This window comes from Agelaius tricolor, unplaced genomic scaffold, assembly GCF_023055355.1.
Source record: "Agelaius tricolor isolate 1412-34295 unplaced genomic scaffold, bAgeTri1.0.p SCAF_143, whole genome shotgun sequence".
Classification (NCBI taxonomy): domain Eukaryota; kingdom Metazoa; phylum Chordata; class Aves; order Passeriformes; family Icteridae; genus Agelaius; species Agelaius tricolor.
Window position 1 is genome coordinate 3048 of NW_027269403.1, and position 144179 is coordinate 147226.

General features: G+C 38.3%; 1 protein-coding gene across 1 annotated transcript; it reads left to right on the forward strand.

Annotated features, from left to right (window-relative positions):
* The first annotated feature begins 3634 nt into the window (after nucleotides 1–3634).
* Nucleotides 3635–60001, forward strand: LOC139586814 (gamma-aminobutyric acid receptor subunit gamma-3). The gene is made up of 5 exons (XM_071420466.1): nucleotides 3635–3766; nucleotides 40515–40667; nucleotides 46339–46535; nucleotides 48037–48066; nucleotides 51291–60001. The coding sequence occupies exons 1-5, from the start codon at nucleotides 3649–3651 to the stop codon at nucleotides 51567–51569; spliced, it is 777 nt and encodes a 258-aa protein (XP_071276567.1). The 5' UTR covers nucleotides 3635–3648; the 3' UTR covers nucleotides 51570–60001.
* The last annotated feature ends 84178 nt before the right edge of the window (nucleotides 60002–144179 follow it).

The window sequence follows — 144179 nt, forward strand, 5'->3', positions numbered from 1 at the left end:
CCTTTTTGACGTGATGTCTTTTCGGCCGTCTTTCCAGCTCTACTCACTTCCCAAAATAACTACATTGTCACACAAAAGAAAGTGAAACAAAGATGTCAGGCCCTGATCTAAGGTGTCCAGATCAATAACAGCATTTTGGAAATCAAGGTTAGAGGCAATATGCACAAATAGGCATCAATGGTCATATTGCAAAAGTTGGAGATTTTTCCATCAGCGTTAATGCCTGTAGCAGACATCCTTTAGGGTCATTTGATAAGAATTCTCATGGCAGCTTATGGCTGCTTATGCCTCTTATCCATCCTGGTGCTGTTTTTTGGCCTTGACCATTCTTTCAGCACTTTGGTGGAGCCTTCTGCACAAATCAGTCTCCCTGGAAAGTGAAGCAGTATGAACATCAAGTTTGAATATTTTTAACCTTCCACTTCTAAATTATATGGTGGTGATGTGAGGAGATCTGGTAACACAAGTCCAAGTATCTCAATAATAAAGGGCAAATACAGGAAAATGCAGAGACTCTGAGAGGTTATCATGACAATTTACCTTTCTTTTATAATAGTTTCACCTTCAAACTGGCAAAAAGTGGAAAAGCAAAGTCATTATGTATGTTTGGTGAAAGTAAACAGAAGGCATTACACATATACTTCCTCTTGAGCTCTTAAAGAATCAAATTTGGTTCTGATCTGATTTTGCAAAAACATGTAGCACCATGTTACAAAAAGCCAGATGATCAGGGTGGTCTCTAGAAGTTGCTGATATGGCATATAAAAGTTGTAGCACTGCCTACAAAACAACCTCTGGGACAGAAAGTAGGAGAATTTAATCAAGTAAAATGATGAGAGGGAAAACAAAGTTGTTGACACAGACTTTGGCTGAGAAGATCCTGAGTTGCAGGTTGCCAGAGCTCAGATGGCTGTAACACAGAACACACTTGGTTGTCTTTCTCCAGTGCCATCACCTTTGCCATCTTACTGGCACCTGCTGGAAAGCCTCCAGGACCTCCTGGAGGCTTGCCCTACTGCAGTGTGAATATTTTTACATAACCTAAAGCAACTTGGAAGGGTAAATACACTTGACAGAAGTTTTTTCAGAGTGAATGACTTGAAGCCACAAGGCTTAAAATTTAAGATAATTTATTGTCGTTTGTCATGCTGGGAAAACAAAAGGAAGATGAACAATAAAGATTGCATCTTCTTGTGGAAGTACTGAAGCCTCCAGTTCTGATATTTGCAAAAATGAAATATTTAAGGGGCTAGAAACAATTAGGCTGTGTACAAGAAATATTGAATATCACCAAAAGAAGAACTGTCATGAACAGTCTAATCTGTAAGTTAAATGAATTCTAGGAGTGATATACTGTCCATAGAGATGTGTCACTCCTTCATAAAATTATTATTCTTTTAAATAATTGAAAAGTGAAGTCAGTCACCTGGCACCAGAGCAGAACATAATAGCAGTTATTTAAGAGGTTGAAACAACTCCCATTGAATCTCTAGTACTTCTCTCTTTTGATGCAAGCAACCAAATCATTGTAAGAGCAGATCTCAGCAACTGTGGATTAAGGAACTATTGAAGTGTCACAATGGTCTCCTGAGGTCAGTTGCTTATGATTTAATGATGATGAATAATACTGAAAAGAGACTTTGAAACTGAATTTGACCTTTCTTAGTCAAAAATACAGGAAAAATCTTGAAGGATGAGAGTCCATGAACTTTTTCCTGACTGCATATTGCTCTTTTCAGGATAAACAGCTATGCCTTGGTTAATATGATAGCAAGCTTTCAGGCATACTGACAGAGTAATGGATTTTTTTTTTTTTGTGGGGTGGTCATGGGATGAAAAGAAAGGAAAAAATCAAGAAGAAATTGAATTCAAGACTGACTGATACAACTTTTTCAGCAAAATTTGGGGAAAAGATATAAAAATGTCATTTTGGATCACTTAAAAATAATGTATTAAAAGTATTTTGTTTTTACTTGCAAGATATTTGAAACATTTTTACTTACAATGATTATAGTGAAATTTATCTGAGAAAAGGGACTCCATCTTATGTTCCCTATTCAGTTTAACACCTCCACTCCCCATCCTGGTGCAACTTGAGGCCATTTCCTCATCTTATTGTTTGTTACTTGGAAGAGGAAGAAATGTGATCAGAGGGTTCAGTCAAACAGGAGCCAGACTTGGGAAGTTTTCGGATCATTCAGGGCTGTGGCTTGGAGGCTCTGCAAAGCTTGACTTCTTTCACTGTATCGCTGCATTCTCTGACATAATCTACCAGCCAAAAAAAATTAACCTTTAGGTCAATCTCACAGACTTGCACAGCGGAATTGGCGGCAGAATCTACTTGGCAGCAAGAGTTCTCACAGAGAACAGTGTTTGTTTCTCAGTTGGGTCCTTCACAGGTTATTTCTTTATTTACATTGATGGGAAATATACAAATGTGACATTTTAAATTAACACATAGTGACTTTTTTTGTCATTTTTTTAGAACTAAGGGATTTGTGGGTACTTTTCTTGCTGTGTTAGTGGGAGGGATAAATGAGGCTGTGCACACCTTACAGCAGTACCCCGGCAGGGTGGAACCTAAAACAAGATTAAAAAGACACTCACAGGAGGAAGACATCAAGGAAATAGCGCCATGACCAGAGAGGTTGTTTTGCAATGCAAATATAAAAATGTATCAGTTTTCAATGGGGAAAAATAAATTACTGATGTGACAATTATATTAACCATCTATTGTTGTTGTTGTTAGGCTTTTAATTTGCCTTGTAATCTACAGCTATTATATTAATGAGATGAATAAAAATTGATTGTATTATGCATTAGAGAACAATCTAATTTTAGCTAGCATGGGTGGGCTGTTGTTTTTAGATGGTTTATTGTTATGGTATGGACTGGTTGAAGATTTGTTGGACATCGATTGCAAAATTACATTCTCTAACAAAGAGGAAATTAAAAATTGGCATAAGAATTAATATGACCACTGAGTGCTAAACTGATAAAGACTTTCAGAAGCTATTTGAGCAGTAGAGATCAGGTGATGCCTCATTAATTACTGCAGACTTCAGAAGAGATACGGTAGCATAATCACTTTAAAATTCCCATGCTAATTAAAATTTTGCTTTCTTTTGCACTGTTATCTTTCTTTTAGAAGTACAGTAGCACACCCCTCACTAGAACTATTGCAGCTTTTAAAACAATGTGTCCTTTTGAATTGTTCATATTTTCCACTGAGAGACTCCCCATTTTTTGCATTCTTTTGTTCTTCAGAGCTTATGCAAAGCAGCATACTTCAGTGTCTGGACCTCCAATTGGTCAACTGCACCTCTGAAGAGATCTGTTTGGGATAGAACCAATCATATTTTTTCTATTGTTAAAAAGCAATGATTGTGAAAAATCACAAGTTTTCCAGTATTATGTCTCTATTTTTGTGTACATTATGCCTCTATTTTTGTGTGCCATACAACTCTGGCTGAATGATGCCAGTGTTAACTCACTGACAAAGCAACAGATCAGAAATTTAGGTGTTCCCAAACAGCACTGAAACAGTGAACAGATAATATTTTGCAGAACATTTTTTTATGAAATGCAAAATATTCATATGCATATGTGTATATGTATTAATTTCTAGATGGCTATCCTAAAGAGGAAATGATTTACAGATGGAGGAAAAATTCAGTGGAAGCTGCTGACCAGAAATCTTGGAGGCTCTATCAGTTTGACTTTATGGGTCTCAGAAATACTTCAGAAATTGTGAAAACTTCTGCAGGTAAGAATGATACAAATGGTAGTGCTTTTTTGGAATTCAAATTATTTAAAAACATTTATCCCTGTTTTGCTTTCATTCAAGTGCAAATTGATTTTAATATGTTCCAATGTTCATTTTAGAAGCTGTAAAGTTCAGGCCTGAAAAATATTGACTTTTTCTTGATTTTTTTTATAATCTCTACTTTTCTAGTGACTTCACAAACTGAGGAATAAATGTTTGCTTGATATAGCTATGTGTTGTAGACTTGAAGTTACTTTATGAATCTCATTCCTCATTTATTAGGCCACTCCTGTGTTGAATCTGTCTTCACCAATAATTAAAGGGAAAGATTTTGAGCACAATGGTAGGTTAGTGAAATTAGACACTTTCTGTTCTTCATAGTTCAGAAAATGGTTTAATATTTTTCTTAATGTTTTAAAGACATTCTCAGTTGATAAATGCCTTTCCTTCTGACCTTACCAATTGATTGCAATTAAAATCTAATGATGCCTCTTCTATTTCTTCAGAAATCTTGCTGTTTCTTATAATAGCACAATAATATAGAGGGAAAAAAAAAATTTAAAATGGAATATACTATTTGAACTGGATAAATTGTGGTCACACCATGTAGGAAGTTTATATAAACTTTATACATGACTGCAGTAAGCTCTATGATTGCCATGATTTGGTAAGTTTCTTACAGCTGCTGAGGGAATCTGCTAGAAGCAACCTTCTGCTTGACAGGTGGTGAATTTTTGAAAAAATCTGATTTTTTTTTTCCAAAAGGTAATCAAAGATAAGCTATTATTTTCACAACATTAATGATAAAAAATTATAAATCTGTGGAACTACTGCTGTTTAGTCCTGGCCCACTCACTAACATCAGCAATGAATTCTTAGAACTGTATAGGAATTTTTGTAATGAAAAGTCACTAAATTTTTAGTGAATATGTTAAGCTGGTGGTTTAGCAGAAAAAAATGTTGCAAAGAGCACACATGTGAAAGTTCCCTTTTGCTATGGATACAAAGTCTTTTAATTTGCAAGTTACTCAGGAATGCAAATTTTGCATAAATTGACTCAGGTACAAAATACTAAATCATTAAAGTATCTATGTATGTGGTTTAACCCCAGCTGGCAGCTTAACCATGCAGCTGCTCACTCACTTTCCCTGGTGGGAAGGGGGAGAGAATTGGAAGAATAAAAGCCAGAAAACTCACAGGTTAGGATAAAGATAGTTTAATAGGGAAAGAAAAAGCTGTGCACCCAGGCAAAGCAAAACAAGAAATTAATTCACTGCTTCCCATGGGCAGGCAGGTGTTCAGCCTTCTCCAAGAAACAGGGATGTTGGAACTAGATGATCTTCAAGGTCCCTTCCAATCCAAGCTATTCTGTGTTTCCATGGAAAAGAATTACACAGTTAATATTAACACCAGTGTCTTGATAAACAAATCTATTTAACTTTGCCAAGACAAAACCATATTTATAGAGGTCTTACTTAAATAAGTGGATGGATAATGTGGAGCAAATAGAAACCTATTTCCTATGTTCATTTTAGCATGTGCCTGGTTCTTATTAAGATGAGTGAGTTGGCACAATATTTTTGTGTAATTGCTCTTGCTGTTTTCTACTCACCCATGTTTGTGAGTGCAAAATCCAACAGCAGTGTTGAACTAGAGTTACTGGAACCATGGGATATTTCTGTTCTCCTAGAGGCACCACAGTGACAGAAAGTTGTTGACAAACTAAAGCTAATTCAAATACTGAAACACCACCCCCCCCCGCCCCCCCCAAAAAAAAAAAACCAAAAAACAAAAGCCCTGTCAGGAGATTGTGGAAGCTAACTTGCAAGAAACAATGTAAAATGTATGTGTCAGATTGTCATCTGAAGTTACTAGGTTAGAAAAATAAATTGTGCATTTCACCAGATATCTAAGACAGGTGTCAACAAACATATGAGAGATGTGAAGAATAAACCCCTGAATTTGCACATGGACCTGAGTTTTCATAAAACAGACTATATTTTGTTACTCTATAGTTTAAGGTAATTTCAAAGGCCAGATTTACTGAATGTCAACAATATTTACTGTCAATAGCAAACCAGGGCCAGGACTTAAGAAAAAGCAAATACGTTGGAAAACTTTGAGTATGCCCCATGTTGTAGTGTAAGGAATCCCAAAATAGAGGGAAGGGGGCAGGACACAGTGCAATATGTCTCTGACAAAATTTGAAGCAATTCTGTAAGTTCCTGTTGTGTCTAAATATATGTGAACAAATGGGTTGAAGGGGCATCCGTACTCTGGGATGTGCCTGTTTACTGAAGTAAAGCCCTAGCCAAGAAGTTTGAGAATTAGGAAACCCAGAAAGCTGCTGTTTCCTACTGTTTGGAAAATCTGTGATAAAGGGAGGTGGCAGCTGCTTCTTACAGGTGTTACATCTCCTTTACAGCCATGCCACAGGGGGCTGCCCGTGGTCAGAAATAAATGCCAAGTTCTGACATGGAAGATCTGTGACATTTTTGCACTCAAGCTACCTGGAGAGGGAGACTGCCCTGAGGCTGCCCCTAGGACACTGTGGGTGTAGGACACTGAATTTATACTGCTCCTCAGAGAGAGCAGTTCCTGCCCTGTGCTCTGGTCAGCCTGGGGCCCCTCTGGGCCCTGTGGCAGCCCATGATGGCCCAGCAGGCACCACCCCTCTGCAGGCTCAGGACAGAAAGGAAGAGCAGCATTGGTCAGAGCGCTGCACAGGAGACCATTCTGACTAATAAGGTGGAATTAGGAGAAGGGAAGCAGGCTGGATACCACCAGCAGCTTTCTGAAAAAAAGATACCAAACATCATCTCTTCCTCCCATGGGAAGTTATGGAAACTACTTTTCCAGAGGGAATTTAAAAGCGGATTAGGCATAGCATGAGAAGATCTTCTGCAGAGAACAGTCCTGCACCAACAAGAGATGGATTCAAAACCCTAACTTCTTTTTGCTTACACCTTCCTCCTTGTTTTTGACACTATTGCTTCTCACTAAATTACATCTATATAATGTGAGAGCTGCTGCAGTGCCACCTTCCTATGTCCAGCTTGGAGATCTCTTTTTAGCTCCTCTTCAGCCATGTTCTGGGTGTAATGAAGAAGGATCACACTGACCACACAGCAACTTGCTGCTGTTCTGCATTTGCATTAAGTCATTTCTTGGTAGTCATTTTCATGACAGAATTATTAGATTTAAGACATGGAAGTGTTCTGCTTTTTGATTTTTTTCAGTCTTTCCAAACCTTTTTCAGACATTTAAATAACCTTTATGTTAATCTGTGACAATTTCAGAGGTACATGATTAAGAAGCCAGCTGTCACAGAGTGCACTTCAGAAATCTAAGTAATATGAAAAATGTCATATTTTGCCCTGAACCAGCAGTGGCTTAAATTATTGACACTGTGTTGTACTTTGCTCTTTTTTTACAATAATCTGGCAGTCAAAAAAAGTATTCATTGCCACCTGGAAGAAGTGTACATCTTTCTCCTGAGGGTATTTTTTTTTTAATTTCATGCTAAGATATAACCCCAAAAAATAAATTAAATACCTACTGCAAATGATAATTGTATGCAATAATCAGTAGAAGTCACTGTGCTGGTGGTATGGTCATGAACCTTTATCTGGAACCCTAAGAAAGCTCTCACTGCCAGGTGATATCAAATTAATTCAAAAATACTGAAAAATTCCCCTGTTGCCATCTGGCAAGGTACTCAAATACTGTAACGAGAGCACTTCTCTTGCTACGATGTCAAATAAGGCTGACAAAGATAATTAAAGTCGAGGGAGTACTAAAGCCACCTGTGAAAAGAAAGGACAAACTGCATGGATAGAAAAAAGGTGCAGATTTTAAAACTGCAAGTCAGCCAATGGAAAGGTGACCAGGACAACAGGAGAGAGAAGAATGTCCTCTTTAAAAGCACTCTGTGTGTGTTTGTAGTAAACTTCAGATTTCTGAGTTCTAGATATTCCAAATACACTTGAGGGTGGTGATGGGCTGGGACATAGGAGGGGAATAAAAACAAAGACCAAGAAAAATCCACAACAAAATTATGGAGGATTCCATAATTAAAGCTCATGGAGTGAGTTGTAGTGTTGCTTGCACTTTTCTGCACTTTTCTGTCTGCCTCAGAGTCTATTCTTTTAAAACCACTTATTTTTTTCACACTGTTAGATAAACACAAAGACCCTCTAGCTCTTGAATCTTATTTTCATTTACTCAAAAACTACTTTGCTCCATACAAGTATTGTTTGTGTTCTTTCTCAGATGCTTTTAGTTTGAGAGATTTTTTTGCAGTTCAGAAAGTCTTTGCATAAATAAGTTCAAGATAATTCATCAGAAATAGAAAATACCAATAAAAGTACCCATTAAAAAAATAGCTGATTATTTCAAATTATATATATAAAACCAGACAGAAAGCTCCATTTCATAGATTCTGAATTATCCCAAGCATTAATACTCAAACTTAATAAATAGCCATAACAACTGCCATAGAAGGAACACCTTTGTTCACATACCATGGATGGGTGATGATTAGTGGAGTCTGACTGTCATACAACTTCTAAATCATGCTTTATGTTTTGAAATTGCTGTTTCATAAAGTACTTCAGCTTAAATGATGCTCTCAGCCCTGTATCACAGGGCTGCAAATCAAGGTTGATATCTGTTGTCACAGATTTAGATAAAGCTCTTTTGGGCCACACTAGAAGCAACACAGATTAAAGTACATATTCTCTTGCAGAGAACTCAGTAAATGACAAGTACAAAGCTACTACAGAACAAAATAAAGCAAACTTTTCTTTCAAGAAAATGCAAATATCTACATACATATATACATGTATACACACACATATACATATATGGCTACTTGCAGAGGAGGGAACGGACACACATGTTTTTATAGGAATGCTAAATTTCCCTAGGAGAGCCCCCATCAAGTCAAATGTGTTCTTGCAGCACAAAGCACCAGCTGTATCCTGGGCTCCATCAAAGACCAGCATGTTGAATGAGGTGATTCTGCCCTTCTATTCCACTCTCGTGAGACCCCACATGGAATATTGGGTTCAGCACTGGGGCCCTCAGCATAATAAGGACATGGACCTGTTGGAATGAGTCCAGAGGAGGGTCATGAAGACGATCAGAGGGCTGGAGCTTCACTTCTGTAAAGATAGACTGAGAGGGTTCAGCCTGGAGAAGAGAAGGCTCTAGGGAGACCTTCTAGCAGCCATGCAGTGCCTAAAGGGAGAGGTGGAGAGGGACTTTTTCCAAAGGCCTGAAGTGCTGTCACTTTGAGGCCTTTGTAACAACAACAACAAGGGGAGATGGCTTCAAATTGAAAGACAGTAAGTTTAGATTAGATATTAGGAAGAAATTCTTTACTGGACAGACACTGGAACAGGTTTTCCAGAGAAGCTTTGTGTATCCCACCCCTGGAAGTGTTCAAGGTTCAGACTGAATGGGGCTTTGAGCAGTCTGGTCTAGTGGAAGGTGTCAATGCCCATGGTACACTAGAGGATCTTTAAGGTCCCTTGCACCCCAAACTATTCTTTTATTCTGATTCTATGACATTAGTTGATGCTCCTTGGCTTTGTCAAAAGTCAGCACACTCCCAGAGGTTTATCCTGAGGAAATGGTGCTCATGACTTTCTCTTCTAATAGGTGTGCAAAGAACAGCTGACTTGAGAAAACATGTCAAAATGGTCACCTTTGCTTGCTCCTTACTGTCACATGCTCCCAGATCACTTAGCAGTAGGCACAGAGAGCCCACAAAGAGTACCCACACAAGGTTTTGTGGCCAGATTGACCAGTGCCAGTCCAGGCTGCACCCATAGGTCCATGTTGAGAGGGCAGGACCACCCATCCCAACCATCACACCCAAAAGGAAAGGCCAGTGCCAGCAGCAGGCAGCTGAACCCCTTAGATGGAGGAAGAGGTTGCAAGAGGGGTGGCAAACAAGGGTGGTCAGAGGCTTATCAAAGCAACTGGAGCTTGTTGGTGCCCTTATGGTCTTGACAATGAGTGGAAAAAATGCACAAAATGCCACAGTGACTGAATGCAATTGCATCCATACATACTTCTTTTTAATGATCTGATTCAGTGACATTCTCATGTGCAAGCTAACTCATCTGAAGATATATATTTAATGAATATATATAAAACCTGTGGGTTTTAAGTTCATCAACATTTTTAATGTGCCAGTGAGTCCTGATGACACAACAAAGTGCTCTTATCATCTCTCTTCTCCCCAGGACAAATGTGAATTTGAGCATTTTTTTTCCCTCAAATGCTAAATTCATTGGGATCAAGAAGACACTACACTTACTCTATTTCAAGACTGTCTTTAACCAGATGGTATCCTGAAGCAGACAGGTGGAGACCCAGAAAAATACAATGCACCATTTTAAAATAGTGTCTTTTTTCCACTTATGTGACATTGCAGGACCTTTCCCTCTTTCACCATGTCCTGGTCACCTCTTTCACATTGTCCTGCTTCCAGACAGGACAGGGTTAATTTTTTGCAGTGGCCAGGAGGGTCATGGCCAGGATGTGGATGTTATACTGTACCACTTTCATTGGGAGTGGAGGGAAAGGGTCTCCAAAAACACTGTAAAATCCAGAATGTTCATACAGTTTAAGAGTACTTTGTGTGTAGCACCAAATAAACACCTGGATTTGAGCTGACTCTCTCATTCTTTGGTTGCTTTCAGAGGAACAAAATAATACTGTAAGTCTTTTGCCTCAGCAGAAATCCTGGAATGAGGGAATATTGCAGGACTTACTTTCTGACAGTAAATACCAACAGAAAATTAGCCTGGTTATAAGAAGATTTAGCAATAATCTTTTGTTGACAGAGTTTTTTTCTCTGATACAGTACTTGGAATAAACCAAATCCCTTTTTAGTGGAGAAATCAACAGTACTGACTTCTAAAAGATATTCATTGACATGTCAAGCAGCAATTGATCAGTGTGAATATTTTGAAAATTTTGAACCTTTTCTAAGAGAAGTTTCCAGTTTTATTTTTAGCAGTAATTCATATAAAAGTCAGATAACTTTGCCATTATCTACTCAGATTAGAAATGTAATAAATAAATAAATATACCATTGTGACAGTGTTCACAGGGGTTCTTGGATGAGGCAAGAGACGAGAATGTTGACTCCATGTTCAGAAGGCTTGATTTATTATTTTATGATATATATATTACATTATAACTATACTAAAAAGAAATAGAAGGAAAGGTTTCATCTCTCAGAAGGCTAGCTAAGAATGGAATGGAATGAATAACAAAGATCTGTGGCTCGGACAGAGAGTCTAAGCTATCTGGTCTGTGGTTGGCCATTAATTGTAAACATTCAAGATGGCCCAATCAAAAATCCACCTGATGCATTCCACAGCAGCAGATAACCATTGTTTACATCTTGTTGCTGAAACTTCTCAGCAGAAAAAATCCTAATGAAAGGATTTTAATCAAAAGATGTCTGTGACATACCATTACTTACAATACTTCTAGTCTATTAAAGCATTTTCCTATGTTTGGAAGTTTGATAGACATTCATGGGAATAAAAACATTTATTTGCCCTGAAAATCCAGTACTTGCCCATCTTGTTACAAAACTCTCTCATAAAACTCATAGTAAGACATCTTCTGAAGAGAGTGATGTATAACTGCAGCAATAGCCTGCTGAAGTTAATGGAACTCTTCCCTCGTGGTGGCCTGGGATCAGATCCTGAAATGCAGAAGCCTGAAACTGTATATTTAATGTGAGTAATTCTTTAGTCACCAGAAACTAGAGAAAGCTCAGCTTAATAATATGAGTGGGATAAGTATAACATCTCTAAAATTACCTTCCCTCTTCACAAATAGTGCAGAAGATAAGAATAAGAGGAGCAGAGAGAATATTACTCCTCTCCATACTTTTAAATTCAGTAGAACTGCATATATAACTGATTTCATTCTTATGCTTTGCCTTGCAGAGACAAATGCAATGTCCTTTGTATAGGTCCTTACTGCAGCAAATCATGAGAGATAAGAAGTAATAAGAAGTAATTTTACTTAGTAGTAAAGACAAAAGTAGAACAAAAAATAGACAGTAGAAGACTTGGGAGCAAGTCTTCACCTGCATTTTTTCTGAAGGGAAAATTTCAGTAGGAAGCAATTTTTCCCTAAAAAGACATCCATTTGTCCTTGTTAAAGTACCTCAAGTTGTCCTTTTTAAAAGACTTCCATACCGTATGGAAAAAAAACACACAGTCTTTTTTCTATTATGTTTTCCTTCAGCTGATGTTTTTATCTGATAGTTCCATATTTTGAAGTGTTTTGTATGTGTCTGACTTTAAGGTTCCTTAATTAGTGTTCCCATTCACTCGTTGAGTGACAATGCTATATTTATTTGTTGCTCCTCTCTGTACATAGAGTCCTGATCTCCTGCTCCCTTCTGCTACATAAATTTCCATTCTAGGATAGCTCACCAGGACAGGTAGACAAAAAGGTTGACTCTGTTCTCCAGTAACAATAAGCCAGACCTTGGGAGTTTAGCCTGAGCTCCCCTCTGGGCTTGAAAGATGATTGGATATTTAATAAGAGTATGAAGCACTAAGTAAACTCACCAGAGAATTTAGCACAAAGGCTTGACAAGTCACTCACTTGAGGCATTGGGACTTTGGTCTCACTGTCCTGGTGCTTTTACCAGAGATCACCAGGTAAAAAACAAACAACTGGACTTGCTTCCATGTTTTGCTAGGAAAATGATTTTGGTTCCTTATTTCTAAAGAACAGAGTTTTGAATTCTACATAGCAACAGAGGCCTTCCTGATAGCAGTCACTTCTCATTTGCATTTTTCCTGTCCAGCCTAGATGACACTGAGGTAAGCTGATAGCTTTTAGGAATTCATTCTGAGATTTCCAGCTCCCTCACTTGCTGCTTTCTGCAGTCATGGCAAAGTTTGATCTGCGAGGACAATTCTATGGCCAGACATTGCCAAATAAAAAGCCACACTGCCATTTTTAAGATACCCAGACCTTTATAAGTAAAACCCTTGATCTGCTGCACTATGTTTATAAAGGCAGCAATGGGCTGTCATGGTGGATAAAGCAGTAGGGAGAAAGGGAAGTATTTCCAGGGAAAAGACACCACAACTGCAGTCAGAATGGCTTTACAAGTGTCTCTAATACACAAAATACAAAACAGAATTGGATCCATAGGTTGACTTCTAATTAGGTGCACAATGTAGACAGAATATTTTGACTCAAATTTTGAAACATATCTTGACCTGCACTGCAGATTGATGATACAATTTCTGTTATTAATATCCCTGTGATGGGGGTGGAAATATTACATAAGAACTGTGAACCTGTTTGCATTTATTCAGCAGAGAACAGCCTTCTATACTTGCTGTTCCAGCACCTCTGGCTTTGATTCTGACTTCTCTGTCATTACACTGCTGTATTGGTGATTTATGGTTGGCTAAATCAAAAGCTTTATATTAATGCTGACTGTGAAGGTTTGGCCTTTGGCCAGGGTTGCACAGTCACTAAAATGTTATCTAAAAGTCTTTCAGAAGCAGAAATTGTACTTAATTTAAAACTGACAGTATTGCAGAGGATATTTTATATTTTATTCACTTCTGAATCTACAGTCTTAATGAAAATTTTAAGACAGAGAGTATAGAAGAGCTACTCACATGCTGCAGAAAGCTGCTAAGTGTCTTTTTAGATTTTAATTTCCCATAAACTAACAAAAATTGCAACACAGCCTAAGTACTTACTAGCAAGATCTCTCTAAATTTAGCCTTCACTCCACATCAGGGTCATGTTTCCAGATTTCTTTCAAGGGGTTGTGGAAGCTCCTTCCTCTAGTACCATTTTCTGCAGCTAATATTCACAACATTCAGGTCTTGTTCATAATAACAGTTCCATTTCAGTCAACACCTTCTGCTTCAAAGTTACACTGGCAAGAGCCAAAATATCTTCTATGATTAGCTGCCTGATGTTGGATTTACCCACTGTCTACTGAAGCCAATATTCATCTTACCTTTATCTGTCAAGAAGTCTGGCACATATGAACTATTCTGTCAGATAGCTAAGGAAATGGTACAGTACAAAATAAGCCTTCAGAAAGTTTCCAAACCTTCCAGCAAATACAGCTAAAGTGGTGATGTGAGACAACCTGAGAGCATTCCAGAAATGTGAGTAAGCCTGCCATGACAAGGGCTGCCACAGCATGCCATAGAAGCCCAGAGGTGAATCCTTGGCACTTGCATAGGGTTATTTGGCAGTGTCAAAACTCTCACCTGGCAGCAGTCACGATGCATTGCAGTGTTTACAAAATGATTTTGGCAGAAGACACCAAAGTTTGCTTAATACATCAGAAAAAATTAATCATAGTCGGCTTGAGACAAAACTGAAGGTGTGGACCAGAGGTCCGTTGCGGGGAAATGTATAATCCCAAGAGTACAGGAAGTGGCATTAGGACAAGGATCTCAAAATACTCAAGTGATTTGTACTAAGATCTGCTTGTGTGTACTAAGATCTCCATGTCCTTATGCTTCTGGAAAGATATATGCTCTTGAATACACTGCCTTCTTGAATGAGCCTTGTAAGTGAATCTGTTAAGTGTTTTAGACATTGTTCTATAAAACAGGGATGAACTATAATAGTAGGAAATATCCTTATAGAAGATAATTCTGCATGATAATGGGGTATTTCCTTGCCAAGCTTTCTTTCAAAACCTTTTGGTCTTTCTCAGAAATTACAATCTTGTCTTTATCTTTAGTGGAGAGGAAAATTAAATTTTTTTCACTCTGACATGACCCCTAAAGACTGATGTTTAAAAGCTTACATTTAGCTATTCTGAACATCTGTACGTTGCTCCCCAATTTCGAGACATTTAGAACACATTATTTTTCTTCACCAGAAACAATCTACAGCTACTCCTCTTCTAGTTGTTTTAAGTATCTGCAGCTGCAGTAGGTTCACTTTAGGTTGTGCAAATCTTTCAAGTCTGTCTTGGACCTGGGGACACCCTGCTCCAGCTTCCCCTCCCCACCCCCAAACAAAACAGGGCATGGTGTTTTATCAAAGGAGGACAGTTTATTTTTAGATAAGTATAATATACAGATTTTCATCTGAGAAGTACAGAACCACCACCCACATTCTAATTCAAGTCAGTATCACAGTTAATTGCAAACCTCTTATAGGTAGGAGCACTTAAAGTGAAAAAAAAGTCTGAAGCTCTTTCTGTTCCTCCTATCCATAGCTTCAGGCATGTCCTTTGCATGCTATAAACAGAGTGCCAAATTATTCCTTCAGTAATATTGATTCAAAACAGAAATTGTCTTAGAGTAATGAAGTACAAGTAGCATAGAATTGCAAAACAGTCGGAAGAGAAAAAAGAATGTGCACCTAATTCTTTGTTCACTGCATGCAGATTGCTATGAAACACAAAGATGTCAAGGATTAAAGAATTAAAATTCTCATTCCTACTGTAGTTGGACACTTGACAAAATAATGCAAATCTTTAAGCAAAGATGAAACAAAGCATGCAGATCATTTTTTTAGCATGTGTCTTGATTTACTTTGACTTGAATTTTTCTCTGTCTTGTTAATTTTTTAATAAGGATACATTCCAGAAAAAAAACCAAACCCAAACTATAAATATATGTCTATTAATATGAAACATCGATTAAAATGTCTGGTTTAGTAATACCAATTTACACACTCCCATTCCAAACTCTCTATTTCATCCTTATTTTTCTGTTCCTTCACTGAGAGGGAACACGCCTGTTTGCTTTTCTAAATGCTTCATTCAAAAGGAAGAAAATGTGGCAAATGTTGTCAGTGTTAACACAATAGATAAAGAGAGAACCACATTAAAATGTGAAAAAATCTTGTTGCAGCTTTCTCTTATTTAAATAGAGAGAGTTATTTCTAAGGATACATCTTGAGCATCCTGTCTGAAAAAGAACAAGTCCTTGAATAGATTTCCACAGTGCCTGCAAGGATCCTCTCAGCAAACTCTGAATTTCAGGACACCACTGGCTAACATTCACGGAATTAATTAATGTTTCCTATAATTCAAGCTGTCTCCAGAATGTGCCTGCTCATGGGACAGGCATCATCAAAAACTTTTAAGGAACAAACTTGGATTTTCTTTACTGCTTGAAGTCGCCAGAAACATTGAGGCAGGGAAACTGTTATCATGAGGTGAGATCGTTCCCTTTGCAATGAAGTGCATCCTTGAAGAGTACTGGCAATACTGGGCTGATGAAAGCTCCCTCCATCACCCTCAGGCAGCACTAGTGAGGGGGCAGAGCTGAGCTTTAGTATCCTCTAACATCAAATAAAGCAGCTGGAAAGTGTTTTGGTCTTGACATTCTACACTGTCACTTACAGGTGTTGAAATTTTAGGTTTAGCCATGTCATCTGAGATAACAAAAGCTCTTTTAACTCAGCTGCAGCCTCAGAATTCATTTCAGGCCAAAGCCCATTGCAAATGGTGCTTAATCCCATTCTCTAACATCATGTGTTTCAAAATCAGATCCATGGAGAGGTGTGCGGGGAACAGTATTGCAGAATGCTAATAAATACCCTATCATCTAGGAAGGGATGATCCTTAAAACATAATACAAAGTTTTCCCATTGTCACAATCTTAAAATAAAACTGCACTTTAATTGGATTCAATTTCTTTTTTTATTTTCATAATTTGACATTTTTATGGCAAATAAATCTTCTTAGGACAGGGGAACTCCAGAGAAGTCCAAGAATTATAGCAAACAATACATTTTTTTATTGCTTCTGGTTTTTGTAACTTCCAGCTGCCTCTGCTATTGAAGTGCCACTGTGCCCTTTTTTTACCCTATACTCAAAATCATTTATAAAATATGAGAACTGCTGACATCTAATCTCAGTTGTTTGAAGGAAAAAAATTAGTCTTGTAGCTTTATCTGAAACTGAACCAGTGATAGCATCCTGAAACAGTTTCAATCCCACTAATATCATTTTAGGCATTGCTTTATAAAGTAACTTGGGAACTTTTTTTTGCAGTTCCTAAATTTATACATAATGTCATTTTTCTCCACTTCTTCCCAAAGTTTTTAACAAATTTACAAGAAAAAAGTCTGACTTCAAATGTTGCATATTATGGAAGTAATAGTTTCTTAAAGAACGCTGTAACAAAACTTTGAACCCTTAAGGATGAATTGCTGAAAACAAATAGAATTTTGAAGGCCACAGCCCACAATTTTCTTGAGATAATCTCCCTTTGACTGCAAGATTCTTGCATAGCCCTGTAATAGGTATTTGGAAGTGTTTTCTTAGCAGTCATACTGATTCAGAAAAAAAATATACAGAAAATTTATTTATTGTCTGCATGTTGTAAGCTCCAAGCTGATCCCATAGAGTGGATGTGAGATGCTATTTTGATTTTCAGCTTTTCTTTAGAAAGCTTCTGTGAAAAGCAGTGAAAATGAAGTAACTTTAGCATTATGTATTTCAAAAAGCACCTTAATCTTATATTATCTTATTTGAATTTCTGTAAGTAAAGAAGGACATAAGTAATTTCAGAGTTGAATTGAGTAAGATAATGAAAATAATATTGTTGAAAGTTTTTTCATTGAATTCATGCTTTTGATTCATAAATCTTTCAGTACATTAAAATCTGTGTTTGTCATTTTTGTTACTTTGGTTTTGCTTTGTTCTGAAATACATTTTTTATTCTCCTGTTTAGGAAAGCTGACAGCCAGTAAAGGCACAGACAGTGCCATTGTGTTTGATGCATCACAAAAGATTGACAAACTATTTACTGAGAGTATTCAACAAATACCAAACAAATAACAGCAAATTCATTTGACAACACTCAAGGACATTCTTAGAATGTTTTATTATTCAAACAGAGGATTAAGTGTTCTTTAGACCATCACATTTCTTAATTACAATTTAAAACTTTTAATCATGGGATGGGATTTAACAAAAAATATAGTTTATGCCTCCTGGTGTTGGATCAAAACCACCTAGGACACTGTGAATAGAAGCAATCACTTATAATTTCTCTATGCTGGTTTAGATGTCAAAAGTCAAAAATCTCTGCTTTAACCAGTTTCATGCCAGTTTGACTCAAACGTGACAAATCCAGCTTGCCTTTCCACACCTTGCTGTCAGGCCTCTTTGCTTGTTTCTATTTTTCCTTCCCACTTCTTTGTCCTAAAGACCATTTTCTCTTAGCGCTACTGTCCTTCTTCCCATGCCAGTTTGCTTTTACAATCCTTTGAACACATGCTTGAATAAGACCTTCCTTGACCTTTTGCCATGGCTCTCCTGCCTTGTTCTTGGCCATTGTGCTTTCTGTTTAGCACAGACATTGCCATTCTTTCCCTACCCAGAGGCATGACACCATCACCTCATAAGGGTCATGCTGCCTTAGAGCCATGCACATTCTCCTGACTCAAATCTCTCCTGCCACCTTTCAAAAGTGACCAGGACACAAGCTGTGGGTTTGACAGAGCTCTGGAGTATTCAATATCCCTCAATGGCAACACATCATTATGGCTGTATTTCAGCTTTTCTACACAGTCACATATGTAGATTGAAGCAGCTGGAGCAATGCAGAACCAGGGCTCTGAGAAAGGTCTCAAAATAAAGATCATTAGTAAACTATTACTGAATGATTGCCAAGGTATATGAGGATGCAAAGATAGGTCTGTAATGCAACAGAAATAAATCAATAAAGATCTAAGATTTCTGTTTATAAAAATCTAATTCTACTACTCCAAGGAGGAAAATGGAATCACAGATAATTAGCAGATATTTGTGATAACAAGGACAATGGGAGAGATTGGTTAAGTTCCCAGAAATCAAGTCAAAAATTAATCTTTGTTCAATCAAAAATTAACTTAGTTCAGCATTTCAGGAATAACAGGTTCAACAGACTGCCCTCCCCTGTATGTCCATCATCCACATGAAAATGCCAACCAAGAACCAAGGAATAACAGGTGTCACTTTTTTAATCATATAGGTGACTGTTGTCTCTCCAGACATAGTCTGCTCCCACTCTGCAGTCAGCAGAGTTATGGTAGTCCAGCTTCAAACTCAGAAACAGATCTCTTTGCATATATGGTAATAGATTCCTCTTGTCTATCTGCTACAATAAATAAAGGTTTAAGATCAGCATGGATCTTCACAAATGTTATATTTTCCTGCCTGAATTTCCTCTTGTTCTGGTGGCCCTTATATTGCAGCATGGCATTTCACTTCCTTTCTGTCTAGACCGATTCCCACCTCTACAGAATTCCCTGCCCTGTGCAGCATCCATGGTGCATTGGATCATCATGCCTTCTTGGGTTGTACATGGGCCACCATGAAACTCAAAACACTTCTATCAACACTTCAGCTGCAAGCATGAATGATGGTGCTAATAGTTTCATGTTTATGCAGTGCAGGAAATAAAGGGTGTCACTCTGGCCGTGGCAGCTTCACCTGTAGTGACTGCAGTCTGTCAGACTGTTTTCTGTTTTGAAGTCACAGTCTCAAGGCTGTCTCTCTTCTGCTTTTCTCCCTCTACCTTGGGTTGATTCTACAGTGCAGAAAGCTGTTAATATAATGATTTATCAAACCACAGCACATAGAATATCTTGGGCACATTTAAGATTCACAGATTTTTCTGTGTTAAGAAAAACAGTTCAGTGGCTTTTGCACTAGAGGAAATGCAAAATTACAGGATTGTATTAACTATAAAGAATCTATGGGCATGGACAAAGAAATTCAATAAGCCTGATTCCCTCTACCTTAGGGAGAATTTCTGCTGTAAAAGGAAAAGGGAGACAAAAGCAGAACAAAGTGAATTTTGCACAGGGTGATTCAGTGTTCAACAAAGTGAGAAGCAAAGGTGAAATGACTTGCCCATAAATACAAGTATTCAACAAAGCTGGAAACTGGCTCTAACTTTAGTGATCATTTTTTGTACCATACTTTTCCTGAAAGCAATCAGAAGACATCCTAGTGGGCAGTTAAGGTTCAGGGTGTTATTATGCATCATGAAAGGCTTTCTCTTTGACTTATTTACCTTACTGGTCCCTAGGCCTCTTCTGTTGAGGGACTGTGATCACGGGTTTACTGCCAAATCAGAACTGACTCAAAATACTCATAGTTTGACAATAGATAAAAGTTGCAATATTTCAACTTGATTTGCTTTCCTCGGGGTCCTTTATTTTTCCCGTTGCCTACCCTGTTCCCCACCACTGCATATTATGAAACCTCCAGTTAAACAACACAGGGTATTTAAATCACATTCTATCAAAAGAAAAAAAAAGAAAACCAAACAAAACCTGAACCTTTTATGGCTTTCTGTTCTCCTCTTTATTTTTTGCTGGCTGTTTTTTTATTGGTTTTGTCTTTTTTTTCTTCTGACACTACTAACTTTTCATGCTGTCAAATCAGCTTGGCAAACTACTCAGGAGGTAGATTGTCTTCTGTGTTCACAACACTCGTAGGGACCTCCCTGGAACGTGATCTATGGGTTAGGTGTATCTTATAGTGGACCACCAGAATCAAGAAACCAAAAATAAACAGATTAGAAGTTTGGACTTCCCTTGAATTTAGTGTGGTAACTTCCATCAGTTTAAGTGTGATGTAAAAATAACAGCCACGCAGTAGGTAATATTTAAAATTATTTTACCAAAGTTTATATGATTTAATTAAATGGCAAGAGACGATTCTAATTATATAGGATTTAAGAGTACTGATTTCCTACAACAGGTGTATTTGTGCAATTTTTTTACTGCAGAAAGGGAACATGAAATTATCTGCACAACTGGAGACTGAAGGAAGAAAAGGGAGAGGAAAGGTTTAGTTGTTCAGCTGCAATATAAAAACTTTGAGATTTGTATTTAGTTCTAAATAAATATGCCTAAAGTAAAGAGGGGGAGAAAAGCCAGAAAAACCTCTTTATCATAGTGTCTGTGTAATTAAGCATGAACTGGTTTTCTTTATGATAAAACACAGATTTCTCCCTCTGCAATTCCATGTAAATGCAGCCTCAATCATTAGAATTACAGGATCTCTGATGACTTCCAGCATTAGTAATAAAAAGCAGCAACTTCATTAATCAAACATGTCCAGCCACCCAAACATCATTAATACTTGATATAATCTCATAGTGCAAATGGTTAAGTACCTGGAAACATTTCCATGAAATACTGACTTAATGGTGTCAAGAAGATACATAGTCCTCTATTCTCTTTTCTTTAACTATGTAATCCAACAATATAAATCATAAAAAGGCCTGCCCAACATTTGTAAAACTACAGCCCAGTCTCCTGCCCATCTGTTTAAGTAGCTAAATTCCAAGCAGTTTTGGTCAGTTAAGAACTCTGTTTAATGCTCCATTGCTTCTTTTCTGAGGCCAGGACCAATGGAAGAAATTATGTTTACAAAAGATTTTAGTCCATAGGTAAACCAAGAAAGATTTGAAATAATACTCAATTGTGGAAATAGCTTTGCATTGAAATATATCGTTTTGAGGAAGAGAGTTATTTAAGTTTAAAATGTTCTTGCTCCAGCTGTGTGAGGCCACCATGTGAGTCAAGGCATGCAAGGAAGAGCTCGCTCCTCAGGGTTAGTAAGTCCAGACCAACAGCTTGCCAGGCAAAATGCCTTATCTTATTCTATATTTGAAGATTTCGTAGGCCCAGGCCAGGCTCCCTCTGGTCAGGAGATCATGCTGAAGGAGAAATGTAGAAGTGTCCTGTAAGTCCAGACAGAAAGAAACCCTCTCTTCCAGGTCATGTTCTTCTCCAGACTAAATTAACCTAAAAGCAAATGGTGATTCTACCTTATTATTGTTCATGGTTCATTAATAAAATAATTAAACAATCTTAAAAATCTCCAAGAGAAGACAGAGCTGGGAAGTGATGAGAAACTGGAAGCTTAGGTCAGAGGCCTGGGACTGGTTGGACAAGAACACTAATATCCAGGGAGAGGCAAGCAGGTCATGAAAGGAGATAAATGAAAAAGAGAGGAGTTTGTGGAAGGCTGGGTAAGAAAATTTCTGTCATAGGAAATGAAGCTATGCAGTGTAGGAAAGACTGGACACAGGTAAGAAGGGAAACAACAGGAACGAGTGGTTGGGAATAGGATGAGAAGCTGGTGAACTAGTGCTGGAGCCATTTGGACAAACAGCTAGAAAGTTGGAGCTGTGAACAAGGAAAGGCTCTAGAAGGAGGAAGAATATATTAAGCTTGGTGAAAAGATTACATTGCTGTTCAGAGCCTGGAAGGGAGTCCAAGGCTCTCAGACCCCACCAGTCCTCCACTGTCAACAATGCATTTATGAATACATGGCAAAATATCTGGTTTTTTTCAGTTTCTGGAATTGGGTGCTAAATGATCTTAGTAACAGTCACTGAGCTCAGGTATCAGTAAGGCTGCAGGATGATCTGCAAATAAAGTAAGGAGAGAAAATATTCAGGGGAACCTTTTTTTTCAATCAGGAAGTGGAGAGATTCAATAGAGGCTATTGAATCTAGCAAAACATTGGATGAAAATCAATAAATGAAATGAACAACCAGCCTCATAAATGCAACAACCATAAAGCTTTGACCATTTTGTTTTTTGCCATTCACTGTTATCTGGAAGGAGCTGCTGAAAATGTAATATACCCTGCTGGCAGAGCATCAAGCTTTGTGCAACTTGCTAGGTTCCTGCAGGGAAAATCACAGCAATCTGCATTAAAAACATACTGCTTTGCACTGAAAGACCCTTGCAGAACACAGGGAACAAAAAAAGAAGGTTTCAGCTCTTAACATTGTAGTCTGCTGGTTTTAACATGAACCCATGTAAAGAATTACCCTTTCCAATCACAGCCAGAACTGATAAGGGAATGATAGTTTTCTTCAAGAAAAGATTTCCAAGGGAAAAGACTAACAGCCAAAAACTGAAAAGACATCATGTCAGATTTAGTTTTAGATTTATAGCTGTTTTTGCTAGTTACCCATGTCTTTCACTACATGAGACATGTTGAGGATAGATTAGAAGGTGTGCAAATAGAAGCTCCAGATCCAGGATTGCCTTGTTGTCTGTAGTAAAGAATAATGCCAGCTCTCCTGGCCTCCAACTCAACATTTTTGTTTCCTAAAATCTGGATTTTTATGGGGTTATGTAGAAATCCATTCAAGGATTGAATAGACGTCTAATCATGAACTGAGATTATTAGTTATTGCTGAAGTTCATTACTTTCAAGGTTGAGAGGGTGGGAGGGCAAGGATCAGTATATATACCAAGATTACCCAAATTATAATTTTACAGTTTTTAGCTGCTAACTTAATAAAAAAAAGAATTTTTTTTTAATAATATTGTCTACTGCATGAAATTGTCCAGGCCTTGATTAAAACCATTTAAAATTAGTAATTCATGGATATCATAAAAGATACTACCAGAATAGGAATATATTTCTGTGTGCTCATGGGAACTAATTATGTTTGCCATTTCTGATGGAGACATGTATGTTATCTTGTTAGAGTATAGATTGCTCTACCTGGTATTTAAATGACAACATTATTCATTGGTCCCATTGGCTTAATCAAAAACTTGTGTTTAATGATTATTTTAAAGAACAAATTGCTTTTTCTAACATTAAAATTCAATGTAGAGAAAACTTTTGAAGTGATAATTTCCAAAGTAATTCATCAGCTAAGAGGGAATGTGATAGAGGTGGAAAAAAAGTGTTTGATAGGTTGAGTTGCAGCAAAATTGTATCTCTCTCATTGCTCAAAGTAGGAAAATAATCATAATAATGAAACAGAATGATGACTGCCTGAGGGTAGGTAGCTCCAACTGAAATAAATGAGATAGAAGGTTGATTCAAGGAGAAAATGAAGAATGAAGTGGTTAGAGGTTTCATAATTGAACTGTTTTGGAGATATTTTCAGAATAAGAAGAGATTTGGTTTGGGTTTTTTTTTTTCTATATTTTGGTTATTTAAATGTGCCTTTTCCAAAGTAGACAAAGCAATTCTTTTATTTCAAACTTGTCAAAAATAACAGCTTAAATTAAATCAGGTTAAAAAATGTACTAAGAAATCTACCAAGGGTATAAATATCTTCTGCTTTTTAAGGTAATGTTTTTGAAATTTCTGCAAATAAAGAGTTCTTCAAGGCAGCAGTATTTTTGAAAAAAAATTCACTTCTCTCACAGCTGACCCCTGCATCCCTAAAATCTCAGGGAAATGCTAACCAAAGGCAGCTACACATAATAAAACCTCAGGCAGTGCTCATAGGTGAACTGCCATTTTCAGTTTGGTATGTATCAATATTGTGGTCCTTGTCCTAAAAGACACTTAAATATTAATGGAAAAGCAACCTACTTGCATCACAAGTGCTCTTTCAGGCTCTTCCAGGCACTTCAGTTTTAGCAGTGTCTCCTATTCATTTCATGACAGTTTAAGGAGGTCACACCTGTCATTAGAAACTCACTAACATTTTACTTCTGTAAAAAGACTCAGTTTTCCATAACTGATTGGCAGTGCCAGAGAAACCTAATTTCAGGGGCTAAATGACGTAGGGGCTTAGCACAGTAGCCTTTTACCCAAGGAGAGTTAAAAAAAAGAAGGGAAGAATAAAAAGGATAGGCCCAATGCTTTGGTCCTGTTGCAGTTCTGTTTTTTTCCTCAAAATGCTGTTTATTGGAGCAAGTGTGCATAGGAACTTTACTCCTTGTATACACATCCTGCTTGAGCATCTATTTATGCAGTTCCAATCTCTACCCTGGCCTAATCTAACGCTCTTCTTAAATATTTCATACATTGCAAATCACTGAAATGTCAAGAGCTAGTGTTCAGTAAGGAGGTGCTGCCAACACAGATTCAGCCATAACACTTGGTTACTTGGTTTTGCCTTCCCAGGGTGAAATCTGAGACTCCTCTTCCTCCTTGAGCTGATTCTTCCCCTGAGGTTCATACATACAAAGCATCGCAAATGTTAATTGTCTTGCTGAGAACTGTGAGCAACTTGTACAAATAATGTACTTCATTCTCCAGTCTGGTGGTTTCTAAAATAGAACTGTTGTTGAGGAGTGTCATGGATCAGGAGAAGGGCTCCCTTTCACTCCCCTCCCCGTCCAGTGGGAGATAAAAAAGCTAGAGGTTATGGTTTAAAATAAAACAGTTTACTGAGAAAGCAGTGAGATAAGAAAAAGGGGGTAGTAACAGCAACAATATTAATAACAGAAATGTGCAAAAAAGAGTGATTTATGTGCAAATGCTCACCAAGTCTGACACAATGCAATGTAACCACAGATGATGCCACCCCACTGCTCCTTCCAGCATGTTTTTCCCAACCAGAAAGGAACACCCATCTCCTCTGAAAGAAGGCAGAGTCCAGACCTGTCCTGTCTTTTCCAGTGCCATCCCTTCCTTTCCCTGTTCTCCCCCACCCTGGGAAATTACCTAAATCAGTAAGGAATAACTTATTAGATACATCCACAGCTGTGTCACCATAGCTCCTGCAAACATTAACTTCTCCTGGTCAAAACCAGGACAGGAAGATATATGAAAAACTCATTTGTGCTTCTTTCTCAAAGTACAGAGTTGCTAGATAGCTCTTAGGCAAAGTAGGTGGCTAAATGTGGTGGCTGTTGTGTGTGTGGTCAGGTTTCAAAGGCATATTAGTTATTTAAATGGGACCCTAACCTTTAAATTCCTGAGTTTACTTCTCACAGGTCTGAATCATATCTTCCCCAGCTAGTTACCATTTTGGGCATGTGGTATTTTCTCCCCATGTTGCATTCAGATTCATGTGTGGAAGCAAAGCTCAGGGCAGAGACTGCTGGCTGTGAAAAAAAATATAAATCAGAGGCTTAAATTAACACTGTAAATGAAATTTTTTGGCTGGCCCTCAGGTACCACATCAAACACTTCATTTTTGCAGTTCAAAATCCTCCAAAAATTGAAACATTCCTACATTTTTCTTCAGAAGACGCAATTTGAATGAAATATGGAATCTAAGTCCTGTACTCCTTGCTTTAGATTACCAGTGCTAACAGATTCTGTTTACATATTTAAAACTAGTGTTTATAGGAGAAAACTCTCAAAAGTGTCTGTTGGTCAACCTGTGGAGCAGACAGAGTCATGGGGAACCTGCATGCTGCAGATGCCCAGCAGCAGTGATCCCAAAGTGATCCCACTGAGACTGGAAACCCATCAGTGTTAACAAGGCCTTCCCATGGCAGCAGTGTGGGCTGGTGCCAGAACATGCTGAGCTTAAAGCCTCCCTCCTGCTCATCCAGTTACCTGGTAAATGCATGGCATAAGTGACTTAGAAATCTGATTCACAACAGAGTGAAGAGCTTTTGAAAGTGCTACCAAATATTTAAGCTATCATCAACACAAAATGCTCACCAGGCTGGAGTTCATATTCAGTTGTTTAATGAAGGCAGGGCAGGCAGGGCATGGTTACAAGTCCCAGGCCTGCAAGGCACAGCAAGGAAGGCTGTTCATGCTGAAAACAAGCAGTGCAACCAGAGATACACAATATTATGAACTGCCAGCCTCCAGCCTTTCCATAGCCATTCCACCAGTGGAGCTCTTCAAATTTATAACTCAGTCCTTTCACATGGATGAACCACACTTGGTGCTTTCAACAAAACATGTATGAAAATGTGATTTTTCCCAGACTCCCTGAGGTGAGCAGCTCTGGTGCAGGCATGTTCTACAGTGGAGCAGGGGATCTTGGCATAGAGAGTGATTTTCTGAGCCAAGGAGATCCCTGAGACTGGCCAGGAGTTGGCAACTCACAGAAGAGTGGCTGATGAGGTGTGAGTGGGGCCAGGAGATAGGGCAGGGGCCACCCCAAAGGGTCTGCCTCATCTATCCCGGCATTGGCAAATGCCTCCACCCACACAGAGCTGCTGAGGGGAGAGGCAGCAGTGTGGAACTCACTCTGTGGGTAGAGCCTGGACCATTCTGGGGCAGGGAGAGGCAGCAGAGCTGTGTAACTTCAGGGAGGCTGAGAAGGAGTTAGGCAGCTGGTTCCAAGGACAATCTGCAGTGGACACACAGCCCCACATGCAGAAGAAGGGATGCTTGCTAGGGCAAGGACCAGCAACAGGCATAGGTTAGGGTGCCCTTACAGAAAGATGCTCTTCCAGAACCACTTCATGACTCTGCAGACTCAAGAGGGAAGACTCATTGCATTTAGGAGAGGAAAAAGGATTTCAACAGTCAGAGTGGCTGATGAGAGGACTGGAGCATCTCTTCTATGAAGACAGGCTGAGAAAGCTGAGGTTGTTCAGCATGAAGAAGAGAAGCCACCAGAGAGATCTTACAGCACTTTCCAGTACCTGAAGGGTCTGCAAGAAAGCTGGAGAGCTTTTTACAAGGGCATGTAGAGATAGACAACAGGTGAGTGGGTTTAAATTTAAAGAGGGCATGTTTAGATTAGATATAAGGGAGAAAGTCTTTACTGTGAGGAAGGTCAGCACTGGAACAGGTTACCAAAAGAAGTTGGGATAGTCGCCCTAAACCTGGAAGTGTTGAATGGGCTTTGTTCTGATGGAAGGTGTCCCTGCCCATGGCAGGAGGGCAGGAACTAGATGGCCTTTAAGGTTGCTTCCAATCCAAAAAACTCTGTCATTCCATGATTTGGGAAAAAAAAAGTATCTTTAAATCATACACTCTGGTCTTTGCTTCTGTCTGCTGACTGGAACTTCAATCACCACAGCATCACAGGCATTAAATAGTTAAAAAAATAAATGGCATACTTAGCCATTCTCAAAGCGGTCTCATCTTACCAACAGCTGGTTCAAGTTTCTGAATTTTCCAACTTTGTAGTGTCACAGTCAGAGTTACCTTAGGTTCTCTTTTAATTTGCACATAGCTGATGTATAGTCCTCTTCAACCAGGCCCATGTAAATAAGCACCTAGTAGTGATTCATCCATTGAAGTACATAAGGCCACTCCACTCCCTCCCAAAACTCATACATTTTAAGGTAATTGCATGAATTGAGTTGAGGAAAACTGGAACCTATGAAATAGGAATCTAAGATATTACCATATGCTCTTTAAAAAGTTAGCAGAGTTGAAAAAGAAATCCAAAATTTGGTCCAGCTTTGCTACAAAGAATACTTTTTGGTTTTGTTTGGCAAAACTAATTAACTTCTGGCATCAATGGATATTGGTATCATCCTTCACTACAGTTGCTCTATTCTACAACGGTGAATTGTGACTGAAACATCACCTTTGTGTCACTAAACCATTTACCATGCTCATGCCTTTCTTTAGATGTCCTTTTTAGGAGTCCTTTCTCCTCTCTGCAGTTCTTTGTGGTCACTTGTCCTTTTTCAGGTCATGCAGAAATGATGTAAAAAGATGTGGGCTCTTGCCCAAGTGTGAACAGACCTATTTAAAAGAGTTACTGAATGGTTTTTAGGGAAAACAGCTCTATTTCTTCTTTTGCCACAGGGAAAACACTGGTAGTTTTTCTGACAGTATTTAATTTGGCAGGACTCCCTTAAAAATCAGTGCATGTTATTGATCTGTAAGTTAAGTATTTCCCACTGCACAATATCAGAAAATGAGAAATAATTAATATACACAGCAATTCCCTGGAGCAAGGGGAGGGATATCAAGAGATTTGGGCTGATTTTGTGACTTTAACAATTTTAAGTTAACATTATTGGCAGGTTAAGGCCAAGTTTATTTCCAGTTGAACGAAAATAAAAGAAAACTTCTAATGAAAGCAAGTGAAAGTTTTAGCCCAGAGTTCAGAAATGAAAAATATTATTCCTAAATAGAGATGAACAGATGAGAGGTAGATGGATTTGGATGAGATTTAGGCTGGCTTTTTTATTCCTCACATAGGAGCTCAGAAGTAGCAGGCAGAATGACTGGACAATCCAGGAGGACAGTACAAGAAAGAAAAAGGACTAGTAGAAATCAGAAAAAAGGGAGCATTTTTTTAATCACAAAATTAATTTATTAATAGCACATGGGAACAAAGGCACTAGGGAATGTGAAGGGAAAAAACCCCAACATTACATTATACCAGAGGTACAAACTGAGGAAATTAATAAGGGCAATACTCATGGCCTGATTAGGAATATATATTTGAAAAGGTGATATCAAGGAAACTTGAAGACAAAGTTATTGCTTGGAATGCAAGAAAGAATGATAATAATCCAGTAAGAAAGCCTTGAGTAAAATAACAGTCACAACTAGCATTATCTTTCTCCAGCTGTCAAATGACTTGGAAGTGAATAAGAGACTGCATACAGATCAATATTTTTCTTTATTCTACCAGATAAGGCAGCACACAGAATACAAGCTTGCATCTGTTACAGATTGCCAAATATCTTTGTAGGAAAAACCCATATCTACCTATAATGTGAAGTGAGAAATATCATTGCCAGTTGTTTAATCTGACAGACTGCTAGAAAGCTCCTTCTGCAAATACTAGCATTCCTTGGAAACTCTCAACCTTTGCCTTTACTATTTCTTAACTAAAATGGCATTGTCTCCAGCATGCAGGAATTTGATGTGAGTTAGAAAGTTAGAGTATAAAAGATAAACCAACTCTTGCTTTTCTTTTAATGCAAGTAATCAATACTTGTTGTGAAAAACAAATATTGCAATGTAACAGAGATATGAAAGTCCTTGGATGCATCTAGAGAAGGGCATGAAAAAGCTGGTGACAGGGCTGGAAGTCATGTCTTGTGAGGACCAGATGGAGACTTTGGATTTGTCTGGTTTGGGGGGAAGGAGACAAAGGGGTGATTTCATTGCTCTCAGCAACTTCCTGAAGAGAGGAAATGGAGAGGGACAAGTTGAGCTCTTCTTCCTGGTGTTTGGTGATAGGACACATGAGAATGGTTTAAAAAGCTGTACCAGGGGAGGCTCAGATTGGACATTAGCAAGCTTTTCTTTATTGAGAGGCTGATAAAACACTGGAACAGACCTCCTAAAGAGGTGGTTTGGTGCCTCAAGCCTGTCAGTGTTTAGCAGTTATTTGGGAAATAGCCTTAAAAACAGGCTTTAACCTCTGGTCAGTCGTGAAGCAGTCAGGGAATTGGATTGTTGTAGGTCCTTTCCAACCAAAACAATCCAGTTCTATTCTGTTCTGAGGTTACCAGTCACTTTCCCAGCACAATCTCTTCATTAATTTATTCTTTGCTTAACATATCCTTTGATAACTTGATAGTAATAAAGAGCTGACAAAGGCTGGAGGGTTTGAGGGCAAATAATTATTTCCCCCTTCCAACAGTTTCAGAAATCTAAATGAAATTAACAAAGTATTTACTGGTTTTTAATCTTGGCATTGGTCTTCAGCAAAATTATGGAACAGCTGATCCTGGAATAGATTCATACAAATGTAGGGGGTAGTATAATTATAACCAATAAACATTCATTCATAGAAAATAACTCCCATCAAACTAGTTCAATGTCATTTTCTGAGCTTATACATTTCTGGTGATATAACCAGAATACATTTGTAAGATGTCTCACACGATACAGTATTGTTGTCATCTTATCACAAAACTTCCATACCTTCTTGGTGGTTTCTCATAGGCATCTCCTCACAGCACTGACTCCTTCTTCTTCACAGTGCAACCAACAAACTACAACTCTCTTCTCACCCAGCTAACCCGCTCTTGTATAGCACTCAACCTCATTGGACACAGCTGTGGCCTGTTAAGGGCACGCCTGTTCCTAATCTTTGGTGATTAGTACAGCTGCAACTCCTCAGGGGCCAGATTACCTCCTGCACTATCTTTATTTTCTTACATTCTATTCCCCCACACAGTATGACATTTTGATTAAGAAGCTACAATGGTAAGATAATCAGTGTTACATATAAATTACCAAATTTTGGCTACTTGGAAAGATTTATTTCATAACTAGAAAAAACATTATTTGCTAGGACTTTCTGTTGAGATACTACATCTTTTGGCTTGATGCTACTTAACGCTTCTTTTAATGACAGAGCAGCAATAATAGCATTGAGACTTGCTAAACTTATAAATGACACTAAACTTGGGGGGAATGGGCAATAGTAGCTGCAAGTCAGGTAGTTCTGCATCCTGGATGAAAGTGACGATATGTATTTCTGTACTTCAGAACTTTTATTCAGGTTGGAAGCAGATACTTAGGATTGAAGCCTAATGATTTTGCTTTTCCAGAATTGGACCTGCTGTTCTGGGTGCTGCAGGTCTAAAGGCTATGTAATAGTTTTTGTGAATTAATAGTTATTTCAAAATATACTCCTTGTTTGAAGGCATGGCCAAAGTACCAAGCACAGGTTTTGCATACGTGCTCAGAGAAAGATTATTTTCTAGAAGAAGAATGTTAATATATTGTTATATATGACATATATTGTATATGTTATATTAATACAGCTGCTATTAAATTAAGATGTAATTCTGATGCCTGCACTTCAAGAATTATTTTGAAAATTTGTGGAGTCCGTGAAAGATGCAGAAGGCTTATCAGAGACTGGAAATAATTCTCTTGTCAAGAGACCCTAAGTGTTTATCTTGATGGATAAAGGGTAATAGATTGCTATCCCTAAATGCCTGCATGAGCAAAAAAAACTGGCTAAAAATGCTTCAGCTGTCTAGCAGAGATATCCTAAGGCTCAGGGTCTGAGTTGATGCTAGATGACTGCAGACTAGGTCTCAGTTAAAAATCTCACTCAGTTAAAACAGACTCTCTTGTTTTTCCCAGTGAGAATAACTAGGCATTGAAACAACTTCAAGGCTTGCAGTGCAACTCTACTGCTGGAATTTTGTAAAATAAAGATAGGATGTCTTTCTAAAAGATGTTCCACTTTAATAACTTTAATAACTTCGGGGTTTGCAGCCATGCTTTCCTCAGAAGAAGCTCATACCATTCAGAAAATGTAGCCAAATAATCAGTATAGTCTCCTTCAGAACATGGCATGGCCAGCAGGGAAGGGTTTCCAACAGTGTAATACTGTTTAAAGCTATCCACAAGAGCATGTTAGGGACAGTTGAGGTGGAGTAGATGTCAGGACAGATAGAAAGAAACAGGCTACTCCATTCCATGATTATATAAAAGATGTCACAGTAATATAATACAGTCACAATGATTGTGAATAAGGCCAAACTCATGAACATTTTTCTTACGCAAAAAGAATATCAAGTGAAGCAAAGCAGGTTTTTGTTCAGGGTTTTTCTTTATTTAATGTGTAAAAATAAATTCCGAGGAAGAAAAAGATAACATTTTATTTGAAAATGTTCACATGGGATTTTTTGATGGCTAATTAAAACTCTTTCAACTGCTTTGGGATTTACAAACCCACCAAATCCAATCCTGTGGGACTGTGTAACAAACTGCAATACAAATGGGGCTCCTCCCAAAAACAACAGCTCTTGGGAGTAAGAATTTCAATACTAGAAATAAATGAGAAGTGATTGGCATTGATAGATGTCATGAAACTGGGGGTTCTCAGTGCTTTATAACAGCAGTGAAAGCGAGAGTCATTAATGTTGTGTATCCTCAGATGTGCTACAGTATTTGATGCTCTGTGGAATGTGGAAAAATATTCTTTTCAAAAAGCATTGCACAGCTCATCAATAAACCCTCTCAGGAGAAGATTCCTACATAAAAGACATTCATTTTCACTCTGATCCTTCATCTACTTTCACTGACATTGGCAGCTATGGTAATTTATTGTTGTTTTTACTTCATCTGCTATTGTTCACTTCTATTCTTCAAACACAAAAGAAAACCTATGTATGGAAAATAGCAAGAGTTCTTAGGAATAGTGAGTAATGGACCATGCCATGCTGTGCTGCATTTGTATATTGATTTTGTCTCAAATTGATACATTAATTTAAATAGAGATGATGTGTGTAACTTTTCTACTGATAAGGCAAAAATTGAACTGGACTGGTAATCATGGATCAAAGTCTGCTTATGATGTTATACATTTTTATTCCCATTATGTGGCTGGATGAAACTGCATTTTTTGAAGGATTTTACAATATTACTTATACCTTACAACAGCCAAATTAAAATTCCTTTGTTTTCAGTAGTTCCATGTTTCAAAGAGTAGATGAAATGATACTTCATGTTACAAAATGAAAATGTCATTACGGCTAAAGTTAATAGGCCTGAACATCCTGAGAGCAATTCCGGAGCTCATAATACCTCATAGATGAATAACATGCTACAGCTTCACATGGCTCAGTGGGAGGAGAGCTTTATATACAGTAGTTATGACTGCAAAGACAGAATAGCTGTATTTGGCAGGACAGCTTACATAATATATAAACATGTAAATTTTATTTATGCAAATAAAAGTCTCTTGATAATGCCACCAAATGCTAAAATAGTAGTATTTTTTCCCTTCTATTGTTTTAATTTAATCTGGAGGTCAGTTGTATTCATGGAACTTGATTCATCTCCTGAGTACATTCAAAGTATCCCATACACTTAACAGAAAATATGGGATATGGAGAGTGGAATGATTGCAGTGGAATGAAAAGCAACTGTCTTTGAAACCGGCAGTTTCAACTGTCAATGGCACATAAAGAATTGTTTAGGGCACAAGAAATACTGACTAATAGGTTTCAAATTACTCTGGTACACAATTAAGTCTTAAGAAATTGGGTCTTTTGCTTATTTAATTTCAGTACTTCATGAAAAGTTCCAGTATACAACATATGTATTCCAATGATTCTGGGGAAAAAAAATCAGTATAAAGAAGTTAGAACTTTGAACAAATCCAGTTATTTTCCAGATTCAATAATAAATGCTAAAATCAGAGGATGTAACAACATTATATGCTGAAAATATAGTTACTAACTTTTAAAAACAGGCTTTTAAATTTCATGTAACAAAACTGTCATTTTACAAAACTATTTTGAAAGTGCTATTTGCATCAAAGAAAATGAAGGTTCAGGAAGGAAGAACAAACAGAAAAAATTAAATTATTTTATGGTGACAAAAAAGTTGATAGCCTCAAGTAAAAACATGTTTCTTGTTATTAGAGTCTTGATGTTACGCAAGGCAATAAACCCAACATAATATCTTGTAGTTCTGCCAGGTTAGGAAGGTCTAACTTGACTTTAAAAATTCTTTTTCCTTGAGACAACCTGGAATCTGATCTTTGCTTTGTTTTTCACATTCTAATCTAACAATATTTGATTTTTATTATGCATGCTAATACATATGTGTATACTTATGATTGAACATGATTTCTACAGGCACAAACAGTGCTATTAGGGTTAGTTGGTGTCTTGAGGTTTTTTTTTCCCCTACGTATTGATACAGTAATTTGTCTGTGATAATGGGAAACTTTAGCAATGATTTGGCATCACAGTATGAATATATTTCTGAAAAATTTGCTTTTCAGATGTAAGAGCTGAAAGTCAAATCTAGGCTAGACTGCTCTAGTACATGCACACACACACTCAGACACATCATGATAATGCCAAAGGCAATTATGAACTCAAAACCAGAGATCTTAGAGACAAAGAAACCTTTTTTGATCTAGTGCCTAAGATCCTTGCCTGTGACTAGACATCTAGTCACATTGCTGCTATGGCAATACATGTAAAAATGACACCTCTGAAGCCCAGTACACATTTTTTGTGACGTTGAATGTGCAGCTTAAGCAGAAATGTGGAAGTATAGCAGTGCCTTTTACCACTCCAAGAACACTTACTTGAGATAAGGAGTAAATATCTTTCTCTGCTGTACACAAGCTTCCATCCAAGCACAATATCCAGGTGTCACTGGAATAACTAAATGCCAAAGCAGCATAGGGCTAACCCTTAAGTGACAGCATGACCTTGATCATTTTATTCTTCCTTTTGTCTTGGAAGCATTTGTTCTATCCTACTGTGGAGCAAAAATTTTTCCCACCAATGAAAACTCTTTGTTGACCGACCCATTTTGGAGGAGTCAGAATAAGCCTGCAATAAGTCTTCAGCATTTCTTCATTATTTATAATGATGCAGAAGAAGATAAAGGCATTTTTAATGATACTTTCATGACTCTCATTTGATCTACATTTTTCTTCATAAGAACTGCAAAATCCTGTTCTCACCCATGTCTTTTTTATTTTAATGATAGCTGATTTTGGAGTCATAACCACCTGTCAGTACATTAAGCTCTTTCTTCTACCATTTTGTAGAGTTTTTGGATCTTCCAAAGTTGAGACTTGCTCTATACCTGACTGGAGATAAACTCATGTTAGGATGGGATACCAGCTCTGAAGACAGACCAGCTGATGAAGTATTAATTGTAGGCAGTGTAATTGAAGTAATCACAATCCATCTTTCTTTTCTTCTTAGTAGTTCTAGTAAGAAGATTGCTTGACCCTCCACAAGGTATATCTCTGAGGTGGGATGAAGGCTTGGGATGTGAAAAGAGCAAGCTCACATGACTCTTCTATCTGATTTTGAATCATAGAGATATAGAATAAGAGAATGGCTTGTTGAAGGAGATGTTAAAGATCATCTTGTTCCAACCCCATTGCCATGGGCAGGGACGCCTCACACCAGACCAGGCTGATCAGAGCTCCATCCAACCTGACTTTGAACTCTTCCAGGGACAGGGCACCTACAACTTCACTGGGCAACCTGCTTCAGTGCCTCATCACCTTCAGAGTAAAGATTTTTTCCTAATATCTAATCTAATAGTTCTCTCACTCATTTTGAATACATTCCTACTTGTTCTGTCACTATATGCTCTTGAAAAGAGTCTCCATTTTTCTTGTAGGCTCCCTTCAGGTATTGGAAGGCTGCAGTTAGGTCTTCTGAAGTCTTCTCTTTTCCAAGCTGAACAATCCCCATTATCTAAATTAGGCAGGGTTGGGTTTTGTAACACCGCCTGTGTTTCTGCCTGACATTGAACTGAGATATTCTTTCCAGCCAGTGCAGAATCTGGAGTCATGTCTTGAACCTGAAACTTGCACATTTCCAGTTGGCACCAGCACTGCCACAATAGTTTTGTTTCCAATTCCACGTGCATCTCTTCCAACAAACCTCTCTAGTGAACATTTTGCAGAAAATTCAGCTTACTAAGAAAGAAGAGAAACCTAGCCCAGGAAATTAAAAATGGAGCTTTGGGAAGCAAAGATCAGAAAACAGGTTCAGAGTGACATGAATAGTTAACGGCAAGATTAAATAAGGTCTTCTCTTGGCTTCCAAATGAAAAAATAAAATGTAAACACCACTGAAGATTGGAAAGTTAGTTTGATTGCTATTAAGTAAATTTGATTTATTAAGATAATGAGGAATATGATTCAGTCTCTGTGGTCTTGCTGATCAACAAAGTAATACTTGTGGCACACAGTGTGACTCCTCATTTTAATGACTAGGCTTTTCTTCTGAAATAAAACTCTTGCCATAACATGGATAAACTCTGCCACTCATTATTCTGCAGTCCTGTGATGGACAATTGGCACGTAACCTTCATTCACATGCTGAATCTGCTTTGTGTATGCATTATACCTTCATATTTCAGTCTTTGTAAACTTAATTTTATCTTTTTTCTAAGTTGTCAACCTCAGAGTATAATGGAAGGATGAATGAAAATGTGACATAAGCTAGTATAGTATAATTTGAATAAACAAATTATTTACAGTATATAATTTTGTATACTTTTAAATTTATTTATTTTAATAAAATAACCAGTTACATTCTGCTCAAACGTTTTACCTTCAAGGGAGCCATTCTTGGTGCAAGGCAAAATTCTAGCAATTCAGGCCAACAGACTCTTAGTCTTCAAAAGTCAAAAATAATTTGCTATAGCTTAATACTGTTCATTAAAATCCACAGCAGTTATTACATGGGAAATCATTGTTGTTCTAAACAGTGTCCTACTTTCAAACTAGAAACTTAGGCTAATATAAGTCCTATGGGTAACAGCCAGCAGTCATCTTGGTTTCATGGGAAGCATTGCTACACTATTTTGATTACTCCAGATTTACTGCCTAAAGGTGCACGTTTTGCTCCCTTTATAGAAAACTGATCCCGCTCTATTTTGCCTCGAGATAATTTTCAGTATTTCAGTGAATTGATGGCTGATCATTTCGTTCAAAGTAAGTTTGTCTTCCTGGGAATATTATTTAAGTTGTTAAAAGGTAGAATTCCTCTCTGGGTTTAAAAATGAAGTTTATTGGTATTAGCTGTTCCAGTGGTCCTTTGCTAGGAAACCACTGTGATTACTTTCAAACCTAGTGCACTGGTTCAATGTCATGCAGTTTGGAAGGAGACTTTTCCCATCTTTCCTGCACTGCAGAACTTTGTCATACAATGACCCCCAGCTGCCCTTCTAGCAGTGGCAGTAACAGCAGGTGGAGCTCTGAAGGCTTCCAAAGGTACAAGGAGGCACTGAGCAGAGCTCTTGAAAGTTTTTCTCTCCTCTGGGTTGTGCATGACTGCAGGATGTACAGAATGAATTGTATCCCAGAAAAAGGAGTCTTTCAGAAGAGAGGAGAGTTTCTTTGCACAGATTATTTTGGGTGTATAAAGAAAAAAATACACATACCGTGGCTACTTTTCTTTAATGTGCATGAAATGCTTTCAAATACATAGAGAACATTTACTTCTGGAAGGAATAATGTGAAGAATAATATAATCATCAGCAGCAGGAGCTGCATGCAGTTTGGAGTAGTGCAATAGGGAAAGCAGCCACAGCACATACTCTTGTATGTAATGTGGCTCTTGAATATAATGAGAGAATCCAGTAATCTCAACAGAAGTTTTCTTGGCTGAGGATAGAAATGAAGTAGTAATTTAGCTGAACATTTTAATTTACCATAGCTATTAAAGAAATTCATTCAGTATATGTTGTACCGAAGCATGCTTGCCTCTGAAAGAAACACTGGTGCTTTCAGGAAAGGAAAGGAAGGAAAGGAAGGAAAGGAAGGAAAGGAAAGGAAAGGAAAGGAAAGGAAAGGAAAGGAAAGGAAAGGAAAGGAAACAGAGGAACAAGCAGAGGAGTTGTGTGTATCCTAAAGGATGAAGGTATCAATTTTGACTGGGAAAAGGAGGAAAATAACTAAAATACCCTTTAAAATATCAAGATTATTATATTTAAATAAAATAACTTTGGCATCCTCACAGGAGTAGCCTAATTTGGCTCTCACCGTGGAATCAAGAGATGTGGCCAACTCCTTGTGTAATCTGCAAGTGTCTACAATGGGTTTGTCCACATCTCAGCCCTATGCTCTTGTTTTTTAATCACAGGAGAGAAATGTAAATGTTTTGAATACATTCCCCTTCTAAATGGTGCTTCTAAAGCAGATAAGACAAACCATATACTGAAAGTACCAATTTCTTTTCATTAAGTGTAGAAAAGAGGCCACAGTGTGCAGGTTATCTGCAGAATTTGCCTTCTAGATGTCTAGAATCACAGGAAATTAATCCTGCCTGAAAGGACACTAAATCAGTTAATGACTAATTGTGATGATGGACTCTCTATGTCATTTACCATAATTTTCTCTCACTCTCATGTTTATCAGGTTTATTTTCATCAAAGGCCTTGGAAGCAGAGACTCTTTATTACTTTCCCAGTATCTTACAGTGCAGTATCTACTCCTACTCCTGGTTGCTGGGCTGGTTTTCATGACCACACTACTGAGAGGAGCAGTGACCTGTCTGGGTACTGGAATTGTGTGTATCATATACATTGTTATACACAATGGAGGTGTGCAGATTGTGCTTGACTTTATACCATTCTCAGGCAGCTTATCCATAAACACACAGCTCTAGATACAGGAACTAAGTGAAGGAAATGGAAAGGCTTGACACATTTCCTTTAGAGTCTTTGATTTCATTTTTTTGCTCATTCTTCTACCTTGGTAGACAATATTTGACTTATTAACATGCTTTTTTGATTCACTTCCGTTCTTTTCAGTTTGTTCATGTCAGTAGAAGCACTGGTTTACACTCCACCTGACTCTTTGCACCTGTTTCTATGAAATTATTTCGTTGCTGTGGTGTAAGTCTTTCTTCAGTGAGGCAAACTAGCCAAACTAGTAAGCCAGCAGAACCTGTAGTCGCTAACCCACATCAATTCCCTGGTGCCATTCCCTGCATAGAGAAGACTGCTGGGGATTAGTGGAACGACAATAACCCTGAGCCACAAGGCTCACAATGTCATGATGCACTGCAATACCTCCTAGCTGTATCCAGAGTGAGCCCTTTGAGGACAGCTTCTGAAATGACTTTCCAGTTTCTTGGGGTCACACAGTTTTCACTGGCACAATTGTTGTGAAAATGTTTGCTTTTGTCTAACAGAGGCATTATGGAAACATTCACCGGCTTGTCAACCTCTTCCAAATATATCTATCTCAAATGGATGTACTTTAAATATAGGAACTTTTCCTCTTCACACATTCCCAAATTCCCACCATCAGATTTTTATTTACCTTTAAGTTTCTAACTTATGGCAATTCATTGATTTTACAGAGACGTCAGAGATGCTTTGGATGAAAGTCAGTCTTACTGAGTTAATTTATTTTTTATATAATATTTAGCTGTAGTCAAATTATCCATTGTAAGTAATGCATTTGTTTATATGTCCTCTGTTACTGGATGATTAAGCTTTAATTTGCCTCAACTAATAAACCCATTGTGCTTCTGCTTGGGCGAGTTGTATGTACATTTCTCGGGGGATTAATCTTTATATGTTTCCAATTTCTTCATTCTTCTGATGGTTTGCTGTAAGAAGACAGAGTTACTTAACTATGGTAAATGATGCCTTCTGCAAATTCATAGTCTAGAAAGTTAAGGTTTGTAACAAGAAGCCATAAAATTTATTAGGCCAAACCTGATGCAGTCAGACAAAACCACACAGAAATTCTCTGGCATATAAGCTCTGCTTTACATCTGAAATGGAAGCAACTACTTCAAGTGAAGTACAAAAAACAGTCTCAGTTCAGTTTTATTACTGCTATTCACCATGACTGTCTCAGAAAGTGAACATCTGTGAGGCTGAGAGATCTGTTAGTAGGGCAGAGGTGATAGGGTCAGTAGCCTCTACTGAGGAGAGAGGAGGGACAGATTATTATCCCCTGTGGAATCACAAGGATTAGCAGAAGAGATACAGTGAAAAAGTCATGTACTGTGGGATAAACTAACCGTCTTACTGATTTCTTGAATGTATGATTTTTACTACACAACAAAACAATAAACCTTGTGTTCAGACTGACCTTCAGAAAATACCACAAATGGCCACAACTGTTTTGAAATGCCAGCATTGAGTTCTAGTGTCTATTAATGACTTCTTCTGTAAAGGCATACTCACGTGGATGTTACATTTGCCAAAAAGACCCTATATTCAGATTCATATCTCAAAAGAAGATAACAGAAGTCACTGAAACCTGAAATTAGGGCACAGAACACACAGCCTGCAGAAGGAAGGGTTTTGTGTGTAGTGATTGCAGAATCTGGCGAATGACAGTACCTTCACATTTGTGGCAATGAAGATATCCAGAAATGCCATGTCTGGAAATTCAAGATGCCTTTCAAAACTTTACTCATCCAGAATGATTGCTGAGAAGCTCTGCCTGTCAAGTACATTATTTCCACAGAGACCTAAAATTTAAGGATATTAGAATGGCATGATTTACTTAAATTTCACATGAGAATTACTGTGCAGATGCTGTTGAAACTCTAAAAAATATTTCATATGCAGTTTTCATGAAAGTTAAAATATTAGCAGGTCAGTGAACAACTATCTGTTTCCCATTACAATGCGAATTTCCTTTTTGTGCTACTATTTCAGGTGATTATGTAGTCATGACTATATACTTCGACTTAAGTAGAAGAATGGGATACTTCACTATACAAACATACATTCCCTGTATATTAACAGTTGTTCTTTCCTGGGTATCCTTTTGGATCAAAAAAGATGCCACACCAGCAAGAACAGCATTAGGTAAGTTGTTAATAATTCCCTTTTCTGAGATTCCTGCACTACTATTTGAAAATGTCAGCTTCCTTTCAAAAAGACCATGAGGTATATACCCTTTGGATTATTACTACTATGTCTTGCAGAACCAGATCTACTTACTACTGAGACCACTGGGTTTTTTTCCTGTAACAGGGTAATTAAAAGTAAACTAATCTGACCCGTTGGATGACACTGCCACCTATTTTGCATAAAACTCTTGAATTAATGTCTGTCTCCTTGTTCTCACCATGATATTTTAGTGACATTTTTGAAGACTTAATTAATTGCACTGCTGGCTTTCTTCACTTCTGTAACTCTCCCCCACTGGCAATTATGTCTTATATATACAGAAAACTGTGGGATATAATAGTATTAACTCATGCAAAGTGTTTTAGCTTGCATGCTTGAAGTTAAGCTTCACACTGGGTGTATTGATATTTTTCATAGATTGTGAATATTTCTGCTGGTTTAGGTTTTCCAGAAACTCGTTTTGGTCAGGACGAGCATGTGTATTTTGGCAATGTGCTTTAGCGTACGCTTAGAATTGTTGACTTAGACTTAGATTTTTTTTAAACATCTGTAGGAAGACCTGCAGGTTTTGACAGCATCAAGGGTATAGGGGTATGTAACAGCCAATTGTATGTAAACATCAGAACCAAAGGAGAAACAATTTCTTAGTTCAGAGTGTGATTGCCAGGTCTGCCAATATGATTCAGAAAACTTCTAGTCTAGGAAAAAAGGGGAGCCTGTGTCAAAGTTTGCATGTCTGTTTTTTAGCCATTCCCAGTGCTTCATTGCATCCTCCTGCTGGAGTTTGTTACTATGTAGGTCCATTTTTCTGAGATTAATTTAAAGGAAAGGAATATTCAGTCCTCATTCCCTCCATGTGAGTGCCAAAGGGCCCATACACCACAGCTCCAGCAACAGGATGGACACAAAGACTCACAGTTATTCTGTTACCAGTAACACCTCCAGAACAGCAAAAAGACCATACACAGGTGAGGACAGAGCAGCTTACAACTGCCTGTTCCTGGCAGGGTGGACTTGCCTCTGATAGCCAGAAAATTGAGCAATAGGTCTTAAGTATAACTCTCTGCTGAACTCTTAAATTGAACTCTTTTCTTCTTAAATTAGGTGACTCAAGGGAGATAAGGAAAGATTGACTGTTCTCCATCTTTTTTTAAAAGGGAGTCTGAAACCCTGTGCATGGGGAGAATCACATAGCATCCAGCTGTATTATCCTTCTTAATGGAGAAGAAAAAAGAGACAAAATAACACTTTGCGTTATTGATTTGCCATAAGCATTTTTCATATCCTGTAACTAAGGGTGGTTCCCCACACCACAAAGCTCATTTTTTCAAATAATTAGACACAGAAGTATTTTAGATCACTAAGCACTAATGTGTGACTCTCCACCTCACCCCTCAGATAGCAGGAAGTTCAGAGAATAAGTGTATTCAGATACTGAAGTCATTAATTTGGAGTAAGAACATAAAAATGAGTTGTTTCAAGCTTCTACTCTATGGATGTCATGACTCACTCCTAAAACTCTGACTGAGAATTTAATTTCATAGGCTAAAATATGACTTTTCTTAAAGTAAAGCCAAGTATATATGGGTCACTTCTTTAGTGCACAGAATCCCGTTGCTCCCAAATTGACAATGGCCTGTTGACTCCTGGGATGCAGTAAGCAGATGCTCCCATTGTGCTGTAGATCTGCATGTATAATGCAACTTACAAATCTGTCTGAGCAACAGCACATATCCACATCTAGACAGTGGCACATGGTAAAATTGTGAGTAATGCAGCCCAAGGCAAACTGCTGAAATTGTCCTACTAATTAGTGGCAATTAATTGTAGAGACTCTGTGGAACAAACCTTCTCCAAGTATAGCTGCATTAATGTAAAGCACCAGGGAAATATTTATCTCTCTGAAATTAATGAATAATTTCCAAAGTTTTTGGCAACTACTCACAGTTGCATGAAGGACAGGTTTTATTCCTTTCTGAATAATGCTAGCTAATACATTTCCATGCTGGAGAGAAAAAAATATTTTGGGTTTGGGACCATAAGTATTCTTTCAGCAGTGATGTCCAGAGACATTAAAGCCTTCTTTAAAAACTTGGGTTTTTAATCCCCTTTTTACATGCACTTTGAGGTACTAAGGCCCAGACTGGCAACAAGATTAACTCCAGGCCACCTAAAGAGTCAGTGGGAAAATGGAAATAAAATTTGAGTGCTGGATGAGAACTGTGTCTTTTGATCCTGAGTTATTCTGCTCTTCATTCAGAGAGAAAGAAATGTCTCTCTGCAGCTTCTGCTTGTATCTAGTAATCAAAATTATCTCAAAATGTTCTAAGTCAAGAGGCAACTTTTCCCTGAAGTTATGATCTGAAAAATAACAGGTTATTTTCTGTTAAGTTAAGCTGAAGCTTTCATTCAGTTTCCCTGTACTTTTCAAAATGGGTATAGTATGTAATAGGACCAGGCAGTTACTACAGAGAAAGATTGAACTTCAGTTTAAAAAGATACCATGGGTATCAAGGCCAGAAATGTGTTGATGAAAAAAAAAGATACAGATGATATTTAATAAAAAATGAACATTGCTTTCCTTGCCATTTCATCTTTACCTCATTCACTAGAAAACCAAGAAAGTACTCAAAAGAGGGGCCAGACCAGAAAGATGGAGAACTAACTTTATGGACAAGTGATAGTATGCATGAAAGCAGAAGACATTTCCTTTAGTGTTCCACCAACATAACCTCAAGAAAATAAAAAATTAGCCTTGCTGACCGAAGAGTTTCTAACACTGAAACTCCAGCCACCTCACTTTGCATATGGCTGTCCAGTAAGCAGATTTCAAGCAGTCATAATTTTAAATAACTGTTTAGACCAGCAATCTAAAATTTAGAATGCTTTCATGCATTATGTTTATCTGCATGATTTGATCTTCCAGTCAGTCATATTTTTATATCAAATAGCATCTTTGGTATGGGATTTACTGAGAGAATATAGCCAAAATGGAATATATCCCAAAATGGTATTTACACTGAGATTTGTAAGCCTACACATACAATTTCTACCTGAAAATTTTGAAGTCGGGTTACCTCAGAGCTGTCCTTAGCTGATACTAAAATTCTGCTGAAATAGATAGGTCATGAGCCCTGTGAATTTCAATAACAGATGCAAAGCTCCCTTTGCCATACGGGACTCCACAAAGTGAGAGACTTCACAATTTCATCTGGCAAGACGTATGCATTTGAAACCACTCAACAAACTGAATTTCCTTACCATGAGAGATGAAGTTAATTAAGGGTATGAAACCTAGATACTATATTTGGAGATAATGGTGCTGAATTTTATTCATACATACATACATACAGATATATATATATATATATTCTGATTTGTAAATGTACAGAAATACAAAACTGTATCATCTGGTGCACCTTTTTTCTCTTTCCTCTCTGTATGTATCCCCATAAACTCATTTTAACATTTTAAAATTTGTGCCTGTTTGCTAGATGTAAAATTGATACACTAGATAGAATTTTCATAATTTCAAAAACGCAGTGCTTGTTTACAATGTGAGCAAGAATCCAGTTGCAAGCATGATCTGAGCTGCTGTTTCATATTCAGGCTTAAGGCATGGAGTAGGATACAGGTGAGTTGAGGACTTGTATGCATAAACTAATGAATTTTTAGCCTTTTAATAAAATCTGTCCTATCACATGATGAGTGGGAAACAAAAACTTACATTTGAGTCCAGGTAAAGGGACTCTGTGTATTGTACTGGAAGAACTCTATAGGTTTTGAGAATTTTTTTAAGATAGTAAAATGCCCGAAAGCAGGTACATGTGGCTCTGAAAAGAACACTTTTGTGTCACAAATCTAAATGTGGATTAGGAAGTGTTGAAGAACTTGATTTTATATTGTATGGTATGTCATGGTCTGGATGTGGTTCTTTTGAAATTAGTGACTCCCAAGGCCTGGATCAAGGCCATACAGAAAGTGATCGAGTTAGTAACGGTCAAATCAAAGCCAGCCAGTTCACACCTCCTGCACTAGGGCATCTCTGCAGTTGGCCAACACAGTCTTTGCAGCTTTTTTAAACCATCAGCTGGGTACAGAACTGATATTGAGGGGTCTGAAGAGGTTGCTGGATCATGCCAACCCTATCTGCTTATACTGGAAGGTGGCATAGATTTCAGGAAATGGCTTTTAGGTGTCCAAGGCACACACAAAGTCCACACTTTACACTTCCTATCAGCATTGCATTCATCTTGGTTATTGACTTGTGATTTTTTTCAGAAACTTTCTATTTGTTTGTTTCTGGGTAACAGGTATATAGGGAATTCAGTTAATCATTATTATTCAAGGTTGAGACACAGGCAATAATGCCTTCTGGCTTTTCCAGGGACTTTCTGTTATCTTGAATGGAGAAGGTTGTTCTTGTGAATCACTGTAGCTTATATCAAGCATTACAAGCCAGAGATGGACAATTCTTCATAAAGAGAAAGTAGTCAAAAGTAATCCACAGATACTTCTTTCTCTCCAGAGTGCTTTTAGTGAGAAGTTATTTAACTATAAGGCATAACTTCCATCATTCCTTGCTATTTCAAAGGCTATGAACCATTGTGAAACATCATTTTAACTATAAAAAAAGAAAGATCACCTTATGGCTATGCTGTTTGTTGAGAAGGTTCTCTCTTGAGACTTTCTTGTCGGAAAGCTTTACTTTTTTTCCCTAGTCAATAAGAAGTTGGATTTTTTTACTATCAGAAGACATGCAGTTCATAGCAAGTTGGGAATGAAAAGACTACTATTCCTCAGGAATGAAGAGAAATTGTATGAATTACTAGCAGTCAACTTACATGACATAGATTTCATTTTAGCACTGGTTTTATCATTTTGGATATTTCACACTTATCCCATTTTGTTCACTATTACTAAATCAATCTCAGAAGTGATGCTTTGTATGAATTAAAAAGGCTATCTCTGTTAATGTTGCATCTGAAGTTTGTATGAGAGTCTTACTCTGACTGAGCAAGTAACATTGACTTCCCGTACTCAGAAGGAAAATGGCACTGGAGGACTCCCAAGGAAGCAGTGGTGTGAAGACATACTTTCAGAATTCATGGTCAGATCTTAGCACAATCTTTTTTTTTTCTCCCCCCACCTCTTTTTTGATCATAAGATTTTTCCTGAGAGCACTACTACTGTGGAATAGAACATCTTTCCTTCACTGCTTACTAACTTTCTTGATTTTATTTTTCTGGGTTTAGTATCTTTTCTGCTTCATACTTCTCTTCAAAAATTTCTTCATTCTCTCCCTCACCCCCATCCTCAACCTTACTGGGATCAGAAAAAGGAAGAGATGAAGAAAAGCATATTGAGACACATAGGAATGTCACTTTTACAAACATGAAAATAAACAACTGAGCAAATCTGTGAATCACTGTAGCTTATATCAAACATAAGTTTTCAAAATAACTTTGTCCCTATTGATACTATTTTCATTATTTCTTAACACTACCAAATTAATTAATTACTTGGATACACTCTGGATTTCTCTTTTGTATATTTATTTCCAAAGATTCTTCTGTGATATAAAGAAGTGATGTAGCACACAATTAACTCGAGTTTCTCTCTGCAGGCATCACCACAGTATTGACCATGACAACTTTGAGTACCATTGCAAGAAAGTCATTGCCCCGTGTCTCCTATGTCACCGCCATGGATTTGTTTGTGACTGTATGCTTTTTATTTGTATTTGCTGCTCTGATGGAGTATGCCACCCTCAACTACTACTCAAGTTGCAGGAAACCAAACTGTACTAAGAAGAAAAAGTCGGTAAGATGAGAGCATTTAAATTTCTTTTCATATGCAGCTCAGAGAGCAGATAATCATTTAATGGTAGCCTGTAATCCCATGGCACTTCACTCCTCCAAGATTTTCCCGGTTGTGTGATCTGCCCTGAGAGCTGATGGAAAAGTCACCCACAGGAGCTGTAGGAGTTACGTGCCTGCTGAGTGAGGTCTGTTCCTAACAGAAGCAGCCTGCTCACCATGGAGCAGCAATCCTGCCTACACATCCTTTGTCCTCCAATTACTGTGCTGGTAGTTGGTAAAGTCTCCCACTGAAACAGATTGCATAGCTTGTTATACAAATAAATGCACATCAATGTATATTCAAATGCATTGCTATTTCATGGCTTAACAGGTCTAAAAATATTTATGAGCAGACTTTCATTGTCTATGCTGGGAACCAGCATTAGGTTTAAGCCCTGTGCACAACGGTGCAGGTTCCTAAGGACAAAAAGGTTTTAGGCATGGCTCATTTTTGACCAAAAAACAACTTCTAAGTGCAACTCCCAGAAAAAAAAATAAAAGCTATCTATTTATTTATCTATTTATCTATTTAGAATCAACTAAAACAATAATGCAGGAAGCATTGCCTGGTTTACTTCATACCTGACTATGAGAATGAGAGGGGGCAGTTTAATAAAAAAAAAAATCTCAGTGTAAATGTATGGAAGGGGGTTGACCACTCAAGATCAAGCAAAAAATATTATTTGTTCATGATCAGTAGTTGGACATGTTGAATGCCATTGTGTGTAATAGAGGAAATAAGGACATTTGAAATCAGAAATCAAGGCCAAATAGGAAAAATGTGAAGAAGGAAATTGAGGAGAGAGAAGCCTAAATATAGGGAATAATAGGTCATGATGTAAAAAGGGATTGAATGAAGAGCTATAGAAAATGATTGAATGAAGAACTAATGAAGGAAAAGCTGAAACAAATATGGGATTAGAGAAAGTCTAGAAAGCCACAGACTTAGTCAATGACAACTCCATTAAACCTAAAATAGCTTCTTAGAAAAATGCATTGCTCACAAAAGCAAAAGATTGGTACCAAAAGAAAAGTTTGAGACCGAAATGAACTCGCTAATGATCAAACTAAAATTGCCATCCTATAGAAAGCCTGAATTAAAAAGTCATGAGTATGTTTGTTAGTAGGATGTAATTCCAGACATATAAATGAAGACATGAGAAAGCATGCAACATTGACGGATTTAAATTAACACCAGAAAAATGCTCAGTTACCTATTGTTCGATCAATAAATAAATTTATTGGGTTGAATAAGTATTTTAAGTTTATGAAAACCAGACATGCATTCTGTTGAAGTTTCATGCCATTTTCAAGTGTACAGAATTATGCTGAATATGTATAGAACACACTGCATGGAGTGTTTTAGGCATTTAAGGGCTTGGTCCAAGGAATACTATTGAATAGAGATGCGTGTGAAGCACTATGTTTTCTTCTGAATAATTCTTCTTTTATCTTTATTTAAGCTACCTGATGTAAGTTTTGGTCATGTAATGGTAAGTAAGTTACTTTATTCAGTGAGAGAATTGGGGGCATGAATAGATGGTTGACATTTACTTGCACTAATTCCTGACAGAGCTGTATTGCTATGTTATGCTTTACCCTGACTTCACTAAAAATATTGGTTTGCATTTTTGTTAAAAGGTCAGTTTGTTTTCAGCTGTGGCAGAGGAACATAGCTGCCTCTTTCTATAAGGACTTACCAAGTGATATGAGAGGGAGAAGGGTCAAGTATAGAATATTATGTGTTATTTTTACCTCAGAAATTTTGTGTGTCTGCTTTATATAATACAGAAATTTTCACTACATTTTATGAGAAAGTAATAAGCACAAGTTATGTCATAAACTTTTATGGAGTTTTAACTAAGTTTCACAGAAAAAAAGAAAGTTCATTTATGCATATGCAAAATCTTTAGTAAGCATTCAGGTTGATTTTCAAATAATTTAGGCACAAAAGTTGAACACTGGTGGTTGTGCTGTATCTACAAATGGAATATGTGCAGCAGCAATAAAGTTGGAACGGAGCACAAAATTGTGTCTCTAAGTTGTGTGAATACCTGCCATAGTGTATGCAAATATAAAGCATTCAGAAAGCCTGAAGAGAGTTTACCAGCTGGTTGAATGGTCTGCCATCAGCGGCAGAACTCAGACACTGGGGTTTGCATTTCTTAGGTTGGATATGATGAAGTTTCTCATTAACAACTGCCACATCTATGTTATTAGCCTATCATTTGACAAATATTAATATACACTTTTTTTATTTTAAACATGAGTTCTCTGATGTATTTTAAGACCTCATATAACTTAGAAAGTCTCCTTATTGGCTATTAGTGGTTTACAGCAACCATCACATCTACCCACTTTATACTGCTGTCACTCCCTGGACAGACTTTTCTGGAAGATGAAGTTAACAGAGCATGTTGAATGGGTAGCAGCACTTTCCTTTTTCCAATTAAAAGCTATAGGGAAAGATAATTAAAATGACATTAGGGTTTAAAAACCTTTATCTAGAACTAGTCATTCTGATCTGCTTGGAAAGCATCTGCAGCATTTTTCAAGTTTTTTACTCACTCTTTTCAGGTTTTTTACTCACTGTTTTTTTTCACCTTAAGTTACTGAGCACCTTTGTCTATACTGAGGACATTGTCTATACAAAGAAACCTTCAAATTAGAGCTTAAATAAGCAATGTCTCTGGTTCTCAAGATATATCATTTTGTCTTTTTCAGCTTTGTAGTAATGACACTTAAAAGGTGAAATTTATTAATCTTAGTAAATCCATGTTCAGGTAATCCCAAGCCTTTTATTTCCCTCCTAGAAAACACACATATACTTGTCAGAAACAATATCATTAAGCATTTTTAACACTGCACCTAAACTGCCTTGCCCAAGGCTCTGGAGAAGTGCCTTGCCCTCTCCTCCCAACCCCAGCTCAGCTGTACACATAGAACCATGGGTGGACCATCCACCTTCCCCTCATATCTGATCACTTCAGGATACCTCCTACGTGACAGAGATTAAAACAACCAGATGAATCTCTCTGAATTATTAGGGGAATTATTTTATCTTCTGTCCTGAGCAGATAGTTGATATAACAAAACAACAACAAAATACCCCAGAGATGAGGAAGTTTCCTTTGCAGAGCCAGAGCACTTTTTTATCATCACTCACCAAAACCTTTCTGAGTCTTTTTTTTTTTAACATAAATATTTTAGGCATGGAAAATTTCAGTCCCTGAGTTGGAAATGTTCATAAAGACCTGCAATAAATATACAATATATGACACAGTGGTATAGCAGAACTCTGTGTATACTCTAATCATAGTCTTTTCTTTCCATAGTACTAGAGTAAAAAAAAGATTGCTTGTACCATAATCTTATACCTGTTTCACATGGCAACACATTGTAAGGCTCTGAAACAAGCCACACAAAACTTTACAAAAGAGAGAGAAGACCATACAGGTGTAATTTCTGTCATCTAATCTCAGAGATAAAGTCATTCACAACAAATAGATTTGCAATAATCTGCTTCTAAACTGCAATCTGCTTGTAGTTCACGGAAGAATGCACCTGAGACATTTTAGCGTTTACTTATGATAAAATGAATTGTGTCTAGAAGTAATTGACTGGATTCCATAGGGCAGTTGTTCAGGTGTAGTTGTCTGTGTTGGCAGTGCCAACATCTAAGTAGAGAGATGCCATATCAAGTTCTTAGCTCAGGGACCAGCATTTTTAATGAGATGGGTAATACTACGGTGTGCCAAACCAAAAGATTTGTAGAAAGCAAATTAAGTCAATATAAAAAGGAAACATTCCTACTGAGGCGCATCAGTCATATCACCAGTGTTTCTCACATCCAGAAGGAAAGTTTTCAGATACCCCCCCCCCCCCCCCAACACCTTCAGCAGGAAATGCTGAGCACTTTGTGTAGTATGGAAACAAGAGCCCTGAGCATTTTCCTGAATGCAAGCAGCTGTGACCAGCTTGTTTCTGGCACAGCCAGCCTGTTCCTGCAGGCAAAGCCAATGCTTGGCACAGTGCCAGGGAAAGGAAAGGCCTCAGGTAGATAAGCCAGGCTGCCAGGGCTGTGTCTGCTATGTCAGGATGGTACTGACAGGCAGCGAAGCTGATGGGACCTTTTCTAGTGATGTCAGTGGAGGAGGTGACACTTGTGAAGATAGAATGGGTGGTTTAATGAGGGGAAACTCTCGTGAGAAGGCATCTTGCGTGCCAAGGAAATGATGTGACAGAAAAGCTGACAAAGTGTAGATAGGGGGTACATTGAAGAAGGAAAGGTCTGTAAGCATGAATGCTCCTGTGAGGATGCATGACATCAAAATTCCTATTTCTGAGCATGTGTGATAAGCACTAAGGGGACATGCCTCGGGATGGCCTTTTGCAATCCTGTACTGAAGTGATCACTATCTATTGCTGACCAAATCTGTTCTTATAAATCATAGTGAAGTTAAGAGGCAGTGGATGCACCTATGTGAAGTGGAGGGCATTGTATAATTAAATGGAGAGGGGGGAGATCTTCCTTATTTTTGAATCCATCTTAAATGTGGTTGCTGCAAGTGTTTAAAACAACCTGCAAATTATATTCTGACAGGTAAGTGAATTCCTAAGTGTGAAAAAATGATTGCTTTCTGCTGTGATTATTAATTTTGATCTGCACCACCCAGGGAGATTTGTCAAACTGTTGCAATTTTTTTTCTCTCCTCAGAATTATTCTGTACTTGATATGAGACCACCAACTACAGTCATCACATTGAACAATACCATGTATTGGCAAGATTTTGAAGATGCATGTGTCTATGAATGTCTGGATGGGAAAGACTGTCAGAGCTTTTTCTGTTGTTATGAAGAGTGTAAATCAGGCTCATGGAGGAGAGGACGGATTCACATAGACATCTTAGAACTGGACTCTTACTCTAGGGTCTTTTTTCCTACATCCTTCCTGCTGTTTAACCTGGTCTACTGGGTTGGATACCTCTATCTCTAAATGTTGCCTGTAGCAGTGAAGACTGCTGTGTTTTCTCACTGCGGACGGATGCTGAAAGTGCAGAAAAAGTGAAGGACACAGTCAGTTTCATCTCCAATTAAAAAGACCACATTAACTTTTACCATCGCAGAGCCTGATGAAGAATTTTAACATGTAATTTCTTGAAAAAGAAAAACATGGAAGAGTTCTCTCCTAACTGCTATTTGTTTTAAGAAAAAGGTTCTTACAAAGTTCAGCTGAATTTGTAGTGTAAGCGATGTTTATGAATAATTCTTGTATATTAAAATCTCTACTATTGTCCCTTACCATAGAAGCTATTCACAATTCAGGCAAAGTTTAAATATGTAATTTTTATTTTTCATTCTCATACTTTCTTCAAAATGCTGCCATATCTCTAAGGCTCAGAGAAATGTACACTGGCACTAGCAAATAAGCCAAAGCTGATGAAAATGCTCTTTTGTATTTAAATTTGCTTGATACCACAGGTTTTGGGAAACTGACTATCTCCTTGGAATAACCACCAAGAGACACTAAGAAATGTCTGGTAGGATCAAAATGTGGACATGACTTTCTGCAGAGGTCTGAGATTCATTGAATTAGCCACTTACCCACACATAATGGTTTTAACTTAGAGGTGAAAAGGCAGACAGAGAAGAAAGCACTAATTTGGATATAAATAAGACTTGCCTATCTGTTAGGCAGCTGTAGGCATAACTTCTACAGTTTTTCAAGCTTTTAACTGTGTTTTCTACGACTCATTAAACACAGGATGGTCATTGATTTCTAAAGTACTATACTTGAAGCAGGACAAGATTCCTCTTGTTGGTGTCATTGTAGCAGTTCATAGTGCATAGCCCATGAGTAAAAAATTATAATAGCACCAGGAATATGTGACTTTCTTCAGATTTCAATCTGCTAAAAAAGTGTTTTCATGCATTCTTATTTTTTCTCTCAAAGTTGTATTATAAAATTGAAAAACATGTGTGCCAAAGGCCTTTTTTTTTTCTTTTCATAACATTAAACACTGCAATATTTACTCACAGTAGTTGTTCCCTGTGCCTGAGCTAAAGACTGAACACTTGTGGCTTGAACAGTGCATTACAGGAACTCAATTGTGACACTTGGATTAAACATGAAATAGCTGCCACATGTAGAAAGAGGTTCTTTTCATTCTTTTCCAAAATTTTCAACTATATTTTACACTAAAAAAACAATTTTGTATTTTTCAAGGTATTGACCACTGAATTCTAAACTACCCATTTTTTCAAAAACTACTTTTACAGTATTGAACTAAGTGATGTCTTTTACAGGCTGTCTACATAATTGTTATTAAGCAAACAAAATACATCCAGAATTAAATAGCAAGAGCTTTTCACTACCCTTTGCATAAAAAATTGTTACAAAAGATTGAAGTTAAAAGATAATTAAAACAACAATTCTATTTCTTTTCTCTTTTGGAGATAATTTTTTTATGAACTCAAAAAATGTGTGTCTCTTCCAGGCAGTATTTGATGAAAAAATGAATAGTGGATGTGACTTGAAAGGAGTTCCTTTTTCCTCAAAAGGAAAACTCTGCAAACAAGCAAAAGCTAATGCAACAGTAATTCTAAAGGAACAGAAATGCTGTCATGTTCTTTGAAACATCACTGTCTCTCATTGCTGTTGCTGTGTTCTTCCACTGAGTTTTAATAGGGGGAAAAAAAAAAGCCTAAGCCAAAAGTTAATTTTAGTTTTTTCAAAATCTTTCTTCTGTTTTTAACTTTTCTCAAATATCTGAAACATAGTTGTGTTTAGGTCATGGAGGGGAATTATTTCTGTAAGGACTGACAAAATTCAAATTAGAAACAGAGAAGAAATATTTTGAGGCAGAATCAAAGCCTTATTTTTAGAAAGATCTGCCCAATCTGATGTCTTCTAAACCAATGATAACCTTCTGATTTCAAAATACATGTTGAAAATTTTGCTAACTCTAATTAGCAAATTTACTGCTCTGTAAACCTATGTCCTGCACTTGGAGGTATAGACTTAATTTGAGGATGGCAGTGATATTTTAAGTAGTGCAAGAAGATGATTAAATTTGAGTTGGATATCTTGATCTCTAATTATTAATTATTCCACTCTAATAGTCACCTTCAGCCATATTTTGCAAGAATACTAGAAATATTCCAAGCATGGAAACCATTTTCCTTTAGGGGGGTGATCCTGCAAACCCTCTGCACAATCAATTGATTTTGGTGGTAGTATTGAGACAAATGATGCACAATCAGGTGCCTTCCACCATTAGATCTTGAACAGGTAAAGTGATGTTTATTTACCAATTCCATGCTGTGTGAGTTTTCTGGGAAGTGGAACATCCCCGTGTTAGATGATGAGCATATGCTTTCCTTGCACTTCTGCTCATGGCTGCTCATGAGCCCTGCTGAAAGCAGACAATCCCAACGGATCCTTCTTTGGAAGATTGATTCTGCTAAGTCCATTCATATTGCCAATTTTTCTGACTTTTTTCATAAACAGAAGATGGAAGCAAATAATTCCAATTTTTCCACTGTCCTAAATCAAGAAAGAAGCTTCAGACACTACTGCCTTCTGCTCTTACAGTGAGAGCAGAGGACATACTCTACTGTGTAATTTTTTCTGCTCTGGGGTTATCAAAAATTGATTTTTATGGAAGACAAGTGGATGCAGGCTGGCAGGTTCCTGAATGCACTTCTCTGCTTGTTCCCAGTAACTTGGCTTACTCTCACTCCTTTACTGCTTTGGCAGGCACTGAGAAACCTTAGAGATCAGGGAAGATAGGCTTTCTATGATCTGCAACATTTAAAATGCCATTATGGTCTGCACACATCTGTGTGCCATATCCTTCTGTAGGAGTAATATCCTCATTCACCTTCAGATATTCTTTTGCTTCTTTTGCAAATTGGCAAAAGTTAACGTTTTGGTGTGCTGTCCCGCGAGAAATGTAAGAACTGTATTTTAGCATTCTAGAATATGTTCTTATCATATAATTTCATATTAGAGACTTGCATTTATTCAACTACTTATTTTTACCCTTCCAAGGAAGGCAACAGAGGAAGGAAAAACCAAATGAGCAGTGAAATGAACACATTTGGCTATGTAAAACCTCAAAACCAAGTATCTTCATATTACATTTGTTCCTTATCAAAGTTGCAGAAGGGATTGTGAGTTTTTTAAATAATCACCTTTGTTTCCCAGGACGATTTCAAGTCAGTCCTCTTATTCTCCCCTTCAATTAAAAATTCTTGGGCATAATTTGTCTTTATTGAGGGCAGCATTTCCAAGGCAACTAAGAATGTATAAATAATATTGGTCTGCTTAATTCAATCTTCTCCGTTTTCCTGGCTCTGATGCGTAGCATATTGACAGCTCCTTTTTTTGCAGCCACTCTTCCAAGAATAAGGATATAAAAACTTCTAGCCAGTTTTTGCTCTCTCAATGTCCAGCAGTAATGGGGAACTGCAGTGCCACAAAATTTTAATATAACTTTCTAAACTAAAAAGTAGGGATGTAGTTTAAAACACCTCAGGCATTTTGATAACCTTCTCTTTCTCATGTTCTCCTTAATCAACTCTCAACTGTGTATTGCTATTTTGTGCATACCAATAAAAATGATAAAAATTACAAAAGCCAGAACTGTCTTCACAGAGACAGTGATGAGTAGTGGAGCTAAAAGAAGAAAAAGAAATTATTTTTTATTCCTGTGCAGCTCTTATCTGTTGCAGTCCTCTTATTCAATTTAACCCACAGCTAATTCCAAATCATCCACCTGGAGGTTTGCACATTCATCAGCTGGAACAGCAGTGACACATGAGCCTTTAACTGATAGGAAATTATTTGTGGAACTGCAGGCATACTTCCAAATAACTCAGACAGATAGCTATCTTAAACACTTCTGCAGCTCTAATGTGTCTTGGTGTCTAGCATCGCACGTTATTTCATGAATTTATCACCATGAATTATCTTCTTACTAGGTCATTTCATGAAGGGAAGGCTGTTTACCTCCTTTTTATACAAAATTTCACCATATATCTAATAAAATGACTCTCCTACATGACTGGATGCCAGGTAGCTCTGGAACTGCTGACTTTGTGGGAAGGGAGATTCAATATTTTAAGACAGACAGATTTCACAGTATCACAGAATCAAATAGGTTGGAAAAGACCTTGGAAATCATCAAGTCCAGCCTATGACCTAACACCACCTCATCAACTAAACCATAGCACTAAGTGCCATATCCAGTCTTTTTTTAAACACCTCCAGGGACTATTTCATTAGCCTCACCACCTGGAGGGTTGGTGTCACCTTCTAAACTGTAAAACAAAGTGCCCACTGAAACTTGTAAAAGCTGTCCATAACAAATTGTACTTTTTCCATTGGCTGCTCTTTCCTGGTTTCCATATAATGCAGTAATAAAAGGCAAGCCATATCTCATAATATTAGATATCTACACAGGCAGATTATTTTTTTCAAGGTATCTTCTTCTTCTTCTTGCTCACAGTGAAATGCTTGTGCCTCTTACGTCAGTGCCTTTATCATTTATTAATATGGAAGGACATTCCTAACATATTTCTCATCTGAAAGTTAGAAAGTGGGACCAGTCACCTTCTGGAGTTCTTCCTGGGCACCACAGTGTGCGATCAATATTCTAAATGTCTTCAACCTACAGACTGAGCATTTCTCTGCATTTTCTTTATTTTTCTAAACAGTCTGTAGGTTTCTTATTTCCTATATAGCAAGAGGCTGCAGTGGAACTTCAGCAGTTTACCAGAATCCTTCCTTCTTCACTCAGCAATTTCATTCCAACAAGAGATGCAGAGCTTAAACTCAAGGCTCATCCAGATCTCTTTCCAGAAGACTATTTAAAATAGGCAAAAAACCAGACTATGGATTGGGAATGTACTTCCACAGATGAAAGGTGAGGTTCTTTTTCCTTTAGAGGTTTTTTGGCTTTTTCTCTCTGTTAATTTTAGATTTCTCTTCCCTCCACAAGCATAAAATTAGCTCAACTTACACTTGCCTACTGAGAAAAAAGTGTAGTGTTATTAGTCTTATTCTATGCTTGTATGCCCACCACCTTTGTATGGTTCATCACACTCTGTTCTTGAAGGGTTCTAGTATACAAGTGAAAAAATGAAGGCCTTTCTTCCAGACTCAGTGGCCTTAATGGTATTACCTTTTTCCCTGGGATCTAAGAGAAGTTCTTTCCTCATAATTTAGGCCACTGGTTTAGATACTAAAACCAAAGCTATGTTCTATATCTAAAGTGAAATTATGTTTCAACAAAAAAAAAAATCTTAGCTTGAATTGAATTGCTTTGAGAAATTAAACAGTAATTTTTTTACACTGAACATTTGGTGGATAATTTAAAGAGATATGATGGCCTACAACCCTGTCTAGCTAGGACTACCAGGGATAAATATTGTTCTGACCATCTAGTTTACCTAGCAGCTCTTTCTTTAAATGACTTTGAATCGTGACTGACTTCAAGCGCTTGGTTAGTTACTGCTGACATTCCTCAAGTGAGATATCCAACATCTGTGATGATGTATTGCTTTCTACAGACTTTACTTTCTTTTGCTTTTCTTCTTTTGTCTCGGGTCCTCAAGCTGGTGTCTGTATGCATCTGGACTCCTCAAGGGTTCTCCTAAAAATATGTGAAATGAGAGAATAAAATTAATTATGAAATTCAGTGCCTCAGAGATGGACACCTGAGAAATCTCTTCTTTCTACCAAAACATTCATTTTGATCCTCTAATCATTTGCTGTTTATAAAGGACAAGCAGAAGATGTGGTTGTGTTCATTCATATGTCTAGGGGAAAGCTTTCTCAAGGACTGAACAAGGCAAAGCAGGCACTGATATCAGCCAGTAACTTGATGGATATTCTTTTTATCTAGGTAAGGAATGGCTCTTGTCATAGGAGACACAACAGCCTCTGGTGTCATTGGAGCACCCAATAACTTGACTTGGAGGCCTAAGCCAGCCTGTGGAGCTTCTTATAGGGGAATGCAGGTACTCCCTTTAGTGTTTAATACAGCCCTTAATACTCTTTTAAAGTCTCTATGATTTCTTTCAGCAGTGCTTGAGAGACAGGAAGCTGTACTGACACTATATATTCTAAAATACAAAGAATGAGATGTCCACAGTGAAGCTGGTGATGGCTCGTTACTGAGACAGTATTAGGATTACAAGTTTAAAAAAAAACAGACCTGCTAGGTCTGAGTCAAAACTTTCCACATTAATTAAGACCATTGATCAGAAGAGGGGTTTAAGTTCAAATCAGCAATCAGGAAGATCATTGGATTATATTCTGTAAGAGTTGATTATCCATTGTTCGGATTCAAAACTTGTGGAGCGTAGATTTGTAACACGAGTACTTAATGTGAGAATTGTGATTTACATACTTAAAGTGAGGCCCAAAACAGGTAAATGCTAAAATTTTTAAATTGCACGTTAATATAAAATGGATGAAGAGAACAATACTGATGACATATATTTTAAAAACTACTGACAAATGTGAAATAGAGCATGCTACAGAGTCCATTCCATGCTTACAGAGCTCATGGGATCCTTAAAATGAAAGCAACTGTGGAACTCATGGAAAGCTGGTAAAATAATTGCATTTGACAGTATTACACAGGCAGCCCAGGGAAGTACAGCACTGCCAGACAGAGTGCTGCAAAGGAGAAAAAAAAAAACAGAATAAGCTCCCACAAAACACTTCCAAACACTTCCTCTGAACAACAGTGGGAAAGCTGGTGCAGAGATTACAGTATCACACTCCCTTATTCTCTTTTGCAGTCATTCAGGAGTCCTGTGACTTTTTTGTCATCCACAATCACTTGTGATACCAACCTAAATCATGGACCAGCCTGTGGCTACCACAGGCCATCACCAAACCCCCAAATAATCCTGGCCTAAACTCTCAGTATACTGCTCTCAAAACACTTTTTCCACCATGACAACACATGATTTTTTTTTTAAAGTGAGTGTAATTTTAGTAATCAAATAAATACAGCCAACTATGTGCCAAATTGAATTTTCTTATAGAACACAGACAAAATTTTAGATTTCTAATTATCCTTCCTTCCTAAGTTTTTGTTAGGGGTGTGTGATTTCATTGCTAGCAGTGCAGCTTGTGATGTCATAGTGAAATGAAAGTACAATTATGTGCCCAATGTGCCTTGAATTATACAGGTAGCACTAGTACCAGCATGTCATTCTAAGTTAGATAGCCATCCCAGTGATCCCCCAGACTGACCTAATCAGAAAAGTCAAACACCCATGTGCTTCATCTCCTCAAGTTCTCAGACAATAACTTTCTCTTCTGGATCACATCCATTCCAGTTTACTTTGTGTTAAGAAGTAGGGCCGTGCGTCTAGAATACTATTTATATTCGTATTTTGATCCCAGCATTTGTATTTCTGGATACAAATAAATACACATTATCAGAAAATGCAAGTATGGCGTGCATGTTTGGTGGTTGTATTTTTCTTCTGGAATTCAAGAGCTTAACAAAATAGAAATAGATTTCTGAAAATTTCCTTGAGAGAAAAGGCATGGTGTGTTACCTTTTTAATAGGGTGTATGGTGTTTTTCAATGTAATTTCAAATGAGTCTTTAAAAAATATTTCCAACAGTGAGCATGAGCTGACTAAATTGCAAAAAATATTTGAGACTGCAGTTTATCCATGAATCTAATTTAAACTTCGAAGAATATGCTACAAAATTCAAAGAGAAATCAAGAAATAGGCTGAATCTTTTTCATAAACTGCTTGAATGTAAGGAGTCTGCAATTTTAAAATTGTGATCAAATTTGGCTTCAAAACTTTCCCAATCCCAATGTTTTCAGTACTCAGTGAAATCTACTGGTAAAACTATACTCTGTGTTTTTAGAAGATTTACTTTTCAGCAGCCACCCATTGTTAAGTAAGACTGTCTTCTTGATTTATGCTCTTTGAATGTAATTTAATTCCCGCCTCTGTAAATTCATGACCACGGAATTGTCAGTCTCAACCCACTCCTACTGTGAAATGCCTACTTCATTTTAGGATTCCACTCCATAGGAATACTGGAGCTGACAGCTGGGCCACAGATAATGCCTAAGATAATGCACAAATTTCCCAGATCTCTCATGATCCCACAGATTTCCCTATTTGAGCTTGTTAAATTTATACTTTCTGTATGTTCCTAGCACTAAGGCATGTTTTTCCAAAGGGCATTTTATTTCACAAAAACCAATTACACCCAGAGTATTTAATGAAACTTTCACTAAGAAATCTCTTTTTTCTTATTTTCACTTATTAGTTTGACATGCAATTCATGCTTTATCCCCATTTGTGTTCTAATACAACAACTAGATACTTACCTGACCTGTCTACTCAAAAATAAACATGGATTCTATACTTCCCCAACAGCATCTGATCCTTGTTATTACACTTAGTAAAATGCATTAACCAGGTAGATGTGGTTGTGCCTCACTCCCCTGGACAACTAACAAGCATAATTGTTGCCATGACTGTTTTCTGCACACTAGTCATTTCCTCTTGCCATTGTCACAGTGTGAACGCAATGCCAAGCTCTTCTCCCTTGCAGAATTTGTCCTGCAACACCAGCTATATTCTTGCAATTATCCGGGGAGCCTGAATGTGAGTTGAGCACCCTGGCCATTCCAGAGGTTTAAAGTGCTCATCCTGCCAAATTCTGGAGGCTCTGACACATCCCTCAATTTAATAACATTTCCTGCCCAGTAGGCTCGAGCGTGCAATAGAGTATGATGATGAATCGTGCCAATAAGTTCTGCCTTTTTATGTCACCCTCTGTCTCACCACCACAAATCTAGTTAAGAACTGAATTACTGCTTGGCAGTTTTAGTTAAAGTAAACTCAGTTTGTGAAATGGAAAATGAGCAAAGCTGAACATCAGGGAGCTATCCAGAAAATAAGGAAGAAATGGAATAGACATTTTCCTACTGACTGGTTTTAGAAGACCACTTAATAGCCATAGTAAAAAAACTCACATTTTAAAAGTTGGTTTATAAATGAAAAGCACCTGTGTTAGCAATGCAAAATAATTGGTATATGCTGAAGTTTCTCATACACCAATGTGTGCCTAGTTTGGGGGTGGTTTTGATTGATTTGCATGTTTGCTTTTTTTTAATAATTTATATTCTTGTAGAGTGCCACAGAACTGGCCTTAAAGAATTTTTCATCTAAGGAAATTCTGGGCCAACAGGAGTTTCATTAGTCCATTCTCTAGTCTCGAGCAAGCAGTGCATACCATAAAAAAAACCATTTTTATATACCATAGTGGCTTTAGATTCTAGGTTGTGAGAAGATGGAATGTATTTACAGAGAAAGTCTTAGTCTAACAGTGTCGTGGATCATAGCAGAGCCAAAAAGATACTCATTGGTAATGTGCATTCTCCTGGTGTCTTGCTGTTGTCAGGTAGAATAAAGGTCCATCAAATGACAAAAATAAGGCAAAGCAAAAAACCCCCAAACTTTCACTCTTCCTAGGCAAACAAAGATATCCTTGCTATCCTGTGTGGGGTCTTTTACCTGTGGCATCCATTCTTTCCCTCCGCACATAAACAGCACGTCTTGGGTCAGATAGGTCTGAGCACTGCTGTTGGGTATCCTTAGAGCAGCCAGGGCACTGGTACCATGGTCCTGCATGTGCAATGACCAGGAGGGAAAACAGCCCTGAGTCCTGTACAGCTCAGTGTCATGGTCACCTGAAATGCTTGAAAGGGACTGTAAAACACAGAGGAGTGGAGGCTGTGACAGTTCATCCAAAAAGAATCCTCACTGAAAGCAATCATGAATACATTAATGAAGGATTAGATTTTATCAGAAAACAGTAGATTTTAATGCATTTAACTGTAGGTCAAGACACCAGAAAACCCATTAAAAATTGAATCGACAAAGCTCATATTCAGCCAAAACCTTACCCCTCCCAAACCCCATGAGATTCTGTTTCCAATATTTGTTACTATGAAATACTCTTGTTTTAAAGATAGTCATGCACCTTCTACCAGAGAAAAGTTGGTAAACATCAGTTAAAATGCTTTGACCATTATTTTTTATAGAACTGTCCACTCAAAGCAATGACAAGTCTAAAAGTTAAATGTAAAATTCCCATTGATTTGCCTGTTTCCCACTATCCGTGCTAGTTGAAGTGTAAATGAAAGTTGCAATTTTTCTTAACTGATTATACAGGGAATCTATCTAAGAATGAGGCAAGGACTCACAGGATTAGTACCACATGCATGCTGTCATTACTACACATTGACTGTGCAATCGACAACTGAATATCTCCACATCCAGTGAACTATAAATCATGCCACTGTCCACTCCTGGCACTTCTGCTGAGGGCTAATCTGGAGTTCAGTAAGAAAAAGCATCACACTCTGTAGGACAGCAGACAGATGTCACACATCAATGCAGGCTGGTAATGAGCCAGCAGAGCAGCACAAGGAGCCAGTGAGAAGTGCTGCAATGGCCAGGCTGAATGCAAGGTAATGAGCACAGCTCACACAACTCTGTATTGGGTTATATTATGGCTGTCTCGCACATCAAAGGAATTCATTACTGCCCCATGCTCAGCTCTGGTTACTACAGGACAGTAACAACAGGTTTTGGCACGTCCTCCCTACCCACAGGGTCAAGGAGGATACTGAAAAACCAGAGGGAACCTATTAGACAGCTGCTAAGATGATCAAAGGCCTGGAGCAGATGAACTGTGAGAAGCTGAGGAACAGAGTTCATTTGGAGCTGAGGCTGAGGGATGTTCTACTTGCAAACTGCAACTACTTGAAACACAGAAACAAAGACATTAAAGCCAAACACTTAATCTCCTCTCAGCATTGCTGTAAGGTAGCAGGGGACAGGTGCTTGACCTTGGGATGCTTAGGTTGGAGATGAGGAATAGCTTTTCCACATTACAGTACTGCAAGAAAGGGGCTGCCTGGGAGGGCTCAGGGTGCTTCTGCCAAAGAGGCTTTACACATCTGGCTGGATAGATCCTGGTCTAGTGCTGGTGGTGGTCCCCTTCAAGCATAAGGTTTAACTACATGACCTCAGAAACTCTCCCAAATTCTGATCAACATTTCTATAATTCTATAAAAGGATTTTTTCACCAGTTTCCTCTTTCATAAATATTCAACTAGATACACAGTGAACAATGACATAACTAAAACCAACATATAAAGTATCTGCTTTGGCATTGCTGCTATTGTTCATTATCTGAACAATTTGTCTTTGTATATAGTACATAAGACATGTAGGGAATCACATCGTGCTTTGCTAGTGAAACCCCTCAATGCCATCTTGAGAAACAGATTTTTTATGATTGCAAAGTTCCAGTTTGAACATGCCATTTATGACAATGATTTTTTTTTAATGTATATTGCTGCCCCAGTTTTTTCAAATTAAAAAATGACATTTATTATGCAGCTTCCTAAAATAAGATTCTGATACCATCCCTATCTTATTTTTCCCTTGCAAATAGGTGAATTGTCCTAATTCCATGTTATGTTGCAAGAAGGAAAATCCCCAGTGGCTTTTAGTGGGCAATGTACAAACTACATCTCTACACAAATCCAGGCTTCAAACAGGCAAAAATATTAACCTTGAACATGAAAATGCATGATTGAGTAACAGGTTCACTGTTACAGAAGATCTAGGTGCAGTTCATGGAATCTATAATGTGTGAAGATACTTCAGTGTATGAAAAAACAAGCAAACAACTCTCTTCACAAGAATTTAATTAAATTTTTAGCCCTTACTGTAATGCAGGATGTACTAGATTTTCCAAAGTAATTTCAGCAATTGGTGGACACCAAATATATATTTTATCCTCTTTTAATATGTTGCGTACACAAATAAAATTACCTCTATCTGCTTATGTTTTGCATAAAATATGCAGTTATGTCCAAAAATGTACAAGACATGTACATTTACACTCTACAACTCTAAAAAGTTCTTGTACATGTCTTCCCCTCTGGCCACATACAAAACCAGCCATTCACAAGGGGGAGATGATAAGGATAGGTGAATACAGAATGCTTGGCAGAAGGTTAAGGCCTTGAGTGAGTGGGAACATTTCTGCTGAGTACCTTTGGCTCAAAGGTTGCCACTCTCTCTGTGTTATGTGTGTACATACATTTGCTTAATAGAAGCACTGAACTCATTAGTTCTGCATGTGTGCAGAAACAAAGGCAGATTGAAGCTGATGATCATACAAAGATCATTTCAGTACAAAGTATTATCTCCACACATCTATGGAGAAACCTACCAAAACAGAAACACTTAGCTTTGTGCAAATTAAATCTCAGTACCATCTGCCATGCAGCTAATTCTAGGAAGGGGCTGATACACATGGTTCACTCCAGAGCTATTGGAATAACAGGGCAGAGGGCTTTTGGCAGTAGGACCTCATCACATGGCACTGCATCTCAGATGAGGCACTGAAAGGCAACTCCTGAGCAAAGAGGCTGATGTAGACTATACCCTAAGGAGAGCTGAATTCTCAGCATGGACTCATCTACACTGCACCTATGTTTGGTACTGGAATGCAACTTAGAGTTGCTTACACGAGACAGCACTCCCAGAAATACAAAAGCCAGGAAGTACTCAAACTACAGGCAGTAGGCACGTGGGTGGTCTGTGAGGTGCTGTCAGACTTTTCACATCATCACTCAGGACAGGAGATTGCTGCCAGCTGCAGTTCTGTGCAGGCAGCTGGGACTGCATCTCTCCCATCCCTGCCATGTGGCAGGGAGACAGCAATGCATTCCAGACAGAAAGAGGGGCCTGCAGGTTTAAAAGTGTTGACTATCCAAGATACAAATAGTTCTAGGAGGTAATCCGTATTTTCATGTTTTGCTCCCTATTCTATATACCCAGAGGTATCATTGTCACTTCAGCACTCCTGCATCAAAAAAAGAAATCCCTTAACTCTTTCCATAAGAAGAGATCCATGAGAACAAAAAAAGAAAGGACTCCTCCAAGTAATGTGCTTCTTGAGTTACTTTTACTGCAGGTGGCTATCCAGCAAAAATAAATCACAATTTCTGCAGTGCAAGAGCCCAGCCAAATCAAATATCAGTGGAAAAAAAAATGACAACACAAAGCAAAGTTCATCTGTCCAAATATAGCTATAAATATTGTAGACTCTGTCACTGGAGTTAGTAATCTAAATTCTCTTTAAAGTTGATGGAGAGGCACAGATACTTCTGATAAGCTCAATTTATTTTAAAGAAGACATCTGAAATTGCAATCATATAAACCATACTCAAAAAGAGTTAACTTATTTTTCACCAGCTATAAAGGGAGTCTAAAGGGAGTCTAGCCCAGACATAAACATTTACAATTCTGGAAGATTAATCCTCTGATATCTCTTAAACAGCAGAAACACTGATGCTGCACTGAGGAACACAGAACAATAGCATAAGAAAGATGTGCAAGCAAAAGTGGAGTTACAAGGAACAGAGCTGAATGTGTGTCTCTGTTCCTTCAAGTAAGGGAAAACACCAACACAAATATGTCTACGGTACCTGCTATATTTATTGAGCACTTTGTGCTCTGTGGTATCACTGTGCAGGCTGCTGCACTAGAACAAGGACAAGGAGACTGCTTGCTCTGATAATATGGAGTGGTACATGGCATCACACACTTTGCAGGAGCTCTAGGCTCTCTCCAGTTCAAGCTGTCCGAAAAAGATTGGCTCGCATATTTCTAGATTTCACCATAACATGCAGCAGTTTCATAACCAAAGGTACCTATATAAAGAAGTATAAAGCACAGTGGTCTTGAAAAGTCATGGTCAGTTTTATGTAACACAGCAATGAAGTGCCCCAACTCATTTTCCCATTATGTTCTAGATGATCTCAAGCCATTTCTACACAGAATAAGAATCAAAAGACAATAACTATTAGGAAAACAAGGTGATGTGGAACAGGAAATACTTTTAATCTGGAGAGCACACATAGTCTTGTGCTTTTGATTTTATTTTTAATGAACTTGTAATGAGGTCTTCTGCATGAGGAACACTCAAGTAGGGTGAAGTGTTACATATTATACAGCATACTGAAGTACATAAGAAATCTCAGGGGAACAACTTCACAGTTTCTGCCATTTTTCTACTGTCACTTGGGAGTTCCATCATCAATCATTTTATATTGTGCTCTGCTAAATGCTGTCACAAATGTTTTTCCTTCTATCAAGACTACCGTGAGCTATACAGTCATAGAGAAGTGTTCCTGCCAAATATCTGCCCATATTAAAATAATTGCTGAAAATACAGACACAGTAGGCTACGGTGCAGTATGTTAAATATCTCACTAATATATCATCTGTCTATCACACAAACACTAGGAGAAATATGCTGAGAACCTTGTGTTTGGATATGCAGCAGCATCCCTCTTGTCTTAATTCTTCATTCATGCCATTGAAGTCTTGCTTTTTTTGACTGGTGTTACTGAAATGGCAGTAAAGATCTTATTGCCACAACATAATGATGTCCTTTTGGGTTAAACTGTGTGTATTTCTCAAATCCCATAGAGAGCCTTCCCTCTCACTGAATAACTGACCATCCCACTTTCCAGGAAGATATTCTCAATGGATAACAGAATATGTCCATGTGCTGTGCATATACTCTCAGATAAGAAAAATGCTTGCCAAAGAAGAATGGAGGCAAAGTGGCCATCATGCACACCCCCAAAGCCTCTAGATTCTCACATCCACATGGTCAGCAGCAAGAGGTAAGCTGCCCTCCCTTTCTGACTTGCATTTCATGCTGTACTTGGCACAATCTGAAGAATAATTTCAAGCTGGCAGAGCTGTATGAATATGAATCCTAGCTGGAATGGGTTTTCATACTTCTCTCACAGACCATCCAACAGTCCTTTGACAGAGTCTGGTCTTGTTCACGAATGGGGATGTGTCCATTGTTACCAGCATAACAGGGTGTATGGCTGCACTTCTGTCTGGACATAATTGCTGCAGAAATTTGTATGAAACAGACAATGGATGTTGTTGTTTAAATGCTGGTTCAGTGTGACTCACCAGAGGCAACTTGCTGTTTTCATTCAGGCCAAAGGGTGGCCTTTTTTCCAGCTCCAGTGTAACTGTTTTGCAGCCAGCTTCAGTAGGGGTGTTTCCTACTTCTGTTTCCCCCTTTTTCATAATGTGAGAAGACCATAGCACTTCTATTTACAGTCCTCTGGAATAAACACAATAGGAGCTACATCCCTTTCTTTGGAAAACAGTAACACTCCTTGCTGAAGTAGTGCTCCTAAAGGATTAAAAAAAATAGTCATGCCATTTCCTGGATGGAGTGAATTCTCCTCTCCTCTCCTTCCACTTACTACATGAAATTAGCCTGATGGACACAGGTGAGTGAGTGTAAGTACTTATTTCTGTCAGCTGACAGGTAGGTAGCAGCATGAATCATGTGCTTGTTGGCTGAGACAACAAAATACCCAGGACACCTATCCTTCTGCTTAGGTTCTACAAGTCAAACTTGAAGCAGATTGTTAGATCTATATGGAGCATTTTCACTGTTGTTCTTCACCTCATGCTCTATAAATGGTAGATAAATACAAATGAAACTCTTCAGTAATTTCAGAATTCATTTGAAAAGAATGTACTTGAAGATATAGTGGTTACTTCTCACATAAACCCTGCAAAAATTGTATGTACTTCAGTACATGGGAACATTTTTTAAAACAATACATTTGCATTTCAGTGAGAATGTTTCAGTGTTAAGTGTTGTAATAGTGTTCAGTGTGCTTCTCCTTTCTCTTTGATAATTTCAGATTTGTGAGTCAATACTGGAATTTCATTATTCTGTAAAGCATTGGACCAAATTTTTCTGATTAAATGCTAAACTGAAAGGTGTTTTTACTTTCTTCTGTTGCATCCTAGTTCTGGGACTATATGTTATTTAAATGTTGCATTAAGACTAGAAGAATTCTTCTAGCCCCATAATTAATACCACAGAATATTTAAATTATTGAAGTATTTCACATATTAATGAGTATGTAAAGGTTTTTAATGCTGCATAAATTATTGCACATTTAGTCACATACTTTATAATCCTGCTGTTTTAATATGTGAACAGAGAAAGGACAATATATGTAACAAATATGCATGTTACATCTAAAATCATATTACAGCTAATGATAGAGCAAAATTACATATATTGCCAATCAGTAAGCCTCAAGAGGTTTTTGTTAATTTTAAACTTTTAGTTTTTTCATAGCTGTGAATACTGAAGCTGACTTACAAAACATCTATGTGCTTTAGTATTCCCAGAGCAGGAAGCATTTGAAGAACAAATTATCTGGTATTTTTTAAAAAGTGTTACTGTTAACCTAACTTTACAATAAAACCTCTCATATCCAGGGTGAGATGGCTACATCTAACTGAGAATTTAACTTCCTTCAGTGCTAAATGAATAAGAAAAGGCCTCTTTTAAAGTTTTTACTCTTTTGCACAGGAATAGCATAGAAATCCTTTGCTGACATGTAATCAACCTGTACCAATATGGATCTTGCCTCCAGTTGCCTCCAGATAGGCACAGGTCTCCAACAGGACCTGTGTCACATTGTGAGACCCAAGAAAACCCTGGATAACCCAGAGAGTCTCAAATGGCATTAGCTACATGTGTACGAGCAGCTGAATCCAGCACCAGACATTGACACTGTAACGAAATGCCCTAGAAATACCTTCTTCTGTCACCTCATATCAATAGAAACAAGACAACCAGAGCAAGATTCAGTGCCCAGAGAGCCCACATCACTGACAAACATGATGCAGGACACAGGGGATGCCTGTGTCCACTGAAGTAAAAGCTGCAATGAGCCATGTTATTCTGTGGCATCTCCTATGCCTCAGAAAAGGTCTACTTAGAGCATTTGACTGAGAGCAGCAAGAGAAGCTAGTGATTTGGGCACAGAAAAGGGTTTCAGTTGCAGAATTTCCATTCCACAGGGTGGCCTTTGGCCCCAAATAACAAAGTCTAAGGCACTGGCTTTTCTTGCAGACTAGCCTGTGTGTCATGGAGACCAGCTCAGGTGCAAAAACCTTTCCTAACTATGATAAAAGGGCCTTGTAAGCCAAGTCACTGCATGAATAGTACTTCCAGAACCACACTTTTAGACCTTTGTATTATTCAATAATTTGTGGAATTACAGCTATGAGGCTGCAAACCTGCATATTCAGCAAATTGCTTTAACCCATCATGTGCAAAATGAAAACAATGCCATTTCCTTATCTCAGAAGCACTATGAGAAACAGTACAATAACAATAAAAACTGTGAGGAAATACGGTAGTTCCTTTAGGCCTAAACAATAACATAATAACATTAATTTGCAAAAAAAAAAAAAAAAAAAGAAAAGTAATTTATATGGAGGAATTGGTAGACAGCTTTTAGATGTAAATTATTTTCAGACTTGAGCTGTGTGGGTTTTGCTCTGTCGTTTATTTAAACGGCAATGTCCAATGCTCAGAACAAATGCACTGTAAGTATCTTGAGACACATTTCAAACAATCTCACAGCACATGCAACTCTTCCTCTAAAGTGCTTGGATAACATGGAAATTTATACCAAAGAAACACCTGTAAAAATAGCAGTCCAGCTTCTTAGACAAGCTGAATTTTAAACCTTTATTGTGATGTAAATTTGATCAACATTGTAAGTAGTTCTGAGAAATGTTAGCCTTAGTGTATCAAAATTGTTTAAAATGAACAGTCATTTTGCCTTTCATTTTTCATCTATAATTGCCTCCAGAACTGTTGCAAATTTTCTGGTTAATGGTTCATGGATCAAAATTAACTACTTACCTGCTGAAATGTGGTCAATAGGCTGAAGAATCTTTGGATATTTTAGCAGGGGGCAATTGTAAAGTAGCCATAGCAGTGTTCCTTGTGTCAGAGGACAATCTTTATTGGGTTAAGCCACAGGACAGGGAGACACATTCTTGATCATTATCACACTTACTACAACCAAACACGTCACCCTCATCCATCTCTGAGGTCAGACATGATCCATCTTAAATTAGGCATTTTCTCCTTTATATTCCCAGAAACTGATTACAGAGTATCACTGATTGGGTATTTTCTTCTAGTGCCCACTCGCAATTCACTAAAGATCACTCAATCTTTTGGTCTGATGGTATGAAATTCTATTACTCACAATTCAAGGCAATGTATAAAGAATGGAGAAAAAAAAATGAAAAACAAAAAGAAGGGATTGGCTAAAGGATTTCAATATGTTTTAGAGTGCCGAAGTGGGAGTGGGATGTCTGCAAAAATATCTCACATGGCCAGGTTAATTTGAGACACAAATTATCAATTTTGTTGATAATTAAGTTTCATTTGATTTCTAATGGAGATCAATCTTTTTGACTTCTCAATGGCAAGCGAGGTAAGGGCTGCATGGGATGGTTTGACTGGGCAGGTTGTGTGTGTGCTATCCAGCATCAGCCAGCAAGCTCCAGCCAGCCCCTGAGATGAGGAACACCATCCCAGGCCATGAGAGGTGTATGGGAGTTGTGATGTTTGCTCCAGACAGGCAAACACAGATATTCAACAGTCAAAATGGGAAGGAAATTACAGTTTTTCCTCAGCTCCAGGCATAAGCCCCATGAGCCTCAGGAACTTTAGAGAGGGTCCACTGAGGCAGATCTGCAGGATGAGAGCCAGCAGTGTGCAGATGCCTGCCCCTCTCCCAAAGCACATCCCTGAAAGAGCAGGATGTTGTATTCCTACCGGCACCACAATCCTGCCAGCACTGCTCCAGCACATGAGGACTCTGCTTGCTCTACCCCCCAGAGACCCCTTCAAAGGCTCTACCAGAGAAGGTCAGGACATGGAAGGCTCATTAACGTCCCTTTTTCCTTACTGTGGGTGCTGGACAGGAGCCAGAGGCTCTATCCACAGGGATACCCTGGGAAGCTAATTTTCCCTGCCCCTGAGATCTTGGGATTACATTTCTGACTCACAGCTAAGAAAAAGCTGTGTTTGTCCCACTACTATTCACACATAAAAAATTAAACAGTGGACCATCAGTCAAACTAAGATGTTGTTTGTAGGTCAGGCTTTTACAGAAGTTTTAGTTTTTTTCCTTCAAACTCCAATGTCGCCCTATGCCCATTCTGCTTTCTTTACCTGCTGCAAGCAGGAACAGGAAGAGATCAGGGCACAACCTTCTGTCCCTCTTCTCCTCACACAGCCATATGAAGATTTCTGACATATATACATATATATTTATACATATTATTAGTTCCTATTCCAAAAGAAATGGGTAGCTGATCAGAGGGTGTTCTGAGTTCATGTGGGTACAACGTATTCAAAAATTAGCACAAAAAATAATCTTAAAGCAGTGTGAAAAGAGGTAGGAAAGAGTATCAATGGAACTGGCAACCTGTGCCCATGCAGGCAGGGGCTTCCTCTTCCTGGTAAATGGATGCCTGGTCCTGCCAGAAGTCTAATATTATCCTCTACAGCAGGGATGATTTCAAGCCTGATTCTTAAGAAACTCCTTTTTCAGTCTTCTTTTTTTTCTTTCCTTTGTTCCAGTAATTCCGTTTTATTCAACTTTGCTAACCTTGGATCTTCTTTTGTTGCCATCAAGGATTTTCTACGACCGTCAGACAAAGTACTTTATTTAAGTACAAATAAATTAACCCACTGCATTGCCTGTCTTGAAAAATCTGTTATCAATAAAAAGCTATTTAAGTTGAGAGTAAGTGCTCTACCTTTGGTATTCAACCTCTTATTAAATTTTATATCTGAATTGTTTTTGTTTAAAATTTCTTTCAAGGGCTTATAAAATGATAGTTCAAAATTAGATATCTCTGCTTCCTTGAATAACTGACTTTCTTCTACACTTCTACTTCCTACCAGTCTCCAGGTATGAAAATACTCCTTAAAGAAAAGATTCAGGGAAAAAAAAAAAAAAAAAAAAAAAGGAAGAAAGACCCACATTGATTTGGCCAGCAATGTTTTCACAGTCTATGACAGAGGTTAGCAAAACTATCCAGTATTACATGCTTTGTAATGCAACCCAAAATAATGCAACCCAAAATAATCATTGCTGATAACCTTAAACAAGGTCATTTAAACTACTGTTCTATCTTAAACTACTATTCTATCTTTTTCCGGAATTTAAAAGTAATTTGGAAAAGTCTACCCTATTTTTTCCTTCTTAGGAGGTTTTGCAAGGATTATTCTCATAAAGCTTGGAAAATTATAAACTTCCCCATGAGCCTGAATTCTATCATGTTGTTCATCCTTTTGTTCACAAATGTAGCTTTGCAACTCTGTTTTTAATTCTCATAGAACCATAGACAGGTTTGGATTGGAAAAAACCTTCAAGACCATCTAGCCTCAACCCCCCAGCCACAGACAGGGACACCTTCTACTAGAGCAGCTTGCTGAAAGGGCTGACCTCTCAAGCCTGTCCAGGTCTCTCTGGATGGCGTCCCTCCCTTTCCATGTGTTGATCACACCACACAGCTTGGTGCTGCCAGCAAACTTGCTGAAGGTGCACTCAGTCCCCCTGCCAATGTCACTGTCTAAAATTTTAAACAGATCTGGTCCCAAAACCTACCCCTGAGGGCACCACTGGCCACTGGTCTCCATGTAGACATTGAGCAGTTGACTGCAAGTCTTTAAATGCAAGCATCCTGCCAATTCCTTGTCCTCCAAGTAGTCTTTTATCTGGCTCAGTCTTTCCTTTTTGATGCTTCCCTTGCAGACTCAGTGTATTTCCTCTCCAAACTTCTGGGCATATGTTGACAATAGTTTTTAAATGGTCACAATCTGAGAGGAACTATTCTGAAATGCAATTCAGTTGATTGTTAATAGTAGTCATCAGAATACTTTGTAATTATTCCTGTGAGAATACTTTTATAGATTACATGAAAGGATGATTGCAGAGGAAAATAATGGCTGTCTTGAGCGCCTGTTATTTATCTGGAAAGCATTTTTTAATAAAGGAAAAGTTTCTGGCATACATTATGTAAATGCTGCATTGTTTCAAGTCCTTGTTCTTAGCTTCTCTTCCATCCAATTTTCTAAAATACTTGCCTTTGTTTTTGAGTGCCACTACATCTAGAAATGTAGAACTATAGCAATTAGTGACAACTAGCTCTACTGGAGAAAGCATGACCATGTGATCTGGGAACTTGTCCCCCACCAGCAGGATCGGGGGGAGAATTGGAAGGGTAAAAGATAGAAAATTAGTGATTTGGGATAAAGACAGTTTAATAGGGAAAGCAAAAGCTATGCACAGAATCAAAGCAAAACAAGGAATTAATTCACTGCTTCCCAAGGGCAGGCAGGTGTTCAGCCACCTCAGGAGAGCAGGGTCTCATCCCATGTAATGCTTACTTGGGAAGACAAACACCATCATTTTAAACACCAGCCCCCTACCCCGCTTCATCCTTCTTCCCCCCAGTTTATATACTGGGAATGATGTTGTATGGTATAGAATATGCTTTTGGCCAGTTTGGTCACTTGTCCATCTGTGTCTTCTTCATATCTCCCATGCATGCCCAAATTCCTTGTCACCCTGGGGCTAGGAAAAGCAGAAAAGGCCCTGGCTCTGTCTAGGCCCTGCTCAGCAATAACAAAACCATCTCTTTGTTATTAACCCTCTGTTCAGCAAAAATCCAAAACATAGCCCTATACCAGCCACTGTGAAGATAGTTAACCCTACCCCAGCCAAAACCAGCACACATATGAACACATATTTCCACACAATGCCCTAGCACTGATGGGAGTGTTGAGTGGCAAAATGAGTCAGTGAGCTAGTACAGAAAGTTTTCAAATATTTTTTACTTACTCTACCTAAAGCTAAAATATGAAAATATGCATTGCCCATTTTGTTCTTGCAACACAACCTGAAAATACATTTTTTTTCCAGAAAGGCTCTAGAATAATGGCACAATCCTAAAAGGACTCCATAGTACTTCATCTCTATTGTTGTCCGACTAAGGAGTGAGGTATTTGCTGACATGACATGCATATTAAGCCAGTAGGAAGTTCCCTGGTATGTTATTCCTCTATCTACTTTCCTTTAGCTTAAAGGAAGCTCATGACTTTCCCCTTCTGTACAAAGATCTGTCTATTTCTGTCAAAATTTACCAGCTCTTCCTTACATAACTGATTGCATTCAGGTACTGGGATCCACTAGAATTAAAAATTACAAGGCAAATATGATATTTCTCCTGATATGAAAGAATTGGCTTACAGTCACCATTTCTACCCTGGGAAATGTTATTACTGAATAAATCAGGTTTGCTGCTGGCAGCAAAGAACTCAGCCTTCCTCAGGGCTAAATGCACTGCTCAGCAGAGTCTTACTTATCCTTAAAACATGGGGATTTTCCAGGTACACAGAAATCTCCTTTAGTTTCTCCTCCTTTGCTCACTGTAAACTGAACAAACAATAAATCATAGAGAGGTTTGGGTTGGAAGGAACCCAAAGCCATGTCTGTGTGTCTGTGTGCATGCGCTTGAATGTGGCAGGGGAGTCAGCAAGGGCTGTCCTTAGGAAAGTGTGACCCTGCTCTGGCCTAGGGTAATTCCTCTGACTCCTGCAAGAGTCCAGACAAACACTAATAAGCCCTGCAGCCTTGGAGAAATGGTATCCCTGTGCCCTAGTTTCACCCAAGGACAAGGTTAACATTTTGCAGTGGCCAGAGAGAGTGGAGCCTGGAGCTGTGTGGGAAGACCTCTCACTATTCCATCCCATCCCATCTGATGTCATGGCCAGGGGGCAAGGCAAGGAGGTTTGCTCTCACTTCCCAGGAGGGAGGCTCCAGCAGCAGTGGGGTAATGGTGGTCCTGACTGGAGGTTTTCTATCCCCCACTGTTCTCTCATAAACAGAGATCACTCCCTGACAAGCCTGATGCAGAACAGACCTTCCCCTACGTCTAAATAAAGATAAAATTCCCATCAGAAAGGAGAAAAAACTTATTTAATTGAATGAACTATGCCCACACTCTTTTTTCAACAGGGAGGGGAAAAGTGTGTTCAAGCTCCTCAAAGTATGGCACTGACTATTCTATTCTAACTTGTTTTATGAGCTTTTCAAAGACATGCATAGCTGGGTGACAGAATTTTTTGATGGCATTTATTTATACAGGGTAGTAAAGTCTAGGTCTAATTGCAAGAAATTGATGGAAGACCTTGAGACCAAGTACCTGAGGGGTAGAAAAAAAATGCAAATAAAATTTAACCTACCAAGATCACAATAATGTAGTAAGGACAGATTAATTTCCTGGACTTCACAAATAAAATTACAGAATCAGAGCAGACCATTACTCTGTGGAGGATTAATCTAAATCTGTATTTAAATATAGTGTGAATAATCCAGTTCAATGGAACTGTTGTCATCTGAGTCAGTGGATAATTATCCTCTGAAGTTTTTTGTACTTGCTTTCTGGATATATCTGCTTTCAGCTCCAGGCCAACAGATTTTTTTTCCCTTGTTTGCCTGTGTTGCCAAATATTTATTTTCCACTTAGCAGTTACCAAGTGACTGCTTTGTAAGGCTCTTGCTTAGGGGATGACAAGACCTGAACCCATTAGCAATGGGGCTCCTGCATCCTCTTGAGAGCACTTAGGGCACCTCATGGACCCCTGCAATGGCCCCTTTTTCTGGCCACAGGAAACTGAGTCACTAGAATAGGAGCAAAGAGCCACCTGAGCAGAGAAAAAGAGGAGAAGCAGGAGGAAGTGCAACTGCAAAGAGGCTTTGTCTGGTGAAGAAACCCATGCTGCATTTTTTGCCTCAGACACCACTGTCCCCCCATGCTCATTCTGCTTTCTTCATCTGCTGCAAGCCCAGGCAGGAATTGGGAGAGATCACAGTACCCTGTGTCTTCTCTTTCCTCCTTCAGGCAAACAGGGATTTCTGACACTTTCCAGCAGGTTGTCAATGGCCCAAGCATAAGGAAACACATTCAGTACCAGCATGTTCCCTGTATAATGGTCTGACAGCTCTAAGCTCTCCAGCAGCTGTGGGAAAAGAGTTCCTCTCCTCAATATCTGCATAAAACTTTCCTCAAAATACAATTTCCAATTCATGGGCCTTTGGTCAGTCTTTTCCAGAAACCATTCTGGGGGTTTTTCCTTAGGCACTTTTTTTATTTTCTGAAATTTGGCATTTTATTTGGGTTCACTTTGTTGAAGTAATTCCTTGGCATTACAGTAATAATCAGGAATATGGTTTTAACCAAGAAAAGTCTTACAAACAGACAGAAAAACTTGACAGATTCTGAGATATAGAATAATAGCTGCCCTTAACATTTGCAATTTTATTTTCTTTTTCCTGTTACAATTTTTCCAAATTATTAATGGCTGAACCCATTAATCTGATAGTAGTGCAGACAACCGGGAATAAGGGAAAAATCACAAAGCTGAAGTCTGGTTATGAATCACTTATTTAATATCTCTGACATTTCCTTAAGAACAATTTAATGTTTTGACAGGTCTAAAATAGACATATTAATGGATAGGGAGAACCAAGACCATTCTGAATGGGCAACATGTCATGTACCTCATGATGGTTGTGATCTTCCAATTTCTATACAGTCTGTAACATGAGGCATGGTAATTCCTCCTCTTTCTGAACTACGGCCTGAAAATCAGACTGTAACAAGATCTAAATTGATCAATGCTAAATCTTTCCAGTTTTCCCAACAGTTCTGTGCCTGAAATCTCAAAATAAGGAGACATAAATAGAAAATTTAAAAATTGCCTTGAAACTCACAGAAACTTTTTTAAAACAAGGTTTTCTTTTTCATTTTGAGTCAGATATTTAATCAGTCTCAAAAAGTGAGGACTGCAATCAAACATCAGTTCTGTACAACATTACACTTTGAGAAGCTAAAGATCCAAATCCAGCTTGGCATCTCATGTCTGTTTCAGGGCCCTTATCAGTGACTTTCAGATGTATTAAAAAGCTGGCCTTGGTTACTCTTGGCAGTGAAACAGCAGTTAAATACTTAGTCATTATGAATGTGATGAGGAATTGTAATCCAAGCAAATAATACAACGGAAATAAACAGAAGAGAAAATAAAAAAGGTGAAAGACACAAGGAGTTTGTTTAATGATAATGGCTGTGAATTGCTGATGTCCATCCAAAAGAGTGCATAACAGTGCTGCAGAGTATTTGGCAAGCCAGCAGAGAAAGATAAAAATAAATGAGATTTAAAATAGATAAATGTAAAGTAGCATATTTATGGAGAAAAAAAATAATTGGCAGAGATAGAAAACTGGAAATTACTGTTTAGAAAAGCAGTAATGGAGAAAACCAAGCCCAGCGCTATAATAAATATATTAAAAAGGAGCTCACAGTGGATTGTCATTGCAATGTAAATAAGTGCCAATCTGTGCTGCAAATAATTGAAAAGGATCCCTCCTAAAACAAAAGACGTAATCATAATTCTGCTCAGTCCTCTCCGACTGGAAGTGACTTGTAACAGTTTCATTTTATATCTCTTAGACCCTTGATTGTATCATATAAACTAATAGAACTGTTGCTGTCTTTAAAAACACAGACTAGTGTCATATCTATGTATAAATTTATGCATTTATATACTCAATAAGTTGGCAGAAGAAAAAGGTACAATTGCAAGCACTTCTTTGGCAACATGCACAGTTGCCTGTGACAGTGTCACTTTGAGGGACAGTGATATTTCTTTGCTGCAAAATTCACAGTACTAAATCCTTGTTTAAGATAACAACCTGTAGCAGACAGTCAAGGAACTAGTGGTGTTTAGGCTTTCTATCCAATAGCTCTGCTTCATTGTCCTGAGAAACTGAGTTGAGCCAGTCAGTCAAAGACATAGTTAGGAGAGACTTTGCTATTCACTTTCTCAGGTATGATTACAAGGCAAAGATATTCACAGTAAACTCCTGAGATTTCATGCATTCCCTGAGGTACCTAAGATTGGGATGACATGCTGAATAGTCATGATGAGCAATCCTGCCAAAAGCATTTGTGAGACACACTTCGAAGAAAAGCATCCTGAGGTCAAAATATTATTTCACCTTGGATGGAGGATCAGTGTGAGTAGAGAGATTCACAGGTGAGGACCCAAGGTCTCTTCTCTTTGCTTTTTCTATGCTATACAGTCTGATCACAAAATGTTTTGGGGATCTGTTCCCAGGAGGTTGCTTCCCAGTGAAAGTCCTTCTTGCTCTGAGGATGCCATCCCCAATACTGACTTTTTCTGGGGTCCTATATGCACAGCTGTTCCTTGCTGGTGCTTTGTTTGAAAGAAAGAGGAATGCTGTGACCAGAGAAGGGAGTGAGGATGAGTGCAAACTCCTCTTTCCTTTAGCTTTGTAAGCAAAGTCCTTATGGAGGCAGCACCACCTGGAGACATGGGTGTGGGGAGGAGAGAGAGGAAGAGGTGCAGGGCATAGGGAACCTTCAGCAGGTGGTATGGTGCAGGTATGGGAACAGCAGTGCTGCCAGCAGTGTGAGATACATGAGTCCCCGTTATCATCTCATGCATTCATAACACCGAGTGCAGAGCCCCATTCCAAAATCAATACCAAAACCACATGCATTTACTTATATACAAAAGCTTTGAAAATATATATCAACAAACATAACTAGACCCACCACCCCCCACTGAACCTGGAGTATATAAAGCCACAACAGCCCAGGTTTAATTCACCAGGTCTTGGGTGCTTTTTTTCTCTAGTCTCAAGTGTTTACACACAATGATTCTGTTCATGCCACCCCTAACTCTCCCATCCCAGATTAAACCATAAGCATATTACAGCAAATATGTGACACTTTCTCCCCTCTGTAAGAAATTACAGTGGAATCTCATGCAAAGACCTTCCTAGAAGCAGCATTTGGGTAGCTACACCAAACACTCTGAAACTGGAATTTTTTGGAAATGACATCTTAAAAAAACACAACCACACTGTAAAAAGTTATCTAAGTGACTATATGCTCATATCTCATTCCACTGAACTTCCATTTAAAAGCATAATTTCTATGCTTTGTTTGATCCAGTCAGTGTCTGTAGATTAAAAGAAAAACATTGCATGGGAGTAAATGAAATCTGCAGCTTAACAAGGATGAGGCATAAAATATAAGAAGCTGGAATTTTCTCCATTGCTGTTAAAATATGTAGATATTTCTGGTTGACTTATCTAGATCTTATCATATTGCTCTCGTGCTTATTCTGTGAAAAAAAAATCTATTCAAGAAAAGTAAAGCAGATATAGAATAAATATTCTTCTAAGAGCTACATGACTATAATACATGACTATTTCTGTAAAAGTACGAAATATCACTGCAGTGCTAATACAACTATTAGATAGACATCTCGTGACATTACCTCTAAGGTCACTTAATTTTACAGAAGGCATTTATCATTTTCTATTTATATTTAATGCATGAAGTCACAGATATTCCACTCTCAGTTATGACATCTACAGTTTGAGCTTCAATTTTTCCCCCCACAGTTTTAACTCTCTTTTCCTTGCATTATTTTTTTAACATGATAGGTCTGCAATGAGAAGCAGAAGCAGTATAGGAACAATCCCTGTCAAGTGAGGGGTTTTGCTCTTTTTGTATCCCTTCTCTCCTGTGAAGTATCCATCTGTTCATCTGTTGTGTCTCACCTTCCTTGCAAACATTTCCAGCAGTGTCTTAAAACACATAAGTAGGCAAAAGCACAGCATTGCCATCAAGATGTCAAAGAGGCAAGCAAGCTTGGCTCAAAGAGATGTGTAGGCAAGGTTTAACTGAGGTGCAGAGGACTTATCCCAAGTGGACAGACAAAATCACTTTTGTCCAAGGTCTCAGTTAAGTACCTGCACTCCAGAGAGAGCAGGAGTTCAATGCATGTCAGCCATTCAGTGTGAGGATATTTCAAACTGTCTTTTCAAGATAGATGCCTGCTCCACATTGTACCCTTGGTGGGGAATCTCTGATCGTCTTGCTTTAAACTCCAATTTTTATCTTGAGTGTCAACAACAATGGTTATTTTTATGAGCCTGGATCTTCCCAGGCATTTAAATGCTTGGGAAGATCCAGGCTCATAAAAATAAATATTGTCATCACCATTATCAGTGCATCTTTATTACTTCATTTTTACAAATCTTGTTTTCAAAACACCCTTTTAGGTTCATGAGTTGTTTCTTTTCCTGTGTTTGTTAGTACTTGCTGTAGTTCTGACATCAAAGATGGGCTAATTGCAGAATGTCCACAGTGACAACATCTCTAAGCCAGTCACCCTCACAACCCTTTAGAGCTAGTGATATGAAATAGGGCCCTGCTGGGGTGGGGTGTATCTGCCTTTAACATCTACTTGAGAAGGAGAGCAATGACAGTGCAGAAGCACTCATTTCCCTCCATTGCCTGTAACAAGAGCCTAGCACATCATTTAGGTGGACACACAACCATTAGGTCAGACCAGATCACTTCACCCTGTGCTCCTGGTTGCTTTGTACAGACATAAACACAACACTATGACTGATACTTTATAAAAAATTAGACTCGGAAAAGATAAAAAAATTAACAATTCTTCATAGGAGCATACACACTTAAGGTTTGCTCACAGGGCTCCATATGAGTGAGTTGTGCTGCTTTGTGTAGGTGATGACATTTTCAGTGTCAGGAGAGCATCCATATCAGATGAGAAACGATATGTTGTGAATATGTAATAACTCAAGTTTTGTGATTGTGTGAATTTACCCTTTGTTAAACAGAACTTGTAGAACTGCTATAACAATGCCATATGTCAACTACTAAAATTAGGACTTGCATTTTATTTTTGCTGTTTTCCTCCTCTATTTTGTGTCCTCCCTGCAAAAGCATATCCAATGTTTATTCCTCCCTAGAGTATATTTGATTTATTATTTTATCAGAGGCTGGTTTTTAATCTGTTTTCTTTTTGTCAGTCCCTATGCTGGCCACAGGAGAATTGTTGTGAGGAAACCCTAATCTGTATGTGTAGGTTCCAGAAAGCTTAAATATTATATTTAGCATTAATAATTTTATGAATGAAAAATAAATCTCTTACCTTCAGAACAGAGAGTTATTTTCAAAAGGATATGAACATGTGAAAAAAAAAAGAGTGCACATTTCAGAATGAAGCTTTTTACTATGCTCAAGAAAAATAGGTATTTTCTGTGTCAAACTTTGGGTTAAGGCATAGATCCGCATTCCAGATCCATAAGAAACTTTGGGCTATTATTTTCAAAATGCAATTCCTTCTTCCAAATTTAAGTTTCTATCTATTATTTCTGTTATGTGTGAGATGGAATATTCATCTATATGAAAATAGCACTTGTGAGAGTGAATGGAATTTTAAGCAAAGCCATCTCAATTTTGATACTTTAAAATTTCTGAATGTATTTATGAAATACAGCAATACTGTGCTGTATATTTTGTAATTTCCTTTTTGAAACATAGAATAATGTAAATAATATTATTATAACATAGCAATTAACTCTCCATTGTAGCTAATTATACTGGAATCAGTTGTGTTTCTCATTGTATTTTGGCCTAACTCTGAATTCTTTAGTTTTTAAAACCAGTAATTCCTATCACCTTTTTATACACTGAGATGTCTGATTCTTCTGAATAAATTATCATAAATTGACAAAGAAATAATTATTAATTTCTAGATATACTGAAGAAGAATTCTTTCTGAACATCTCCAGTATACTGGTCAGCTTTTCTAGTCAGTTTCTAAATCATATTTGCAGTCTGAGGGGTGCTAGAGAGGCAACAGGGATGCATGAGTGGATGTCCTGGTGAGATTAGGTTTTTCTCCTCTTGTACAAAAATTGCAAAGCCAAGATGTGTCACAGAATGTAGTTGCTTTAAAGTTCTATACTTTCAGAACTGCATACTCCCCTAGGTATGCATTACCAAGCATCTGGCCATTGAAGTGTGTTTGATGTGAATGTCAAATAGATTAAGTGTTTAAACTTCATAAGAAAAATTATCTTCAGTGTTGCATGTAATTAAGATAATGCATAACCTTAGAAAGACACTAGCCCAGGACTTTCGTAATCACAACCCGTTTTTCTGATATCAACTCAGACCCATCTGTATTACTGACTACTTCAATCATGTCCTTGAAATTGTAAACTTTTTCTAGCAGAGCCTGTCACTGTGTTTATTTACATAGTATGTAGCACTATCTCTTATCTCCACTGATAATATTTAATATTAATACTTAATTTCACCCATCTAAGAACTACTTGACCTCTTGTTATGGTGCTCAGAGCCTTTTTGCAATCAGTGGAGAGAGCTGATGCCTGCATGGAGAAGTTTCCTAATTTAAGTTTGTGAGAATCTGCCCTCTGAATGTGGAAGGAGGCAAAGACTGATTAAAACTATGTGGGGTACACTGACCACTGAATTTCATGGGGATTTTCCACTCTTAGGAGCTCACTGCAAATTCAGAGCCAGGCTTACTGGTGATTGAGAGAAAAGTCAGACACAGCACGGCTTGTCCATCACTAGAGTAACTTTCTTGATTCCCTACTGGTCATGTCTATACTGCAGATACAGGCTCAAATGACCTCAAGGAGTTTTCTCATTACCAGAAGTCTAGAGAGATTAATTGCCTGTCCCCCAGAAGAGCACTCGAAACAGAGCTCAGGTTTCACTACTGATGAACATTAGCTCTCCACCTTATATTTCTGTCACCACTGCAGGAAAATTTCGTAATTGTTTAACTGCAGTTGGCACGAGGAATAATTACTATATGCAAAGATGGCTAAACTAAGGAAGTGCTAGTGAAAACTGAACAGAAGATGAGTGCAGGTTAAGCAGGAAAAGCAGCTACTGGGGGCAAAAGACCATCACTAGACTCTGAGAAAGAACTGGAAAGTTTTTACGAGTTGACAAGAATGAAAAGCCTGTGGCCGCTGTGAACTTCTTGATCCTTTAAACTGAAAGAAGCAGAATCTGCAGGAGGCTTGATGTACAGCAGGTAGCTGAGACCACAAGGAAATTTGGTGAAGTTTTGTTTAGGAGTTCTAAAGGTCACTGCTTTCTTCTGCACAGAAGTGCATGTAACCAGTGGAGATTTTCTATTAGAGGACAGGCTGTCTTTGTCTCAGCTGCTGACTGCTCAACTGCTTGCTACCCAGATTTATCACTTTGGCAACTGTGCGCATGCTGAAGAGTTACCTAAGCATTGGTTATGTTCTCATGGTTCCCATTTTTCCTCCCCTCATTTAATTTAAAAAAACACTTGAAATAACTTAGATCAGCTGGATAAAGGTGATTTTTTCTGTCTTTTGGTGAGATGTATGGGCCTGGTTTTTTATTAAAAGCTTCCATGACAAGCACTGGCAGTGGCCCAAATGCAGTTTTGTGTTTAGCCCTTCAGTTCTCAGGGTCTATTTTGCCATCCCCAAAAGCTTTCAAACCAGTGAGCCAAAGTCCATGAGTCATGGTTCAGGTATCTGCATCTTGACTCTCTCCCAAGAAAGACGTACATCATGGAGAGAGAGATTGTTGCACAAAGAATATATGGGATTTTGTGATCAGCAGAAATTTTAAGAATCATGCAGCTCTCTTCACTCATTCTGTCAGACTTACTTGCAGTGTTCTTTGATTACAGAAATGTTTTAAGTGGGGAAATCACAATAGCAGATAATTTTCATGTATTGTGGGGGTGGTTTTTGATAATCATTTTAGGTACTCTGAGAAGTGTCAAACTGCTTGGAATAGACATACTTTGTAAGCTGGGTATTTTTCTTAATAATTTTCCTACCTTTTTCATATGTCTGAATTAATACACACTTATTTCTTTCTGTTATATATCTGAGGTGCCACAGAATGTGATAGTCTATCCTTTAGCTTACAAGGCAGATTTCAAATTCAAAAGGGATTTGTTACTCTGGTCCCAGCCTATCACTTCAAGTAGGGTATTACCTAGGCTTCCAACTGCAATTAATTTTCTTCCCTCAGAGTCCATAATTTCAGGTCAAATAAATTATGAGTTTCATAGGCTGAAAGGCACTGAGAGTTGGGTTATGTAATGTTGTGTTGTGTTATGTCATGTTATATGTTATGTTTATGTTATATTACGTTATGTTATATGTTATGTCATGTCACATTGTTATGTTTTGCTATGCTGTGTTATAACACCAGCTGGATAACAGCTCTGCAAAGGCAGTCTGTAGGGTTTTTCTGGTCCATGAGAATGAATTGAAAATGAACAATAAAATTTCATCCCAGGAGCTAGCATATTAGCATCCTATATAAAAGTCTATGTTCTTACAAAATTAAAGTAAGTAAATTCATGGGAATCCATGCAGTTTCTGGAGATGCATGCAGTTGTGTAATTAGTCATTAAATTACATCTTGTCATTGCTCAAATACTTTATTTCATTAGTCCAGTCAGATTGCATAATAGGAGGCAAAGTTTTACCCTGGAATTTCTCTCCTAGAAATTCTGAAGGAAAATCAGAGTGACACTGTTTTGGCTGAGAATCATCTGAGGTCTCTGATCTGGTCACCTTAAGTTCCCACACAAGACAGGGAGGGAAGCCTGTAGTGCTCAGGGGTGAACCTTTGAACTCAAATGTGTGTCTCCAGAACTGCTCTGGACATTTGTGCCTCAGAGTGTGTCGATTTCACTCCAACGGGTATCAAGGATCTCAGATCTATATGTTTACAATTAACACATAGCTAAGTGGAATGAACTCTACTGTCCATGGGTGCCACACAGGTCAAACACCAGTGATATTTAACTCTAATAGTGTTTTCCTGCTCAGCTCTTCTGTGGGAAGATGTATCTTTGCCCAGCAGTTTTGGATACAGTTGGTTTTGAAAACCGCATGTACACCAAGCTAATTTCTATAAAAAAACCTAATATCTTTCTTGTACTTATTACTTAAATTTTAGTCATTTTTTAATTCTTCTTGACAAATGAGTCCAAGGAATAAGCTCAGAAACAAAGTGATGTTCCTGAAGCAAGCTACCATGAATAAGTAGCAAATAATGCTCCACCATATTCTGCACATTTGTGTTTGCTGACTTACTGTGTGAGTAATAACCTGCTGAGAATTAGAAACATCTGTGACTCTTAAGACAAAAATATGAATTCTCTCATGTCATATTGAGCAAAAAGCAGGATGACAGGAACTTTATTTATTTTAATTTAGACTGGTTTATATTTTTATTGCCTATTTCCATTTTCTCCTGTATTTTTTGAAGGAGAGAGAAATTTCACAGCTCAGCCAAAGATGAAATTGTTAACTCCTTTTTTCCCCTTCAGTGTTCCTTCATTTCTCCCTTGCTCTGGCCTTATGTACACTTTCATTGAGAAAATATTGCTACTGACCTTTTTTGTCTTCTCTTATTTAGGAAAAAGGAAATTGCAGGTCAGTATAATTGTTTGAGAACAACTCATATGCCAAAATCTCACCTTGTGAGTTTGCAAACAATCAAAAGTTGCATTTAGTAAGCCAAGAATCCACTGCTCCACAGCATATGAAAAGTGGCTCCACATTTCCAGAGTTATTTGCAGAACTGGTGCTACCCCTGCCTGTCCCATGGCAGTGTGCTCAGCAAACAGCAGTCATGGGTGAGTTTTCCCTTGCAGATGAATGTTAAGTAAAGTGGCAAAAAATCTCCATCTGGCCATGTAACTGTGTCACAATTCTAAGTTTGTAGTTAATGGACTCTCTCCTAAAACATTCACCTGAGTCGTAAGAAAGACTCAGAGATCAGATTGTGGATCTGTGTGACTGTGGCTGAGCTGGGAGAGTTTCACTTTGTGGTCCATAAAACCTTTTCCAGTCCTACCACATGGAAGTACTTCACAGAATAAAAGAATGCCTGAGTTTGGAAGGTACCAGGATCATCTAGTCCCACACCCTGCCCAAGCAGTTGCTCCCTAGTTCCTATCACAGAAGGGGTAAATCTTTGCTTGGTGCATTGAAACAATGCAAGGCAAAAAGGATAGAAAGAAGTAAAAATGTAAAAACCCGACTGAAATTATATAAATATGTAAATTTTCAAGTTTTCAAGAAGATACAGAACAAAACTTTCAAAGAGAGAGGTAGCACTGTCTTCATCTTTTAAAGTACCTTTTGAAGGCCTGATGAAACTTTGGTTTAGCTGAATACCAGCCCTACAATTCAGGGGGAAATAATGGAATCACAGAAATGGTAGGGCTGGAAGGGACCACAGTGGGTTATCTGGTTCAGCCTCCCTTCTCAAGCAGGGTTGTCCTAAGCTGCTTTTAATGCAGCCCAGACACAGCTGACTTCCTGGGCTATGAGTGCAGTGATGGATCATGCTGAGCTTCTCATTAAGCAACACCTCAAGTCTTCCTCCTCAGAGCTGGTTTCAATTCATCCTCTGCCCAGCCTGTCCTTGTGCTTGGGATTGTCCTCAGCCACATGCAGGACTTTGCACTTGGCCTTGTTGAACTTGAGGTTTGCAGTGGCCCCTCTCAAGTCTCTCTAGTGTAGTGCCTGTTTTACTCAGAAGTCAGACCCGGTGATCTAATGATGCCCTGTGGCTTTAATTATTTATAGCTTAATTATTTATAGCTGACACTGAGCTCTTGCTGATTTGGACTCATTAATATTCCAAAATGTGCTCCAGAATTTCCCTAAACTACAAAGACCATCACTCATGCCTTCTCCTATTCTCCCTCACCTTTATGAGAAAAAAATTAACATTATTCTTCATATGTCTGAAAGAAAAAAAGAATTCAGTGGGGAAAAGAAATAGTGAGTAAGAATATCCATGCACTGCTAAGTTCTCCCTTGATTGATTCAGAGATAAAAACTTGATTCTGTATCCACTGGAACCTCTGACACCAGAGAAGGGGTTTTCAGCATTTTTATCATGCATCTATAATGTAAGATGTGTTACAACAAGAGTAATAATGAAATTATTAGGGCAAAATGAAAAATTTTCGGGTTTTTTTTCCCTCAAGATTTGTTCTAAATTGTCTTCTTAGTAATGCTGTGGCTAATATTGATTAATTCCAACCAGTTGTTTTGCTTCTGTTTTAAGGCACTGACATGAAAGCAAATGCAAAATTTGTATATTCAGACCATAACACATACACCTATAAAAATTTGGTCCACAGTGAGTTGCTAATGTTCATATTATGTTTCTTAATATGCTTCTTGAACTTTAAAATTCTTATCTTTTGTTGTTTGAGAGAGATATGGTTTATCCTATCCTGGCATGGCATCAAATATGTAAAAATTCACTAACAGAAATTGTCTTTTGCCAACTGTAGTAAGATTGACAGCCTGCTTGCTGTTTTCATACCTACAAAAAAAAAAATCCCAGGGAGAACAATTACAGTAGTTGAAATTATTGTGCTTCACTTTACTGTAGTGGAGTACAATCTGAAATATTTGGTAGAGTTTGCTAAAGTGGACTGCTTGAATAATGTTTATTGTCATCTTTTGAATGAATGAACAGTATTTGGGCCAGATTTATCACCTAATGATGCAATACAGAAGTATATCCCCAATCAATTTTATACTTCCAAAAATAGAAATGCTAACAAAGATACTTGAAAGGCAGCAAGAGAAAGTTACATCTTCTCCCATTGCAAATGTCCATATTCACCAGAAATGCCCCGTTCCAAGCTTGTATAAATTCTGCTTGCCTGGAACATCCATAAAGTGTATTATTTGCTGAAATTCGCCATCTAAGCACATGATATTGAAGTGGTACAAATTATTAACAAGCATCATGCAGTCAGATGCTGAAATTTTCACAACATAATCAACTTCAGTGATAAAAATCTAAGCTGATAGCAGTCTAATCTTTTGAGAGATGCTGAAAGAACACAAGCTTCCAGGAAAGCTCCTCTTGACACGTAAGGAAAAAAAAGCAGGTATACTACCAAGCACAGTTTGAGTTCTATGGACAGTTCATTTAGTCCAAGAAGGGTTTGAACAGAGAGCTCCCCAAAATTGTGATGATAATGGCAGGAGCCTTCACAGTTCAAAATAATTAATGCATGCTGTGATTGAGAGTATGACTCAACAGAATAACAAGGGCTTGATAAAACCAGTGGTAACAACTGACTCCGTGTTTTTTCCCTATTCCTTATTATTTTTGTGGCTGTTGTTGTTACTTGTAATAGGTTTTCAAATGAGGACTAGGCATCAAAAAGCCAAATGTGAAAGGCTGTTCCCAGAAGAGGATTTGCCTGTCAGAGAACACAGAGCACTGAGGTTTCCAAGAAGAGCAGGCAGTATGGTGGGGACCTAGCAAGCCCTGACTGGAGCCAGCTGAAATTCATGCAATTCTTCTCATTTCCAGTGCTACCCAAGACAGAATGGAATGGAAAGGAAGCTTGCTTTATTGCACAACTGCTCCTGCACTGCCTCTGAGTCCCCAGATCAGTAGCACTTGGGTGATTAAGCTGAGCACAAACTCCTGAAAAGAGCAAGTCTTTCTTGCAGTTGTTTGAACTTCAGGTGTCAACAAATTCAAAACCCCCCAAGAATCATGCTTTCACCCCACAAAATTCTTCTCTTCCCCTTGCTCTTGATCCAGCCACTGAAGTTGCCAGTCAAACAAAGCTTGAGGCAGCTTTGCAATGCAGATTCTTAGTGATGGAAATGAGTGTCTTCTTGGGAAAAACCATCAGTCTGAAATGTTGATTGCAATACTTATTCTTTCACCAACAAAACATGCTGTAAGCTGCATAAAATTGTCCCTTAATTGTTTAATTTAAATCGGCTGTACAGGGACTTATAAAGGAGGCATCTGTTCTTTAGCTACTGATAGACTTAGAAGGTGCTGTCATGTGAGTGGGTAGACGTGGTTCATTACAAATATCTGCAGCATGACCTAATTTTAAATGTGTAACAAAGGAATTTTGTATTTTCCAAAGATGAATATGATAACAATATATGTTGTCTTTCACAGCTAGAAATACCTCAGAGGGATGCCCTGATGTTCTGATGAAGATTGGTCTAAAAGATTTTTTTCCTGTTCTTTTAAAAAATTGAACACAACCTTGAATAGTATTTCAGCACTTTCTCAGGCTGAGGAATCAGAGATAAAAGCCTCTTCCCATAATACAACTTTTTTAATGGGAAAATGAGGCAAAAAACCTTTATCAACACAGAGTGTATTTTTTTTTTTCTAATTAAGGAATCCACCTAAATCAGACTTTGCAGTCTGTCTCTCTCTCTGTCTTAACATTTCAGCTTACTTTGCCTCTTAATAGCTTTTATATGCTTTTATTTCAGCCTAAAGAAGCAGTGTATGGTCCCTTTCCTTCCTCCAGCATGAATGCCTTGTGCCAAAACACAGAACCAAATAGAAAGCTTCCTCAGTGTATGTTAAGAGAGACAAAACAGTAAGCCCACTCAATTCACTTGTTCTGTGAAATGCCCAGAGATGCACAATTCCCTTGTGACCTGCCTTCCCCTGTGGCAGGGCTGCTTTAGGGAGGTGCCAAAGGTATGGTGTTCACAGCACCATGTACCTTGTGACAGCAAACATCTGCTTTATCTGGAAAGGCTGAATCAAAGCGTGATGTGCCACACAGTTAATCACAGAAACTTTGTGAGACAAAATGTGCAGTGAGCAACCTATTGCCATGACTGCCATGTTCTCAGGGAATTGCAGCACTCAACTGGCTCTTGGAGTAGAATAGTATGGTTTTACTGTTTTGACTCAGTGTTGCTTGAAGTAGTAAAAATATTCCAGAGATGTCACTCTGCCATGAGACCTACCTGCCACCCTTCTTGTTGCCAACAGTAAAATTTTTTCTGTTTCCTCTAAGCAAGAGACAATTAAGATATTTCTATAATTATGTAGTATTTTAAAACCTTCCTTTTATATAGAAGGGGTTGCAGATGGTTTGAGGATCTTAACAAGGCTCAGTTGATCCTAAATTGCCCATTGGTACTTTTATTTTCTTTAAATCTATGTTACGCCTTCCCTTTCTGTGTTTCTTGGCTGAATGATTAAGGTCAGCCACTTTTCAGCCCCAAAGGCTCAAAGCAATAATTTTGCTATTGGGCAGTTAATGTCAGGGTGTTTTTTTCTTTTTGTTCATTGGCTTTGTTTTTTGGATTTGGTTGCACTATTGACAATCCCCCTGCCAAAGACTAGACATCTTAAGTAAGTCTATGCACAAAATCTGTTTTCTGTCTAGGAAATAATAAAACAGTGAAGACAGCCTTTCTGTTAGCTTCTATCCCGAACAGATTTCTCTGAGCAGGTGTTGATTGCAGGAAGTTTAAATCCAGATTCAGAAATCCTAGTGACATCCTGATTTCTGAAAGGTGATGTGAAGCATTTTCTCGTGATAAGGACAGTCAGATTCTCCCTTTAAGGAATCTCATGTTTTGCAACTGAAATCAACATATACATTGGGGAAAAAAATAGACTTCCTTAGCTTTGTTGAGATTTCTTCATTTTTAATCCTCAATCCTATGAAAAGGTAGTGTAGCCACAAGATCCTTGCCTTGGATGGTCACACTATTGAATACCTGCATTACAAAGTCTTTCTCAGTTTTGAAAAGTATTTACAGAAAACACTACAGCAACATTGAGAACCAGCTAGTTGGAGATTTTAACTGTTCTTTAAAATACATGAGATGTCCAAGCAGGGAGATGATCACCAGAAGACAAACACACGTAACCATAAAAGCATATGCCATTTTGCCTTTCTAATTTGCAGTCAAATTACAAAAATATTGCAATATTGCTTATATAAGGTGTGTTGTTTTCTTTCCCTAAGAGTATTTTTCTAGGAAGCCTCACAGAAATATGTGTCCTTTAAGGATATGAAAAAGAAAAACCAGGACTATGAAGACAAAAATCAAATTGAGGCAGTTCAAAATTCACCAGTACTCAGTGGGACAATCTCCAGCATATTACTCACACTTCAAGGTTATTGTCTTAGCATAAAACAGCTTATAGGGAAAAAAAAAAAGCACATACACAGACTTTTACTAAAGTTAATGTGATGTTCTGTGGGACTGGTAGTTAAATGGACTGGTGCCTGTCGATTGTGCTATCACTTCAGTCTGTAAAACCAATTTTCTTGCAGGCAGTCCATATGTCATTAGCATTGTAAGTGCTACAAGAAAATAATTAGCTCCTGGTGTACTCTGTAGCTAAATCACTGGAGCAGAAATGATCAATAAAACAGTCAATAGCAAATAATTTTGTCCTATTTTATTAATGCTGTTAGAATTCATGCACTTTCCAATCTGGTTTATCTGCACATTATGAGACATTTCATGTCACACTACAACTTTCATCACAATGACACTGATCACACAACTATGCAATATAGTTGATAGAGGCCAGCTGTTGAAACCAGTAGGTGTCTGGGAAATCAGTAATTCTTTACAGATGTAAAATTTACTCACAGAATGTTATGACGTGCTTAGCTAACAGATCTGATCAGACAGAAGTCAGAAGGGGGAAATGAGGGAGTTTAAAACCAGGTACCAGAGGTCTTATCATACATGACTGAATATTCACAGAATCACAGAATTATTTGGGTTGGAAGGTGCCTTAAAGATTATCTGGTTCCAACCCACCTATCATGGGAGGGCCACTTTCCACTAAATAAGGCTGCTAAAAGTCCCATCCAACCTGACCTTGAGCAGTTGGGATGGGGCATCCATAACTTCTCTGGGCAAACTGTTCCAGTGCCTCACCACTATCAAATAAAGAATTTCTTCCTAATATATAGTCTAAACCTAGCCTTTTCTGTTTGGAAGCCATTCCCCCTTGTTTTATCTTATCTGTCCTTGCCAAAATCCCTCTCCACATTTCTTGCAGCCTTCCTTTTGGTACTGGAAGGTGCTATAAGGTCTCCCCAGGACCCCTTCAGAGGAGAGATGTTTTAGTCCTGTGATTATTTTTGTGTCCTTCCTCTGGACTGACTTTAACTCACTATCCTGGAGTCTCCAGAGCTGGACACAGTACTACGGGTGGCATCTCACAAGAGGAGAGCAGAGGGGCAGGATCACCCCCCTTGCCTTGCTGGTCTCTCAGCTTTTGATGACTAGGACACAGTTGGCATTCTGGGCTGTGAGTGCACATTGCTGGTTCATGTTAAGCTTCTTGTCCACCAACAACCACAAGGCCTTCTGCTCTGGGCTGTTCTCAATCCACTCTCTGCCCAGTATGTATTTGCACTTGTGATTGCACGTGCAGGACCTCGCACTTGCTCTCACTAAACCTCATGGGGTTTGCCCACCTGCCAAGCCTATTCAAGTCCATCTGCATGGCATCCCATCCATCCAGCGGGTCTGGAGATCAGTGTGGCTGGGGTTGCACTCAGTTCCATTGTCCATGTTACCAACAAAGGTTTTCAAGAGCATTGTAACCAATACCAAGCCCAGAAGAACATCACTTGTCAACTCTCTCCACTTGGACATCTAGCCATTGACAGCAGCTCTTTGAGGGTGACCATCCTTCCAATTCCTTACCTACAGAGTGCTTCATCTGTCAAATATGTGTCCCTTCAGTTTAGAGACAAGAATGTCATGCTGAACAGTGTCAAATGCTTTTCAAATTTCCAGGCAGATGACACCAGTTGCTCTTCACTTACCCACCAACACTGTAACCCTGTCATAGGCCACCAAATTTACCAGGCACCATTTGCATGTAATGAAGCCATGTTGGCTGTCACAAATCACCACCTTATTTTCCATTTGCCTCAGAACTCTGCTGAGGATCTGCTCCATAATCTTGCCAGGCACTTATGTGAAACTGACTGGTCTGTAGCTCCCCAGGTCTTGCTTCCTTCCCTTTTAAAAAATGGGGGTTGTGTTTCCCCTTTAACCAGTCATGAGAACTTCACTAGACTGCCATGACTTGTCAAATATGATGGCTTAGTCACTTCCTCAGCCAGTTCCCTCAAGACCTACAGATGCATCTCATCAGGTCCAATGGACATGTGAAACTTCCCATTCCTTAGATGGCCTCAGACCAGACCTTCTCCTACAGCAGGGAGTTCTTCATGCTCCCAGTCCCTGCCTTTGCCCTCTGCAACTTAAGTAATGGGAATGCTTGCTAGCAAAGACCAAAGCAAAAAAAGTCATTGATTATCTCAGTTTTCTTCTCAGTTTTCCCAGGGAGTCAGGTCCACCATTTCCTTCCAGAAAGGGCCAACATTTTGCCTAGTTCTCCTTTTATTACCAGCATAAATACAGAAGCCTTTCTTGTTGCCTCTGACATTCCTGACCAGATTCAATTCTATCAGTACTTTAGCTTTATTAACCTGATTCCTGGATGCTTGGAGAATATCTCTGTTTGTCACAGGATACCTGTCCTTGCTTCCACCCCATGTAGCCTTCCTTTTTGTGTTTGAGTTTCTCCAGGAGCTGCAACTCTGCTGTCTCTGCAAGACAGTTTTTGTCTGACTACCTCTTTGTTGGGATGTGTTGCTCCTTATCTTGGAGGAGGTGATCCTTGAATATTAGCCAGCTTTCTTGGGCTCTTCTTCTCTCCAGGGCTTTATACCACAGCACTCTACCAAACAGCTTTCTGAAGAGACCAAAGTCTGCTCTTCTGAAGTCCACGTTAGTGAGCTTGTTGTGCACCATCCTGGCTTCCCTAAGAATCTTGACCTCCACCATTTCATGGTCATTACAGCCTAGGCTGGGCTTGAAGTTCACATTCCACACCACAAGTTCCAGCACCTCTTCTCATTGTCACCTCTATCACTTAGAGAAGGAAGTTATCAGCAGCACAGTCCATGAAACTTCTGCATTGCTTATGCCATGTTGTGTTGTCTGTCCTACAGATACTGGTGCCATTGAAGTCCCCCACATGCATCAGACCTTGTGAACATGAGGGTGCTCACATCTGTTTGTAGAGGCCTCATCTGCTCAGTCTTCTTTGTTTGGTGGCCTATACCAGACCCCCAGTGCAATGTCACCTGTCCCTGCCCTCTCTTTAATCCTGACCCATAAAGTTTAGGTCTGCTCCCCATCATCTTCAGGCAGAGCTCCATGCACTCCTGGTGGTCGCTGACACAGGGGGTGACACCCTCTTCTCATCTCCCCTGCCTGTCCTTCCTAAAGAGCCTGTATCCTTCCATTCCAACTCTGCAGTCTTAGGAGCCATCCCACCACGTCTCCATGATGCCAATAAGATCACAGCCCTGCAGGCTTGCACTTCTATAATTCCTCTTGTTTATTCCCCATATTGTTTATTCCCCATATTGTTTATTCCCCATGCCATTTGCACAGGGGCCTTGAAATTGGGATCCTGATGAATCTGACTTAGTGGCTGGAGCAGCTGGAATTCCTTCGTGCTGCAAAGGAATGATGTATATCTCAGGATTATTATGAGGCATAAGGCTCTGCAGTCAGCAATCCTGTGGCATCCAGAATTACTGCAGTCACATTTTATCTTTGTTGGTGCTGTGGAGGTCAGAAATGTTGGTGACCCTTTTTTCTGTGTTTAATGGCTCCACTGTTCACAGTTCTCATCCCACAGAATCACATTGATTGGAATTGGAGGAAATAAGGTTGCACACAGAAGTCTGCACATAGCCTCTATTTGTATAAATTTGCATTTACATTATATTTGCATCTGGGGAGAGCCCACATACTATATTTTTCACAGTGCAGCTGCGATGTCTTTGGAGCCTGGGTGCAGTGGTTGAACATATGTTATTCATGCCAGAACTAGTTTAGCTCTTTTAAAATCATCAGGAACTGAGTAGTAGATTAATTAAATACTGTAGTGTTTATTTGTAATTCTAGCACTTCCTCCTCTTCTTGTTGAGCCATCATTTTATAGTAGGATTGAAATTCTTATTTTAGCTGCATTTACAGGCAAAGCATTGATTTGAGAAAACAGATCTTAAAAGTCTAAATATGACTCGCCAAAAGGGTGTCAGAAGAGTTAGGTAAAAGGAGAAAATGATAAGCCACATAAGTGTATGAGGAGTATTTCAAGAGCTAGAAGAGACTGTTAAATAAGGACATAACAAGGTACCACTTCTTTGGTGATGGAAAGAGAGAAATGGTGAAAGGCAGCTGAAAAATAACCAATAGCAACACAAAAAAAAAGTATGTGAAAGCAAGCTGAACACACATTTAAAACATGTGCTGAATGATTCTACCAAACTTAAAGATGAGAGGAGAAAGTCTGCGAAAATAATTGTTTTGTGGAAATGAGTGTTAGGAGGATTCAGGCAGTCACAACAGGGAGCTGCTGCAACTTTTACCCTACCCTTAATCATCAGAAGATTTAGTCTGAATGTCTATGAAAACCCAGGTCAGAAAATCTCTTAGTCTTAGGTCTGTGTTTTCACCAAAAAAAACAATGCAAATATCATTCTTGGTATCACTGGAAACTAATCCAGTATAAAATGTACTATTGTGGAACAAAGATTTTAATAGATAATCCAGAAGATTCTACTCTCTGATAGAACTAGGCAAAAAGAGATTTCCATTACATACTTTACAGATTACTAAATTTTTGCAAATAGGAGCAACCAATTGGAGAAACATTATATTTCTTGTCTCTGATGAATAAAATTAATTGACAAAATCTAATAAAAATGTTATGTCTGCGAAATATCTTCAAACTTTACTATGCCTTTACCAAGAGCATTCTGAATGTCATTATCTGTAGGGAAGCAACAGCCTGTCTTTAACTCAGTAAAGGCTCTTGAACACTCTTCATTCCAGTTTGTGTCAACTATTGGATATAAATATAAAATCATATTCTAAATTGCAAGCCAGTCCGAGAAAAACAGGGTTCTTTACCATATTAGCCTCACTGGAAACAGATTAAGAGGTCAAAAAAATGCTAACAGACCAAAGGCTGATGTAAAGGTAGAACAGCTTGCAATTCTGAAATTATTTGAACATATTAATATGTCATTGTAGCTACTTATCTGTATCTTCATATATTGGCATTATGTACACCTTCTAATCACTCATTACTGATGCACATAGCCTGGCATGATGCAGGCTGGTCACCACCTCCTGAGATGAGACAGTGCCTACTTACTGCTGCTTGACTCCCTCCCCTCATTCCTGGCAGACTTCCAACCCTGCAGGAATCTGTGGCCCGGGAATCATCAGAAGGAATTGTGGGGTCTTTGTATCTCTGCTCATTCTGTGTGATCTCCTCCCATAATTTAATTTGATAACTTATTACAGAACTGTAAGCCAGTACCCTCAGTACTTCACTGTAATCCTTGGTCTAACCATGCATTACCTGGAGAGTCACTTCCTCTTCACTCTTGAGTTTGGCTCCTGCTGGCTTGCTTGAAGGCTGTATAGTTCTTACACTGGAATTGTTTCCCATACCCCCGACCCATGCCAGTGAATATTTTATAGAGCTGCACCATATACCCCTTGTCAGTTGTCTCTGTTTCAGGCTGAGCAGTCTGTATCATTTAAGTTACTGCCTACACAGCAGCTCTCCTGGAAGCTTTGATCATTTTTTTATGTATACTGATTTTCACCTGCTGTTTTATCATCCATGCCATGTCATTAGAGTCTTCTGCCACTCTTTATTATCTTTTTACCTAGCTTTACCCTTAACTTTTTCACCCTGAACAGCTTTTGTAACTGATTACTTCCTTAAGTTTGAATCCAGAGCATTTATTCCCCTTTATCAATATGATGGCATGTTCCCTTATTTTATGATAACTTTAGTAGCTTTTAAAAAGAAATCTGGTCCAAATGCTTTTATGACATCATATACACACAGCAAACAGACCTTCTTTGTCCATCTTCATTTTCAGCATAATGTAGCTCTGTTAGATGGGACTTGCCTATACAAAATTTATGTGATTTTTCCCAAGTAATTGCTACATATAATTTCCTCCTCATATAGGCTTATTGATCAGTATTTCATTGCACCTAACTGGAATCCTGTCTCCAAAAGTGGTCCCACAGCAGCCTGGTATTGTAATACAGAAGCAATTATAACTTAAAGTTGTGCATCAGTTCAGATATTTAACATTTTGAGAGCTCTTGGGTGAACACCATGAAGAATTTGCAATTTTATATTTTTTTTTATTTTTAATTTGATGCCTCATCTCTTGACATTTTATTCTGAGATGGAGCCTTTGTTGTGTTTCCCAAAGACTCCTGGTGTGGAAACTTTTCAGGAGCTCTTCCCAAGCTAAATGAAAAAGAAATTCACTCAATTTCTTTTAGTATTGCACCTATACCAGTGAAATAATGCAGGCACTGCATGGGTTCTGGTTGTTGTGGTCTATTCACAAGGAACAGACAACTATTATAGGTTTGAGACAAGGGAACTCCACATGCTAGGTTAGAAGATCAGCAATAATTTATACATGTCTCCTGGCCACCTGATGCTTTTTAAGATGAATCTCTGCACAGCTCTGGTAGAATCTAACTACTCTGGCTTCTATATTAGCCAACACTCACTCCTTCAGCCATATTATTGTCTTCTCTTACCTTTGACTGATATGAGCAAACTCAGGATATGTTCCTAATGTTTAAAACTGTTTCCAACTTCAGTTCAAAGGTGAGTGTTAATCAACTCCTGTTATTAACTTCTTTAAACCTGCTCTGGTATGACAAAATATGTATACATCCAAATAGTAATCAGATAGTAACTGTCCAAAAGATAGCCAACATCATGGTGGCCTCAAAATTTGTTGGAGAACAACTGGTCTAGCAATCCATTATCAAGATTGGATTTTATAGCTTCCTTTCTGTTTTATCCCTACAGGATACTCACTTAAATACAATTTAAAGGTTAGATGCTTCCTTATACTTGTGCAGCTAAGAACTAAATTTTGTTGTAAGGGAGCTGTGACTTAAAATCACTGAGGAATAGCAAATTGACATTTTCTACCTCTCCTTCTGCAGAAAACTGTCCAAGTGTTACTATAAAATTGAATTATGAAAGTTTCTAATAGCTATTAATGACTTCATAATGTTTTTTCTTGCAGCAAAAAAACTTTTAAAACCACCCTGACTAGCAGTCCTTTCTTGTTGCTGTCATTGTTACAATAATAACTGTGTTTTCCTTCTAACCAGTGGAGGAGGCTGAACTCCTTTTTATTTTTTATTTTTAGTTTTATTTTTATTTCTTTATTTATATATTTATTTAGTTTTAGTTTTTATATATATATAAATATAAATATAATATTAAAATAAATATAATATATTTATATAAAAAATATATAAAATAAATATATATTAAAATAATATAATATATTTATATAAATATAAATATAATATTAAAATAAATATAAATATAAATATATTTATATTTATTTAGTTTTAGTTTTATTTCTTTATTTATATATTTATTCTGACTCAGTGTGGCATGGAACATGACTCTTAGCAATGATACCATTTACAGGCAATGGTTATAATAACAAAGCAAACAGTGTTTAATGGCAATTGAGGTCCTTAATTAATAACATTTTAAATCCTAGGACAATCTGTTCATTAAACATTGCAGAAAAACTGCTCAAAATTCATGCTTTTATTCCAATGGTACCCAGAATCATTGCTCTTCTAACAGGTTTCACCAGTCTCTCAGTTAAATCTGACAGATATAAACTCCTTTGCCACATAGCTAGGAAAAAAGAGTATGTTTATTTTACAGCCTGTGGTAATCCTGGCTGTTGAATCTGCATCTTGGTTCAGCTGGTAGCTGCATCACTACTAAGCCTCTGTTGCAGAATGGCCCAAGAAAGAAATTACATGGCTGTAATTAGCATCTGGGAGATTTGCCTCCAAAGCATCAAATATCACACAGAAAGATTAACACCACCTCCTAACCACCTAAAGCAAGCCCAGGAGTAGTAATATCTTCTGCATGTAGCCCTTTTTGACTGAAGAATAAGGAGCAGCATCTCAGTAAGTGTCTGCCACCAGGGTCTGCAGCTGCTTTGGGGATCCATAAGCATCCAGTGAGATGGAGATTCACTTTGGTGGCAGATCATGGCAGGGATAACACAGCTGAGAGGTTACCTGAAGCAGCTCTAGCGTGGATTTCTGTCAGGTCCTGGTGCACCACTCTATCAGCTAAAACCTAGGAACTGTTACACAACATTTGGTAGTTAAAGAGCATCTTCTGGGGAAGTTGAAGGCATTCCAGCTGCTACTCTGTCCATCTGTGCTAGCACATGCTCCAGCTCACATGACAGGGAAGAAGCTGGTTTTTGGCAAAGCATTTCCACTGCTCTCATCATTGCAGAGGTATCTGTCCCATCTGTCTTCTGCTTCAGACAACTGTAATTTGAGAAGAGCACTCTGGCAGTGACGACTGAGAGCTGTGATTGGATAAGTACTAGAATCAAGCCTGACATGAAAGTCTAGTTAAATTAAATAATGTTTGCAGTCAGAGGTCTGCCTCAGTCTGCTACTTTTTCCCAGACATTTTCCATCAAAAATCTTTCTGAGATAAGTACTTGCAGTTCACATTTAAGATACATCTTAACCTTTCAGGTAAATGCTAAATTATCTTCTTTGCCTTACGTTTGCTAATTCTTTTTTAAAAGTCAGGAACAAACCATCAGATGTGTTTAAATTGACATCTGTACAATGCCAGATGTCATTCATCTAGGTTGGTATAGTAGGACTAAGGTTTATTTCCTTTGCTGGTATTATTCACAAAGATGGCACATTTGTATTTAGACCATTCTGCTCTTGTGACAGCAGTTCAATATAAATTTTTCACCTGAACCCAGTCATTCTGTTCTCAGCCCAAGTATTTCTTTCAAGGCCTGTGGGTCTTGGGCAGTTTCAATTGAAGTTTTGGTGAGAGAAACATTACAGAGAGAAAAATTCACTTTCATTTTGAGTGGTGCACCAGGACCTGATAAAACCTATCCTAGAGCAGCTTTTGTTTCTTTAAAATTATTTTTCACTTAAAATATAAATTCATTTCACTTAAATTCATAAATTTATAAATTCAAGAGTTTAAGTATTGCTTATACAGCTTTCTATGATCTTCACAATGTTGAGAGTTTTGGTAAACTTTTCATTTATAACCACTTTGAGCCACATTCAGTAAAAGACTTTGATGTTTTAAAGTTACTGAGGGCAAAATCTGCAGCTAAATTCTACATCCTGGAAAAGGTCAGAAATTTTTGCTGCACTGCAGAGCTTGGGCCTGCAGGGCAGTTGTGCCATTCAAAACCCAGAGCTGAAAACCCACTCCTCAATATTCCTGAGCTGAATGTGCAGGTGCTGTGTGTCCCACCTCCACAGTTATGCACCTCTTAAAGTCGAAAAGTTGAAAATCCCCAGTCTATGGAGGAATTCACATCACTCCCTTCCACTAGCAAACAGGAGCATGATCAAGGAGCCCCTTTGGCATCACCTATTGGTACATGGCTGTTGTACAAGCAAAAAATGATGGAATTTTGGGAATTCCCATTGATAGACAAAAAAGATCTGTGTCCAGTGGTTACGGCAATGGAAGGAGAAGGAAAAGGCTTGCTTATATCCTTGATTGTATTTATTCTGTAATTAAAAATAATGTAAATTCAGTAGCAGCATAGAAAAGCACCAGAGAATATTTCCATACTAAACTAGAACACCCTTCCTTCCAAACAAATATTGCAATTTTCCTAGGGTTTTTTCAGTGGTGGATCTGCAACAAAACCACTGAAATATGTGCTCATCAAAACATGTTGTGACATTTATAATCCCTGGGAGAGAGGAGAGAAAGAGCAAGCTGATTAGCATGTGTATTTGGTGGTGAACTTCCAAGAAAAAAAAAGCATTAATTGACTTCTGAGATTGTACTGTAGATTTATGCTCTCTTCTTTTTAAGCTAGAATATTTACCCAGTTAAAGATTTGTGCCATGGCTGCAGTACATCATATTTTGGAACTCAATGAATTGTTATCTCCCTGAAATTCTTGATTTAGGTTTTAGGAGTGATTATTTGCAGTGTTCATTTGATGGTTTTAACTAATCTGAGGATTTACTGCTAGTGGTTCTGATAAATTTTTATGTGATTTCATTTTGACCATAATTTGGTATCTGTACCTATGAAGTTTTAAGTGATTGGGAAGTACTTATAGAAGGCTTAAGTATTATGTCCTCTTTGAATTGATTCCTACTTATTTATTACTTTTAATAAAATTAATGAAAGCATATTCAGTCACTTTTTCTTCAATACATGGTTTTAGATGTGCCATTGGAAAGGAACTAATTACTTTCCTTTACCTGTGGCTCACTCTGGAGGACTTAATAGGATGAACAGGAGGGGATTATCCAGTCTGAATGAGTGAATGCTCACTGGTTCTAAGAGCTTGGTAACTGCAGACGTGGCTTGGTAAAAGCAGAGGTCCCATTAATTTCAATTGTAATCAAAATGCCCTTTTCTATTATGATTTCCTGTCACAGAATGGCCAATAAAAAAGAAGTTTCAGTGCACAAGAACATTTTCAGCATGCGATCTTAATTCAAATAAGATTAAACCAAACTTTTATAAAAATTTCCAATGAAACATAAATTCCCCAGAGCCAACAACTGTTCTGTGTTGAATATGACATTCCTGTCAGTTTGCTTAAGAATAGCTGTAGCATTGAGAGCAGTTGCAGGGGGTTTCAGTGTTCTCCTGCCCACAGCAGATATGTTGGTGGGATGCTGAGACACTGACCCTGATGCTCAGAGCACCTGTAGCTCTGGGATGGACAAAAACCATGGGAGCTAAGCTGAGTCTGAGATGCTTTGAATTAAGTATTTCAGGCTTACTGAGCTGATGGTTCTAAGCAGAAGTTTTTCTCTTCACAAAGGGTCTGAAACTGCTGAAGACACTTACAGGTTTATAAAATGTCCTAGTATGTCCCGCAATCAACTGAAACAGTGCAGTTTTTAATAACTCTCAGTTGCATATCTCACCCCTGGGCTGAACTGATTACACTGCAGTCTAGTCTTCATTCTGAAAATTAGGTTTCAAAATGTGCCCGAAATTCTTCAAATACTTTCAAACACCTTTTTTTTTTTTAGCTGCACCTGAAAAGACACTGAAACAACAGCTCCAAGCTACCCTTCTGATGTCTTCTGGAGGATTAACTGGAAAATGTGAAAGCTCACCAAGTCACACGTTCAATGGACCACATCACTGTTACAGCAGAGAATTTTCTGCAGTCATAGAAAATATCTGCAGAGCCAGCAGGTTCCTCAGCTCCCAGCTGTCATCATACTTCAAGAGGGAGGAAAACCCAAGCCACCAACTACTGCCTCCCACGTGAAGTGCCAGCATGTACTGTACTCTGATGTACAACCTATCCAAGGTCTATAGCAGTGGAAACTAAAATTTGCTTTTTACTGCAGCCTCTGGCAGTAACTCTCTGCATCAGTAGAACATGGAACACAGGGAGAACAGCACTCCAATTCTTCAAAATAGAAAACTTTGTCTTCCAGAACCTGGATAGGGAGGATCAGAGATGGCAGCCAAACAGAAGTGAGGAGGAAGCACTTCTGTTCAGAAAAGATCACCACCAGCACTCCTGTCAGCCAGGTTTTGAAACAAACAAACAAACAAACAACAACAACCATACCAAAAGCCCAACACAACTTCAGGTGGGATTCAGATTGAAATTCAGACTCCTAGATTTAGGTTTCTGCCAGCCCACAGCACATGAACCAGGATCATACAGCTGATAAAACATATAAAACTAGTGCCGTATGATATACCTTACAGCCTCTGAAAAATCTGTGTGTGAGGGTGGTGGTGAAGGGGTGGAGCCTTTGGGACAACATTTGTAGACCCAGTGGGATTTCCCATAGTTCCTAAAAAGATGTTAGTTGACTATCTAATAGTTTGCAGATTATTTATACCCTGGCTGTGTAAGCATGGTAGCCAACAGGCAGATTGAGTTGTTTGCCTACATTTGGTACTCTGGGGTGAGCACCTGAGAGAGCTGAAAGGCAGGTGTGACCCAGGACTGATGAGTGTCACACACATCCTGGAATATTATCTAGAGGAAAGGCAGGATTCCTCAGAGCTGTCCAGAGTGGCACTGGACATCTATAAGTGAGCAATAATTTCAGCTTAGAAGCAAATCACACTTCATTGAAGTACAGAGACCTGTTGGCCTCACTAAATTTAAAGACATATTTCTGAACTGAACAGCTCTCCATATGCATTACCTCTATCCCCACTGTCTGCAGAGATTAAAGATCTTACTCAAAAGGTGAATGCTCTTATTTCACCTACATTTTTTAGGTGTCTGGGGCTGGAATGTAACATAACGCTTAATTTATTTTTTTATTTTAAAAAATCTTGGCTATGTGTTAGATGCCAGTGAGACTGTGGATACCAACAGGCTTGTGGATCTCATTAACAAAAACAAAACCTGGAATTCCTACAGAAAGTGCATATAGTCCCAGATTGGGCTGTTTTATTCAAGCACACTCAATGCCCCTCTTTTACATATGAGTCCTGAATACCTGATGCTTGAAGATTACATGCTGCACTGCATCAGGCACCCATGGTGGATCTGAATGTCTGTCTGTATTTAGGACTTTAAACAATGTCTTCTGTGATGGATTCAAAAGGAACAGACAAACTATAAGAGTGAGCTTCATTTTTCCCAAATTGTGTAAACCACAGATGCTTTGTACTTAATAAAAAGGTACCACTTGATGTTGACTTCCTGTGGTCCTTTTTATTAAGTGTTACTTTCCAATGCACCCTGAGAGAGAATAATAATAAGGTCTGCCACACTTGCTGCACAGAGCCCATTAAAACATCATCTGTCCTTGCCCTGCAAAGATGTGCCCCCTGAGAGGTGGTATGAACATTGATTTTCAGAAAATAAAGAGGAAAACTACTTGCCAAAGAGCAAATATAAATTTCCAAAGTCACATGCACCACTGTGGTACTTCAGAGAACACACTGCAAACTTTGATTATAATTGAAGCAATCTGACTGCTGCTTGTCAAGCTGAACATTCAAATGCCTATTTGAATGCTTTCTCATTTCATACAATTGCATCTAAAGGTGTCCTCCCTCATTTCTTGAGGAGAAACTTCAAAGTCATCTCAAAAAATTTAGTCCACAGCACAGCAAGTGTCACCTTTTGGTGACTCTGAACCAGCTTGGGAGAACAATGAAAATCTACATTTCTTACTATAAACATTTTTTCTGAGTTACTCTGGGATAGGACTCCTCCTCCTCATGCTGCTCTGTCCACGGCTACAGGGAACTGCATTTGGCTGCAAAGCATCTTAAGAGCTGCAGGTTCAGCTCCAGGATCTGCAAGTGTTCTTAGACTACTACTCTAACAGAAGCTATGGGACTAGAGTCACAGCAGAGATAGCACAAAGCTACCTACAGCATCAAACAGGTGAAAATGGTGCAGGGTTTTGAAAAGTGGTTTTTTTCTGCTTCATTCCACAGCAACAACTACCACTAAAAACCTGGAAAAGTCCTATTGGTAGCAGAGGAAAGGAAGAAAATGAAAATGGTTAAGGCTTTGATGATACAAGGTATTAAGTTCAGCTTTTACCCTAATGCTGTCCTTAATCCTTTTCCTTTTTAGATATAAGTTTTATAAGAAAAGCTGTTGTGTGACTGTATTTGAAAAGACTAATTTCTTACTTTCAGGGGCTAAAAATAGTTGAGAGAGTGCAGACCTCATTGCTGCTGCTAAAACTGCTTCCTTCGGAGCCAAGCAAGATCAACACAGAGCATAAAAGAGAAGAGCAGAGGCACAGCTTTTGTCTCCAGTGCTGCCTGGTGTTTGCCTGCTGTGGAGGCAGCTGTGCTGCGGGCACTCCTCAGTCACCGCGCCCATCCCGGTACCAACAGCTCCTGCTGGCACTGCCACACCTCCTGACCCACCTGACCCTCATGGCACCATTGCCTGTGACCCCATCACTCTGCAGGACTGTGCAGCCTGAGTGCAGATTGCTCTGGTGGCACTGAAGGACGTTAGAGACTGGCACTAGGTTGCTGCCTTTTGAAGGATGTTTTTGTAAGGCTTAATGGTGTTCTGTGCAAAGACCCCAGAATGGTTCTGAATGAGCATCTTCCAGGACTTGCAGGCAAAAAGCAGCACTTGACTGAGTTCAGTTTATGAGTCTGTTAATTAATTCAGATAAGGCTAATTAGCACAGCACTACAGCACCATGGCCCTGCTTCTTGCAGGGCCAATAAGAATTTATGAACCTCACAGTTCTGCCTCCACATTAAAGCCTGAGAATTTCTCCCTGTTTGGCAGGATCAGGGCACCTTGGGCACCTTGGAGAGGCTGAGTTGGTGCTACAGGCAGGTACCTACAGTGCTCACTGGCCAAGAGCTCATGCTTCTCCTAGTCCACACCCAGGGCAATCATATCCCCACAGTGTGATGTATCCAGCTTGAAAAAGACCAAGATGGGGTTTGTTGTTTCAGGTTGAAAAAGTTAACTGCTTTTCAGCTGATTCTAGCATCTCCATTTTTAGGTAGTGACTTAGGTTTGCCTGAGTTGTCAGACAGTGTGTCATTCCTGTATTAGTCATAATTTAGTTATATGTTTCTGCATCATTTTAATGTATGTCAGATATGATTCATCTGGAATGCTATTTCTACTATCATGCAGAACTTACCCAACTGATATTCCAGGTTACTGCAGATCTTGGGAGAATCTTAGAATAGGAAACATATTTAAGCACTGGAAGAAAAATAAAAAAATAAAAAGAGGAAAAAAGTCAAACCACGACTGTGAAGTTGAGGCTGTGGGTAAAGAAGGACAAAAAGTCAGTAAAAATGAATAGGTGCTGTGTGTGCCCAGCTCAAGAATTTTAGCTTTCAAGGTCAGCCATCTGCCATCCCACAATATTAACCTGTGGATATTTTCACATAGAAAATCACTGCCACTCAGGACAGGAATCTAAGATAAATAAGAAAAATTACCTTCTTCAGACACCCTTTCTGGTTTTTTTATAGAGTCTAAATAACCAGCTACATTTTCAGAAGTCAAGAGTTCAGCAGATAAGCCCCCCTTAGGCTAACTCAAACTTGAAAGAACAAAGATTTAGTTTAAATCCTTTTCCTATCTTAGGCTTTCTTGAGTAATTAGAAGCTGCAAACAAATAACATACATGCTACTCAAACATCCTTTTCTTCTCCCACTGACTGGCATATCAGTTATGTGGAGCAGCCACCAATGAAACTGATACTGAACAAACCAGGCCTGAGTCCTCCAGGGGATCCACAAGGTGAAAATCTCATGAAGTTCAGCAAGGCCAAGGGCACTTGGGTCAGGACAATCCCCAGAATCAGTACTGAGTTAAAATTCCTGAAAATTTCAAATATGATTAAGGTTTTGTCTGCCTGTGCTGCTTCAGGAATGAACTATCTGTGGGAATGGCCAGAGCATGTCTCAGTGATTACTTTCTCTTTCTGTCAGTCAGCTTCCCAATGCCACATGTGGTGCTCCAGCAGGAGATCCTGAAAAATTCCCATATCTAATATTCAGTAACTGAACATATAAACACTGTGAATTCAAGTTCCCATTTTGACTCAGACAACAGAGAGATTTTGAGCCCCCAAGGTGAAACTGCATCAGTGAGGCATAATGTAATGTGTCAGGGCAAGAATGCAGTCCCAAATACCCAGAAGGGGTGGTAACACTGTTCTGTTTCAATAGGAAGCTTTGGTGGGCAAATATATGTAAAAATGTCAACAGTTATAACTAATTTCTTTCTTGGTTGATCAGCAACAAAATCTCTTTTAAAATGGACTGTCTGTGACAAGTCTACTGAAAAATTGTACCGTGACTAGATCCATTAATCACTGTGTGACTGTAATACCTTAAAATGAAATCAATCCAAAATAATTGAAGCCTTTCTAAAGACCTGACTCAGGTTCTTGCACTGATTCTGCTCATGTCCAGCTGAGATAAGATGAGAGAATGATGACTTACTTAATTCATATACTTACGCTCTAAGAGATGAAAAAAAAAGAAGATATGCATGCTTCATAGATATGTCAATTATCTGTGCTTGAAAAACTTGTTTTTAAATGGAGGTACTTAAGAATTGAGCCATCAACAATAAATAAAATATTGGTTTGAATTAATACAGATATAGATATAGACACAGAGCTGTAGTTCACACACCAAGGGACTGGAAAGCACTTAGATCATCCATTCCCCATCACTCCCCAAGGCACGTTCAGCTATCCTTAAACCAGTCTTGACAGACTTTTGATTTTTTGTCCTTTTCTTCATAAAATACAGAGAAAACTTTATTCCCTTTTTCTTTATAACTAATTTCTTGAAAAGTGGTCCCCATGTCTGCCTTAAGTTATGTTTTGAAAGACCGTCTGTCACTCAGATGATATATGGTAAATTTTTGGGTTATCTAGCTGATGGCTTTAAGCTAGCCACCTGACTAAAATGAATCTTTTCAGTGGAGACTGTTGCAAAAAAAGGCAATGAAAATTTTGACCTTTTATCAGTCATTTGCTAATATATTTCCATTTCTATTGAGCAGTAGTCAGATGTTTAACTTCCTCTTTTCCTTCTGAGCTAATTCACTTTCCCAAAATCTTTATTCTTCATTTATATTTTGCCTTTTCCCCCTGTATCTTATGTTCATCCATTCATATTTTGATAGGTTGGTTCATTTGGAAGATAATGAGTAAGGATTGTTTTTTCCTGAACTTTTGGGCAGTAAAGCATCAATGATTTAGTCAATCTTCTTTTTCACACCATCTCCATGCTGTGAATTAAACTTCTGTGTTCTGATAGCCTGGTTATGATTTTTTTTCATATGTACAGAGTAGCTGATGTGGCCACTGCTGCACAACATAGATTGGAGAATTTTGGTGGTTTTCCTTTTGTCACTAGATAAAAATACAGTTCTCCAGCACATTATGCATGCAACAAAAACCTGCAAAGCTACACACAGGTACAACTAACAATGGATACAAGGGAGCAATGCAAACAAACAGTATATGTGACTTCTGAAATGGGCAATGATGTACTACCCTAGGTCTCACTTAGGAAGCAACAATTTACCATGGAGACAGTCTAGGCAGCGATTTAAGGCACCAATAATTCCACCATCACATGTGCATTCAAAAATAACATAGAAAAGCATTTTCTATATGATAAAAACAAACAAACAAAAGAACAAAAGCTACCAAAACCTAAACAAATCAAGCTACCCACCTAAACCTAAACAAATCAATTTAACTATCTAGACTACAGATACTGGTATCTGACTACCTATGGTATTATCTAGAGAATCCAAGGGTTTATGCTGACAGCAAGAAGATGAATGTTGCATGCATCATACAAGTTGATGTGCTCTCAGATATTCTAGAACTGTTGCTCCAGAAGAGTTCAGACCTGTGAATTATTTGCCAGTTTAGATGCCCAAGATATCCAAGGGCATCTCAAGTCATGCTAGATGCATGTCTATGTTTGGGCATCTAACTCATCCTCCTTTGAATTTCTAGCAAAAATCAAAAGCCGAGTGAATACTTGCATGTGGAAATTGAAACTGTAAAGGACATTGTTTAAACCTTAAAACTTGTGAAAGTAAAAAATTATGTTTGAAGAAGAACTGCATTTTAACTATTGTAAAATTCATCCAGAAATCCTTCCTTTGCAGCTAACAGAAGAATCAAGTCCTCACAGGATTCACAGGACTGCTGTGTGGTCCCACAAGGAGAGCAAAAAATATTTTTGGAGTATCATTGGTGAGAGCATAAAAGGTTGCTCATCTTTGCAGTTACTTCATATTTGCATTTAGGGCTACGCAGCAGGCAGATTTTTTTAAACTCAGTCTTTACTTGAGTGGTTTTGTTTTGTCAGTTTATGGACAACATGTCTTTGGGATTGATGAGGTTCCAAAGCTGTGTGCTAGGCAAGACTGAAGATAATGAATGAAGAGGTCTCTGAGGGTAAAAGAGGGATGACAAGTGATTTAAATAAGTGGTGTCCCTCAGATATGCACTCCTTGGTTGTCAGCTGTTTCCCAAAGGCAATTATGAAAACAACTAAGGCCTGAGGGAGACTCAGTGGAGTCAGTTGTACTCAGTACCTCCATCCCATTCAACTGTGCTCTCTAGGGATGCATTTTAGTGTAAAAGAGCACCACATTTACATTCTCTCTCATATTTGTGGAAGGATGGATATATATACATGTGGACAGCACAGGCAGACACAGCTTCTCTGTCTGTGTCTGCCCCAAGCCGGCCAGACACAAGTTAACTTTGACACAGAGGTGATAGGGTGTTGTGCAGGATCCACATCAGCAAGACAGATTGTCTCAAGCTAAAATCTGTACACATCACCTGGATTCAATCTGGCTCCTTCCTAGATAGCTCTGAGAGTATCAGTTCAAGCCACAGAGAGCTTTAGGTATTCCCATTGTGTACAGACACACAGTAGGGTGAGCCCTCACTAACAATCTGTCGCAGACATTCTTTTATGAAAATCCTTTCTCAGGATTTTTTCTTCCTGAGAAGCTGAGAGGCTCCAGGAACAAAATGTAAACAATGATTATCTGCTGCTGTGGAATGCAACAGGTGGATCCGTGATTGGTCTCGTGTGGATGTTTGGATTTAGTGACCAGTCACGGCAGAGCTGGCTCTCTCTCTCTGTCTGAGCCAGCTGCCTTTGTTATCATTCTTTCCTTTCTATTCTTAGCTTAGATAGCCTTCTGAGATGAAACTTTTCCTTTTATTCAGTATAATCTTAATGTAATATATATCATAAAATAATAAATCAAGTCTTCTGAAATATGGAGTCAGATCTACGTCTCTTCCCTCATCCTGAAAACCCTTGTGAACACTGTCACAACAATCCTTCTGTCTCAGCTGCATGACTAACCTGGCACAGGCAACCAGCCTCATGCATTTGTACCCAGCACAACCCACAGGATGCAAGGATGGGCTCCTAATATTCTCCACATTGCATGAGCAGCAAAGGTGCAGCCCTCACGTGAATGAATAGAAGTAATACTATTCCTATTTAAGACAATCCAGTTAACATCTGTTGATGCTATGCCTCCATCTCCACCTCTTTTAAAGGAAGAGGCAAATAGATGGAAAAAGAGCTTCCATTTTGGTGCCTGCTTCTGGCATCTTTGTTTCCACATTCATCATTGCTGCACAATAGTTGCCAAGTTAAACAACTGTTGCTTCTCTTTGTTCATTTAAGCATAAAGACACAGTTCTGTGGTCTTATACAGCTATTTAATTATTTTGAATAAACACAATAAGAGTGAAAGTAGCCGAAAAAAGTCAATCAAAGCATACAATCTTCACTCTCCTCATTGCTTAATTAGTAGTGTGTTAGGGCAGGGTATAGAGGTAATACAAGATAAGTTTCAGGCCTCTTGTGGTCTCAGAAATGTCCTTTTCATTACAGAATCACAGGATGGGGCAGGTTGGGAGGGACCACAGTGGGACATATGGTCCAACCTCCTGCTCACCCAGGAACACCCTAGAGTACATAGCACAGATTTGTGTCCAGACAGTTCTTGAATATCTCTAGTGAGGGAGACTGCACACCCTCTCTGGGCAATCTGTTTCAGTTCTTGGTCACCCACACAGTGAGGAACTTCTTCCTTATACTCAGGTAGACCTTCCTGTGCATCAGTTTCTGCCCCTTGCCTCGTGTCCTAGTAACTGGCACCACCAAGAAGTGCCTGGCTCCCTCCTCTTGGATTTCCCCTTGCCTCCCAAATTTATACACATTAATGAGGTCACCTCTCAGTCATCTCTTCTCAAGGCTGAACAGGCCCAGCTCCCTCACCTTTCCTCACAAAAAGGAGGCTCCAGTCCACTCCCCATCCTCATCGTCCTCCACTGGACCCACTCCATTACTCTTTTCTTTACAGTACTATTATGTGCACCTAATTAATTTTAAGTTATCAAGTTGCATCACAGTTGATATATGAAAATGGAGTATGAGAGGGTTGAGACTTCTTGGAGACAAATGTCAGTCATTTGTAAGGAGCCTCTTCCAGCACCACAGTGTCTTGCCAGCTTCGTTCCCCTGCCATCTGTACCTGCACCACCTACATAATATGCACTCTCCCAGTTTATCATGCTGAGACAAGCTGAAATGAGGAGAAACACCTGCCATATGAATGCTTATGAACTCTGCAAAGGTACACATAAACACTTATATGTGTGAATTACCCACACTATTCAAATAATGGTGACTGGAAGGTCAATCTGTAAATGATGAATATCCTGTGGTACACTACAGGTCAGAATAGGTGATGTGGGAATCCACTATGGCTTAAATTTGGAAAAAAAAATCACATCTCACTGAGTAAGTGCCCTCTGGTGGTCTTCTTTACTGTCATGAATTAAAAGACACCATGATTTTTATTTTTTTTTTCACATGGGACAGTTATTAAACTGCCAGATATAAAGTCATAAAAATCTTCACAGGGAAAACTCCCAAACAAGCTATTGTCTTTGAGAAGTGTATTCTGTAGGTTCACATTGCTTCTTGAGTATATTATTGGTCTTTTGAAGAAAACATATCTGGAATGACATAAAAATTAGTGCAGCTCAAGACTAACTAAATTGGGTCACAAGTCCAGAGGGTTACAAATGTGGTTTTTTCTACCTAAAGTTTATGGAAGAATATATTGGACTGGAGTCAAAAATCAAGCCCTTGCTATTTCTATTTCTGGTATGTTACCTCAGCATTCTAGGATTTATGAAGCTACAAATGTTTGGGTTTTTATTTTTTGGGGTTTTTTTGGTTGCTTGATTGGTTGGTTGTTTTTTTGCTGATACACATTCAAGGAATAATTCTTCAGTGCAAAACAATAAATAAAAACATGTTATCTTTTAAAGTGATTTCAACTTACATTTTTAATATTTTTATTCTTCAATGACTAAAGCTACACTTGAAATATGGTTTCAGGAGTTGGTTTCCTACAGTATTTTCTTTACTCCAATGTGAACCAGAGAAATCATCACCTGAAGAAATTTTCAAGATTCTTGTTTCTAGGTTGTAGGAGTTGAATTTTAAGTGGGTTGAGTTAACCTGTAAAGGCAATGATTGTAGCTAGGTCTTCCATATAGTCAGTTCTGCTAATACACTGATAGTGTTGCTGATCATGTGTTTAGTATGTTATTTGCTAGATGGCCATAACAGTAGCCCGGGGTGAAGGAAGTTTGGTCAATTACTGAAAATGGGATTTTTAAATGGACTATGTAAAGATTTTTCTTTGTTTGCGAAAATTCTTTACCTTTTTAAGCATTTTTAAACTAGGGAAGAAACAAAAAATCTTGTATGTTGAGTTTTGTTCTAGACTGTTTATAATTTCCTTTATTTTTTCTTAAATGCTGGAAAAATAAAGGCACATCTCTATCAATTTTTAAAAGTTTCAAGATATTTCTAGGCACCCAGTGTGAAAGAAATAAACTGATTCTGATGTATATATTCAAAAATATGTTCCTTGCACAATCTATCTAAAATAGAGCTCCTTTGAGGTAGCTAAAGCTGGCTGTTAAAAATAGAGGTACTCGACATTTTAGAAAGCTTGGACCAAATAAGCCTCTCCCCATTACAGAAAAGTAGATTTGTACTCCTGGGAAAGATCCTAGGCCTAATCTGGCAAAAACTTTCAGTGCATAATTAATGTTCATCCTTGCTGCCACATGTGTATAATTGAGATCAAAGTTTCACTTGTGTACAAGTTAATTCAAAGCCCTTTTTCTCCTTCCCATAACAAAGAATCAGTGTTATTCTGGAATCAGTGATGAGCAATAGGATAGCAAGTAGTGACTCATTTGCACTTTCAGTAATCACACTGGAGCACTTGACCTGTACAGCTAAACCAAACCATACACTTCAACCTAACAATGTTTAAGTTCAAGCATAATTTTCCTGAACTTTTAATATGAAAAATGTCTATCAATTACAGAATGAGTCATCCAAAAGGAGAGAGAATTTCAGAAATATAAGTCATTAACTACAATGTACTTTGCAGAGGAAGATATAGGTAGAAAAGTCTTTTATGGGAACCTGAAGAATAGTGGGGATGTAGTGAGCTAGCACTTGAATAGAGTCCACTTAGAATTAAATTTTTAGTCCTGGAAACATTTATGTCCATAGCCATCTGCAAGCATAAAACACAAGCCTGTGGAAGGCAACATGCATGTACAATTGGATTAAAGCCCCTATATGTCTCTCCACATGACTACAGGCAGAAAAAGTCAGTTTTCTTGTGAGTTTGTGTGTCTGAGAGTCCAAATTCATGATTAACTTTCCATCTTTGGCACCAATTTACTTGTGACCTTTTTTCCTCTCTGCAAAATCTAAAAAATCAGAGCAATGAAACTTCCCTGATACATTCTATTGCTGTCATGAAACAAATGAAGACTATGAAGTAGCTACATAAATCAGTCAATATTAAAATGGATTTTAAATGCAGCTGAGAGTAAACTACTAACCACAAAGTAGCTGAATTCTAGGTCATTCTACGTTTCCCTTCTGATGACATAGTAGTCATCTAAACTGGATTTAGGTTTGCTACATGATATAATTAGAGAATAGTTTTAATAACATTTGTAGTCTATTTTTGCAAATTAAGTCTTGTCTAAAAATACAGCAACAGAGAATTTTAGATTGAACTCAGGTTTTTATTTAAAAGCTGCATTTCTGATCCTGCAGAACTTTTATTGACCCTTTCCCTATGCTGTTTGAGTGTAACTATAGAAGCCCAGTTGTCTGGGCTTCTGACACACTTCAGGTTACTTCAGTACCAACTAAAGCCACCAGCTAATTAATCCACACCATGGGATACACTATGCAGTGTGACTGCATCTTGCACAGGCTGCCAGTGCTAGGGCATTCAGCATGTCCCAGCACAATCCTTTCCATGGAGCTGTACTCCCTTGATGTGTGGTTGCTGGAATTTAGAGAGTTTGCAAACTGTCTTTACAAGGGTCTGTTTACAAGTGTCTTCAGTTCTGTGCTGCTCTGACCTTCTCCTCTGTGCCCCACTGGTATGTGAGAAGCAGATGCAGGAAAATGGTCCCTGTAATGTTTTCTTAAACTCCCTACTGGAAGACTTCATCCCACCAGGAGCAGTGTAGACTACACAGGGCAGAATTAAGGAAATTACACAATATTCTTGGTCATACTAATGTTTACAGCACTTGCATTTTTTTTTTTCAACTTTGTTAATATTACATCTATCTGCTTTGCAGCTCTGGTCATAATAAGCCAGTTATAGCAGTCTCAATGTCTTCTCTCTAGCCAAACAATTGTGCAAACCCTGAGAGATTTGCCATAAAAATGCTAGTGTTGTTTGGCTCAGTGGTAGATTTTCTCTTTTGTATAGAAATGAAAATGTGACAAAAATAACTCGGAGCTTGGTGAGAAACCTGAGCAAATTTTTAACAGAATTAAGCTTCATTAAAGTAACAAAAAACCCAAACCAAAACAAAAAAGCTTTGTGGGCTACCTATTCTGGTGGGAAATGACTACAATGTATAAAAAATTCATCTACAAAGTCACTTTGCATAGCTTTTTGTACATCAATATGTTTCTTTTTTAATTTTTTGAGGGAGTTTTTTTAGTGGCTTGTTTATTTGTTTTTCCTTTTGACTATTAGTAGGAAACTTTTCAGTAGTCATTACTTGATTTCCACTATAGTGGTGACCCATGCAGATTCTTAGCCATTTATGAATATGTAATACTGAACATTGTACAAAGTTCATTAATCTTCACTCCCAGGTAATTAATGTCAAAGAGACAGAATACTTTTACGTTCCCATAATTAATGTAATTATAAATGGGGGAAGAAAGAGGGGAAAAAAGCAGCAAGGAAAGTAAAATAATTCTGCAGAGGTCTAGATAACCTTTTATTGCTTGTTCAGGAGTATGTGAAGCCTCCTTCAAGAGATCATGAACACAAAAATTAATGAAAGGGTAGGAGGACTTGACAGACTCCAGAAGAACTTGATGCTGTCCAAAGCAGTTTGCAAAGTAGAGAAGGAAGATAAATGCTTCTTCAGCTTTGAAGGAATGTAGAAAGCAGAGAACAATGCAATCCTTTGCTACATTCCAAATCCAGCTTCTCTCAGCAGTGAATCTGATTTTAAAACTAGTGAACATACTGTAGCAGACACTGTCCTTACTATTTTCCTGGTGCTGGCCCAGCAAAATATAAAGGGTGGCTCTAGTACAAAAAGCAAAGGGGTCTCAGGGAGAATTATGCATAAGCATGGAGGTAAACACAGCCCTGATATACTTTTCCCTTAGCTATTATTGTATGGAGGAATTATCTGAGTAACAAAAGGCAAGGGTGTAAAATATACACAAAACGGGCGATTGATTTCAAGGGATTAACATCCTGTTGCTGCAGCTAGATGGTATTTTAGGACTAGTCTAGTCTAGGTCTAGTCTAACCCTGGATGGAAAAAGGATTTACCTGGATCCCTTGTCTAAACACAAATTCTGCACTCTTTTAAAGATGTAATGATCTGGCGAGGAAATTTTTATGTGGTGTCAACCATCAATTGACTTTTAAACCGGAGTTCTTGGCTGAAGAAAGGTGCTGATTATAAATAGAAACACAGGTGACTGCAGAGTCCTGAATGTCTTTCCTTGGCACCTAAAAATAATTGTCCTGGAAGATGTAGTTCTGGAACCTATTGTGTCATACCCTTGTCTAGTCATCATTCATCACACAAGAAGAGATCAGAAGGACACTGCAGGGAGCAAAGATGCACGTGTGCTTTGAGAATTGCATGGTATCAACTGAGAGAAAGGTATGTTTACAGGAGCTTGCTCTTCCAGAGTCTGGACACACTGACATTGTGACTTTGCTTCTTTCACTCTTTGCCAAACTGTTTGCACCCCAAGCTCTTCCTTTGAAACAGAGTCTTTTGGGAATTTCTCCAAATAATCTGTGCAAAGAGAAAGTCCCTGTTTCCTCAGTGACACCTATCAGATAAGGTAGTGAAAAACAACTAAGAAACAGCAGAAACTTTAGCATTTGGCACATTTAAATGACTCTATAAATCACAGCAGTAGATCTGAAATAATGAACAATGTAACTGCGACACAAAAATGAATTAGAAAGTATAATGGGAATTTTTCTATTCTTTTTATTTTGCTTAAGTTTATGACTTTCTGCTCAGATCACTAATCATCACTGATTTTAAGTACAACTTTTAAAATATTTTCTTCAATCCATTTGACAGAGGTAGAATTTCTCATGGGAAAATTCCACTCTGAGGTATTGCCAAGACAAAGAGCTCAGAAGTAACAAAAGGGATTTAAAAATCCTAAGTCCTTTAAAAAATAGCTTGTTACATTGAAATTCCACTCCCTAAAACTTTTGTGTGACATTCAGGTCGTGATTTGAGGTTAGTTTTACAGGCTAATAATTTCGTTCAGCCCTGGAATTTTACCAGACATATCTGAAGTTTTGCCTCTGTGAGGCTAAGATAAATGTCCTAGCTGTAGAGAAAGAAAAATGTATTCAGATATACTTGTATCAAAAGCTCTATACAACTCATTCCTAAAGCTGCTGGACTAGAAATATCAAAGGACTGCCACATTCCACTGTCGTGAGCACACACAGAGAGCAGAAAAAAATACAGCTTGTGTCATATGATTCACAATCTGATTAATAATTATTATCAATACTTTCATTATAATTATTTTGTTATAAAAATTGTTGTATTGATCAATAACTTTAGCATTTTATGAATTTTTAATGGCAAAATCAATTAAGTACTGACTCTAACAGCAAATTTACAAAATATCAAAACCTACCTAAATTAATGAACAAAGAGTATAACACAAAAAAAAAAAAAAAAAAAAAAAAAAAGCAAAGGGAAAGATAGGAACTAATTCTGAGCTAAGCAGTCCACCAGAATAACTTTCCCTCTATAAATGATGCTATTGTTCCAAGCTGCACTTTGTAGAAAAAGCTCAATTATTTTGCTAAAGCAAATTTATTCTGACATTGTCAACTGACATGGTCAACTTTCTCTGAGATAAACTGGTTATAAAGAAACTGATTACATTCTTTCTAAAGATAGTAGAAACATTTCCCTTCACTGAAAGAAGTACTGAATCAAATTCTAAAAGTAAAAATTGCCTAGAGTGTTTGGTGAGATCAGCAATGATCCTGAAAATTGGAAAAAAAACCCTTAAAAATGTTCTGAAATTCAACAGGGTCAATTCCAGAATGCTCCATCTAGGCTGAAGTCTGGATGAGTGACTAGTGGATAAGGAACAGCTCTGCAAAGGACATTCCGATGATGATGGGGTCGCCAGTGTGAGTAGCAGCAGTCAATAGCAACTCAGTCAAATGTTAAGTCATCACAGGCTGAGCAGATATGGCACTGTTTTAAATTAGCAATTAAGGTGCCCCCACTGCTGTACACAAGCCAGCCTTCCTGATTTCTGCTTTACATAAACTCCTATTTCAGCCACTCTCCAATTCATATAATGTCCTCACAGCATATGTTCAGAGAGCATGCCCTGCAGCCTACCCTGCACATTCCACATTTGTCTAGTGAAATTTCTGGAGGACAGACACCTGGGTGTTAGTGCAGAATGTTCACTGGAGTCTCCTTCTCTGGATATATAATGCTGTAACATATCGCATATCTTATTTAGAGAATGAAAATGTGTCATTTTATTCTCCTTTTTCAAGGGAATTTTTCTTTGGGAACTACATTTAATCAAAAGAGGAGAGGCTATCAATCAAGGGATTCTTCCCTTTCATTCTCATGAGACCCCACCTGAAATACTGTGGGTCTGTTAGTGCAAGTTCAGAGGAGGACCAGGAAGATGGTCAGAGGGTGGGTGCACCTCTCCTAAAAAGACAGACTGAGAGCTGGGGTTATTCAGCTTGGAGAAGACTGCAGGGAGACATCATTGCAGGTACCTTGAGATGTTTTCAAAAAAAAGGACGGAGAGGGACTTTTTGGACAGGTAGATAGTGACAAGACATGGGGCAATAGTTTTAAACTGAAATAAGTTAGGTTTAATTTAGATATTAGGAAGAAATTCTTTACTTAGAGGGTGGTGAAGCACTGGAACAAGTTGCTGAGAGAGGTTGGGGATACTTCCTTCCTGGAATAATTCAAGGCCAGGTTGGACAGGACCCTGAGCAAGATGGTCTTGGGAATGGATCCTTGCCCATGGTAGGAGAGCTGGAACTAGATGGTCTTTAAGGTCCCTTCCTACTCAAGCCATTCTATGACTATATGATCATAAGCAAAATACTGCAGAATTAATTTCAGGTGTTTTTTTGCCTTGGAGTCCCTGGGCCCACTTCTGTGTTCTCAAAAACACATTTTCCTACGTCAGGATAATTTTTTTCTTTGCTGTTTCCATGTGAAATGTAAAACAGATGACTAAAATTGACTTCCGGCCCATTCCTGAAAACACTACAATGAAAACTAGATATTTATAAATGCATAAACAAGTTTAAGCCCGCAAATGTCATTTTTGCAGTCTCAGAAATAAGAATATCTAATATAATTAATCTTTGTCTATGTAAGGGACTTCAGAATTTAGATTTTGGGGCATTAAAGGTGGACAAGTGTTCTTTCCAAATAAGTCCTTTTTTCTTTTCTCTTATCATCTTGCATATGAGCTGCAGCTATACAGTTATGTCTGCAATGTTTTTTTCATGCATAGGAATGTCAGGAAGTCCTAATATACATCCTCCAGATAAGGGCTCTTTGCTCTCCTTTTCAGCTCCTCTTTCTACTGCTGAACAAGAGCTATGCATTGTTTTACCTTATCTTCTCATTCCCTATGGTTCACATTATCAAGCCTTTGCATGCTCCAGTTGAATACTTGCAGCTATTTCTGTGGTATCTTGTGAGGGAAAAATATACTTCATTGTGTATTAGTTACTTACCAAACCAAGACCTTTGTATTCCATTAAAAGAACCAGCACTGCTTTTCTTGTTCTTGTTTGGGCTTTTAATTATTCTCTTCCAACTTTCCCTTAATATTTGCAGATATTTATAATTAAGAAGGTGACTTTTTTTTTCCCAGCTGTGAATAAATTATGTCATGGCCAAATATAGAATAGTAAGGAAATGTTGTTTGTGTCAGGTGATAATGCAGGGAGAATAAAAAATATTTTCCTCAGTAGGACAGTGCAAATAATTCATTTTTCTATTTAATGGTCCAACTGAAGAGGAATGAAAAGGGCACTCGGAATATTTAAAACTTCCCAATTTTCACTTGACCTAAAACGAAAAATTCCAGTAATAACTGATAGTGCTCAATCCTTTAGCTTTACAAAACCATGAGAAAATACTACCAAGCAACACAGCTTGTTGACATGGTGCCAAAGCCTGGATAAATATTAATGCCTAGAGAGATTGCTGCCTGAAAAACGCCATTTGCCTGTTTTGAGGTAAACAATTATTCTTTGGAGAGAATTCCTCCAGATGAAGCAGGCAGCCCTCACAGCATTCATTGCAGGACAACCACAGCAGTAGCTGGAAGTTGCAGCCAGCTCAGGGGGAGTCAGGGATCTTGGATGAGAGATCTTAGAAGAGAATCAGCAAAGCCAAGTGCAGCAGCAAGGAGCAGTACGAAGGCAGGCAGATGGAGAACACAGCAGCTGCTTGGGAGAACGCAGAGAAAGCCAGCTGAATAAGAACTAGGTGAGGAGTTCTGAAAGCACAAATGTACAAATTATTACTCATTCTGTATCTGAGATGTTAGTCAGGTATTCTGTGGCAAAAGCTAGGACAGAGCCAGCTTCCTGTGGCAAATGTCATTGATGAGCAGCACGTAGTGCGATGGGCTAAATAGTGAGTCTTTAATGGCACGAAGCAAAGGCTCCCAATCTCCAAAGGCTGATGGGGAGAATTGCAGAGGAATAAACACACTGCAGACAGCAACATCATCTACTTTCTTCAGTGCTATAAAGCAGACATGTTTTCTTCTGGCTGTACATAGTATTTAGGGTGCCAGCAGAGCGTGTCTTCTCACAGAGAGAGTCGGGAATGTCAGGGTAATGGTTTCTCTTCTAATGTCTTGTTCTCTCTCAGACTTTGAGGAGACTGCTCTAGGAAAAACAGACTCCACAAGGTGTCCTGGTACACTGCAGTAGGCAAACTGGATATGCCAGTGCAGTTATTGTGGTGCTCTTGATCCACATGCAATTGATGTGAGTGCATAAAGAAGATCAAAGCCACAACTCGGTCTCATGTTCCTCCTCTCAGTCTTTCATCTCTTTACCTTCACTTAGCAGAGGCAGCCTCAGTAGTTAATTTTAGGGTATTGATAGTTTATTTTGAAAAGGATGTTAAACCTGCCCTTTGCCATGCTGCTGGCTGGATTAGTGATAAAAAGAATCAGGAAAAAACAGGAATGCATCCTGGGACTTTTCAGAGAGCAGTGTGGAGTTGAGAGTGTTGTGGTTGCTAGGTGAAAGATGTTCAAAAAGCCCTTGTTACAGGTAGAACAATGGGTTCTTTAAGCCCACAACACCAATTATGCCTATTATTTCCAGCTTCCATGAAATATGTGTTTATCCAGAGGACATTTAATTTCTTCTTATCTATCAGCATAAATGGCTGCAAATGTGTACAGCGGGATTTGGAAATGTCCAACAGCTTCTCTGTGTCCTACTCTGACCTGGTAGGCATGGGGTAGGAGGAGGAAACCTAGTGCTGCTGGAGCTCTGCTTGTGCTGAGTAAATTTTTATATTTGTTGTTACATTTGAACGGATGGATTTTGTGAAATACTAAAAACAATGGTATGGGAGTCACTTGTACCTCCTCTACCCACTGATCCTTTATTTCTGACTCCAGGAGGTCCAGAACACTACAGACTAAATTAATCAGGCAGCTGGGGAGGGGGTGTGTATTTAAATTAACAAATTAATGGGTTTCCTACCTATGTCAATCTTTTTATCCACCCTAAAAGGGAAACTTCTAATAATTACTGTATTGTTTGGTGCATATACAGTGCTGAAATCACATGATAACTGCATAGTTTGATTATCTGAAAACATTAATTTTGTTTAAAAATTGAATCAATTACTAGGGGAGAAGTACAAAAATAATATATGTAATTTTTAATTAAAAAGTATCACTTATCTCATGGGGAAAAAAACAGCTACAGGCTTCAATATGTGAACAAATTTTCCCAGCTTTTTTTTTTCCAGGTTTTGGTAGGAAAAAAAAGTTGGAATTATCACTGCTGTGATGGATGTGATTTTCATCAATATAAGGCTGTGTTTGTTCCTTTACTGCTATGTCTTTGTTTTGAATTGATGAAAAGACAAAGCTTTTGGATCACTGCATCTGCTTGCTTCATAAAGCCACCTGGCTTTTCCAAAGCAAGTTACATGGCTCTTCTTGTTGGGCCACAGGTGGAAAGGAGGGCATAAATTGTTTCTGGAAGGCACTGAATTCATCTGACCACATTAAAGCAACTATATGGGAACTGTGATGACCAGTTGCTCCTAGTCAAAGGAAAAAAACTGTGCTGCTGAACTGGACTTACCTAAAATAGTAGCTTAATCAGGCATTAAAATTGCCTGTTCCTCTTCATCAGCTGGAAGGGGAATAAATATTAGAGCAATTAGTTCAGACGACACCTATCTAGTGTCAAAGCAGAAGAATTTCCATGATTCTTGATACATACATCTGACCATGAGGAATCTAATTTTGTCTTCTAGAGAGCTGTGCTTAGCCCTGTGTTAAAAAGTTCAGACTAATATTTTGACATGACTGGTCTCTACAGAGGTATTTGCTATTGGCAGATAAAGGGATCAAATAAATTCATTGAGGAATGTGGCAGAAAAACTGTGGGGACTTCCTTTAAAAAGAAGAGGTGAAAACTCAGGACTCCAGTTCTGCTGAAGAAAATTCTTGCTTCGGCATCATCTCAAATTTGGATAAAAGTGCAGTACAACTTTATTGCTGCTTTCAGCAGTCTGAAGCTTGGTGTAAGCAGAGACAATTATTTCATGATTCTGTAGTGACTGTTGTAATGGAAAGAAAATGCTAAAACTCTCACTCTTTCTAGTGGTGTCCCCCAGTGCCAGCCTAGTACCCAAGAAGATCTAGAGCTCTACTCTGTACAGAACAGGCAAATACTAGGTACTGGCAAACACTACTTTTTAGGACAATAGAAAGTAAAGACCTTTGTTTCCTTGTGTACCAAATTAGTAGTAATCATGACTTTGAACTTAGGTAGTTATCATTATCTACTGAATAAAATCATTCAGCTCAGAGCCCAACATTTTTGGTCTGGTGGAATTCCTATTAAACTTGAACAAATCTGCTGGAAAACCTATGGAAGATATACTGTGAACATCCCCAGGATTAGCCAAAATCTAAACTATTCCATCTTTTCAATCTAGGAGAAAGGGAAACCACACAGAGCACAAACAGATCAACCACAGCAGGAGCTGTGTGGTGTCAGACTGAAGTTCTGTCTAGTCCAGTATCAAGCACATACTGAAGAGTAGAAGGAAAGAACAACATATTTTTTTTTATATTTAGGAAGAGTAGAGATATATCTCAAGAACAGGCTCACCATCTGTAGTTATTTGTAGCTGAATCAGAACTAGTCACAATGGAGTCTTACACCTAAAGTTTTTTGATTGATCTTTGAATCCACCTTAAGTTTAGAACCCACTGCTCTGAGGCCAGGAATCCATAGAATCATAGAAAAGTTGGGTCTAGTCATCTAGTCATCCAAAGTCATCTAGTACAACCCCTCTGCAATGAACAGGGACATCTTTCACAAGATCAGGCTGCTCAGAGCCCTTTCCAATCTGACCACGATGTTTCCAGGAATGAGGCACCTACCACCTTTCTGGGAAACTAATCTAAATCAACCTCTTTTAGTTTAAAATCATTAGCCCTTATCCCTTACAAAGAGTTCTTCAGTAATTTAAGAATTGTAATCAAATTAAAATATGAGAAATGTGCCTTTTTTTGCTGGTTTGATCTATTGAGGATTTCTCCCTCAATACATCACTGAAAGCTGAGTTAGGAAGACATTATATAGAAGGAAGAAGGACCTTATTTCTAGCATGAATAAACTTTCTGCTGATAGCAAGTTCCCCCAAAATGAACTTCTCAGTTTGTTTCCTTTTCAGATATTTTTAAGCAACCCTGCCACCTTGTTTAAATATATAGAAGCAATTTCTATATATCTTCAATATCCTTCAATCTAAGCAGAATTGTGTCTTTTTCAGATACTTGCCATTGTAATCACAAGGCCAACTATTTATTTTGATATTTGCAGTTAAAGGAACAGCACAGACACCCCAGTTGTGTGCAGCTTTGAGAACTTGACACAATAACTGCATTTTACATCTTTTGCTCCTTAGGTTTAATTACCTTTTGTCTGCTGACCTAATTATTTTCATTCCATTCCCCAAATCCATCAAAGTTTGTCTCTCATTAGAAGCATCAAAACAAGCTCTGTTCAGGACTCCACAATCTTCACTTTACAAACTACAGTTTGAAATATTTCTTCAGAATCCAATTCTTCCTATGCAAAACTGTGTGAATAAATAATTTACTTTTGCAAGATTCAGTACCCTTAATTATACACACACACCCACAAAATTAATTCAACCCACAGGATATTTTTCCCTCCTATGTGTGCTGCATGTGTGCTACTTTGGTTGCATTTTGAAAGTTTTAAAGACCTCATGTAAAACCCTGATTTCATTGAAATCAATGACAAAAATCTTCCTTATCAACAGAATCAGAATTGTGCCTTCTATTTTTATTATGTTCATGCATAATTAATTCATTGAATCTTATGAAAAATTACACTGACGTTCTACTAATAATGAGCCAGAAGCTTTGTTAGTGGTCTTACTTAGACCAAGAAAAGAAAAAGGTCTGAATTTGTTCAATGTCTACCTGTTCCAAATTCCTTGCTTACCTGCTGACATCTTCAATAATTATTTTTCTCTCAGGTACACATCATACTGATTGTCACATGCTCGCTGAATTAGGAAGAGGAAAACCTCTCTGTATCTTTGATCAGAATGATTTCAAATGCTGTGGCTGCCACAAACCATTCACAGAAAACCACACAGCAGGGAGAGGGGAGGAAATGACAGAAAAATATTATCAAGTAATAAAATGTAAATTCATGAGTCATACATTACTCGCTGAAAGGAACATAAAGAATAAAATTATGTTTTTATAATTGACTGAATGGAAACATGACCAAAAGTATTGAATTTTTTGCTCTTACTTGTAGGATTGAATCTAGTTATGAAAAGCTTCTAACCAGAAATGGAACTTGTACAGTTTTTAGAAATTCAAAGTGAATTTTGCTCTAAACTTGCTGTACTTAGGCAGTAAATTAACACAGTCCTAAAATTGCAAAATTGAGGTTTCTGTAAAATATGACTCTATACAACTGACATCACTTGCCTAAATTGATCAGATTAATGTGCTGGTGTTTTGAGATGGGAGAGGTCTCTGCACATTAATCACCAGACCATCAGACAGAGATAGCATGTTCAATTCCCATGACCCAGGTATCCTGCAGGTGTGTGTATCTGTGTATAAGAGATATAAAGGCTCATTCAGGCCTCAGTCTTACAACTGTCTTCCTCTCTCCCTCCTGAAATTTTGCAGTCCTGGTCCCTGGCATACATTTCTTTCATATACCAAAAGTCTCAGAGGAACACCACACAAACCTGATGCATTCAACTGTGAGGGAGATCATCTACCAGCTCCTTATCCTTTGGCAAGCAGGAGTAATGTGGGTTTATCATTCAGCTGGTAGGATTAAGGTACATAACTGCAATGCAAATTTCCTCATATTTGTGCTGTCATCTGCCAAAAATAAAACAGGGAAAAGGCTAGACTATTTCTACCAGATTCACATCATGAAGACAAATACACAAGAATGATTATTTTTATTATCAAAACCATATCTTTTCTGAAGCTCTGCCAATCCTTTGTGGTTTCTGCACAATGGAAAAAAGCCATTTTTGCCCACAGATTGATGCTACCCTTGAATTATTCCCACAGGGCTTCACATGCACCCACCTGCAAAGACAAAGGATCTCAGGAGATAGCTGGTCTCCACCTTCACACAGCTCTGAGTGCAAAGATAGGAAGAGTGGTGGGTAATTGCTGGCATTTTAGATAGCAATGATCTCATTTAAATCTGAGGGCAGCTATATTACAGGCAGCTACAACTCAGCTATTCACCTGAAGTTCCAATATAGCCAGTGGAGAAAAATGTACTTATGCATGATTCAGAAAATGTATTTTAGACATCTGCCTTCAGATGAGATTAATGTCATTCCAAAAATGACATTTCTCTCAATCAGTTAGTGTGAGCATGGACAAGAAGTCCAGATGTAGGAATCTATGTTGCAAGTCCTAACAGTCAGGTGATTTTAATTTCCCATTTTCTTCTTCATGGAATGACAGAAGAGGCTTTTTTTTTTTTTTTTTTCACAGAGAAGGATAGTGAGAAACAACCTGAATCAAAACTGATTCCTTTCTAAACATTCTGGAAAGGCTTCAGCCTAGGAAATCTCAGCTAAAAAACAGCCCAGAAATGGAAGCTGCTGAAAGAAGGTCATAACACTGATAGGAAAAGTCAGGTTGGAAGGGACATTGGGATGCCAAGTAGTTAAAATCCTACCAAAGCACAGTCAACTATGAGATCAGACCAGGTTGCTAAGGTCTCAGCACAACTGGGTCTTTCAGGAGTAGTCACCATTCAGCCTATTGAAGGAACCTCTCCACTGCCTGATGTACTCTCAGGAAAAACTTTCTCTTATTTTGTTTCAACTTATGCCCATGGCTGTTCTGCCTTGCACCACTTTGAGAATCGAGGCTCCAGCTCCTTAATGACTCCCTGTAGGTGCTGGGGAAGCTGTTAAATATTCCCCAAAGCATGCTTTCTCCAGTCTGAATAGGATCAGCTCTCCATGTGGGGCAAGCACGCCAGCCCCATGATGCTTGGAGTTCTCCACTAACCCTTCTCTTTCATATTTGGAGGAGGCAAAAAATGAACACAGGATCCACCTGTGCTCTTGGCATTTGTCCTTGCTTAGTTTTATGAGGTTTCTGCTGGCACCTTCCTCCAACCAAGAAGACAGCCCTACCCTTGAGCTTATCAGATGTTACCCCAACTTTGTGTCACCTGCAAACTGGACTGGAATGCATTCTCCCACCTCTGTCAAGACATTGCAAAGACATTAAACGGGACAGACCTCTGCAGTACTCACCACGGACACCCACACAGGCCACAACACATTAACCACTGACAATCAAAACCGTTTTCTACCCAGGTAGTCACCCAGCTATCCAGACCATTATGTCCTAGCCTGGATACAGATGAAATTTGCTCCTTCATGCTCTTAGCTAGAGCAGCAGAATCTGATTAACTAGACAAGAAAAAGCTTTACCCTAGAGTCCTGTTTGACTGCTCTGTGTGAACAAGGAGATTTAGCCAATCCATCTTCCATAGACCTACACAGTCTTGCTTCAAAAGAAGCTCTGCATAGCAAAATGAGTAGCCAGGTGGGCTTCCTCAGGTTTACAGACACATTCAGAACTCCCAGGATCAAGACTGGACGTGGTGTGGTCCTTGCCAAGGTCTGGAAAAATCCTTCACAGCCTTTATGCCTCTGTAAATTATCCTGGAAGGTGGAATGCAGAGTCAAACAATGTGGTATTTGTATGTATGGAACCTGTCAATAAATGCTCTGCCTAAAGTTGGCTTCAGTGAAGGCAGGAGGCTTTCTGGTTCCTGACTCCTACAAAGAGCAAAGGGGATGTTGTGAGATTGAGGAGTTAGAGGAGTTAGAGTCATACAAAACCAACAATGACTGTCACTCTGTGTTCTCACTTGTCAAGGAAGGATAGTAACATTTAGCTTTGGCCTGACTGAAGAACCATGAAGCAGGAAGCTGAGCACAAAAACTTTACAGTTATTCCTTATGGCGTCCCCCAGAATCCTGCGAGTTTTCAGGGAGATATCACTTTCTTCTGTAGCCTTTAAACACAAGAACAAAAGCTACAAAATGGCAATTAAGATTCCCACAGAAGATTATGTCTTTTCTCAGCTATACCTCATGAATCACTTCTTCTGATTAGCTTGCACCTTCTGTGAATCAGCAAAGTAAATGAAGCATTAGTTGTGCTGTGAAAGTAACTGCTTCCTTCAAGTAGATGACCAGTTTCTCCAGAAATTATCCAAATCCAATGAAATCACAGACAGAAGATTAAATTATTTTATGAAAGACATTTTCAAGCTAGTTTGTGTTACTCTCCTTCAGGAAAATCTACAACGTCCTTGTGCAGCAGAGAAAAATACAGAAAAAAAAAATAGCAGTGCACAAAAAAAGAAAAAAAGAAAGGGAAATAATTTTAAAAACCCCATCACTATTTACCAGAGTTGATTAATAAATAAGCACTAAAAGCAAATATTTTTCCTGTTTTTCACTGATGTGAAAAACCACCATAACTTGAGATGCTCCTAATTATATCAAATATTGGAAACCATCCCAGGCTTCTGAAGACATTTAGCCAATTTCCCATGGAATAACAGAATGTTATCATACACATCAGAAAAATAGGCTTCATATACATAAATGGGAAACCCAAGCTAAACAAAGTACAAGAAAATGTAGAGTTACAAAAGCAATACATACCAATATTTGCTAACCTGGGAATATTTTTTTCAGCTCCTGCTGGCTAAGGAAACAGACAAAATGTTGATTCAGAGCTCCTCACATCTTCTATTCCACAAGATTTCTTGTCAAGATTTTGTTTCAGTTCAAATCTTCTGGTATAGCCACCACCTGGCATGCAAAACACAACATTTAATAAGAAAGTTTTCACCAGAACAAAAGTTCACAAAAAAAGGATGGAAGGCTAGGATGTTTCCTTTGTTTTGGGGTGATGTAAATGCGAACATTTACATCAAATGTGTACAATTTATTACTTGAATGATTACAAAAAAGGGAAGTGGTATATAACATAATAACATAACTTTCCTAAGTAGAGTCTTTTATATAGATTTTTTTTCTATTAAATGTGCCAATTTTCCAACACTAAAAGTGAAATATATATATATAGATATCCATTAGAAAGCATCTGGATACTTACCTAAAAATGTCAAAAACCCCATAGATTAAATTATAAGGAAAATCTTGAATTATATTGGTACCTTATCCATACTGTTTTCCTGTATGTAGAAAAGATCCCTCATATGCTTCTAGATTTAATGTAGGTTAAAGACATTCCTAGTGCGTATCAAAAATAAATTCTATTTTAAGTGCTTTCTCTGCACCAAATCCTAAATGTGAAATATGAGTAGCATTACATTATTTTGTCCTTCTGATGTTTACTGCCCTACAGTAAACATTATTTTGTTCACACATCACATATTTATATCATATTTACAGATGAATATTTCTTCAAGAACTATCTGTCCCTTTTCCTTTTCATTACTGTAATCAATAAATACAAATTTTAGAAATGCCTAATTTTACACTTCAGTTAAAACAGTAATTGCTAGGAAGAACTAGACTCAAAAATCAGGCACCACATAATCCTTGGCACAGGAGCTAGGAAAGCAAATGGAATTTTGAAGGTTTTTAATATCTAGGGAAGGTCCTAAGACTGGGTTAATTTAAAACTATTTCTAACAGAATTTCAGGTGTCTAGAACAAAATAAACCTTGCAGAGGTTTCTAAAATAGAATTGTCCTTAAGTAAGACCAGAGGAGGCAGGATTTCTACTTTCACTTTAGATTAAAAAAAAAAAATTGACTGGGGATTTTAAGATACTGGTTAACAAAATTTCACCTCTGTGAAAGTTTTTATTCATTAAAGATGTTTTTAATGCACAGGATGTTGCTAAAATAGAGTTGCAAGTTGATGCACTTGCACTGTGTTTGAATATTCAACTAAATTAGAACAAAGCATTCTGTAAGTTAAATGCAAAAGATGGTATTGATCTAATACAACACAGACATTGCATCTCAGTGAATTACTCTTTTCTCCTCTGTGGAGAACAGTCTGCGGAACTGCTTCTGTGGTTCACTTCATCCTAAATTAAGGACTTCTATTTGCCAAAATGACTTTTACTCTAAAAGCACCCAGTGTCTGAGAGGGACTCCACAGGGAGCAAGCTCAGGGTTCTACACTAGAAACACTTAAGAAACAGTGAAAATAATGTCTATCATTTCAGGTCCTTTATCAGGAAATATACATTAGGGTTGATTTGGATGTCCCAGAAATGGAGCTTGGCTTGGTAAAGTCAGCCTGGAATTGTAGAATCATAGAACCATTTGGGTTGAAAGGGACCTTTAGAGGTCACCCAGAACAACCCCCCTGCAATGAGCAGGGGCACCTTCTACTAGGTCAGGTTTCTCAGGGCCCCTATCCAGCCAGGCCTTGAATGTTTCCATGGATGGTGTATCTACCACCTCACTGGGCAACCTGTTTCTGTGCTCCAGAATCCTCACAGTAAAAAAATATCTTCCTTTTATCTATCTAAGTTTGTCCCTATCTTTCTTATAAGCCCCTTTCAGGTACTGAAAGGATGCAACAAGGTCACGGTGATGTCTTCTCCAGGCTGAACAATCCCAATGCTCTCAGCCTTTCCTCAATGGGAAATTCCTCCATTCCTCTAATCATTCTTGGGGCCCTTCTCTGGACTTGCTTCAAAAGTTCTGTTTCTTTCTTGTGCTCAGGACCCCAGAGCTGGATTCAGCACTGCAGGTGGTGTCTCATCAGAGCAGAGCAGAGGAGACTGCTCTCCCTGCTGCCCATGCTGCTGTGGATGCAGTCCAGGACACGTTTGGCTTTCTGGGCTGTGAGTGCACATTACTGGGTCATGTCCAGCCTCTCATCCACCAACACACCCAAGCCTTTCTTGGCAGGGATGCTCCTGATCTGCTCATCCCCCAGCCTGTGTTGATACTGATGGTTTTTCGAGCCCAGATGTAGGACCCTGCAGTTGAAGTTTTTAAACCTCATAACTTTCCTATGGACCCACTCCAAACTTGTCCAGGTCCTTTTAGAAGGCATCCTGTCCTTCAGGTGTGCCAGCCTCACCCCTCAACTTGGTGTCATCTGCAGATTAGCTGTGGGTACACTCAAGTCCTTTACCTATGTCATTGATGAAGATATTAAACAGTACTGGTCCCAGCACAGACCCCTAAAGGGACAGCTCTTGTCACCCATCTCCATCTAGACATTGAGCCATCAACCATCATCCTCTGGATGCAACCATCCAAACAATTCCTCATCCACTAAACAGTCCACCCATCAAATCCATATCTTTCCAATTTACAGAGTAGGCTGTTGTAGGGGATCATGTCAAAGGCCTTGCAAAAGTACAGATACATGACATATAGCCCTTCCCTTGCCCACTGGTTTAGTCACTTCATCATAGAAGATCACTAGGTTGGTCAGACAAGACTGTCCCTTGATGATGCTGTGCTGGTGGTCTTGAATTGTCTCCCTGTCTTCCATGTGCCTTATTATTGGAAGGTGTGTTCCATAATCTTCCAAGGCACAGAGGTGAGGCTGACAGGTCATTAGTTCCCAGGGGCCTCCTCTCTACCCTTTTTTAAAATGGGTGTTTGCCTTTTTTTCAGTCCCCTGGGACTTCACCTGACTGACACAACATTTCAAATATCATTGAGAATTGGTTTGGCAATTACATCATCCAATTTCCTCAGGACTCTGGCATGCAGCTTGTCATGTCTCATAGGCTTAAACACAATCAGGTTCTTCTCATCATCATGAACCTGATCTTCACTTACAGAGAGAAGGACTTTCCTCCCCCAGTCCCTGCCTCGCAGTCCATCCACTTGAGAGGTGTGGGAGGAGAGATTGCCATTGAAGACTGAGGCAAAAGAGTTGAGTACCTCAGCCTTCTCCATTGTTACCAGTTTGGCAGTGGTGTCCATTGCAGAGGGGTAAACTTTCTTTGTCCTTCTCTTTCTGGCTGACATTAACAGTTATTCTTTACATCCTTCCCAAGTTCAGCCCCAGATGTGTCTTGGCCTTCCTGACTCCATTTCTACACAAAGAGGCAGCGTGCTCATTCTCTTCCCAGGATGCCTATCCCTGATCCCCCTGCCTGTGCATTTCCTTCTTGGCCTTAAGTCTGATGAGCAGGTCTTGACTTAGCCTTCCTTGTCTGATTTCTTACATGTGGGGATTGAGTTCTTGTACTCTATGAAAAGGGTCTTTAAAGATCTGCAAACTCTAATATGCTGCTGCCAACTATCAGCTTGTCTATGTCTGGTGCCTGTATTATGCCACAGAGAATGTGAAGACTTTTTTTTCAGATCTCAGAAAATAAGGTATCAGGAAATAAATCCTTTTTCATTTCCTGGTTTCCTGTGAACTGTGAAGTAAGGTGGCTTCCTGTTTGAGATGAGCTGTGGAACAGCTTATTATGCACACAAGCAAATAGCCTGTTGCACTTAATATCTCTCTAAGATAACAAAGCATGAGTACTAACTAGGGAGAAAAAAGATTGATAGGTACATATCATGGTGTCCATCTGTACATGAATGCTAGATGAGGGGAGGGGATAATTTGTGGTTTGGCAGTTCTTTGACCTCAAACCTCAGTTGGAGTGATGCAAAATACACCTCAATGCTTCAAAGTGATACAGAGCTGATTCATAGAGTGACTCACCCTGTTAAGGATATTCCTTAGCTGTAGGCTGACCAGAAGTACCAGAGAAGCTGGGGGAGTTTATAACCAATGCAAATAAATGAAAAACAATCTGTTCAGAAAGTAATAGTTTTTTCAAGAGATACTGCTTCTGATTTTTGTTGGCACAGCTGCCCTTGGGGTGCCCCGTGACAAACAAAATGAAAGAGGATAACAGAGGCACCTGAACAGCTCTCTAAGAGGGCAAGGGGGAGAACAGCAGATAGAGAGCAATGTGACAGGATGGTATTAGGTAGGACTTGCCTATATAAGAAATATGTGATAAACCTCCATTTTGGACATTCTTTTTAGTGCAAGGAGTGAAGGGGAATGGGGGACACAACCTTTAGGGGTCACAGCCCCTTTATCTTGTTGGTTATCAGCAAAAACAGCTGGTGCCTGCCCCCATCTCTGCCAAAGCAGGGACCCAGCGTGCCTCGCTAGTCTGGTGATTCATTCACAGGAAGAGCACAACAGAGCACTAGGGGATAGCTTTATCATGTGACAAGCTCATTTCCTTCACAGTTTTCAGGTTTGATGTTTAGATGTTCTCAGGTTTGTTTGCTCTTTATTGTCATGGCTTTTACAGCTCTTAAATGTCTCAATTCACTTTAATTAAACTCCAAGTGTAGTAGGTCAGAGACCCCATGAATTTTCTAAATGTGTAACTTGCTTGTATTTTTTTCTTGGACTTCACACTCTATTTTCAAATCCTACATTACAGGGATTTAGAGAGGGATCTTTTTTACAATTCAAGTCATATTTTCTGTAGATAAAACATTGTTCCACCTTTTCCCAGATCGCAGGCAGTTTTCCTTGGTAGGGAAGGATAACATTTGTTTTTTATCCTGTTCTATACCATGACAGTTAAGGTATCAATATTCTGAAATGATAATCTAGAAAATAAGGAATGAGCACCATAATAATTTGTCTACAGATTTGATTTATAATGTAAAAATCAACTTTTTCACAAAGCCACTTCAGAAATAATGTTTGGTTTACCATTTTTATTCAGAAAAAGTCAAAGAGAAAAAAAGTAACAGCTGGCCCAATCTAGTAGTTTATTTATGTATAAAAGGCTGGATGTGATTTTTGCTATATAAGAAACACATTGGTTTTCTATTGGTACCATATGTATTGTACAGTTTGCAGCACCAATGACATTAACAAAATCTTGAAAGTCATAAAACTTCTGTTCTGCCTGCTGTTGCTCACCTATTGTTCTGTCAGAGAGAAGAATATATTATCCACTTCCCTATGAAGGAGCAGCAGTGGTTTGCACATGGAAGATTAGCGTTGCATGGGATGCTTCCCTGCTGGAAGGTGTTAATAATCTAAAGAGTGTGAACAGCTGTTCTCTTTACAGTAATTAGCATAATATTTCCTGATTGACTACACTATGCATTCACTCCTTTTTTCTTAACAAGCTTCCATGAGAGTGATCCATTTATTCTTTTGTTGTGGTTTTGTTGTAGAGATTGTTTCCAATTTATAGACTTAGAAAGTTCATAAAATGAATATAAAAATCGGAAAACAGATGCAGTGACTCACAAGTACTATTTTCTAAGTTTTGATGTAGTTTATCTTAATACAAACAATGTGAAAAATAGCATTAAAATGTAAAGGGCTACCTCCACAGAAGAGTTAAGAATGAGAGCCAAAATAATCAAGTTTCTTTATATAACCTCCCACTTATTTATGGCAACCTAAGTACCAAATCTGTATGTTCAGGTTCCCTAGACAAGAGCATTGAGCACCTTCAGGTTACTTATATTACCCGGTAGAAAATACAGAAGAAAGAAGTGAATTCAACATTAGATAGCTCTGAAACTGCTATATGTCAAGTTTCAAGCCCAAAGAGCTCTTACTCTTACAAGAATTCTAATTTATTAAATTGCTCCATTGCCTCAAATAATGAATTTTGAAATAATTGAGTATGACAAAAACTTACAGTAAAAAGCCTTTTGTCATGGAATTGTAGAATCATTAAGTTTAGAAAATACCTTTAAGATCATTGAGCCTCACTGCTAACCCAGCACCACCGTGTTTACCTCTAAACCATCTGTTCAAGTGACACATCCACACACCTGTGGAACACTTCCAGGGATGGTGATTCCAGCACTTCCCCGGTCAGCCTGTTCCAATGCCTGACCACTTGGTCAGGGAATACTTTTATCCTCTTATTGGGTCCAACCCTCAGCCCAGTGCAAAAGGAGGCAATCTCCTCTGTTCCTGGTTCTTTCTATTTATTCTTATAAAAAGTCTTCATAAAAGGCATTTCCAGAAGGATAGACAAATTTGTTAAAACCTACTGTTCTGTTGGTGTTTTGAGGGACATTTAGGAGGATGTAATGGACTCCACCTTTTAGAGTAAACACTGTAGAGTAGCTGAGAATGCAGTCCAGAAAGAATATGCATGCAGAAATTTGAGTGAATAATTTATTTTTCCCACTCCATTTATCTTTTCTCAAGGAATTTAAATTCGGTGCTGAATTAGCTTCATGTTTTTGCAATGGGTTGGAGAGTAGTAATCATTACTCCTCCCCAAAATGGTTCATTTTGCTGTTTCTTATTCTGGATAACTATCAATACCTTGCAATATTCTACTTTTCTTCTATGCAATCTGTGAGTCTTATTGTCCTTTTTAGTACATGGCTCAACACAAAACTACACATCAGTTTGGGTTTGCAAACCTGAGAATAAATGGATTTAGTCCATCTGGAACTGATTGAACTTATAGTGTGTATTTAAAGTGTGATATTGGAACTTGGAAGTACTTTATATGAGCACAGACTAACACATTCCCTTTTTTTCCCCCTTATTCATCAACAACAATTCATCCTCAGTCTGGTTCTTATTTTTATGCTGATTAATCTCTTTAATTTCACAAAAAATGGACTTACTACTTAGACCTACCCTTGGTTCATTCTGTCTCCTGCCTCCAGTTCTTGGAAGTTGTGCCTTGAATTACACTAAAAAGCACCATAAATCTTGTCCCATCCACTGTGTCCCCATCTGGCAAGTTGCCCATACCACAAATTTCTCTTGAGATGCTGAGCTTGGATACTAGCTTGGGCCTAGTACAAGTGCTTTGGTGATATTTTGGATTGCATGACATGGAATATGACAGTAGAACTCAGGACTTACAAATCAGCCAGCACTAAAGTAATGAGAGAGGAAGATTTATTCTATTTCAGAGACTCACAGGTATTACAAAGCTCCAGTCTGCTCTCACTGAAGCCAACAGGACACTTTCCTTTTGATTTTAATAGGAGCTGCATCAGTAGAGAGAGTGGAAGCAGAGATGTGGTTTCTCAAAGTAATAACCTTTCCTTTGCAGGGATAAACTATTCAGCTTTCTATCTCTCAGTGCACTCTTGTAGGTCTCAGCATTTTTGCTAGCTTGAATAGCATCTGTTTCCATTAAGTGCTGTATACAATGTAGGGCCATTTTATTATTCACAATGGTATCAATAATATAATTACTCTTATGGAAATACAACCAACCTGCACAGAATTCAGGCTGGTAGCAGACAGGCATACTAATGCCAAAAAATTATTCAATTAAGCAATAATTTATGTAGGGACAATCTGGAGGCAAAATACATTAGAGTTGTAGCTTTAGGCTAATAAAAGGTCATTTCCCAAATTATTATTCCTATAGTTGACTTTAAATCATTTAATCTAATATTATAATAATTTTTACACTGCTAAATGTAAAGTTAAAAAAATAAATCATCTTCATACTGATTTATTTAAACCATCAACCTAATTCAACCTAGTTTAGAGTCATGTTTCCACTAGAGTTTTGGAATAGACTTAAGAAAACTCATGAATAAAAGGAGTCAAATGATATCTTTTTTAAAAGCTATGTGTGCAGTGCTTCAATGCTTAAGGACCAGGAGAGACCAGAATAGGAAATGTCAGAGGACAAATTGCTGTGGCTCTTTCACTGGAAAAACACTTGTTTTGCAGAAAACCAGCAAGAAAAATAGGATAATACACCCTGCAAACAAAATTGCTTTTTTTTTTTTTTACTAGTTTCATTATTATTCCTCTCAACATCTCAGCTGAAGATAAGTGGTACATTATAGGAAAGAAATGAGGTAGTTTATTCTTGTAGGTCCTGAGTCTTCCCTTTAATTTATGGTTTCTGTTTAGGAATTGTATTCTTCAATTTAGTGTTCCCACTGAAACTACTCCAAACACTCCCTGTTTTCTCACTCCCTCATCTCCCTCTCCCTTCCCTTGCAGGTGGCCTGAGAGAAAATTGGAGGTACAAATGGTAAAGGTCACAGGTTGAGATTAGAATAGTTAACTGGAATGAGCAATGAGGTAAGAAAATGAACAGTATTTAGCAGCAATATTAATAGCAAAAGTGTGCAAGAGAGGCAAATGATCCATATTTTAGCAATCACCACTATTCCATGCAGACAGGCGTACAATGTCAGACTGTCACCACACTACCCCAGCCCAAAGGGGACCCCTTCTCCCATCTCCAGGAAATGACAGGAGGTGTTATAGAATAACCTCTGGTCCTGGCCATGCCTCCCTCTGGCTGCTGCAAAAATTAATCCTGTCCTGGTTAGAACAGGTAATTTACAGGTTGTTTACCCTACAGCCATCTATGACTTTAAAAAGGACTAAAAAATTTGTTTCAACCATCTCAGCCACTTAATGATAAACAGATATTGGCCTGTATTGTTTTTAAACATGTGAGAAAATGTCCCAAAAATATTGAAAGCCACAATGCCTGTGAACACAATTAGCAAAGATAGCAGGCCATCAGAGCTCTCTTACTGAGGTGTTGTTTTAATATGGGTGTAATGATGGTGCAATTATTTTCTGAAAAAATTGATGGTTAATGTAGAGAAGCTTTTAAAAAAGAATGTACAAAAGGTAAGCAAAGAGATACCAGCAACAATTTCTGTAAATTCATAATCTTTATAGAAAATGAGGGAAATATTTAAATCAGCGCCCACTCAGAAGTCCATAATCACCTCAGCAAAAGACAATCATTCAATGACCTTTCCTGTTTAAGTGAGTTGTGTGTACTGAGGTTTTGCAATTTCACATAACACATTTGCCATGATTCAGTGTCCATCCATTCAGTAACTACAGGACATGAACAGGACATCTACATATTCAGAAGGCAGCAAATACTGACATAGTTCTGCAGGAGTCACAGTTCAGTAAACTGTTTAAAGATGAGGTTGACTGTCAGCATGCAAATAAACTGCCTTCAGATTTACAGTCACACATGCAAATGAAGGCATTTGCATCTGAAATAATGTAAATTATTTGTTTTGCCACTGAAAATTTGATTGACTATATAAAGACACATAATAAAAGAGAAGGGGATCCCTCTACTCTTCTGCTGTGATTTCATTGGCCACATAAGAATAGTATTTGATGTTTTACTTTAAGGTCTGGCTAATAAATAATATGGCTTACTCTAGGGCTATTTCTATACAAGTCCTCATGAAAATCTGAACTCCAGGCAATAAAAACATTAAAGTAACACAAGCTTTTCAACCTACCAGACAGATATGTTTATGTACACAGAGGCAGCACAAGCTCTGCATACAAATTTTATCTCACCAAAGCCCTATTTTTAAGAGCTGAGGGACTTCATAAGTGTCAAGACCTTGGCTGAGTTAGGGTGATTTTATCTGAGAAAAAGAGTATATTGGCAAAAGGGGATTATTCAAGAGTTCTGTATATCTTCAAAGATTTAGCCCCATGCCTATTGCCAGAATCAGATGTATTGATTATATTTATTTTGATTTTTCTCCAGATAATTGCATCAACCAAACAAATTAGCATTTAGATAAGAGTTGTTCACATAGACCCAAATAGAAGAGACAAATTTATTGGATGAAGAAGAGAATAAGATATTAATTAGATAATCATACATATCTTCAGTTAACTTATTTTTGTCAGAAAGAGAATGTGAAATTCAGTCTAAAAATTAAAGAAATCTTAAAGTTCACTGAATGTGTCTGTCCAAAGTCAAAAGATTCTTTATCTATAGCAGAGGAAAAACCAGGAAAGGTAGATATATGAGTAACATTGAGTATGTTAAAGGCTTTCAGCTGATTGTTTATTTCTTCAATTACTTTGAGCAATAATTGGCACATCAAATAAAAATATAATTAAATTAGAACCATCCATTATTTCATCATTTTTTCTAAGTTAAATAAATTATTGCATGTTCATGGCCTGTTTCATATTACCTTACACAGTCCTAGCATGTACTTATGTTTCTCTCAGATCATAACACATTGGCACATTCAAAATACAACTAGTTTCTCTTTCCACTTTACAGTTTAATCTCATTTGTTTAGAAAAACTTGTTAAGGTGTCATTTTTATATCATGTCCTTGACAAGGTGAATCTTACACTTGTAGCCTGGAGAAATATTGGTCCAATCCTACCATATGCTGTCATTTCATTGTAATAAAATTCTTAAACACATGTATGCCCTTAACATGATTAAAACAGTCTGTGTCAAGGCTAAGCTCTTTTAAGATTTTTCTTCATTTTGGGTTTAGCTGTATGGCTGATTTAAAGACCAAAATAAATACCGTTTTCCACTCAAGAATGGGTAATTGTAGAGGTTTTATATTTTTCATGTCTTTCCATTTTATCCCTAGCGAATATCCACAAGTCTTAAAACACTGGCAGCATTTAAATTCAGGTGTCTCATTTCAAGGTTCCCTGTAAACTTGCAGTAACAACCTGCCCACTGCCAGTTATTTACTGATCTGAGCATAAGCAACAGTATAGAAGGCAGACAGAATCAGAGACAGCCATAATAATGTGTCTTGAAAAATCTCTCGGCTGTCCAAGTCTTGTAGGACTGGCCTGTTCAGGCAAATTTGATTGTCCAAGCCAATTTATGCATATCAATGCAGCCATGGCATCAAGAAGACACATACAGCATAAACCTGGCTGCTTCCATGGCTGAAATCACTTTTCTCACACTAACATAGCTTTGGAGCAAAGCCATTGCCAATATGAATTTCATGTCACTCAGAAGCACAAAGAAGAGGCGAATAGCCCCCTTCATTTGGTATCCTTTTACACCTACCTAATTCAAGATACCCTGTGTGTAAGACCTGTTGAACTGAGTGTGACCTAAGGACATGCTCGATGATGAAGACACTGAATTGTCAGGAGCAGCTGTTGACTCCCTCCAGGGCAGAGAGGCCCTGCAGAGAGACCTCAGCAAATTAGTGAGATGGACAATCACCAGCCATATGAAGTTCAAAAAGGGAAAATGCAGGATTCTGCACCAGGGTTGGAGAAGAGGTGGAAAGGGACCTGGAGATCCTGGTTGATGGCAGGTTGAATATCAGTCAGCAGTGCCCTGGCAGCCAGGGAAGCCACCCGTGTCCCAGGGGCTTCAGGCACAGCATGGCCAGCTGGGCAAGGCAGGGGATTGTCCCCTCTGCTCCACATGGGGCAGCTTCACCTTGAACATGGTGTGCAGTTTTGGTGCCACCATTTTAAAAAGACATTAAGCTATTAGAGAGGGTTCAAAGGAGGGACATTATGATGGTGAATTGCTTTGAGGGGAAGCTGTGTGAGGAGCGTCTGAGGTCACTTGGTCTGTTCAGCCTGGAGGAGACTGAGGGGAGACCTCATTGTGGTCTTCAGCATCTTCCTGAGGGGAAGTGGAGAGGCAGGGACCAATCTCTTCACCCTCATGACCAGAGACAGGGCCTGAGGAAACAACACAAAACTGAGTCAGGAGAAGCTTAGGTTAAAGAATATTAGGTAAAATTTTTCACCCAGAGGGTGGTTGGCCACTGGAAGAAGCTCCCCCAGGGAGGTGATCAGGGCATCAAGCCTGACAGAATTCAAGAAATATTTTGACAATACTCTCAGGCACATGGTGTGACTATTGAGGTGTCCTGTGCAGGCCAGGAGTTGGACTTGATGATCCTGATGGGTCCCTTCAGCTTATTTTATGGTTCTATGTTTCAGTGATATTTATGTGTACCCTTCAAAGGCTGAAAGGCATAAAACAAACAAGTCCTGGAAAAACCACACAAGTAAAATGGGGAACAAATGATATAGCAAAGCATATATTGATTCTATCATAAGAAAATAACCAGTTCGTATTAATGTGCTTCCAACAACAAAGCAATATAGACAAGTGCTATCAAATTTTCCTCATGAAACCCTGAAGACATTTCCCAGATGTGTATGAAAGGGTTAAAGGCAAAACTCTATATTCAGACTGGTTTTCTTTCTGTTCTCCTATTTGTCCATAAAGATAGCTTTAATTAATACTTGCCTGGAAACAATTTTGGTATGTATTAAGTGTAATCAGTATGAAGAAAAGCTGATGAATAGTTACAAAAATAGCATCCAAACATCAAAGTCGCTTTCAGAAGAAAAAATATTATTATATGAGATTGTACAGAAGTGTTGCCATGTCACAAAGAAGTGCTCTATCTGCATGTCACATTAACATAGCAATGGAGCAGTGGTTAATTCATATTCAAAGAATCACAGATCTCAAAATCGCTGGGGTTGGATGGGACCTCTGAAGAATCCAACCCCTTTGCCAAGGCAGGGTCACCTTAAGCAGGTTACACAGGAATATTTATTCAAGACACTTTCAAGATCCACACAGGGAAATCAGAGCTAAGCCTTATGTCTCAGATTAAATTTCTCTTTATTTAAAATTTATATTTCAATTATATTCATCCCACTTTCACAAGAAAATTAAAAAAAAAAAAAAGAACAAATAGCTACATTTTCTCAATGCTTTAATTACATTCCCAGATTTCCAAATATTATAATTTTTGTAATAGTGGGCATTGTCTTAATGTCCTGCTCCTATCACTAAGTGAGCAAACAAGAATCTACTTTTTTTTTAATTTGCATGTTTCTTGCCTTTGGTTAGGAAGATATTTGAATACATGAAGCTGTATTCCAAAAAGAAAAGTCTACAAAACAAGAGTGTGTATACATAAAGAAAATCTTCAATGTGTATGGGAATTTAAGGGGTGTGGAGTGGGGCAGTTTGTGAGACTTGGAAAACTGCAAATGTTGACAAACAGTAGGCTCACAGTATCAAGGCATCAGTTAAGAAAATATCTAAGCCTACAGCTATTTCAGCTTTCCCACAAAACCCCTCTTTTAGTAAATAGGAAGGTATAGCAGACAAAGAGTGATGGGAGACAGGGAAGTGAATGAAGATGACCATGGAAAGTGAACAGAGGAGTAGAGCAGAAGAGAAATGCAAAGACATGACAGCACTGAAAGGGGGAGGAATGTGGTGGGCTGGCAGAAGACATAGAAAATGTGTGTCCTGTCAAAAAAGGAAGGAGAAAGGCAAAGTAGGAGCAAAAGACTGGGTATTGTGCATTACAATACTTTCTGACAGGAGCAGTACATGAAATGGTCCGTGGCAAAAGGTGTGGACTACTAATCTGAGAGTTGATGCCAATAATCCTAAAAAACTGACAAGTGCCAGAGTGCCAAAGCAAGTCCCCTGATCCTCTCCACAAGACAGAAAAACTCAAAGAGCTAATACCTCTTATCTGAGCTCATAACATATTACAGTACAGTATAAAAAACCAGTATTTGAAATATTAGTGCTTTCTGTGGGAGATGTGAGAGGAAGTTGCAGGAAAATGAAATGGGACCTAGAAGATCAAGGTATCATTGAACAGCAGCCTGTCTTTCTTCTGTAGAATAGGAAATCAATGCAAACTTAGGTGGCTGTGAAGATGATATGAAAAAAGGTTGCTTATAAAGAGCTATAAAACAATGATTTTAGGTTTCTTCCAAGAATCCTGACACTGATGATGGGGAGAGGAGTACATAAATCCTGTTGGGTAGAGACATTTGATGATTTCTGCTGAAGACCTGTGTTCATTAATGGCTCAAACTGTGCCTTGAAAAGATGGGAGGGGACCAAAATGAGCTACCTCTACCCTGCCTACAGCTTTTCACAAATAAAAGACTTTTAGAGATATGGAATGAGGACTGGAGCTGGTTCTAGTCTGAGAGGTGTATCTCTGTGTTAGTGCAGATTTGTGTTTGAGCTAGCAGCCCACATAAAGGGCATATCATTAATTCTTTACTCAGGTCCAAAGTTAAATGGTGCATTTATATCCACAAGATACTAAAACCAAGAGGAGAGGTAAGATCTGATTCTGTGCACATCCAGCTTGGGTTGTTGTGCACCATATTCCCCAGTGCCTACAGGAGTGCATGTGTTATCCAACAGTTGCAAACTCTAAAACTTCACGGTTTTTTAAGCCTCAAACAGTTACTCTTATAAGCCATGATTATGCTTTTTCTTGCCACTCTATGGAATTTTCTGGATGCAAAAGGTAATATTTTTGGGAGGATACCAGGGACACACCCAGGATTTATTCTCTCTTTGAATTCGAGGGGGACATCCTTTGCAGAGTTTTTCCTCTTTTTGAGTTAAAAAGCATTTGAACCTACTTTGCAGACAGATTCTTCAATCCCAACTCTGTAAGATGCAGCTCTTCATAAAAAAACCCAAACAAATGAAAAAAAAACAAACCCAAACAAAAACAAACAAACAAACAAAAAAACCTCCACCAACATTCAAATTGGATGCATTTTAATTACCCAGTCTTTTCAACTCTTGAGCAGAATCATTACATTCATTCCAGAGGCAAAATAAAGTTGTTTGCTTTTCTAAAGAGAAATGAGGCAAAATTCTACAAAACATACATGTGAATTAGTTTGCTTAGACTTTATCTATTCCAGCCATTTCTGATCTCCATGTACTGATGGATTTTTCTACTATGGAAAACTTGCAGAGCTCTGTGTTCCTGCTTTGTCTTTTCATCAACGAATATCACAAGAAAATCCCGAAGTCTAGAACATGATGGAAACAGGACACCCCACTTGACAGATAGAATGGAAAATAACTGCATAGTCAAATAAAGAAAATATTAAAAAGCAAAAAACAAGTAACAAATAAAACCACCCACCCAACCAACCAAAAGCAACCTGCATAATCTAAATTGGATGATAAATAAAAGTGAAAAGAGCTTTTAGGGAGGCAGTTTGTAGATCACAGTCAGGAGTCTAAAATACAGATTTTGTATTCTCTCCCTGAATTTACTATTTGGACTCAGTATACTCACAGCAGGCTCCTGTAAAAGATTGTTATTTCCCAAAATTTGGTTTGTACCACTAAAGTGGAGTGCGACACCTTTTCAAAGACAATTTTTTTGGCATAATTAACATGATATAACAATTGTTTTTACTTTTTTAACAAGTGTAATTTCTGCATTTACCCACAGCCATTTTAGTAAAATTTATCCTGATTCCTATCAACACATTTTCTCCTGAAAAAAATTATTCTAGACACAGGGAGAATAGCACAACAGGTTTTTTTTCTGTTGATAGCATTGAACTTGCTTGTTCCAAGATCCAGTCTCACCTGGGAAATTGAATGGTATGATGAAGTTTTCTGAAGTTAACAGACTATGATTAGCAAAAGAGCAAAAGCAAGGTCTGTGTCTTCCTCTTGCTTCTTTGTTCTTCATTATGTAACTGATATATTCTCAAAAAGAGTGTCAGGTTGAACAGAAACACAGCTGTCAGCAGGAAACTATGCAAAAAGAACATGAGTAGGCCTTCTAAAAGAGGCACTTGGTTGTTAGAAAATACCTATGACTATCTCCAACCCTCTTTTAAAATCTCCTTGTTTTGTTTTTCAGACATAAGGTTGAGAACCCAAGTATTAAAAGTTATAGTCCCATCCCCCCAGCCAATGTCCTCTGCTGCTGTGCTGGGTCATATAACCTCTTTGCTCCATTTCTCTCTCAGTGAATTATAATAATAATAGTTAATTTTTTTGCTTTTAAAGGATGGCAAAGACTTCATTAGAATAATTTTTCTGCAGCAGCATGAAAGGGAGCAGTATCTGAAATAATCCTTTCTTTTATTGGACCATTTTTAAAGCATTATCTCCCTAAATTTGCTTTCTTTTCCATGTTAGTTATTACAATTTCTGTTACTCCCTTGTGCCAAGTGTCAGGTTCCTTCATGTTAGTTCACATTTCCACTCTCTGTGTTTCATTCATGCTTATTTCTCTATCAACTGGCAGACATTCCTGAATGTTAAACTCCAAAAGTTTAACCAAGTCACCTCTCACATTCCTCTTCCAGCATAGCCAGCAACACCGTAGTATTTCCTTCAGAAGGAATTCCTGGAAATTGCTTTTCCCTCAGCATTTCAACACTTCCTCTTTCCTCACTGGGCATTCAGAGGTAACTGTCCTGTGAAAGGTCTTTCATTTGCAACATTGTCTAATAGAAATAGTACAACATGGTACTATTCTGATAAGCAGCTTTGATTTTTCAGTCTGTTGTGTTTTACTATGGGAAGTTAGAATCACCTTTGCAGTGCAAGGAATGGAATTAATATAAACAGAGAGGCTGTCTTGTTCTTAGAGCCTGAGCAAGCCAGGGTGGAGAAGTCAAATCTTGCTCTGGTGCATCAGAGACATATGAGAAAAAATAAGGAAAAATAGGTTTAGAGGGAAAAAAACTGGCAGTAAATATTTTTATGAAAATAAAAAAAAAATTAACTGCAAACAAGATGCTAGTATTGAAAACTGAGATTTACAAACACCAAGGGAAACAACCTACAGTACTTGGAAGAAGTAATTGGAGAAGAAAGGTAATCTCTGTAAGATTTACCTACAGTAATTTCGGTGGAAAACTGTCTATCTAGGTAAGCTGTCTTACCTGACAGTCAGGAGAATAGTATCTCTGCTGTCCATCAGTTTATATCTGTTCATAGGCTGTAATTGGTAAAGAGCAGCTGCTTTTCATTCTTCTCATGTTAAGGCAAGCCAATGACAATACCCAGGATCTCCAGAGATGTTTATTAAACTGGCATTTGCAAATGTCATACAATTTATTATCTCTACTGGGCCCCCAAGTGTTT

Excerpts from the sequence above, each read along its gene's own strand:
- LOC139586814 (XM_071420466.1), top strand. The coding sequence starts at position 3,649 with ATGATTTACAGATGGAGGAAAAATTCAGTGGAAGCTGCTGACCAGAAA. Across the intron at positions 3,767-40,514 it reads AATTGTGAAAACTTCTGCAG|GTGATTATGTAGTCATGACT; the intron begins GTAAGAATGATA and ends CTACTATTTCAG. Across the intron at positions 40,668-46,338 it reads ACCAGCAAGAACAGCATTAG|GCATCACCACAGTATTGACC; the intron begins GTAAGTTGTTAA and ends TTCTCTCTGCAG.